The 144,179-nt window shown below is 45.9% G+C and overlaps 4 protein-coding genes and 1 long non-coding RNA gene across 10 annotated transcripts; 3 read left to right on the plus strand and 2 right to left on the minus strand.

Moving 5' to 3' along the window:
• The first annotated feature begins 23,899 nt into the window (after nt 1-23,899).
• On the plus strand, nt 23,900-36,016 carry LOC121592380 (tyrosine 3-monooxygenase). The gene is made up of 9 exons (XM_041913782.1): nt 23,900-24,446; nt 28,192-28,303; nt 28,543-28,593; nt 29,136-29,213; nt 29,384-29,449; nt 30,036-30,522; nt 30,613-30,945; nt 32,446-32,572; nt 33,283-36,016. Exons 1-9 carry the CDS (start codon nt 24,378-24,380, stop codon nt 33,682-33,684), a joined length of 1,725 nt encoding a protein of 574 aa, XP_041769716.1. The 5' UTR covers nt 23,900-24,377; the 3' UTR covers nt 33,685-36,016.
• A 2,604-nt stretch (nt 36,017-38,620) lies between these two features.
• On the plus strand, nt 38,621-96,250 carry LOC121594198. Of its 5 annotated transcripts, none has more exons than XM_041917246.1 (10): nt 38,621-40,182; nt 56,130-56,663; nt 84,389-84,555; nt 84,661-84,812; nt 89,746-90,017; nt 90,083-90,317; nt 91,995-92,226; nt 92,317-93,459; nt 93,527-93,669; nt 93,739-96,250. In XM_041917246.1, exons 2-10 carry the CDS (start codon nt 56,380-56,382, stop codon nt 94,090-94,092), a joined length of 2,982 nt encoding a protein of 993 aa, XP_041773180.1. In that variant the 5' UTR covers nt 38,621-40,182; nt 56,130-56,379; the 3' UTR covers nt 94,093-96,250. The 5 variants fall into 5 exon arrangements, with proteins under 5 accessions (XP_041773180.1, XP_041773177.1, XP_041773176.1 ...); XM_041917243.1 differs by lacking the exons at nt 38,621-40,182; nt 56,130-56,663 and adding exons at nt 61,737-62,329; nt 67,702-68,860; XM_041917242.1 differs by lacking the exons at nt 38,621-40,182; nt 56,130-56,663 and adding exons at nt 61,737-62,179; nt 67,702-68,860.
• On the minus strand, nt 45,385-47,600 carry LOC121594202. Its single transcript, XR_006004916.1, has 3 exons — nt 47,414-47,600; nt 46,766-46,973; nt 45,385-45,752 (listed from the first exon to the last, which is right to left on the minus strand). It is a non-coding gene; the product is annotated as an uncharacterized LOC121594202 (long non-coding RNA).
• Nucleotides 96,251-97,336: 1,086 nt separating the features above from the next.
• Nucleotides 97,337-106,034, minus strand: LOC121594200 (JNK-interacting protein 1). Of its 2 annotated transcripts, none has more exons than XM_041917250.1 (5): nt 105,399-106,034; nt 102,383-102,966; nt 101,569-102,311; nt 99,898-100,082; nt 97,337-98,873 (listed from the first exon to the last, which is right to left on the minus strand). In XM_041917250.1, exons 1-5 carry the CDS (start codon nt 105,479-105,481, stop codon nt 98,810-98,812), a joined length of 1,659 nt encoding a protein of 552 aa, XP_041773184.1. In that variant the 5' UTR covers nt 105,482-106,034; the 3' UTR covers nt 97,337-98,809. The 2 variants fall into 2 exon arrangements, with proteins under 2 accessions (XP_041773184.1, XP_041773183.1); XM_041917249.1 differs by having other exon boundaries at nt 97,337-99,816; nt 105,399-106,031.
• Nucleotides 106,035-110,747: 4,713 nt separating this feature from the next.
• Nucleotides 110,748-115,947, plus strand: LOC121594201 (tryptophan 5-hydroxylase 1). Its single transcript, XM_041917251.1, has 8 exons — nt 110,748-111,176; nt 113,441-113,765; nt 113,828-113,993; nt 114,109-114,159; nt 114,468-114,749; nt 114,822-115,181; nt 115,246-115,462; nt 115,528-115,947. The coding sequence occupies exons 1-8, from the start codon at nt 111,069-111,071 to the stop codon at nt 115,600-115,602; spliced, it is 1,584 nt and encodes a 527-aa protein (XP_041773185.1). The 5' UTR covers nt 110,748-111,068; the 3' UTR covers nt 115,603-115,947.
• Nucleotides 115,948-144,179: the final 28,232 nt, after the last annotated feature.

Raw genomic sequence — 144,179 nt, forward strand, 5'->3', positions numbered from 1 at the left:
GAGTCAGATGCTGCACCGCACCCTCAACAATCACTCAAGCAACTGTGCCGGCCGGCAAATGGCCGTGGCAAACCCGGCATGGGACCGAACTTGGCGCATGAACTTGGCCCCGGTCTCTCGCATGCCGTGCCCGGCTGTCAGTGTCATTATGTGCGTCTTATGCGCTTGGTGGGTGGAAAGGTTACCACCCGTGCCTCCCGCTCCGACCTTCAACCAACGCACACACGTTCCAATCGCACACATCTCGTGACACGGGAGATTAAATAGAGAACGGGAGGTTGAAATTAAAAAAAAAAAAACGCACCCCGAAACTAAACGTGGAAGTGGCCGTAACCTATGTGGGTTTACTTTTTTTTCCCTCACTTTTTGCTCGTTTACTTCAAATCTAGATAGCCCGCACTGTGCCAAAACATTCGCTCGCGCTCCCGAGGACATGGTCGTTTGTGCAAATTTCGTGCCCAGTTCATTGCCACCCGGAGGATTTAAAGCACGGCCAGTGAAACGAACCAAAAAAAAAAGCAACTAAATTCGCACAAATACAGTATGTGGCCAGATGAATGACACAGCAGGTTGAGGGGGTTTTTGTTTCGCTCGGTTCTATTCAATGATACGGCTGACAAAATCGATTCCTTGGCCGGGATTTTAAGCACCGCTCAAGCTCAGTTCGTGATTCGTTCCGGGGTGACAGGCGCAATATGGTGGGCCTGCTTTTTGAAGGAAAAAGCACACAAACTTTGCCCACTAAAGCCAATCTTGGTAGGGACTGGCGGCCGCCTAAAACTGCGGTGCAGCTAGTGAACTGGAGAGGAGAAACTACCGATTCGACGTTTTTTTCTACTTAGCAACTCAGCCAATTTGTTCTCCTGCATCGTGAGTGTCCTTAGCCAACACCACCACCACCAAACAGACACACACACACACCTCTGCAAATCGAATTAAATTAAGTTATTTGGTTTATGAACGGAGCAAGCGATCCAGCAGGCAATTATTTAATTTGTTTCACTTCGTGAGCTAGCGGTGGGGTGAGCAGCGAACTCATTTCCAGCACCGAATGCGCGTCTCGGTCAATCGGTACGGCGCGAAGGTTTGCGGGCTGCATTGCAAACGGAATCGGAACACACCGAGCCGTTCCGCGTCTCGTCACGCGATCGTCCTCGATCTTGAATCTTGAGCTCATTATTTGCCGCTACAGCACGAAAATGTAACCTGCTCTTTCACACACAAACCACAGGCATACTCAGACATTATTAGCATTATTAGGACGGGAGTGTTGGGGATGGAGCGGTTGTTGCGAGCAATATTGTTCCGCGATAACATAAGGGGAATTCCCTGTAATGCCTCATATCGATGGAACGGGCATGGAATCGATTGCTCGTGCCCGTCTGATCCTTGGACGTGATCGACACACTCGATCTCGTCGCTCTGTGCAGGGTCAGAGTTGTGCAAATCAAAATGGGGGGAAACAAAAAGCACGTAGACAACATTAGCATTAGGGCCAGACGGCCCGGGCACCGGCGCAGGAAGGTTTTCCGGGCTTCGGCGATCAACGGATGCTTCGAGACTGCCTGGTTGGGCCGCTAGACCTTTCCGCAGCATACCGAGAGCGGGTAGAATACACTTCCTAGCAAACGGTAGCATGCGATCGGATTCCATTTTTGCCGTGAGCTTGCAACAAGCTTGCAACAGCTTTTGGATGTTGCTTGCCAGCACGCGAAACACCACTTCCGCACGCGAAGGTGTTAAAGGTTCGAACTCGAACGAATCGGATGCATTGTTCAGTGTGAGATCGAGACTAGTAAGCATCTCCCTTCCAGAGCACATCAGTGCCTGAGAAGCTCTCAACAAAATGCGACGACCTTGTGCGACACAATTTACACCGTTGTCTGATTATTTTGCAGTCAAAGTCTTCTGGGCTTTACGGGTTTTTTGCCCTTTACAACCTTCGGACGGATGTCTATGGCTGGCACGATCTGAAGTCTAGCAATTTTGGCACCACCAATGACAGCTAATAACGGCTAAAAGCTTCATTACTGTCTTGCAGCTCGTCCAACGATTAGGATCTACAAATCAAATCCCCCAAAGCTGCCGATGGCCTTCCGTAAGGGCTTTTACTGTTTTGTCTTATTCCCGCTCGGCTCTTTGTATCACTCGTTTCGCACTCGGCACGATAATTACCGCCAAGCACTGCTCGCTCAACCTCGCGGACCAAGGGATAAGGCGTTGCATAATTCAGAACGCTGGCCGGAGAATCGGAGATTTATGAATTTATGAGCGCGGAGATTAATGACGGCCGCTGCGGCAGCCCTTCAAATTCAAAAGCCGGAAGTACGGTTTGCTTATGTCACCGCGCGAGAGCCGCCGTATCAGGTTCGCTCAATCTGGCGAGCGAGCGTACCGCAAACGGGCGATCGTTGCCGACCGATCACTGCCCATTCTAATCGGCCACAAGCACGCTCCTTCGCTGCGACTGATTACGAGCGCAGCGGGGAGACATGGCATTCATTTGATCACCATCAGCGCGTAATAAGAAAATGGGTGAATCGTTACCAGCGACACATTATCGAGTCACCGAGCGAGGTGTGATTGTCTGGCTTGGGCGCTGCAGTGGGTTTTGCGGCAGTTGTAGTGCATGCAATTACGCTTAATGCTTTTTGATTGTGGAAATAGAGTTTAAGTGTGGCTGTGGAGAGGGCGATTGGCGCGCTAATTAATCACACACACACACACACACTGAGCACAGTACTTGCAATAAACAATCGCACTCCATTATGGCATTGATGGAGTGCTAGAACATTGCAGGCACGATCGAACTCCCCTCGTTAACTCGAGATCGAATCACGTTACATAATCGTTTACGAGCTAGCCGGTGAAAGCTACCACCCCGCAGCCCGTCTCTTTCCTATTTCATCCCCCTTGTGTCTGAAAGCGCCCAAACTTCCGAGTGAATCCATTTCCTGCCCGTAACCTTGCCGATGACTTGCCGTGCGGGGACGGGAAACAGTCTCAGGCAAACAGGTGCTCACCCCGTTCTGCTGCTCTGTGCTGTGTGCAGTACTGCAGCCCAGACCAGGAAACGCAGCGGTTCGTCTTGTCGGTGCTGGTTAGCCATAGGATTTTGGTAGTAGGACACAGTCCGATAACCTTAGAACGAACTCTAGTCGAAAGCCCTTCGCGGGAGCTTTTTCTGTTTTGTTTTGCGGGGCCGAAATGTGGTTGCTCCTGCGGTCACGTAGACCGGCAATAAATTGGTTTGCTTATTTGATGATTGATCTACCGTCCTCTCTACCGTCCCACTCCCGTTTCGGCTGTAGAGCGAGCCAATGTAAAACAATGGAATTAATAATAAGCCCGCAAACTTGACCGAACTCGGAGCCGTTCCGATTTCGGTGCCATAAGCCGCAGTGCCCAACGCAGCAGCGGCGATCTACGCATCACTGAGCATTATGGCATTGGCTGGCGGTGATTGAGTTCAAGAAACCGCGCTCGATTGATTCGCTACAGTGGCAGCATCACCTCTAGGCGCAGCTACATTTGTGAGCAAGCTTTGGTATCGAATTCAATGGAATTTGAAACATTTTCAATGTCAACTAAACAGATGTTTTATTCTAATTTATATATTATATTCTTATAATCGATATCATAACGACAGTAATAGGACACTATTCATCAGCTTTGCGATGTGATGTATAACATAGATAGTAAAAAGATGCAGAAGAAACAAATTTTATGCTATAACTGTTTAAAAAGTACATACAGAGTATTATTTCCTACTAAAAACAGCAATGTTCATCATAGAAAACAAACAAATAGAAACTGACGACACTGACTTGACAGCTCATTACTATTTTCAAAGAGGCTTTGAGCCTATTGATCTCATTTGCCTATTCTTTCGAGCATTCTTCGTTTGAAGAATCTCCTCACCAAAGGAACACCAAACTGAGAACAAAATTAAAATATTTCAGCTAACCGACATTTCATTTTACTCTCATGAATGCGAGTGCGCTTATAGGAATTGCTATCACTGTTTCCAATTTGTGGCGTCACTTTGCACCTTGAAAACATACTGCCGAAGTTGAAAACTTCCTGACTCACCGGTCCAGGGATATCCCGGGGGTGGGTACATCGGTGCTCTAGAAAATTCCTGCAAAGATTCTGATATACTATGAACTACACGCTTCAATCACGGTAGAGTGCGATCATCTTACGATCAACGCCTGTCAACGGGATGATCACGATACCACCGCTGGAGGTGTGTCATAATGCTTCGATTTGCATTCCTCACGGCTATGACGCAAATCGAACCCACCTGAAACTCACTGCAATGCTCCCAGCGTGATATGTTTCGATCGATCAATGGCGATCGATTTGATTTGGTATGTGGTATCCTTTGCGCCTGGCCATGATGCCGACTGTCAGTTTCCCGGAGTACCTGTACTGTTCGTTAAATTTAATGACAATGAGAAATTTCACGTCCTTCACCATATTGCTGCCTACCCGTATTGCCAAAACTTCTTCACTTATTAGCACGAGACCATCAATTTCGACGAGCGTGACGTCAGAATCGAATTCCCCAAGGTTCTGAGCGACATCTTCCGTCCAGAACCTTTAGCTTTGCCCTTTAAGAAAAACGCTCGAGAAGCTTCTAATTTGGACTGTAAAATGTATCCTCTCTCCGCTCGCCAGCTAAGGGGACGCTCTCCAGCCAACCACAGCGAGCGGGTAGATGAAGCGACCTTTGAACACGCACACGCCTCCAGACGCACGGCACCATCGGGCACAACACAAATTCGGTTGTCATAGGCCAAGTACGGAGCCAAGCGTACGGAGCCGACCGGGAGATACACGGTGGAGCACGCGAATAAAAGTTGTCCCCTAAGTCGCGTCTACGCAAAATGTGTCTCCAACCCGCTCGGCCGGTTTTTTTGCTCGGGCCGTCTTTACGCCGACTGTTGGTCGTCAAGCGACTCGAAGACGCAGACCCAGAGGAGATGATGAGGAGTGGCCGGGTAAAGGAGGTTTTATGACTGAGAACAACAGATTCCTGCGCACGATACGTGCCCCACGGGGGAGAGTTGGCCCCGGGTTTGAACGCGTATTGCCAAAATATTTACACTAATCCACGACACGCGGACTACATTGGGAGCGTTACTTGTCGTCTCCCTCTTGTTGGGTCGTTTATCTCCTTCTGCTCTGTTGGACCATCCATCCTGTCCTTGCTGTCAAAAAGCATCTCGAACGATCGGTGATGGAATTTTCGTCTCGCGCGATCGTTTCCGTCCCGTCCCCCCCAAAAGGCGCTTTTCCTCCGGTTCGTGTGAGACAGTTCCTGTTTCCTAACCCGGTTCTGTATCCGAAAATACCAACAACAAAAAAAGAACACGGCTTGATGGATTGTCGATCATTTAAAGTTCAGCATCGATAATTAGCATAATCCCAGCCAAAACGGCAGGGAGCGATGGTGATTGTGTGGACTTTGGCTTCGGTCGTATTATCTGTACAGCCCGCACGACAGTTCGATCGATGTTTGAAGATTTGTGAAGGCAATACAAAGGAATTACGGCTGACCCTGCCAAACGTGATGTGTCCATGTGGGGTTTGGAAGATATAGCAACCTCTAGACATTGCTGGAAGCTGATTAATGAGCTCGGCGTTCTAGCGGCGAAGAACTTTTCGGGCGCAAACGAAAGCATAGCACGAAAATAAAATAATAAAACCAGCCCGCTACACTAATCCTTGCATCTGATTTGCCCTGAACCTCAAGATCATCCACCTGCTGCGCTCCCCTCCAAGAACATCATGTAACTTGCGGTAGTTGCGCTGCTCAAACAGGAGCCGCTGGAGGTGGTCGGTAGAACGCAGACGCTGGCTAGACGCTACATCGATTAGGTGTGCGATTAGGTTACAACACTGTTACAACGAGATTTATGGTTGTTTTGATTGCTTCCGTTAGATGTTGAAGGTTTATTTACATTTTGCGTGCGTTTTTTTGTTGTTGTTGCTTCTCTTGTTGGTGTTGTTGTTGCTCTACGGAACCGAACGAACGATCCCACGATTCAATGATCAGCAACATGATGATCAGACTAATTGAATGTATGCTCGGAAAACCGGCGACCCATATATTCGGCTACCACTTCCCCACTTCGATCCTCTTCTTCGTTGATTTTCGATGATTTTGCAAAGCATCGAAAAAAAATAATAAACCACCATCGACCAACCAGGATGTGATCACAGCGGCACGTCACGACCGCCGAGCCTAACCTGGTGAAAAATGGTTTTAATTTTTCGCAAAATTAAACACCAAAACATCGCACCCGTCGTCACGCTTCATTTCGGTTGGCTTGGCGTGTATGTGTGTTTGTGCTTGTGGTTTCCAAAAAAAATCTTAAATTATGTCGAGTTCATTGCGGTTCAAAATGAACCACCGAAAACCGGAACATCTTACGATATTGACAAACGGCACCGATAAATGACCTCGCGGAATACAAACAAAAACTAACCCTTCCTCGGAGCCTTGACTTCATTGCTGCACGATCCTCTCCCGCGACGAAGGCACTTTATTGCAGCCTTTCCACCCTAGCCAGCCAGTTTCCTCTTCCTCTTGAGCGGCTTCCAATGGAAAATCGCGGCTATAAAGCCGTGTTTATGGCTGCTCGAATTCGTACCAGCAGGTCTGCTCTGCGGCACGTAGGCAATGATCGCCCGGCGATGAAAAGTGAATCGGCGCAGAAAGCCACCGGCAACCGTTCGCTGCCAGTCCAGCACCCTCTAATGGTCCAACCCGGGCGTGATCCCGTGACTAACCCGTGTCCAAAACAAGCTCCCGACGAGCCCAACCTAAGCCAAATCCGATTCGCGGCACAAAAATCCGGTTTAACCCGGGGTAGGCCACGGAACGATCCCGAAGACGCACCTTTGGAACGTTCTGGACGTTTGGAAAAAGCTTTTTACTTGTTTATTTGCTTGCCTTATCCCGCTCGTTCGTCTTCGGCAGCAGCCCTACCTCAGTTCATTAGTCCGAGGGGGGAGAAGGGGCTTTTTTGTTTTACTCTTGCGCGCTGGCAAATCCTTCCCTTCCACCTTCCTTCGGTCATTGAAGGTGGCATTACGCGATCGGGCGCAACATGAAATACGTTTAACGCTTTATTACTTGTGTTCGCTTTTTTCTTTGCACACACACACACATTCCCTTCCCTTCCCTACCCGACCCATCCCCGTCAAGCAAGCGGACCCGTTGTGCAGCTTCAACTGTCACCGGAGCAGCGTGGCAAGGGGACGGGGTGAGGCTAAGTGGTGTTCGTCACCGAAGGCGTATAGAGAGTACGGTCCGTTCCGAAACCCAGCCCTAGGACAACTGTGTTTGTGTTGATGCGAACATAAATCATTAGAAGATAATATCTTTGTGTTATTTTCCAAAAAAAAAACGCAAGGCAAGAAGCTAATAAAACCGGACCTGTCGAACGATTGTGGCTTTTGGCTTGGCGGGTGGCCTTTACCGGGTGATGGTGATTGTTGGTGAAGGAGTTGAAAAGCGAGGAAGAGTTGTGGGTTGTGGGTGAAATTTTGTGTTTATTTATTGTTCCAGCCGCTTCGCCGCTTCCTGCGATTGATCTTGACTGATTTGCTTACCAGAGCAGCTGATGGTGAGGTCGTTTCGCGGGCTTACCTTTGCTTCTTTTGCAAGCCTTTTGTGTACGAGAACAGTTACCAAGGATAAAAATGACAAATTTTGGGCTCAAAACCATACATTGTCGGGATACGCCTTCACCGACGGTGGGAAGGAAGAAGGAACTGTCTGAGATCATAAATAAGGCTACCGCCCATTAGCATGACATCCCAGCAAGTTAGTTCGCTAGGGGAATAAAATGTAAGCAATACAATGTAGCTGGTAAATAAAAAATGAATTATAGTATTCATTGATTTTTATCTTAAAACTTTTGGCATATTGTAGTACTTCCGAAATCAAATATACATGTCAGTTTAAGATGCAGGAAGATCCTTGGATTTAAAAATGCGAAAGAAAACATTAGTTCTTTAATTTTTAATTTGCCTCAGACATTATAAACATATCGCTACTTTTGTTGTGTTGTGTATTGTAGTGCTCTCAACCGTCTTTTACAAATCTTTTACCGAAAAAAGCCATAACAAAGCTTGAACCATGATAATCAAGTTGAACCATGATAACACATCGGTTCTGAATGCTTGTAAGGAGAACTTCTCTGTGTAGACATCATTCAAACATCATTTGAAATGTTACTAGGAGCGTGCATATTTCCTTGTCAGCTCCTTCTCTTCTCCAAAGTAACTCTTTGACTCTTTGTGGATGTCTCTTAAACGATGACACATGTATTTCTCCGACATAAAAGGTAATTTACAGTAATTTTGCAAACCAGTAGCTTGAAGAAAAATGTTTAAGAATGTTCACATGATACATAATAATACTACATAATAATACTTTAAATAAACTTACTCATGCGAATTGACTTGCAAAGGAAATGATGAAGTCTTCAGTAGCGTCCACATCCTGCCAAACAAACATTACAATGTACCGAAACCCTCAGTCTAGAGAAAAGTCCTCTAAAACAGCTTCAAATACAATTCCAAAAGCGTTCTAGGAGCTATTTTCTTGAAGTATTGATATCCCTGTTGAAAAGAATCTAAATAACCTCTTTTACATACATAATATTGAATCTGTAATCAACGGAAACATTCATGATGATTTAATGTTTTATTTTATGTTTTAAATTGGCGCAACAAAACCGTGTCAATGACATTTACACAAATAATGTCAGAACCACAACCTTGCTGCCCGACATTCACAAAATTTACATACATTTACGTTAATCGTCAAATCCTTCGCTTGGTACCAATCCACTATTAGTTTGCTTATTCCAATATTCAAAAGGGTCTGACTGCCATCTATCTGTAGCTGAAAGTACCGCCTCAATCCATCTACCAGCTCATCCAACTACACCCGAGGTACTCACGGGTAATTTATGTGCCTCTGAGTGGCGTAAACGAACCGGAATTTACTAGTCCACCCTTCGGCTTGGCATCCCTCATCGCCCGCCAAACAAGCCCATTACCCGACCGGAGGAAGTCCACCGAACCGTGCCTAATACATCGGAACCAACGGCGCCCCAATGTTTATGATCCAACACACCTCCTCACACCACCTCTTCACCTAGTACAGGTGAATGGCAAATCGAAACACCCTTTTGGCGAGCATCGAACGCCCTGACATGACACCGATACACCATCCCCAGCTGGAGTGGAGGACGGCTTAGAATCAAGAACGCCCGCAATGCCAAATGTGTTTCGATGTGTACGATTATCTATTAAAGCCACCACCCGTCAAAACCCGATCAATCAGCGCTGGACCGGACCGAATGGAACCTTCATGAACGACCGAAAAGATGTCAGCGGAAGCAACCATCAGCCATGCACCAGTTGTTGGTCGAAGAACGGAGTCTTTCGGCTAAGTACAGCCGTGTACAACTGTGAGCAAGGTTCCCAACAAAAACAATCATCCTTTTCCTTCTTTATCTCTTCCTCGTCGGAAGTGTGTGTGTGCATGCTTGAGAGTGTTTTTGTTTCCCCCGGCCGTCCATCCGCGATCATCGATCACTTGTGCGACCTACGAAAAAAGGGTACGAATTTCACAACATTGCCTATGCGCACGCTTTCGAAAGCAAACCCGCGCGGTGACCACCTTCACAGCCTCGACCCGTGACGACCCGGGACGACCTGAATGTGTCACCGTGTGGTAGTAGCTTTTTTTGTTGCTGTTGCTCCCCTGCTTCGATCAGCAAATCCGCTAGCTTCTAGAAAAGCAAGCACACATTCCAGCAAGGAAAGAAGGTTAAGCGAGTGACAAATGAAGCGAAAAAAAAAATAGATCATCTATGTTTCAAGGACAAGAGAGCCTTTTGCGGCCAGCTTATAATTCCACCCAGAAAAAAAAGGGAAGGGGGAGTGTGAGTGAGGTTGTTGGGCGAAGCAACAAAGCGTCAAACGCGTGACAACTCGGCCGGGCGGGAAGGGAATCGTCGCTATAATAATTTAGCAAAAACACGTTCCGTTGTGCGGGGTAGAGTGAACGAAAGGGGGGGGGGGGGGGGGGGGGGGCAAAGTCTTGCGGGGCTAGCGTTTACTACCGGCATACACTAACCGGTCAAAGTGGTTAACTGCGTGTGCTTGCCCGTTAATCGGGTACCGGTGTCCGATAGAAGGTGTACGGACGCGAAACCTCCACACACATGACCAAAGGGTGGCGGACGGTGCGCACGCATACAACGAAACAGTGCGAATAAGGGGAACTGGCCGAAGGCCTGCATAGGGCCGCTGCGCCACCTGCTTTGGCGTTGTCGCAGAGTTGTCAACGGATTAAGCCGTGCTGACAGACTCTATCTCGCGGTGGAGGCTTTATCTTTGCCTGTGCTGAGCAACTCGATGTGTGCATGTGGGTTTTAAATGCTTCAGAAGAATGATGCTATTGGACAAATTAATTTCATTCCTTTATTAATCAGATTATGATTGAAAAGGTATCAAAATTAAATGCCACTGATCCTTTCGCTAATTTATCTTGTACCAACGATGTTACTGGTGAGCCATGTAACGCTCCAAAAATGAATATATGTTTAAAGGAATTTGATTGAAAACCCCATTTTACAATAAATAAATAGAAGTGTCTTGTAAATCCTACTTCTACCTGAGGCTCAAACAATAATCGCCTAACTAAGCCCTATTTTTAAGACAAATCGAATTGTTTCCCTTCTTCTTCTATTTGGCGTAACACGTCCTACGCGAACATGCCGGCCTATACAGGCTTTGGAGACTTAATTCTTTACCACGCAGCCGGATAGCCAATCCTTGCTACGGGGGTACAGTCCATTCTGGGCTTGAACCCATGACGGGTATGTTATTGAGTCGTTCGAGTTGACGACTGTACCACGGGACCGCCGCGCATTGTTTCCCTTAGAAAATCTGTATTATGCTGGTTTCATTGCATTCAAAATTATAAATTAGATGAGATATGTTGATAAGAAATTATAAATTATTGAATGTAAAAGCTTTTACTTGATATATCACATGATAAACAAATAAATAAATAAATAAATAAATAAATAAAAGCAAATGTCTTCTCGAAATTTATTGAATTCGTCCCACAATTCATTGATCGTTTCCCACATATTTTAAAGTCATTTCAAGGAATAATTGACATTGGTTCAGTATTATTGCAAGAAATTATCCAAGAAATGTTTAGGGAACCTTCAATAAATAATTGAAAGATAAATCCAAAAAATATTCGAAAGTATCTAAAATGTTGCAAAGTAAGGAGAAAATCACGAGAAACCCTGTATTCAAATTAAACCCACGATCATTACTACATTGACAAAGCCTCATTAATTTATCTAATGCTTCTCTCTTCATCTACTAAAATATACAAATCAACAAGCAACTGCTCATCAAAATATATTTATTACAAAAATCTACCCAGCGCGATCAAACGCGATCAAACGATCTTCGAAAATCCAACCGCTCGAAACCACTGCTCGAAATGATCTAGAGCAGCGCTGCGATCTAGAGCACCTGGGTAGCTTCCTGTTCCTGTGTACGGCACGTGTGCACCACTCGTGCAAGAAAAAGAGCTCTAGCATCCCGCAGGATCTTCATTCGTTCTGCTATCGCCAGTGATAACGTTTCGTTTCGATCTCCCGGTGAGCTGTGCTTTCCCTGCGAGTGTGTGTGTGTGTGTGCGTGTTTGTGCGTGAGTGTAGTGCGAGTGCGCAAGTGTTAAATTAGTACGTACGCGTGTGTAGATCCCAATAGCCTGGTGCTATTCCATCGCCGCGTTCGTGTTGAAACAAGAGCGAAAAAAAGGCAATCCACTCGCTAACCCTTAACTGCCACACGCGCCACTACTCAAACCCGACGTGCGATAGTTTTATAGCCGCGATTTTTTTGCGAGTTTTATATATCGTACGTTTCTGTAATTTTTGTAAAAGCAAAACCAAACCGCCGCTCAACATGCACACCTCGGCAGCTCCCGTCATGTCTATTCAGATCTTCCAGATCTTCCTGGAGGAGTGCGACGAGGTAAGTGTGAAGAAAACATGTATTTTATATTTTGCGTACGAACTTATTAAGGGTTAGGAAGCAATGCTGGAATTATATTTCTTTGGCAAATTTACACCCAATTAGTGCGCTTCTTGTCTGCTCCATTCCACGTGCCGTGTTCGATCGTGCTGCTGCTAATTGCATCACGTTAGATTCGCTAATTATTTCTTGCGCATTGGAGTCATACTTGAACGCTACTGAGTTCGATTCGCCCCGAAAACGAACCTTAGTTGCACAGCTATTTGCATTTGCATGAGCGCTTTTTCTTCTCATTCCTAACCTCAACGTACCGGGGAAAAAGCCCGTCCGACCGAAACGGAACGGAACGGAGCGGAAACGTATCGATATTCGTCCAACCACCCAAAACCCTGACCCCGAGGGCCCGCGGGCCCGGCGTTTGTGTGGAGCTGTGGGGAAGCAATAGAGAGATAGAGAGATTACAATCTCCATTTGCACAAATGTACCTTTTCGCGCACCCTCACCGCCACCAGCACTTTTGTCGCGCCCTTCGAAACAACGATCGCGGCCGCCTGCCACAATGGCGCTCAATGGCGCACACGCGCTCTCGTGTTGTGCTAAATGCGCTTAATATCTGCATCGGATTTAGGAACCCTTAGTGGAGGGCTATTTCTCTTCTAATTGTTGGTAGCTGGAAACTGGAAGGACAAAACACACACATATGTTAACTAATTGCAGCGTGCTAATCAGCAGCGTGGAGGGCGTTACGACAAGCCGCTCGGGACGGCGTACAAAATGGCGTAGCTTCCGCGGCCATTCTGTCCCTACATTCAATGGCAACCCGCAATGGCTTCCCCGCTGGCGGCAATGCCGGACGATAACGATGTCGTCGATGCCTTTGCGGCACTTCGAAACGCCCCAAGATCATGTAATACGGTCGTAGAAAGTGAACGATTTATTACTTCAATCGCTAACAAGTGCTGCTATGACATCTCCTTTTTTCTTCTCTTCGGATGAGTTTGATCCATGTGCCCAAAAGTGCAGCGCGTCCCATCGGTAACGGACTGCACCCCGGAAACGGTCACACTGATCGACGTTGGCCGTTGACAGCGAAAGCCACATCGGCTCGCTTACGCTTGCAGTCAAAAACGTCACCACCAGACTCGGGTCAACTCTCAGCTAAAAGGACTCGATGGGGTGTTATCTCACCCCACTCCCTCTCTCTCTCTCTCTCTCTCTCTCTCGATCTGAAGAGGCGCACACGAAAATCGATGACGCCTCAATGACGTACTTGACCGATATCACCAGCACACCAGCACACATGACACAACGATTGTTCCACCGATTCATGCACGGGAAGGGAAGTGGACTGGGGATGTTTAATAATTTGACCGAAACCCCCTCCGGGTGTGGTACCGGTGTGTGTGTGTGTTCCGTGTCTGCTGGACATGCTGAACAAGACACTCCAGGATAAACGGGGCCCGCCGGGTCAACTTTCGACCAATTACTCCAATCGGTCCGGTCCATTGTCGGGCGTTTGGGGCTGTACTTTCGAGCTCATCATCATCGCCTTTAAAGCTCATCATCATAATAATTGACTACCGATTCTGGTGCTGCGTACGTGTGTGGTTGTAAACGGTTTAAAACAACTCCCAATAACCTCCACCCTCGTCGGTTGTCAGTTGTCATCTTCATCGTGAAATTTCGTGATTCCTTACATAATTTGGGCCGAACGCCGCTTAGCACACACACACACACGTGGGGCGTGCGTGATGGAGCGTTGGTTTTAGCACTTAAAGCGATCGATGTAAAACAAGACAGGCAACACCTGAGCCTTAGTTCCGACAAGCGGGCAGTGGACGACGTGCATTGCGGTGCACAATTTTGTCTCTGCAAAACGCATTTACAACGCCGAACGGCCGTCAGCTCGGTCATGTTCGGAAACGACTGCCCGCTTGCGGGAGTGTGTTGATGGGCCAGTGTGTAGAGCACAAAATGCTACAGGGAAGGAAGGGGAGAGAGGTGTGTGTGGAGGTCGGCATACATTTTCCGCACATATGCGCACACATGTGTTGCACGCGGCGGCGGTTGCGGTTTGAAGGTTTTGATGCTACCTGCACCGCTGGTATATCTCGACTGCTCGACCGAGCTCCCCATGATGTACCTGGGCCACGGTTATTGAGGTTAAGTTCAATGCTGAACAATCCACCTCTGGGGGGGGGAGGGGGGAGGGGGGAGGTTTTTGTTCCGCCAAACGCCACCATTTTTCGGTATCTAATAGAAGAAGGTATCGCCTTACGATTGCTGTAACGATCCGGCATCATTACATCCGTTTCGTGGCAATTTACATACAGCCGCAACGCGGTTTTAATTGGACGATTACAAACGATGGCAGGGGCTGCTGCTGATGTAGTACAGCACAACACGGCTAATAAACACCCGGCCCAGCCCGGCATATTGCCCCGAAGGCTGCTCCGACGCTCGAGATGTCATGTCATCGCGATAATTCGCTCGCACACTCGATCGTTAAGCGCTCCCGTTTAGCGTTTTCCGCTGATTGGATCGCAGGAAAGTGTGTGGCACCTTTCATTACCACCCAAAACCCCAAAAGTAGCGTGCGCTTTTGCCTCACAATGACACAATGCGGACACAAAAGATGCAATAATTTAATGTTCTTTTCTTTTGCTTTTTTTGCACCCTTTCTTTCACTGCGCTGTTGATTGCTTTTGTGCGGTAATAGTGTTTGCTTCGCTAGCTCTCCGACTTCTGTTCGCATTACGGTGACGATTTTCGATCGCTAATTTTCGGATCTGTTTTCTGTTCTGTTTTGCTCGTTCGTTTGCTTCACTTCCTTCCTTCGTCTCGTTAAGTGATGTTGTGTACTCCACTTTTTGCTTGATCTTTTTTGTTCACTATTCAAGCAGATCATGTTTCAACTTCAAGTAGTTGGTGTGTGTGTGCGTGTTTTTGTTTATTTTTCTTCTGTTTGCTCCATCTACTACCTCCCCCCCCCCCCTCTCTTTACACGTTTCTCTCTACCGCTTCCAATTCCGATACGTCTTGCTTTCGGTTTCGGTTTCGTTTTCATGTTTATTATGTCGACCTTCAGCTGGATCATGGCTCTCGCGGCAAATGCGGAAAGGCTCTCGCAACTGTCCGTGTGTGTGTGTGTGTGCGGTAAATGGGAAGTATACGGCGGTACGTTTTTTTTTTTTTTTTTTTTGGTGGCCAGCATACCTCTTCACTCACGCACTGTAAGCAAACGTCTTCGACAAATCGTCTTGATTCCGATTTGCGTGCTATTCGGTACACGCGGTACAGTGAAGCCTGCCATCCAAATTGCTCGTCTCTATTCGCCCGCGTTCGAAATAGAAGCTCGGAAGTACGGCTTAGCTTTGGAAAGGCTATTTTTAGGACGCAGCCAAGAGGCCCCAAAGGCTGAGGCTCCAGCAAATGAGGTGACTTGGTAGTTTGTTGTCGGCGCTGGCGAACGCACGTCGGACACGGATCACCGCGATCCGCTGGCAGGTCCACCCGATCACCAGCAAGTTCAATGTCAGTGCCAGTGTTTGCGGCAAAAGAGTGTTCCGTCCATCAGTGCGGACCACCAATCGACACTGACGGCAATGCGACAGCACGGCGATGATGATGGCGATGATGATGGCGATAATGATGGCGAATGGCAACGGCTGCCTGCTGCCCGGTGGATCGAGTCACGTTTGCACGATCGGTCGGCTGCGATCTCCAATCTCGCGCTCGCCGGTCCGCTCCAAGTGCCAGTGCCAGACCATCTAGCCACGGCCTCGTGGCCTTACGCGAGCCGGCAGCGGCGCTGCGCGGCCAGCGAAAAACCGTCACCGGGCTGCCGGGTTAACGTACGGAGCAAAGGCGAATGTTTGTGTGGGGCCGTTTGTTTTTTTGCATTTTTTTTTTTCGAAATGACAGGTACCGACGACAAGGCGAAGTAATACTGGGCGCGAAGGAACAATGCAAAACTATGATTTTGGAGAGCGTAATGTTGCTTGTCTGAAGGGTATAATGTGTGTGTGTGTGTTTCGGAAACAAGTTTTTTTTTATTTTGCTGAGGGTTTTGAAACGGAACAGGCTACACGAAACCCTGCAGATTGCGATGGCGATGGCGGCCCATAAGGGAAGGGACCTTGGCGGGTGTACCCGGGCTGCTGCTCCACAGATATGAGTACGAGATCCGTGTGTGTGTGTGTGTGTGTGTGTGTTCTTAAGCGTCACGCTTACCCAGAATGCTCGTGCACGGCGAATAAGAATAAATTAATTAGCCTGCCCAACACTCCCCACTGCTTGCAGGACCGCACCGGGGACCCCCTTAAAGCGCGCATTTGCACTGGTTTCCTACCGTCCAAAGGGGCCAACAAACTGACGCCGCGTTCTAAACTGCACCTTGCCGTTCGCGCACACACTACCGGCAAGCGCGCGCGTCCTTGCGCGTGTGCCTTCCGCCAGCCAAGCGTCAACCTCGGCAAGAACTTTCCGCCACAAACACACACACACACAGACAGACAGTGGCGGGAAAGGGAAAGGATACTTGGCGAGACAATGGCATTGCCTTCGAAAGGGGCGGGTGGTTCTGAAGCGCGCGTGTTCACTGCCGAGTTGACACACACCGATTGGGAGGGCAATCCTTGGACCGGCCGCGAACCTTGAAAGGAGCTGCATTTTCTTGCACTCTGTCCATGTGCGTGTGTGTGTGTGTTCTTCTCTACCTTGCTTGGGATTCGAAGGGTGTAATTTATTTTGCCATTCGATTGCGAAGCGATCCAATGACAAAGCGAAATATCGGAAACAAACGCCTTTGCTGGCTGATAAGGGTGAACGGTGCCTTAGAACCCAGCCGCAAAGCTGCTTTCCCGACTACGGGACGCTGCTTCGCCCGGCTGCGCTGCAATTAAATGCACTTGCGCATTGTTTTCGATCGATCATCGCTTTGTTTACCACTCGGCTGCCGCATATTATCCTTGTCTGTTCTTCTGTTCGTCTGATGCTAAGCGCTCGGCGCAGGAAAGCTGACCTCCAAGCGGAGATAAAGATCGCGCAGCCCGCACGCACAGCTGATGATTGCAGGCGTTGCACAACAAGACCTCCTGTTTCTCTTGGAATAGAATCTCAGCTCATACAAGTATAATACTTGTTCGCACTCTGACGACTTATTTCACCCTCACCCGACCCCCTGCCGTCCCGGGGCACATTAGCATATCTTCCATTAGATTAGTGTAACGCTCTTTTTTGCGGAACCACCTGTTACTAAGAAGCACTATACTTGGGGACAGTCTTGCCAACCTGGGGAAGGCAAACACTTCACACCTTGCACACCCACACCGCCGGTAGAAGCCGGTACGGTGTGTACAAACAGACAAAAAAAAAACCACCACCACGGTAGGAAATTCCGACGACCGCTAGTAGGTTAATTTGCTCCATTCCATTCCGAGCGCGGACAGCAGGCTAATATGTAATCAACGTCAGTCAGGCGGCGGAGAATGATAAGGTGAATCGATTCGCAACGAACGCAATGCGGTACACCTTGGGAAGGGTACACGCTGCCGAAGGCGGGGTAGAATTTATTGTACGAGCATCTTAACACAGAATGAGGGCGACTTCCAAGAGTAGCAGCAGCAGCAAAAAAAAAAAAACAAAAGGTTTCACATGATGTCCACTACTATCCTTAGCTTGGTTGGTGTCAATGTTGGTGAGTCAACATTGCTGGAACGAAGTAATGTCACGGGGTGGTCTGCCCGCTCCGTGTTAGGAGCAGGAGGATCACATGTTCCCATACCCAAACAATGCTTGTCTCCATTCCTTCTGTCGAGAACATACTGGACTGATCATCTCTGGTGCACGGCCATTGAATACTCAGCAGTTTTGCCCTACTGGAGCATTCTATTCAACCCTGCAAACACAGCACGCTGCGCCACCCCGAAACAGCCCCGACAGGTGTGCAGGTGCTAACTCCTGCCACTGGTTAATTGAAACCGTTTTACTATACAGTTTAGCGTACATGTTGAATATGCAATGTGGTTTGCACGCCCGGTTTGTAGTGCGTCAGGTCAGAAAACCTGCTAGCACAATCCCACGCCAACGCGGTAGGAAAGCGAACGGAAGGCATGAGCAAAACCGGTCGTAGTTGTGATAATTATAAGGATTTACCCTTAAAGAGCATCCTTGCATCGGATCGGACGAGCGAATTTGTTGGAGCTGGTGAGCGTTGGAGTGACGAGATCTGCCTGGGATTTTCCTGGTGTACGGATCAGAAGCGATCAGTCTACACGAGCTCTGTGGAAGATCTCCATAATAAAAAGCATTCCAATTTGATATCTTTAAAAGCTCTTTCTTTCGTAGGGTAGAATCTTACAAGTACGATTGTGCGCGATCGTTGCATGAGTTCAAATTTCGCAATTCTTTTGAAGCTTCTGGACAAGCGAAGAGATGATCCTAGGATGTTCCTGCTCGTAAAGCCCCGGAGAGAAAAACCGAATCAAGAAGATGTGAAATACGATCGAAAGAGCCCACCCTACACGTAATCTGGTAGATCCAACCCATAAAAAGAAGGGTTCGTCACTGTGATGTCCTCCCAAGCTCTCGCTTTCTTCTGACGGGATATTCCCTATCCAGTCGTACCCATTCGTCGTCTAATTTCGTAACGTTCACCCGAGTTTATGACGCCCTTCCTACTTCCTGTTAACGAATGTGGTGAAAATCCTGGGCAGGGGAAATTTTGGAACCCGCAACCTCGCCCTCTTATGTGCACACCTCACGCGCGCGTGTACTTGCCCACCATTCGCAGCACGGTAAACGCACCGGTCCGATGCGTTTGGAATTACCCGGAACCGGTTCTTCACCTGTGTCGGGGCCCCCAGCAAAACCAGCTAACGGGGGTTGGGCAGATGCAGTGGCAGGGGACGAAGACGACACGAACCGCATCACGTACGGGGTCCGCAACGGCAAAAAAGGCCCGTCCGCTCAGGCACAGTAGAACACGCGCGCCCCCGCCCGCCTGTGTTGCCTGTTTGGGTGGTGGTCACCGAATCGGGGAATCTCCGCGAAGACGCTCTCGCTTTGCTCGCTACGGGGCTGGTGCGATTTTGCAATGACGTACCGGACCAACCAACCGGCCGACCGGCTCTCCGGCCGTGCCAATATAGTCACGCAAGCGAAGGGGATTCCAGCAGCGGTCGGCGAGCTTTGCCAACCATTCTCGTCTCGATCGCGTGGTCAACGATCTGGTCTAATGTCATGATTCCGCATCGCATCTGTCAACATCGGTCGTCGGTCATCAGCCATCCCCACCACCACCACCACCACCACTACCGACCGGCTCCATTAAGGCTAATATTCTCGAACAACACAAAACCTTCCACAGGAAAGCTGCCAGCGCAAAAACAAACGACGACAAAAAATTGGCACTCGGTGCCTTCAGTTTTGATGAGTTTTTGTCTGGCGCGCGCGCACTAGAAAACGGTGGCGAAACACTCATTCGTACCCACAAACGAACCCTCGCTATGCAGAGGGAGGTAGAGAGAGAGAGAGAGAGAGAGAGAGAGAGAGAGAGAGAGAGAGAGAAACAGAGGTAAAACCCACATCCCCATTTGCAAGGTTATATTGTTATATTACGTCTAATTACGATTATAATTGCATAGCATTTCGGCAACAAGCGGTAACTTGAAGCGTTTCCTCAAAATTAAAGCACAACACACAAAGTATGAGCTAGCAGCAGCAGAAGAAGACGAAGAAGAGGAGGAGGAAAAAATCAACAACAACAGACATACAGGATGATGCAAACTTTCGCTTCTGAGCGTCATCCTTATTGGTAGCTCATCATCCTGCCCCGCAGGGCGCCACTCCAACTTCTTCCCGGGTGATGGACGCTTTTGATGGGGGAACGTTCCAACGGGTCCGGGATATCTCTAGGTCTGCGCGAATCTTCGAGAGCCCACGGACGACCGAACACTCTTAACTAGCCCATTAGCAGGGGTGCCTCGGTGCCGCCTGCCGATATTCCCTGAAGATGCCGGCGTCCCTAAAGCGAAGACGACGACGTGATCATTTTCACGCGCCATCACCACCGAGGCGCTGCGTTCGCGTGTCTCGCGGGCTCCTCCGTAAACGCACTTTTAAATCAATTAACTCGGACCGCTTTTACTCCATGCAGACGCTTGGTGTTTGGCACATTAGCGCAAGTGGTCGCAAGTGGCAACGACGCACCGTTGTCAATCAAGCCAGTTTGTTGGGATCCTCTTGAGTCAGGGCGCACGGCGCGATCACCGTGCCCTGCCCGGACCGTCCGTTTGTGGTGCCGCAATTTTCGGGGTGTAGCGATGCTGTCGCTGGCCATTGTAATCTTCACACCGATGCGCCATAATTATGCAGAATTTAATGCTTCATGCTCGCACTCTCGCTTTCTCTCTCTCTCTCTCTCTCTCTCTCTCTCTCTCTCTCTCTCTCTCTTGCGTCTGTGTCCTTTTGGGGTTATTTTTAGGCCTCGCACCAATTGTGATGGACGGAGTTACATGCAAACAAGGAGGGTAGAAGGGGACGGATTTACACAACAAAAACCATCGCAAGTTTTGCGTATGCGTTGACGCGCCCCAAAACAACAACACTTGAACGATGGCTGCATGTTTTTTTTGTTATGCTTGCAGGCCCAAAACAACTCTGTTGCTCTGTTGCATATGATCTTTTCGATATGTTATGGATCGTTTGTTTTTTGTTCCTCTGCGATCGAAGGAGATGTAAAAAAAAATAAGGTACACGATGTGTTTGCTGTATTACAAGTGTTCCTTCTTCCCCGAATGACTTCCCCTGAACCCGTTGCCCAGCACCTGGAAGGGTGATTGTGAGATGGTAAACACAAACCCCAATCAATGGAAAATAACGCAAAACAATGATGGTTCACTGTGTTTTTTAGCACCGGCATTAGAAAGCAGCGTGCGTACGTGACCGTACGCCCGAAGGTCATTTGGCTAAGCATCTGCCCCCCCCCCCCTCTCGCCCGAGAACACACACACACACGCTTCTAGACTGTTCCGAGTAGCTTCCTGCACCACCTGGTGGGCTGCGTTTTCATGAATGAAAGTGAAGCGAACAATGGCGAAACAGTTTGAATGGAAGTGGGCGACCGATGGGAAAAGCGTGCACCGCTGCGCCCCGATTAGCTGATCCCGCGATAGTGATCACGAAACACACAAATGAATGAGGAAAATCGCTTCGCCTTCATTCATCGATTCCGGTCCTGATGGGCGTTATCTAATACAGCGGCCCAGCTGCCAACGCTGCCCTTATCTTATCCGCTTGTATTGTTCTAGGACGCGCACGCAATCTGCCCCGATCGGTACCAGTCGGTGCTACGCATTAAATTGCCGGCAATAATTAATTGTAACCGAACGCTTCAATCGTTCGAGCTAGCGAGACTCATCTATCGCTGCAGGCGTATCACGGTAACACGGTAACCAGCAAATTCCAGCACAACCAGCGCCTAATGTTAGCAACGACGCGAGAAAATCACACTTTTTTTTTTTGAGGGAACAAAATATTCCACCCTTGCGGAACGTTTTCTTCCATTACGCGGTGTTTAATGGGTAATCCACCCATGCGTGTTGGTGTCGCTGTGCGGCTGGAGTCAGTCACCACCACCACTCGCGATCGAGATGATTCACGCACAGCGAGAGCTCTGTCTCTGGCTGTCGCTAGCGCCCAAGCCCACCGTGCAAGTGCGCGGTGACGCTGTGTCGTTGGGAGATTCCGAACGAAAGATCGCCGTCCGGGGGCTTCCCCGTGGGCTTCCGAAAGAATGAATGCTTCCGCCCATCGCCCCAAGTCATCGGCGCGTCGTGCGAAGACGCCGTTAAACCTGATCTTGTTTGTTTATATCTTCCATTTCCATGTCGCTGTGGATAAGGGTGGCTTTCAGCAGGGCACCGTTGTCACCAATTGATTATAGTTGGAAACAATTTGCATCCCAGCATCTATTGATATTATTTTGTCAAAATTACAAAAACGCTCAATAATGTATTGAGCTTTACATACTTTTATCATACAGAATTGAACAAAAAAAAATCAACATCAACGCGATGTTTTCTACAAAAAACTGTAAGCTAACTTAGAAGACTTCAGTGGAGCATTCAAGATAATGAAACACAAAAATTTGACGTTTTCAATTATTTAATTGTCTTTTTGATGTTCTTGAATGCTCCAATGTAGTCTTCTAAGTTAGCTTACAATTTTCGGTATAAAACATTGCAACAAATTATTAATTTCAAATACTGCTGCATTCTTAAAAATGAACTTTGAAGCACCGTTAAATGTATGAAGTAAAGCAATTTAGGCAAAAAAAAGCGTGCCTGGGAGACAACATTTCACTCACAACGGTCGATTAAGATACATGTTAGACAAACATTACAGCGACTTTGATACAAAAACTGGGTCCTTAGAGACAAAAAGTTGGTGAGTTGGAGGCGAATGTTATCGCCACCGACTGGACCGGACACTGGTAACCCTTGCATGGCCGTCAAGAGGCAATGATCACGCTTCTATTGTCTGCCAGGTTACCGCACAACCCAGCGATACCTGACGCAACTACTCGAGCCACTCCAGGGGGTCTTGAGGTTTGGGAGCTACTTCAGAAAAATGGGCCCATCCAGGGTTGATGAAATTATTCCGAAATATTGCACAGGTAGCAGTGGCCGGTGACATTTGCCGGCCAGCGAGGGTAGCAGGGCGTCGAGACGCTTACACCATTTATTGGCCATCCGGGGTGCGTGAGCATAATAAACAGCAGTAAAAGAAAGGGTCACCGTGCTTGGTTGGTAACAAATGCCTGTTGCTATTTTCTTTAACGAAACAACTCTTAAAAACGGTACCTAGCTTCCTGCAAAAACTCAAAATCTGCGCTGTAAAAACAAGAGACACAAAATCTCGCCACTACAGCCAGCCTGGCTAATGGTTAGCTAGCAGCCAGAACCGGGGAACCAGAACCTGTTTAGCTTGGTTGTCCTTCTTCCTCCACTGGCAGGGCAACAAGGCGTCTCGATGCGCGGGGCGTTCGATTTTTGTGTGCCGTGTGCCGAAAAATCCCAAAACCGGAGCCGGCCTCCGGTTCTTCCGCATCCAAATTCCCGGCCAGACCGGTCTCCCTGTTCTGGGAGCACGGGTCATTTCCGCAAACCCCGGCAATCTGTCTCGTCTGCGTGTCACCCTGCCCGCCTGCCCGATTGCTACCTGTTGCCGTTGGCTACCCAGAGCCACCTTTCTGGGCGGACAATCGGACCGCGGTTGGGTGAGCGGGTACAGCACAACAAGGAACAACAACAACCCTTCGTAACACTGAAGTTGTCCTGTCTCGGATTGTGCGTCGGTCGTGTCGTGCTATTGTTGTGTCGTACGAAGCGAACGGTCCAATGTTGCACGGTGGCCGTGTGCTAATGCGCACGCGCCCCTTCTCGCTCGCACACCCGCACAGGTGTGTGTGTAGCATAAACACACGAACCTGCAGGGTGAGGGGGAGGGGGGGGGGATGGTTAGGGGGTTGCTTTGGCCCGCTTCGGCACACACAGAGACGGGCCAAGTCGCGTCGGTGCTTTGTTGCATTCGTGTGTAGCGGATTCGTCGTGCCCTCTCGGGTGTGCGTGTGTACCTGGCGGTGGGGGAATGCTGAGCCATGCTACGTCGCGCGAACGATGTTCGTGTGTGTGTGTGTGTGCGGCTACCCACCCCTACAGGCGAGCGCAAAAAAAAAACCGGACCCGGAGATCGAACTGGCCCCACGCGCTGGCCTGGCGGGTATTTAAACTGATGCAAACCAAAAGTGGCATGCATTCATTGGTTTGCTTGCGTTTTGCAAAGTGCCGAAGTTTCGGAGACAGCGAAAGCCCGTAACACAGCTCGAGTGGAAGGTCCTTGCCTTAGCAGCGTCGCCGTAGTAATTTAATACAGTACCGCTTGTTCGTGCGTGTGTGCAGTGGAGTTTTTTTGTTTGAAGAGTTTCGAAAAGAAGCCAGATCCCTGAATCCCCTCGGTAACAGTCACGACCGTGTGTGTGTCCAGCGATCTCTAATCCCAGCTATAGCGAAATCCTACCGCCAGGAGTCGCTATTTGGAACATCCCCACAAAACACCGCGAAAAGCGCTAAGCATTAATTAGACGGCACGAACTGCCCGCTCGAAGTCGCTCCGAAACAGGAAGTAGCAGTTTCTACACGCCAAAAAGGCTACTACAGCAGTCAGTTGCAAAATTTTACAAACGTTCTTAACACCAACCTTACAAAGCACCAAATATAATGATGGCCGTCGCTGCTGCCCAGAAGAACCGTGAAATGTTCGCGATCAAGAAATCATACAGCATTGAGGTAAGCTATTTGCGGAGGAAAGAGTTGTCTGAGAGTCCTGAGAGGGATAAAGGGAGGAAGTTCAAGTTGATCAGTGCAAGATTTGGAGGAACTCTTGAGAAAAAAAAAACTGGAAAACAAACTACCACAACCTGAGTGACTAAGTGTGCAAGTGCATTGATACTGTCCTATGTGTGTCTGTGTCTGTGTGTATGTGTGTCTTTGTGTGTGTGTGTGTGTGTCCAGTGTTGCTCGAAACAGCTCCAGTAGGTCCAGGAATTGCTAGAATTAGTACACTCCTTAGGAACAATCGATTCCAACAGTTTCGTTGGGAAATTTGAATTCTCCTAGAATAGTGCCCCTTTCCAGAAAGTCCCTACATTGTTGCTACCACTAACCTAGTGTGTACAATGTGTGTGTTTGTGTGTGTGTGTATACAGTGTGTGTTCTATTCAGTTTTTTTAATTGAAAAGCACTTATCGTGTGCTTCGTTCTAAACCCCACTCCAGAGAGCTCCCTTCTCTGTGTGCAGGCTTTTCAAGATGGCAACGCCACTTAGCTGGCAATGATTGATTGCCTGGGAATGGATGGATTGGAGCAAGCGTGAGTCAAGCCCGTGGTGAGCTGTGAGCTACCACGAGAAACGAGAGAGCATACTAAAATTCAAGCCTTAGAACAAGCTGCTAATGTGCGATCGCGTTTGATTGCTTGAAGTTATCCTTGGATAATCGGAGAAGCGTTTCGTTCTCTCTAAGCAAATATCAAACAGCAAGCAATGTGTGTGTGGTTTTTGTTGTGCGTTTTTGCTATGGCATTTCGGGTTGATGCGTGCAATAAAACTAGCTCCAAGCAGGTGGCCCAAAGGTGGTTCTAGAAGCTTTGATAGATGGTTTACGATTGTCTCGTAAAATGTGATATGTTGTCCCGCTACGATAGCGATGTTCTTTCTTTACCGATGGTCCGTTCCTTCTAGAATATCTTTTTCTCTACGAAAACCTTAGTGAGGCACAACATCAAGAAGAAATCAGTTTTAGCGAACGCTTTTCCAAATCGTTCGCATCAATCATTCGCTTTAAAATCCTTCACGTCCCAGAAAGCAACCGGGGAGGGGAAAAAACGCTTCTAGAAGTAGATTTTCCTATCCCCCGGAGTGAAATCGCACAACACATAAAAGTTTCACCTGGCCTGGTCAGGCCTCGCCGACGTGCGGGGCACTTGCAAACCACCACAAACAGTGCAGGAAAAAGGAAACGATCGGCGACGGCGGTGATCGGTCGGTCGCCGAAATCGATTCATCATCCTCGATCGGTCACCGTGGAATGGAACCGAAACCTAATTACGGCCAATTTCCTTCCCGCCCCCTCCCATACGGCCCCTGATGTTGAGGTTAAGGCCGTCGGTTCGGAAACGGAAGGAAATCACACAATGCATCGCTCGCGAGCGCACACATACGAAGCGCAGAAGGTCACCGACCACTTTTGCTCGCACGGCGGCGACGACGACGATCGGTGATCGCAAAACTGCCAAAGGGGTCTGGCCAAGAAAATGGCCAAGCTAATTTGCGTTACAAAGTTTTTCCTCTTGCTTGCTGTGCCGGGCGACGGTTTGTTGTCTTTCCGTGCTGCGGTTCCACGGTTTTTGCTGGCACTGGCCCGTATCCTGCCGTATCTTAAGAACGGTTTCCTCGCCAATGTTGACTTGTGGCGTGGCTCCGTTAGATCAATACAGCGCAACAGGCCCAACCGTCATGCCAATTTTCCCGCGCCGAGTGGCGCTCTCTGCAGCAAAGCCTCGCGCCCACTTGACATCAAAGAGTGTCGTGCGATCCTAGCCAAAGCTAGCCGTGGCTTTGTTGCTAACGGACACTCCTGCTTTGCTTTATGCTGTTCTGTACAGCCCAGAACGGTGGTCGGAGCAAACAAAACAAAAAACAAAAACGAGTTGTGCGAGGCTTGCGGAAGTGATTGCCACGCGCGCGCGCGCAGTCCGTTGTCCTGCGGTCTCCGTGGCCAGGTGCCTTTCACCGGCCGAACCGAAAAGCCCGCGTGAGACGGGGGGATTGTTGGCTATCTCAAGGTCAGCTGGAGCGGAAAGCGGGCAAATCGGGACCACCGTCGTCCCCTTCGCGTGCGCACACCCCTCCCCCGGAGAAGTTTTGGGGTGTCTTGTTAAAGCAAAGTACAAACAAGATCACGTTCACTCCCAGCAGCACAGAGAGACAGAGGACAGGCTCTACAGGCAGGGCATATTATAATCTACTTATTGACATTGAATTTGGCAGCAAATAGGCAGTAAAGCCCGAGAGTGAGTGTCATTAAACCGGTCCTCATTACCGACCAGCCCGCAGCACACACACACACACACACACACAAGACCTTCCGGAGCGGGAATCCTTCGCCAAGATCGCGCTCAAGGAACTCCACTCCAACTGGTTGGCTCTGAGTGATGTGCGAAGATGCAAACGATGTTTTTTTTCTGTGCGAGAAGTGTTGGAATGCATCATTCATGTACAGCTCGTGCATGCACCTGTCACGCCAGGTTGATGGATCTGCTGGAGGTGTTGTGGAGTGCGTGCCACACTAACAGCTAAACACCAAACCGGGTGCACCTTAGCAACACCTGCCCAAGCAACACGCAGCCCACGCGCAGGGCCACCCTCCAAGCGCTTTTTACGCCCGTTACCAATGTCAATGGCGAACGGGGCGATCGAAGGTCCCGCAAAGCGGGCGCTAACACGTGCTCCGGTCGCTGGCGGGGAAGGCGGGGATTGCTCTTGAAAGGTCTGATCTTCCACTAGTCCTCAACCAAAAAAAAAAAAAAAAAACACGGAAATGGAACCAATTTTTCGGCGGTCCGGCAGTCAACTGTGTTCGATGAACTGTGCATTCTGACACGCACTTGTGGTTAGTTGCGGTGTGTGTTGGAGGAATGGGAGGTAGAGGGTGGTATTAAGGGGAGGCACACACACACACACACGTCCACACACCAGCACACTAATCAGGTCAATTCGCGTTCGTTTCGTTGCGCACCGGTAGATCGCGATCATGTCAAGGTTTCGGCCGTAAAACCGATTCCGAACACTTTACAACATAGCGGCTAGGGGGGGGAGCTAGATGTATGTCTTGGGTGAGCACACATACACACACACACACACACACACACGCATATAGATGTGTGGTTCCGGTGGCATGGGAAAAATATGGTCAGCCAGCGGGGCAGCACACAGGCCCGCGAGCGCATTTTGCATCGCGCCGATTGCGTCATCGCGCTGGCCGCAGTGGCTGTTTGGGAGGAAAAAGGGTGCACCATCCCCCCCCCCCCCCGTGTGCGCTTGTTGCATCAGAAGCACGCGCACGCGCGCGTGTGTGTGTGTTGACATGTTGGCGTACAAACACACACGGTGGCCACACGGTGAACATTTCAATCACGGTCCAGGCCGGTGGCTTAGCCATGCGCACGGCCCACCGATGGTCATTAGGCGCATAAAAAAAAAGCACTGACACCCATGCATACGATACGGCCGAGGGTGCTGCAAAACGGCACCCGCTTGGTGGCTTTGACCATTTTTAGCGGTCACATCATATGCCACCGTGTTATGGTCTGCGTGTTGGTTGGAATCGGGCTCTTCGCCTCTTGCAATTAAAACATCTTAATGTACGAGCAGCAAAAAAAAAAGCTTCAACGGAGCTTTACATCGATTAACTAGCGATTAATTCTCATTTTCCCTTTGTCTTTCTCTCTCTCTCTCTCTCGCTCTCCTCTTTAGAACGGATACCCATCCCGGCGCCGTTCTCTGGTCGACGATGCCCGCTTTGAGACGATTGTGGTCAAGCAAACCAAACAAACCGTTCTGGACGAGGCCCGCGCAAAGGCCAACGGTAAGTAGTAGCTGTTAAGTGGTAATGTCTTCCGGGCATGCTGAGGGCACACTTCCCTGTCGCCTGGGATCGAAAGACCCGCACACACACACACCCAACTAAGTGGTAATTCCTGTTTGTACTTATGAGTTTTGCTTTTTGTGTTCTTTTTGTTTTTTTCGTTTGCTGTTTTATGTTGTTGCTGTCATTTGTCGAATTTGGCTGTGTTGAAAATCAAAACCGACGTCCAACTACCGCAGACTCTAGCTTGGAGTGTACCATTCTGCAGGCCCAAGAACAGCATCAACAAGGTAAGGGCCGTTCACTCCGCCGACCGAAAGCACGCGAAGCACACGAAGCACACAAGAACGAGGCCAGCGCAGGTTTCAGCTTTTCCGCATAGGAACTGCTGATGGCTATCGCCTCCCCCCCCCCCCCCCCCACCCCCTAGAACGATTCTGAAAGGGGAGGGAAAGGGTTCTTTGTAGCCCAGCAAGGAGTTGGTGGACCGCTTTTTGTCACAAAGCCCACGAGTAGCAGTGAATTTTGAACCAAACCAACCGAAGGTCACACTCCGATCTCCGTTCACTTTCCAGTGGATTGTTTTAAGTTTTATCTTGTCTTGTTTTTTTTCTTTTTGCTACAATTTTTGTTCCCCTCCATTACCTCTCCACACCTGCCGAGGGGTAGTTTTCAGTCTCCCTTCGGTTTTAGTTCTTTGTGCTTTTGTGTTTCGTCTTTCACGGTTTTTTTGCATTTAATTTCCGTTTTTTTTTTCTTTGGTTTCCTAATTTTGTTTCCTTCCTTTTTGTGTTTCTGCTTTTCCGTTCGACTATCATTTCCGATCACGCAGAAGACAAAATTCCACAAGAGGTTCAACAGACAGTCGAGGATCAGAACGATGACGAAGAGGAAATTCGAATGGTCGCAGGTAAGGCACCGGAAATGGCTCCAGTTTTTTGTTTGGAGTTTCTGTTCCACGTTTTTCATTCTGCATGATGCATTATTGAGGTACTTATGAGTTTTTTCCCCTCTTTATTTTCACTCCAATGCCCCTGCTTTTTGCATGTGTGTGTGTGCGCCTGATTGTTGTATACTTAGTTGATGAGCTACCCCAGAAGCCGCAGGAACACGTTCCAAGTGCCGACGATGAGGACAAGGAAACAGGTACGTGTTTGCTACTGCCAAGCATCTTCAGAAATGGAGCAAAGAACAACACCCCCTCTCCCAAGAACCAAGCTCCCAGGAACTATTCGGCAAACGAAAGTAATCCTTTCCCCCGCTAGAAAGCTTTTCCACGTCACCATAATTCATGCTTTACGTCAGCAGCGCATTGTCGGCTGCGAGGCAAAAGGTCACACAATAAGCTCCTCGCTTTTCCTTGCTTTCTTTTTTGCGATTCGAAAATTGCTCCCCATTAACGGCAGCTAGAAGTTCGCTCGGTCCGTTCCTTTTGGCGCATTTGGCGTAATCGTGTGCCTTCCCATTTCTAACTCTCATAATCGCCCGCTCCTCGAAATCCCACGCGTCCGGTAAAGCAATAATCTTTCCCCAAAGTGAGTGAAGCTCACCTTTTAAAAAAGGGAAAAATAAAACGGGGGAAATAAAAAGGATTTACTTGTACGATTAGTGGCTGGACACGGTCCGATGGAGAGCTACGCTTGGAGCGGACCGCTTGGAGGAAAACTGACAAAGACCGTTATTAATCGGCGCGTTCTTTCCCCCCCCCCTTTTTCCCCTTTCCCGCCACTAGACGCTGGGCTAACGGAGGAGGAGGTTGTGCTGCAGAATGCCGCCTCGGAGTCGCCCGAAGCCGAGAAGGAGGTGGTCCGTGCCGCCGTGGTCGTACGGCTGCGCGACGGCATGGGATCGCTCGGACGCATCCTCAAGGCGGTGGAGGCGTACCACGGCACCGTGGTACACCTGGAGTCGCGCCAGTCCCGCAGCGAGGGCGTCCAGTTCGACGTCCTGGTGAAGGTCGACATGGCCCGCGCCAACCTGCTGCAGCTGATCCGCTCCCTGCGCCAGACGCAGTCCTTCGGCAGCGTTAGCCTGCTGTCGGAGAACAACGTCAACGTGAAGGCGCCCTGGTTCCCGAAGCACGCCTCGGAGCTGGACAACTGCAACCATCTGATGACCAAGTACGAGCCGGACCTTGACATGAACCATCCCGGTTTCGCAGACCAGGTGTACCGCGCTCGTCGCAAGGAGATTGCCGAGATTGCATTCGCCTACCGATAGTAAGTACCCGAAAGGGAGTTTCCCAAAAAAGTTTTGTGGTGATGAGCGTGATCTAACAACCTTTGTTTCGTTCCCCTCCATTTCAACAGTGGAGATCCGATCCCGCACATTGACTACACCGAGACGGAAAACAAGACCTGGGCGGCCGTGTTCGGGCGCGTGAAGGAGCTGATGGTGCAGCACGCCTGCTCGGAGTACATTGCCGTGTTCCGGAAGCTTGAGGACGAGAAGATCTTCGTGAAGGAGCGCCTGCCCCAGCTGCAGGAAATGAGCGACTTCCTGCGCAAGAACACCGGATTCACGCTCCGGCCGGCCGCCGGTCTGCTGACCGCTCGCGACTTCCTTGCCTCGCTGGCGTTCCGCATCTTCCAGAGCACGCAGTACGTGCGGCACATCAACTCGCCCTACCACACGCCGGAACCGTAAGTTGACAGCCCATTTTTTTCTCACTCCCCCTTTCTGTTTCTGAATGTCGATGCGACGATGCTTTTGCACAATCCGGAAGCTGCCAAGCTCCCCTTTTAGCTTTTCCATTACGGTGGCTGCTGCTGCGGCAGCAGAAGTTCCTCGTCTACGTCGTTGCTTTTGATGAGTGGCTGCCTCCCTCCTCACACTCTAGCACTTGGGTAGAACAATTTATGGCACCATTGTGTGCGTGTGCAAGGACATGTGAAAGGAGATGTGTGAGCAGCCAAATGGGCCATTTGCCTGATGCTTTTTAATGCTCTCTCGCTTCGCGCGGACGACATCCAGTAGCTGGAACTGAAAGTTCACACTAGAATGATGCATTCAGGGGTTTTTGAGGAAAAAGAATGAAGCTTTAGACTCAGCTTTGCAACATTGTTGCTGGCATAAAGTGCTTCTTTAGACGTCTTTTTCTGTGTGAGCGCTCTCTCTCTCTCAAAAGTAAAGTTTTATTTAAAGGAAAAAAGAGATTTTTCGTTTTGCCTATTTCAGGCTTGATTTCAACCTTTACCCTTGCGCTCTCAGGCACAAGGTACCGCTCAATACACTTTGGCCCTTTCCCACATTTGTTCCAGTCGTTTGAGCACTCCAACAACCCAGCCAGTGGCAAAAGTGGCGTAAGATGTTCATAATAGAATAAAATGATTTTAACGGTCGCACCCGTCGTACGCTTGGTGTGCCGCCCGTTTCCGGCGCCCGAGTGGTGCTACGGCCAGACTTCCTACGAATCTTCGCTTCCACTCCCTCTCCTTTCGCACCCGCCAAAATGGGTCATTTCCGCCGGGAGTTCTGTGCCACATTGCCACGTGCCATTTGAAGCTAAGCTTTTGATGTATTTTCCCTTTTGGCTCCCCGGCTCGTTGCTCGTTGTCACCTTTTAACAGTCGGAACTTGCGCTTATGCCCTTACGCTCTGTGCATGTCGGGGTCGACGCAACAAGTCATCATCCTTGTCCGTTCTGCGGAACCGACTGGGGAACTATACTTGCGCATCAGCAACCCCTGGAAAGGAAACTCAATTAAAATGTCGCTCGAAAGCATTCCACCCGGGACCCGAGCGATAGGTCGGTTATTGTAATTGATTTTTCCGATACTTTCACATCGGATCGATGACGTCGTCAATGATGATGCTGATAGGGAGTCATCGAATAAATTCCTTTTTAGTCTGTCTCCAGTGTTGCTAAACGATTGGGAGCTAAAATGGGAAAAGTTGCCATGGTTGGAAAGCTCTTCAAAAATTCGCCTTCATCCTTCAAGCCAAATCCACCGTCCCTCTGGGGCCGCAGTAGAGCCACCGTAAAGATAGCGCTGGAAAAATAGAATTATTACAAAAAATGCAAAGCAAAAAAAACGCTACATTCCAGTCGACATGTATTGCCTTGTTGTCTTTGCACAATTTCACAATTTCACTCATTCTTACGTGCGTGTGCGCATCTCTCTGCTCTCTGCCATTCCCAGCGATTGCATCCACGAGCTGCTCGGTCACATGCCGCTGCTCGCCGACCCGAGCTTCGCCCAGTTCTCGCAAGAAATCGGATTAGCCTCGCTCGGTGCCTCGGATGAGGAAATTGAAAAGCTCTCGACGGTAAGTAAAGGCGCAATAGATGCCACGACCATCACCACCAGCAGCAAGTGCTTTAGCACTCCCCCCTCCCAAAAAAAAAGAAAAAGAAGAAAAAACCGTTCCACGGACACCCACCACCCCGCCAAGTAGCAAACGGTAATTGCGCCTCGGGTCGAACCCCCGACAAAAAGCGCGATCGCAATTCTCGCTAGGTCATCACCACATGACCAAACCAATTTCGAGCAGTTTTCGAGCAGCTAGTTTCGATGGAACCCACCACTCTAACACGCTTGCCATTGGCATTAACGCACACATACACACACGGAGAGTACAGAGCGTGCGTGCAAAAAACCGGAAAGGAGGCCACGAAGGACACGGACAGGCTGTTTTGCGGTCACTTTGCCCGCTCGCGCTGGACTTTCGCAGTTTAGAAGATGATGATGGTGTGTGTACTTGTGTGGGGTGGTAGGTTGCGTGCCGCGCTTAGAACGGTTTTCTGTTTTTTTTTTCTTCTTCTTCTGCTTCTTCTACCTCAAACTCACCTAGAACCAACTGGATCGCAAGCACAGTTTAGCAAGTGGCGTTGATTTATTCCGATCCAGTTACGCTGAGCGCTGTTAATCGCTCCTATTGGCGTGTAAATTGGCGTGAGCCGTTGGTTCTGGTGCTGGAACAGGTTCTGTTTGCCGGGCAAGGGTGCTCACACGCTTCCCTTTCTCCTTCGTTTCTAGGTATACTGGTTCACGGTTGAGTTTGGGCTGTGCAAGGAAAAGGACGAGGTGAAGGCGTACGGTGCCGGGCTGCTGTCCGCCTACGGCGAGCTGCTGCACGCCATCAGCGACAAGCCGGAGCACCGGCCGTTCGAGCCTGCCTCGACCGCCGTGCAGCCGTACCAGGACCAGGAGTACCAGCCGATCTACTACGTCGCGGAGAGCTTCGAGGACGCGAAGGAGAAGTTCCGCCGCTGGGTCTCGACCATGTCCCGGCCGTTCGAGGTGCGCTTCAACCCGCACACCGAGCGGGTGGAGGTGCTCGACTCGGTCGACAAGCTGGAGACGCTCGTGTCGCAGCTCAACACGGAGGTGCTGCACCTGACCAACGCCATCGCCAAGCTGAAGCAACCGTTCTGCTAAGGTTGCCTACGCCTTGCTGTCTACGCGCACCAACACCCTTCCGTCTCACTCCCAAAAAAACCTTAAGCAGCAGCAGCATGTGATCTGATGCGTGTGCGAACGTATGAGTGTGTATGTGTGTGTGAGAGCGAGAGAGAGCGAACGAGCGAGCGAGTCGGAGCGAGTGAGAGAGAGAAGCGAGACACTTTTAAAAAGCAAAGCACAAACGGGAAGAAAATATGTCTTGATCGACAAAAGGACAAAAGGCGTATGCCTCCTCTTACAACGATGTCCTGGTCCCAAACCCCTGGTGACGCGTCCTGGATGACGCCCAGCAAGCGAGGAAAGGATAAACATAGAGAGGGGGGCACGTTAGCTCTCGCCATCCTGCGGACTACGCTGAAAACACGATGTATACTATATCCGCTACTACCCAACAACAACTACATCACTACTACTATTACTACTACTACTACTACTACGGAGCAGTATTCTACAAGCAAATCGCAACCCCCACTCGCAAAAAGGGACGGTCGCTCGATTCCCTGGGTGTGTGTGTGTGAGAGAGTTTTATTTTACTACGTTTACTACCACCCCAAGCACACTAGCACCTCCTTTTTAAACGTATGATCATCATACGATCGAACCGAACCGACCCACAACGATCATCCTTGGTACCGGAGGAACATTGTACAAAAACGCTGAGCGATGTGACGATGCGGCGCTTCGTATTGTCCGGAAAATATGGACCACCCCATCGCCACTAGGGTCGAGAGCGCACCCGCAGGAGTATCCAACTCCAACGAACAAAAAAAGAAACGAAAACCAACAACACCGCCACAGCTGTACAGCTTCGGTATTCGAAGCTTGCGTGTAGCCCTCGCAAACGAAGTGAACGAAGGAAAAGGAACAATCCCTTTTTGGGAGGACCGAACGGCAGAAGTAAACGGCAAATTTCATCGCAATAACATCGCCACACCCTCCCCCGAAAACACCAACAGAGAAGAAAAGATTCCTCAGACCGACGACTCGATTCGGTAGTGTCGAGTGGTGTGCAGCTCGAGTTCGCTCGTGTTCGTGTACTGAGCGTTTCCTCGTTCCCGTCGGCTTCCTCGACGAACAAACATAGCAAACCGGACACCGTAACGCAGAAGCGTTACGGGGGTGGTTCGCGTAGCGTAACGTTTTCAGTATTGTTGCTAAAACAAAAACAAACGGCACGGACGACACAAAAAAACATACTGGATGGCTGCCAGCCTGAACTTCTAGTAAGGATGAGCAGGAGACACAACAACAAACACCTACCCTTGTCCCCACCCATCCAATAACTGTCCGTTTCCTTGCGCCCGTTCCTTCCCTACCAATAATCCGTTCCCTTTTTTTTTTTTTCGTTATTGCGAGCCGATGTGCAATTTCCCCCGTGAAGATCGTGTGTGAGGGAGAGAGAGTATGATCTCTTTACCAGTTCCTTTCCCACATTCCCACAACCCATACCCCCATTCCCTAGCTCCCCAATCCAACCAAGTTATGTGTACGTCCTGTCAAAAACGTAAGCGTAGAAAGAGTATTGTTTTTTGAAGAGAGCATATTTTTTTTTTATTTAAAAGTATTCTTAGTATTGTATACTATTTAAAGTTTAGTGTATAACGGTTAAATTATTCACTTGACTTGATGCGGAGAGATACTTTGTTTTTCGTTACAATGCAGAATAGCAAAGATATGGCAGTAGCAAGGGTCAGGAGGGGCGGGTCAGGATCGCGACGATGGCTTGAATAGTTCCTTTCCTGGCTGTTCTCCCGCGCTCTCCCTTCTCTATCCCGCATGTCCCTGCGAATGGGACACCTTCCACCCGTGGCCATCGATAATCGTAAAGGAAGTGACTGTCCGATACGATGCAACATACCAACACAAGGCCACGATGGCCATTGGGTGGAAGCGTGGCGGGATAGAGTTTGGCAACACGGAAGACCAAAACACAGTTGAACCATTCCATCCCTCCTTCCGATCCTGGTCGGTGCCAGTAAGTGCCGGAAAGTCCCGCTTCTTGAGTGAATGTGGGCGAAACCGGGCCGGGTGCCGATCCACCCTCTTTCCCCCTTGGTACATACCTGCGGTATGGCAACATTCTCGGCAGCAAGTTTTTTTTTTTTCGAGAGAGAGAGAGAGAGAGCGAGAGAGTATTCAAGTATCCTAAAAAAAGACAACACACTGCAACGAAAAAATTCACCCTCGACTGTCTGTAATCTCATGTTTGTTTTTTTTTTATTAATATATAAATATGTATTTTTTATAACTGTGTATAAAGCAAGCAGAATATGAGCATGGGCGGAAAATTTCTATTTATATTTATATATACACAAAACCCAACTGGACAATTTGACAATCTTAGCACGTGCACGTATAAGAAAGTGAAATCAAAAACTTACAACAAACAAACAAAAAAACAGAGTAAAGTGAAAGTAATGTGGATACAGGTAAAAATTTTCCGTCTTCATGAGATCATCTTATATGTAAAAGCTATCCAGCACAAAAGTAGCGATGCAAAATAAAAGAAACTAAAAAAAACAAAAACAACAAGCAAAACAAACTTTTCTTTCGTTCTTGTGGTGTTTGGTACTTGATTTGAGAGACGTTGAGATAATTTTTTCTGGTTGAAAACTTCACCTTGACATTAATTGCCTTGAATTGCAATGCGAGGAAGCAATTAAACGAGCTAACCGATTTAAATTAGCACTAAAATCAAAAATTTTAATTATTTCAACAGTTTGTTTTACGATCAATTCATTTAATTAGTATTACTTTCCTTGTTTTAGTTTAGTAGCTTAGATTTTCCTGTACTTCATTTTACTATTAGTTTTTCTATATTTGTTTTTTATTCCACTTCTACATTGTCATGAGTATCGTTAATCTCATTTCATATTTATTGCTTTTGTTCATCGTACCTTCAAACAAAATTTACTTACTCGTTGTAAGATTTGGCAAAGTTCTACAAATTGTTAACCATTTTCTTATTTGCCAATATATTTTTTTATTAGGTCCTATTTCTTTTATCATTTGTTTTGTGTTAATCAAATTATTTGGACAGAAAATAAAAGAACAAAATAATTGATGAATGTAACAAATGCTGCTACTCATTCAAAAAATTCTAACTATTTTTACATTCATCGAATGTCCCAGAATTTCAATATTTAAAAACATACATTATTATGCAGCTGAAATTATTAATTAATATATTGTTCGTCTTATTTGCCACAACAATCACAGTCGGTCTGGGGAGCCTGTGACTGAGCTGATCTGTGACTTGAGTGGTTTAGCGATAGCTGTTAAGTCAATCTTATATCAAAAGGGCGTTGAGTGTTGATATGAGGCTTAAATGTATGACGGGCAAGTTGTTAAGTCGTGTGAGTTAATCACTTAATTACAGTTGTACCTTCGAATTATATCAGTTTTACTGAAACTTATCTTTATTCATCTTCACCTTAGTAATACAAATGTAAATGTACCGAACAAGAATCATAAACCAACTCTGGTAAAGTGCCATGCCTCTGATCTGTCGAATCAAATCATTGTGTCTCAGCCTATTCGTTCCAGCGTATCTGTTCCAGCATCATTTCCGCTTTGGAGTATTCGTTCTGGAATGATCGCCAGAAACACTGTAAAGGGTAGGTGCTAGAGGAGTTTAAATAAGCGCTAAATCCTATTAAGCTGTTCATTCTTGCGTTAACATCAGCATTCGAGCCGCTTATTGTGTGGATAGTCTTTCTAAGATGACAGTACTTTGTCCTCCGTATTGGATTCATCGCATGCTGCATGATGTTTGAACCTCATAGAACGACCGGTGACCTTGACTGTGCAAGGACACTTAAAACCAGAATGTTATTGAACTGTTGTCGTTTCTCTGGCTTAGTGGAAACGCGTTGAATTGTTTGACAACTGGGATTAGTTGTTGAAAGAAATGAACATTTTGGTGTCATGTTAAAAGCATAATACAAAAAGAGTTTGTTTACACATCTTAAAATTCTATGAAAGAAAAAATACAAAAAAATTAATACAATGGTTTAAAAAGAACATAGTCGTATTATAGACAAGCGATTGTTTCGGTTGCAAAAAACAAAAAAACAAAATACCATTAAAATCAACTCCGTTTCCCTTCAACCGACATCGTTGAAATGTTTCACGCGAAATATTTCCATTCAAACCGTTCCAGTGCAGCGTTTCAACCGTTTCACGCAACGAACGAAAGCGAACATTCCTACCCCCCTGACGTTACTTTGACGCAGCAGTGTCGGCAGAGTCACCAGAAATACCGATTTATCTGTATTCCTACCGATTTTTTATATGGCTACTAATTCACAGATGACCAATCTGAAACTACCGATTTTTCATTTATCCTATCGAAAATCACACATTTTTTTACGATACTGACTGAAAAGGCATAAAACCATTGCCCACATCATTTCATGTATGTAACTCCATATGGAAATCACTAGGCTAACTAGCTAATACTAGTTTTCAGCAGTGTACCTTCCCAAATAGCCGAATTTGCTTAAGCAGCTAATTTTGGTATGCTAACTAACTCTCCAAATAGGTGCGATTTTCCTTCGCTGGCGACGTCGTTTTTAAGTATTTGTGACGGTTTCTATTTGACGTTACGAGCGAGGATTTTTGAAGGGTGGCTGCCAGAAAGCTCGCCTTGCCCTGTGGGTAGAGTGACCAGAAATACCGATATACATATCTAGAGTATGAAGGAATTTTTTTTTTTTTAAATCATTAAACTATAAAACTCAGCCAAATAATCAAATCAATGCTAATAATCCAGCGAAAATCAAATGACAGCACGTACGATAAAATCGTATCCGAGTGAGCACTTTCGAGTTTTAACCTACCGAAAACTACCGATAAAAAGTTTGCTACCGAAATCTGCCAAAATAATCTGGCCACACTGAGTGTCAGGCAACACGGCTGTCAGTCTAAAAGATGCACAAAATTCCGAAGTTGTTGCGAAGATAAATAAAAATACGCACACACACAATGGGCGAAAGGGCGAGCGGTACCGAGCAGTGCGTTTAATTTGCCCTTAACCACCCACCGATGTTCGCCAAAACGATCCTCCGGGTGAGGTAGTGCGGGGTGACATAGTGATAACAGTGCGTGTGTGTGTATGCTACCGTAGGAAAAACGGAAGGACGAGCTGCACGAGAAGAAGCAACAACAACAAATGGTACGATTACGATAGGAAAAGAAGGGAGTGCGGGTGCAGCGGACAGGGTCCGAAGATATATTCTCCGTGCGTGTGTGGGTATGTCTGTGTGTGTGGGGCGAAACAAAGAAACGATCACCCACCGTCATCGTCATCATCGTCCCAACAACACGGTGTTGTGCAAGTTGTGTTGTGGTGTTTTTTTTTCCAACCTTGTGTCCGTTTGTTTGTTCTCTCTTCCTTCTATTGTCGTTCGCGGAAGCATAGTAGGCAGTGGAAAAGGGTGAAGACAGAGGAAGCGTGTGTGTGTATCAAAAAGGAACACAATCGTAGAAACTACGAGATAGAGCGCCTCCCTTGTTGCTAATGGTAGCCCTGCCTGCCGTTCAAGCTGCCGTAACCAGTTGTAACGCTACGTAGGTACTACGGGACCCCCAATCTACTCGCAACCGTGTGCGTGCCCGTGTGTGTGTGTGTGTGTGTGTGTGTGTGTGTGTGTGTGTGTGTGCGCGCGTGCGGGAAGGGGTCGTGTTTTCGTTATGCCAATCGGCACAGAAATGGCACAGCTGGCACGGTACGTGGGTCACTGTGGCGGTGCCACTAGTCATCGTCCGGAATCGGCACAAAACGCCGGGAATGTCAGCAGCAGCAGCAGCAGCAGGGAAGTGTGAGCGTCCGAACCAGTGAACGTAGTGTATGTGTGTTTGTGGTGCGTTGTGAATTGTTACGTGTTGTATACAGTGTGTTATTGAAATAAGCATTTAAAGTAGAAGAAATCACTGTTCACGGGAGCTGCTTCGGCAACGAAAGAGGGCCACCGTGTTTCGCTATCTTAAATGTGTGTGTGTGCCCATCAAAGCAAACACAGTTTGCCACGAAACGCGCGCGTCACGGTGATTAGAATGTGTTTGGTGTGCACTGCCTCCCCCACCCCGGTTCGACAACGACGAAGAAAAACCGGAAATTCCGCTAATCCTTGACTGCGAAAGCGCATCGCAAAAAAAAGGATCGCACGATTCTCCCACACGGGTGTGACAGAGTGTTACAGTAGTGGAGGTAGAAAATAGAAGCCCCCCCCCCCCACCCCGCAACACGCCGTCCATCAAAAGGGGAGGAGGAGGAGGAGGAGGGAGAAGGTTGTTCCATTATCAACACAACCGCCGTGTGTGTGTGTGATTGTTGTTTCCCGCTGTGCACACCAATCCACACGCACACAGATCCGCACCCCGAACGCGCGTCCATCAAATTCAGGAGGAGGTGGAGGAGAAGGAGGGACAGACACTCGAGACCCTCGGAACACACGAAACCACGGAAAGAAGGTCAGTTATATGTTTCGATGGGCGATTGGTGGCGCGTCTTCGCCACCACCATCATCATCAGCACCAGCACCATCATCAACATCAACAACATCAACCCATCTCGCCGGCTGTGTGTGTGCGTGCGTGGGCTATGTGCGCACTGTCCAAACCGGCCAAACCAATACCGAAATTGTTCCAACCTATCTCAACATTTTTCGGCGGCACACATTTCGGCCGCCTGGGCCCGCTTATCGATGGCGCTCCGCATGTTTTTCTCCGACGCCGTGTCGTGTATCTCCGCTTCAAACGCCCAACATACCGTTTGTATGTGTGTGCGTCTGTGTGTGTGTGTGTGTCTCGAGGGAGCGCACGGACGCAAATAGCGCACACAGCGGCACCGAGACACTAGGCTAGATTCAAATTGTTTGTTTGTTTATTTTTAGTTAAAAGTTCGTGATCGACACAGATTAGCGGCAATGGCCTGTGGGCCTCAAACACATACCAACGCAAGGCAAGATGATCGCAGTGTGTGGAGGAATATCGAGTGCCGGGAAGCAGGGAACGGGGTCGGACAGTGCGAGACAATATGGCGAAAATGTCGCAGCAGACGCTTTGGGCCTGGGAGCTGCGTGTTGGATGGGGGGAGGGGAATAATTTAAATGTTACCATCTCCATCCCCCGCCCCGAGAGCGACCAGGCTGCGGAGAAGAAACTTGAATCGCATGGGACGGTACGGGAGTAGCTTGAGCAACAACGGTACGACCGGGCAGGGGGGAATTGCATAATGGATCGTGTAGAGAATGGAAGCTTCCGCTGGCGGCATTTGGAGATGTGGTAGCACACACCCCCCCCGGCGGACGACGATCGATTGCAAATGCAAATTATCCCGGACGCAAGGCGACCGGACCAGTTGGCTGCTCTTGTAGGCCTATTGCTAGAGGGAGACGTGTGTTTTTCTGTGTTGTGTGAGTGTTGTGTATTGCACTGCAGGAGTCATAGGGCGCGCGCCCTGTCTGACACCTGTCCGTCGATGTGCATCGGTGGGTCAGCAGCACCTACAGAGCAGCATGGTTTCCAAACGACCAAAATTGACCTCCTCTCTATCGCATTGTGTTGTCTAGCGGAGGGTGCACAATCAAAACAGACGATTCGGTGCGCCACCAGAAACGATCCCCCTCACCCACCAAAAAAAAAAACAGAGATAGTGGTGGGATGTTTTAGGAGAGGGTGGAGGATTTTATCAATGCATTGGACAGTGGGTCAATCGGGGGCTTTTTGACGGATCAATCTGGGATCTGCGTTTTGAGGCACTGAAGAGAAGGAGAGGGCGGCCCCGGGATCGGTGTGATAAAACAGAGAGCATTTTAATCAGCCTGTCATGCCGAACGCAGCCTTTTAGCTGACTCATTCCTGTAGATAATTAAATTCTTATAAGCGTGTTAATTTGGTAGGAAATATCCAATCGCTTTGGTTTTGTTTTGAATAATATATATGTATTAGGCGCTCAATTTGATTAGCGATTGATTAGAAACATGATATGCTAGAATGTTTCAGCAAAAAAAAAAAAAAAAAAACACACACACACACACCATACAAAATAAGATGAAAAGGAGATATTTATGCTGATATTGGAATTAAATGATATCAGATAGAGCAAAGGCTGCTATCTCATCCTTTTAACAGATGCATGAGCAAAAGCTTAACATCCCTCTACACGATGTTGTGTCTGTGTATAAACATGCCGATTTTTTAATAGCTCTAACGAGGTACAAATCTCATACAGAGTTTTCGGAGCTCATTTCGAATGCCAATATTATTTTTCATAGCTTGAGAGGTGTTTTTTCAAAACAGCTGTCAAATGTTGTATTTCCATCACAATAATGTTTCAGTTCTTCCACATGATTTTCTTCTTCTTCTTCTTTTTATTCCTCGGCGAATGAGGATGTTTTCTCCTACATTTGGCATTTCAAATGCAATCGGAGTTTAAACCGTTCTTTGTTTTTACCTGAGAGTTATCAATTGGTATTCTTTGGTTATTTTTGTTTTTGTTCATTTTTTTAAATTGTTGTCTTTCTATGCTAATTGGTTTATATTTCTATTTGATTTTCCTTAATACGTTTGGTTTTTTTTATTCCTCTTCGTGATTTTTCTTTCCATCTTTGCTTTAGTCTGTCGAATGCTAAGTCTCTCCTAGTTGTTTCATACTTTTTGCAATTAAAAACTATTTGTCCCCCTGTGTGTCCCCCTGACAGTACTTTGTGATGTGTTGACAGCTGTTGAAAAACATCTAGATGATTTGCACACATGAAAGTGACTTGGAAAACCCTGTATTGATTAGTCTATTTCGTCTACCACTTAATAACTTAAGCAAAATTATATAGAATGTTGGTATGATATGTTCATATCATCATCACCTAATATGATCCACCTAATATGATATGTTATGAGACTGAGAAGAAGGCTAAAACTTGTAAAAAATCAGAGCTGTAATTGGACCCAGTGCAAATTAAAAGCCGAATTTATAGGGTTTTTATCCTAAATATTCAATGTTTGTGTAGTTTTCTGGGTTTTTTAAGCCAATGATCTCTAATCTGTTGTCGATGGAGTCAACAGAAATGGTTCGCGAAGAAATTGATTTCAACAGGCATGTCTGGAATAAGATTAAAATATATTTTTTCATCAAAAAGGTTTAACAAACGTCTACAAAATATATGTCCTAACTGAAATTTTCTTATGAAGCAAATACTCAATTTGACAGCTGTTGAAAAACATCTTGAAGGCGGTGAATAATTATGTGAATTGATCATGTGACACGATTGAGATTGAAGATTATAGATATTGTCGTTTCTGAAATGTTGAAAACTAACTAAATCAAATTTTATTTTACATTTAACAAATGTTGAGTATGTGAAGTGTGTAAGCATACCTCGAGAACAATCTGCATTTCACTCTGTATATAGAATATTTATTGTACGGAAAAAAATGCTCAAAAATATTGCTTTGTTTGGGAAAGTTTAAATTTTAAACAAGAAATTAAGCGTTATGCTAACAGAAACAAATTTGGTTTCAAAATTAAAGAAACTAGTACACAATTTTGTGCGCTGCAATAAGTTTTGGCCAGCTGTGGCCCGCCGCCACTATCACTGTGCCACACACCTCGCCAATTGTCTAACGCGCCATCAGCCAACAGCCGAACGACGGAAAAAACGGAACTGTATATTTGCACAGGCTGATCAGCTAGAGAGGGGAACCAGGGCGGGGGAAATGGTGTATGTCTATCGTGGGCACACTCACACACCACTGCGCAACGTTGCATCAGCAGACTGCAAATGCAACTGCAATCCCGCAACAACAGCAGTGGTGCTGCGCCGGCCGGCGTAATATAAATATAGTCACGAACGGCTCTCCGTCCGACCCGGCCCAGCCATCGTGGCACAAACGTCCCGGCACAAATACCAATTAAAGCCAGCCCCAATATCACTGTCAAGGGCTTTCAGTATGCAATGGCGTTTGGGGTGGGGTGGGTGGTTGCAGTGCAGTTGTTGTTGTTGTTGTTTTTTGTTCGACTCCCATCGCTCAGGGAACGGATGGAGGAGCTGGTGAGTGGGTGGTGGTAGATTTCAAGGTCTTCTCAGTCGCCTCAGACCGGCAGGGCGTGAAGGGGGCGGAAAAGGACCGAGGCAAAAGGTGGCTAGACGCTGGATTGATGCAATATCGCCCGTTCGAAAAGGGGTGGGGGCGGGGTGTGCATTGGGTGCAAGAATCCTCTTTTGATTTGGCATCCGTTTTTTTTGCCTGGCGGAGGAGGAGGCATCGCCAATGTGCCCCCGCACGAAAACGAAATGAAATTATTTTTGGCCGCGTTGCAATTAAATGCAGCTCCCGTAGGGGCGGCGGTGCATTCTACGACAAAAGAAAAGTCAAACGAATGAACGGGAGTCATATGCTGGCCTGCCTTGTTTCGTCGTTGGTGTAAGGTAACGAATGAAACTCATAATTGCATGGTGGCCACCGGGTTTGCTGCTTTGCCCGAAACAATAACCTTTTTAACCTGATGTTTTAATCTTTAATGAAATGTGTGTGTGTGTGAGTGTGTGAGTGTGCGATTGGTATAAACTTAATTATTCCCGGGCGCACTGGAAAGTCATGGCCATTTGCCTATGCCCGGTCTGTGTATGTGTGTTGCGGTAGGCAGAACCGTGTCCAGTCGCACGGTAAATTGCGCTACGGCATTACAGGGTTTTCCAAGGGTCACTTTCAAATGTAAATATTGTTTTTCACCCCGTGCAAGATCTTATTCCACATCGCGTTGATACTTCATGAAGATCATGATTATTTTTACTTTCTTCAGCATGTTTTTCAACAATTTGAAGTCGTACAAGATTTGTGAAAAAAATCAAAATTATTACATTCCTTTTGATGCATTTTTATTACAATAGCGTACCAATATGAAAAGGATGAAGATATACCAATTTGGTTTTCAAAGCCACTTTGTAATGTGTACAGATTTAAAGGTGTTTTCAAGTCTCTTCCGATTGTGCAAATTATTATTCATTGCCTCCAAGATATTTTTAACGGCTGTCAAATGTTGTATTTGCATCACAATAAAATTTAAATTCTTCCACATGATTTTCAACAAATCACAAAACACTGCCACACTCACGTCAGCCTGTGATGTGTTGAAAATCATGCGAAGGAACTGGAAAAGGTTTGTGATGCACATATATACCATTTGACAGCTGTTAAAAATATGTTGCAAGCAATAAAAAATGTTGTTGACACTGGATATTTACTCAGACAACTCTGTGTTCACCGCCCGCTAGATATTCTTCAACAGATATCACATATTGTAAGGACATCCCAACAATTCGATCTTTATACATGATTTTCAACACATTACAAAGGTTTGAAGGTAAAAGGTAATCCTGCTTGAGACGTGTTGAAAATCAAGTGGATGAACTGAAATATAATTGTGATGCAAATACAACAATTGACAGCTGTTGGAAAACATCTCGCAGGAAATGATTTTTTTTTCGAGAAAAACGTTTACAGGTTTTTCCAAGTCACTTTCGAATGTGCACATCATCATTCACTACCTTCAAGATGTTTTTCATCAGCTGTCAAATGGTGTATTTGCTTCAAAATGAAATTTCAGTTTCAACACATGATTTTCAACACATAACAAAGAACTGTCAAGCTCAATCCAGCTTGAGACGTGTTGAAAATCATGCTGAAGAAATTGAAAATTATTGTGATAGAAATGAAATGTCAGATTGCTGTGGATTTACATGCTGAACGCGGTGAATAACAACGTTTACGTTCGAAACTGACTTGAAAAACCCTGTAAATGAAAAAATACTATTGACATTAGAAATTGACTCGAAAAACCTTGTATGATGATGGAAATGAAACATCGTAGTGATGGGGATTGGCATCTTGCACGCGGTGAAACACAATGTTTACATTCGAACGTGACTTGGAAAACCCTGCATTATTCTTTGCCCTCGCCCTTCGACCTCGCCTTCCTTCCCGTAAACGTTGTTGTTGTTGCAATGCATTGGTGAGGGTGTTGGGCGAAATGCGTCTCGTCACTATCAGAAAGGGGAAGGAAGAGAAGAAGAGAGAGATAGAGAGAAAAATTAGATTACTTCTACTGGATCCATAGGTCAGTTAATGGTGCGCGCGCACTGATACAGAGAGGACTGGGCATTGGGATAGCGTTTGGGTTCGAATTGGCAACAGGAGCAATTATTGTGATTAAGTGATCATTTTCGTCTGGTTTTTTTTTTGTGTTGCGATGGCGTGTCATGGAGCATTTCCTATTTCCGAGCAGTTTTTAAAATTGCTATTCAAGGCTATTTTTCGCTTATCACAATCTCTTGCTGGTAATGCTGTTGATTAGGTGGTGCGTTTTTGGTGATGATGGTTGTTATGTCTTTTTTTAGTGTTCTCGCCGAAACGAAACCACTTCTCGCCGGGCGGAAACATCGTGTGCAAAGGTGATAAATTCGGTTTAGATAATGCTTATCAAAATGTCTCCTGGGCGGGGTGGGGCCTATCTTTTCACCCCCGTTTGTGGCGGAATCCATCTATGCGGATTGCGTCACATGTGTCTAGATTGTACTGGTTCGAATCATTTTTTGGGCGCGCTTGATGCTTGAAGCACTTCACGCTTCATCACGATGACGGTTCGCTTTTTTTCTTGTGAGATGTGTAGAAGAGAGTTAGGGAAATAGCCACAAAATGGAGACCGATTGTTTGTACCTTGCAGTAGAATGTCATGTGTGTAAAACGGCACATAATGTTTGCAATAAAAAAATGGACAATATTTCATGGGCTTAATCCGCACTAACGAAACGTTGATTGCACTTTCAATAATAGTACCCCATGAGACAGTAGTCAAAATTTGACACCACTATCAGTCAAACTTAAATCGTATAAGCTTTTTATCGGTCTCTACAAAATCTTGGCACTATTAAATACAACAATCAGAGCATCGAAAGAAGGCCGAGTTCCTAGTGGCCGACGACGCTGAGCGACTTGAGGTCCCAAATGATGCTGAAATTGAAGACGGTCGACGGTCGGGAAACATGAATAAACATACCAGGAAGCAGAAATAGCGTCCACTGGTTTCGCAGAGGCAAGCAATGACGCCAAAGCTCAATTCGAACATCTCAGGAGAATTTCGGCGTATTTTCGATATGACACCATGGTCTGCGAAGCGGTCCAACATCCTCCAGAATCATCCTATCAAAATGTTCTTATCCAACCTGTGGCAAAAGCTCCACTCCAACAATTTTGTCGCGAAGAATCTGAGGATTTTAAAGCGATTAAATTATATAAAAGAATTTGATCTTGGGGATATTTTCACTAGCCCGAGTTGCAGGAAGGAACAATGTTGTCTATTTGGCACCATTAGTAAGAACATTTACACTCTTGGAACACATCTATAATTGCACAAAAAATAGTCCAATTTGTAAAGATAAATGCCCTCGATGGATGTTGTAACCATTTCGAATGACATCAACTTTTACATCTCACTTACAATAAATATTAACAGCGCTTAGAGTCGAAAATGAAATGCTCAAGCTTGAAAACTACCTTGACTTGAAAACTTGAGCAAACATTGCTTCAAATGTTAACTGATTTTTGGAAGAAATATCAAAACATCAAAGTTCTTATAAGAAATGCGAATAATATTTGAAGCTCCTTTTCTATGAATATGAAATGAAAATGAACTCAAATGCCTTACTTCGGTTTCAAAAGTGCTTCTACAGTTGTTCACTACACAAGTTTTAAATCCCTTTCGTGTGTTATTTTTCAACAGCAAATCTCGCCCACTGTTCCGACGACTGCTGCACGGTTGTTTGTTTTCCATTTGACACGTCCCTGCGTACGGGGTGTTGGCGTCTATCGAGCGTTCTTGTACGGCTATCAATGGTGGTAGGAAACCCACACACAGACAGGGGGCTCTAACGGCAAACGCGGGCTATTCTCGACCACACTCAACACAACTACATCCTTTTGCGACGTTGATACTACCACAAAACAAAACGCCATTCCGACGACCACATTTGCTCACACGATTTATTACAGTGGAGAGAGAGAGAGCGAAAAAAAAAACACAAAAAGACCACTGAATCAACCCCGTTGGGTGTATTTGTCCCGGGGGAGGGGGGGGGGGGATGGTTTGCTACAGTTGCGCTCCATACATGTACATTTACTTCCTCTGGTGTGGCCCTGTGCCCGTACCACTTCAGCTTCCCTCAGGATGACTGGCCGACTGGGCGCGCGAAATCTGCATTAGGTGTATTGGTGTTTGCGCTTGATTGACACTGGTGGGGTATTTGAATAAATTTCGCGATAGTGTTTTTATTTTTTCAAATGCACATTTACGCCCCTCCCCACCGTGCACTGTATTACGCCACCGTTAGTTGCATTGCAATTGAAAAAAAAAAATACTTAACTGCGCGCCACTTCCAGCCCGTCAGCAAGCGTCCTCTGTCGGGAACAGGACTGGGCAGCGCCATCTGGCAGCACGTTCCATCGGGATTGCAGCATATTTCGAGCAGTGGTTTGTGCGCGCCCCGTGCTCATGCGGAAATGGCAGCATCGAGCAGTCGTCGGTTGTGGAATAAATCAATAATTCAAAAAATGCGGCAACCATGTGGCGTAGTTTTTATGCTCTCGCACGCGAGCGCCACATTTTCCATTCCGCGCTACAAATGTCGGTATTAATTTTCGTAATTAACAGGATGAATAGCGCACACAGCCGCACACGTAGCTACAACTCTTCCTAGGATTTTGTTTTTATGTTTGCGCGTTGTTTGCTGCATGCGGCCTAATTCGTACTAAATGGTAGGCTTGATTGATTATGAAGCGACAGCACAACGGGCTGCAAACCTGAACCTTGTGTGTGCTTTTGACCTCTCGCCAGTAGTACTACGTGGAAGGTAAAGGTGAAGCACTTTGGCAAATTTGCTTTCATTTGTGAGATAATAATGCGGCGCAACACATATTTCCCGGGATTGGTGGGTGGTAGTTTGTTTAATTGCAATCAACGTTCGGATTGAAAAGTTTCGTTTTTTTGTTGTTGTTACGCTCGCTCTTTTTCCTGGTTCCCCTGGAGCACAACGACATCTCCGATGTACCCGTGCGGCGCTAATTAATGTTATGCTTGCCTTTTATCGGTCAAAGGAATAGTGTTCGTTTTTTGTTTTGGTTTGGTGTGATAAAACAAATAGGATTAGTACGCTTTTAATGATAAGTATCACTCGAATAAGTGATACGTAATTTAGTTCAAGTTCTTGTAGATCAAAAGTTCCACGTATGTGTTAAGTTCATTTTCCGCTGTATCTTACTTTCGCCTTACGGAGGCTTACTAGACTTGTTGCCCCTGAGTGATAGATCAGGGGTCGGTGAGGTCCGGGTCTTCGGGAACTCTTCATTGATACAACTGTACAATATCAGAACAAAAAATGATGCTTTTGGACTTTACTTAGGGAACATAAAATTAGAACATGATATGTAATGAACGGGAGAAACACACCTGGCTTACATTATGGCTTTTAGACAGTTGTGAATCTTATAAACTAGAGCATTGTCTAGATACCGTGACTAGTACATTGTGCGTTATTGTTTTTAAATTAGGAATGTGAAATTGAATCAATTTTTTGATTGAAAGAAAACAACAGTGAGTAATACTATGAAAAAAGTTTACGATATTCTTTATTGTTTTCTGTTACTAGCACATGTTCTCCTGTACCATCTTTAGTTTTTGTTAGTTTGGGATATTATTACAATTTTAAAGCAAGGAATATTAAATGAAACGGACGGCTAGGTACTTACACTGGCGTTAAATAAAGGAACATCTTCGCTAACTTATGTTTTGAGCAATTTTAGTTTTGTTCTAAGTAGTCCAGTACTAAGTGCAAACCTGCATAGCCAATAAACATTTTCGAGCTCGAAAATCGGGCTTTCGAGCTGTTTCCCTCAAAGTGGAATCTTAAACTTTACTTAAACTGCACCTGTTTAAGGGAGTCCTAAAACAGACCATTTAACTATGCTGTGGCTTTTCCGTTGCTCTCTTCTTTGTTCTATGGGAAATAATGTAATGTAAAAAAAAACACAGAATTTTGCTAAAATAATACCGCAGGAAAAGCGTCTTCTTTTTTCACCAAATACCTAAGCAAATGCATGTAAAACGAATTGGACGCCATGTTCATCCGGTGGAAGAAGATCCTGCATACGCACACACGAAATATTTGCGCTTTCAACACGGTTTATCACGCAAAAATCTAAAAATTTTGGTATTTCGAGCAGCATTCGAGCAGATCACGGTTAACAATTTAGAACAAATGGCACTTGGTCATGCAACATCTCTAGAATCTTGTTGTAGAAAGCCATAAGCAGTACCTGTTCCGGATATGGTACAGCAATCATTCTCCTTCCGTAGTTCGTGCAGGAATAGCGACGTCGTCCTACCATCATCCAGTTTCGGGAACTTCAAGTTTCGCCATTTTTGTTTGTCTTTTTGTTTTGACAGCACAACATTATACGTGGAAACTGTGCAATTAATTTCCACACTCACAGGAGTAAATTACAATTTCCCACCGACTGTGCGTGTGTTCCGTAAAAAAAACAGCCATTCGGCTTCTAGGGATTGGACGGTTTGCGCATTCCATTGATTACATTGGATGTGTTCTGCTTGTGTGTTACATTGTCAGGCTCAGTTCCCAGAGGCTACGGAATCATTGATCGGGCTGATTACAATTTACAGCCTGCATTCAGGTAAATTATTTGCTTTTTTCACTCTGACTTTTTTTTATTGTGAATTCGAAAGCAACAATGTAGGTACTCTGTACGGTGTAAACACCAATTACATTATGTAAATGCACACCGCATGTGTGTCGGAAACTGCAAGCAAATACCAGTACTACAAATACTGCTACTAGAGCTAGTAACTGCAAATGACGACTTTTCTTCCCTCCGGTCAAGTTACTCCTTTGTTTCGGGAAGTTCATTTTCGGGTGACGTCTTTTAAAATGGTAAGGTGGATTTGCTTGTGGAAGGTGTAAAAACCATTCTGCTGCCCTTGCTGTCAACCAGCGAGTGAGAGGTAGAGAGGGGGAGGAGGTGGATAAAGCAAAAGGCTTGTCCCCAGTGACGGGGACAAACTGCGTCCGTTACCAAACAAAACGTGCATCGCTGGCAAAACTGAAACCAAAGCAATTGGAGCCCTTTGCCAGCCAGCCAGCGACCGCGTCAACCGTCAGCGGGTCAGGCAGGCCCGTTAAGTATGCTGGTGCGTTCGTGTGTGCGCGACCAGACGGGGATATGATGAAGTTTGTGGAAGGAGAGCAGGGCAGGGGCGGTAAGCCTTCCAAGTCCCAAGCGACACACACACGCTGTGGGGAAGGCCAGTGGAAGGCAGTACCGAACGACACGGGGCGTAATTTGGGTGGAAACTGTTTCGTGTGCTGGAACGTACGTAAGGAAAATGTGGACAAAAAAGCGAATCGAAAAGTTAAGAGATCCTGTGTATGTGTGTGTAACAATTGCAATCCCGCCGGCACCGAGGATGTATTGATTCCGATCGGTTGGCGGAGGAGGAAATGATTTACTTAATTGAAAAGTTCCGCTTAGCCACCGCGTAATACGTGCACCTGGGGGCGGTAAACTTTGGAGTAATTGATCGGTCTCTAAAGGGCGTGCTAAAAGTGTGTGTTGGTGTGTGATTAAAAGCCCACAACAGGGTGGCAAATGGTAGGCAACGGACACATAGCACCCATGGCAACGTACAGGAGGCATGGAAGTTGTGTAGAATTAGGTTGGGCAGAAATACGAGCAGAAACCTTCGTGCGAACTGCGTGGAAAACTTCGCAAAGGGTTGAGGGGTGTGGAAAAGGAAGAAGAAGGAAAAAAAGGGAACTAGAAGTACCTTAACCTGTTGGCAGTGAAGTGAACTTAACCCTCTTCTCTGCGATCAACGCTGGGGCAGTGAGGTGGCGTGTGCCTGCATGTGCGTAATTCGAATCGGTCGATGATTGACGAAAATGAAATCGAAGAAAACGTCAGTTGGTTGACGCTGAAGGATGTATGGTTTCTGCAGCATTTGCAAATATGGTTTTAAAGTGAAAACTCCAGCAAACTTGTTGGGGAAGGTGAGAAGTTGCTGTGTGCGTGTGATTGCGGCGCACATTGCATGCCGAGTGCAGCAAAAGTTCTGTTGGCAAATCGTTGGCCTCAATATGCACCGGTTTGACCAGCGAAGCTATTGTCTGGCTAGTTTGTTCTTAAAAAACATTAAAAAAGATTATGACCATTAAGTAGAGAGGTTAATCAAGTCTGAATTTTTCGAGCGGGCACTAGAGATGGGGCGAGTCAGTTCGCCAAGAACTGATCAGTTCGTTCTTTTCGCTAAATGAACGAAATAGATTCACTTTGCTTTTAGTACAGTTTAAGCATTTGTTTAAAACTAGTTTGAATTAAATCCAATGGATACCCGAACAAGTGAACGAACGATCGAACGAATGAACATATTACGCATGGACGATGTGCTAAACTGAACGATGAACTGTAACGAAGCATGTACTGAACTGAACTAAACAATCAACTGAACAAAACAAATCAATGAATTTAACTGAATAATGAACTGATTTAAACGATACACGTATTGTACGATCAACTTAACGTAACTGAACGATGAACTAAAATGAATGATGAACTCAACGAAACAGTGAACTGAACAGTGAATTGAATTAAACGAAGAACTGGACTATGAAATGAACAGAATTGATCGAAAAACTGAACTGATCGATGAACTATATTGAATTATGAACTGTACTGATCAATGAACTGAATTGAATGACCAACGAACTGAACTGAACTATGAACTATACTGATCAATGAACTAAATTGAATTGAACAATGAACTGAATGAAATTGAACAATGAACTGCACTGAGCATTGAACTGAACTTAACGGTGAACTGAAAAGTGGACTGAATTTAATGATGAACTGAACTAAACGATTATCTGAACTGAACGAAGAAAGATATGAAGGTTGAACTGCTTTGGCAGGGTTTGCAATGAACTTAGTTGGTTTATTGAAAGAAAGTGTTGCTGAGCTGTTTTTCTCGTTCAGTTCTTTTAAAAAGAGCGAACTGAATCGTGGAAGTCGTTAAAAAAAAACTCTATTTTATCCAAGCCATATTGGGCATGATGGAACCGGAAAGAGTACCTCGGAATGATGATTCAACTTCCCTTCTGAATATTATTCTCACTAGCCAGCGTGACTTTGCAACTGTCAAGGGCAAAAGTAGCGTCTGACAGCTGACCGTCAATGTTCGTGTGGCTCACTGCGATCCACTGAGAGTTTCATTGCCACCATAAAGCACCTTCCCGTATGTGTCCCTTATTTTTTTTACTATAGCCATTATCTTACGACTCACAAGTCGTACGTGATTTTTGGCTCAACCGACATTGGGACAGTTTGGTAATGGGGTCGAGGGAGAGCAAAAAAAGAACGACATGTGTTTGATGGATATTGAGTCAGCCAAATCCTGAAGGTTCCCGTTTGCTCCCATTGATTTGGTTTGTTGGTGTTGCTTCTTACAGCTGTGAAAAACAGCGCTACTAATACTACTACTGGCACTACTACTACTATTACTACTGCTCTGCTAACACTGAAAGGTTCTATGACGCCACAAATGTGAGCTTTCAATCATCATTCGTTTGCGTGAGTTAATGCCGTTTTGCGACCGTGCACTTATCTGTCGATGGCTGTTTAAAGGCGCTTTTTGGATGCCGCTGTGGCTGTCTGTGGTTAGACAGAGAGAGAGAAAGAGACAGTACTGGTGGGATGACTTTGGCGGGATGTGGTGGATAATCAGTTGAACTATTAAGTATTTTTAACTATTTTTAAACCCACGACACTCTGACGAATACGACCGTAGTGGGGGTTTTATTGCAAATAGGCAGTCGTCGTCCCACTCTCACCACAGTCTCCCGCAACCCAGCAGCGTCTTTTATTGTAACACAATTTGCAGCGGAAAATGGGTTTCCTTTAAATTAGAAACGACTAATAAACATATTACCTCAGCGGGAGAGTCAAATTCACGTCGCTCTAGTTCGCATCATCATACACCTACCGCCGAGCCTTTCTTCTGACTCTTATTTATGATTTTTCTTGTTTTTTTGCTCGAGACTGTGTGTGTGTGTGTGGGGTGGTATGTTCCCATTAATTTGATTCTTCTCCGATGTCCTGCTGCCTAATGTCGGTCACTCTCGCGTTGTCTGTCGGGTGGTAGTAAACAACGGCGGCCGGCCGGCCGGGTCACGCTTCGTTCAACGTGCGCAAGCAACACACCACCAACACATATGGGGCGCTGGCCAGTTTCTGACCGTTTCCGCCATATCGGTCATATTCCAACCTGTTGGTGGTCGGCCCCGTTCGCTCCCGTAGGTCTAGGGAGGGTGTTTCCTGTTGCCGGTTTTGCTGTGGGTTTGTCTGCGCTTATGCATTATGCCGTGACATACTTGTTGGTCGGCCAAATCCAACCGCTGCATATGTTGGGAAACGGGCAATGTTGGATGATGATTAGATTCTCGTTGGTTCAATGTTGGCTTTAGTACTTGATTATTTTATCGTTATCGAGCGTTAGTTAAATTTCATTCGAAATGATGTATATGTCCGCATTCTTTTTAAAAAATGTATTAGAAATTGAAATCACGCAGAATTTTCAAAATTCTGAGAAAACGTACGAATCTCTCGTCAGATAGAGTGCGTCTTGAGGCCACTTACCACCCTGTACACGGGGACGGGTCAGTCACATGGCAGCATGTTGGAGTCACTGCCTTTCCCCTCTGCTACTGTGTGCAGGAAGCATCAACCTGACGGGTATCACAGGTAGGAGGTTGTACGCCCTCAAGGGATGTCCCATAGCAAGCAAGCAAGCAGGGCTCTGTTTATCTTACCATTATGGTTCGGTTTTGTCCTCCGCTGACCTTACCCGGGAAACAACAATAACGAGTACGCGTGTGAAGTTGTTGACCTACGGTAAAATGCTGCCGCTTTGTCCTCGGGGAAGTGCACCTTCGGGGAAGTGAAAATCAAATCATCGTTTCGGTAAATCAAGTCTCCTTCACATTGTTTTCATGATGAAGATAAGATGAAGATTTTTTATATCATAATCAACATAAATTTCAGTAGGCTATGAATTATTCTTCAGGTAATTCGCGCTTATACTCCATTCCTTGCCATAACTAATGAATAAAAATCATAATTTTTATTTGCCAGGATGTTTGTTTTAGTGTATGATTCGAGCGAAGAAATAATTACTTTCCTGTTAAAGCCTTCCTCAAAACTGTCAAAAAGTGTTGGCTTATATCAAGACGGAAATTTTGAATTAAAGAACAGTTTCAGTTGTGTGGAAATCATCCATCCATTCCCAGCCTCGTGTCGTCCTCGCATGACCGATGGACAGTTGTGGATTGCCCCTACAGCATGTTGTACATCTTTGTTTGAAACCGTGAGCCCACACTGCGTCGCAGCAGCACTCTCAGCTGCAATCGCATACACACAATGTAAAGCCTATCGGCAAGCCAGCAAGTGTACGTGACTGGAGTGGCGCAAAACAACTGGTCGCCAAATATCGCAGGAAGAGACAAGAATTCCTGTACAACCACAATCATCCGCCGCTGAACGAGTGCCCCAGTCCAGTGGGGGCATGCACGGGGAAAGACTTGTAAACTTCAATTCGCTGTAAGTGTGGGAAGTTCCGAGGTAAACTTCCCGAAAAATCCCACCAACCGACGACGTAACATGACGAGTGGTTTCTAAGATATCAAGCGACGATTAGCTTTCTATATCGGGCACAATGCGTACTGGAAACTGTTTTTCTCGTGTACGTGCGTGTATGGGTGTAAATAGATGGTCCTTGAGCGGTGTGGTATGCTGATTTCAGGAGCTTGTTTGAGGCCAGGGGTAGTGCGCTGAGATCTCCTGGACCCCGGTTGTCAGGCACTTTGCGCGGTTGGCTTTAGATTATATACGTACGGCACAGTATGGTACGGCATGTGCCTCTGATTGCCGCCGACGTCCAATTGCTGCCGCTCGCTGTGTCCTCATTTAGACTGTGCTTGATATTAGCGACTCACCATACATCCTCCTCCCTCTGCCACCAAGTCCCCCGGTACGGTAGCTTAACGATCTTAACTCCGGGCGGATGAATGGAAAACTGAAAAGACGCCAGAGCGCCCAGTTGGTGTTCTAATCATACCGTTCGGGTTGGTTCGGTTTGCTCGGAAGTCCTAGGATATGGGGTTGGTCCACATCTTGTGCTTGTTCTTTGGTTGTTTGCTTACCCCTACCCATCACCTTCAATTATATGATTTTCTTTTTTTGGAGCAAACCATATCGGAGACACTAATCATTTTATCTTCCCTCTTTTTGTTCCCCCGTTGCAGTGTAACCCAAATGCCAATCAACTGCATGTAAGGAGTCGCAGCGCTGCTTCGCATGTCGCAGGACTTGCTCGGTGTGTGTTTGTGTGAGTTGCGGTAAGGATATTCGAGTCGTTGTGCAAGATATCGAAGTGTAGAGACACCGGGGGAGAAATAGAAAGAAAAAGAAAAGGAACGACGACAAACGCCGGTAGAAGGACAGTAAAACCATAGCCGGCCGAGACGAGTGGCCGGGCTGAGACAGTGTGTCGGAATGAACGAGTCTCGCCGCAGTCTCGTTCCTCCTGCTGTAGTAGGTGTCGAAGCTGCACGTGGGGCACACCCGGCCGGTGCAACGGTTGCGTCAACTGTTGCGGGCAATCAGAATGGCGCACCGGTGCAGGCGCATGCAATGCTGATCCCGGGTGACAACAGCAGGCAGCATCCGGCCGCCGCCGGCTACGATACGGACGGCGAGGAAGACCCACCGGTGACCGGTAGCAACACGACGGATGGTACGACGCATTCGAAAGACCTGACCGACACCAGCTCCTCCAGGTGAGTTTTGCAATCGGTTGATGTGCCTCTTTTCCTGCTATAATGTAATAGCTTTCTTCGGGGCGTATTTGTTGTGTATATGTGGGGTTTTGTTAGCCATAGCGGCCTGGGGCCGAGTGGTTCGCTATTTTGCAACAGCAGCGCACTACTTTCCTGTGGCTTCCGAGCGGAATGAGATTCGCTTCCCGGAAGGTTTTGGGATCAATGTCACAATGTAATCAAATCTTATTTTTTGCGCAACCGAAGGGAGGCGCAGAAGTATGTCAATTGGTTCGGACTACTCTTCCTGGAAGTCAATTCCTGCCGGACAGTTTCCGTTAGCACGTTGGTCATCCTTTGGCAGGCCTTTTAGTGCTCGTAAACTGTGTGTGCGTATGGTGATTTGGAAATTTGGTCTTCGCACGAAAGCAATTACAGCAAATAATGTAATGCAAATATTCATATCATCGGTTAGCAGCTAGTTTAGTCTGCGTCGCACACTAAGCTTTCTATAGCGTCTTGTGTGATCTTTTGGAAGCTTTGGCGATAATGAATCGATTCTGCAGAAACGGGCACTTTTGGACGGCTGTTTTAAGCACACCTGCGCCCCATATGTTACCAATCTTGAAGTTGAAATTTATCTCGATGTTGGTTACTACTTTTAATTGTTGAACTGGTTTTTTTATTCAATGTCGGAAGGATGTTATGAATCTTGGATTGGACTAGCCTAACTGTCAAACTCTAAGCGACTCATGACGATTCATTTAGAGTTTGAACGTTCGTTAATTGCCTTTCGATTGAATTTTAATGAGGATTGATCGTATTTTGTCCCTCTCTGTCTCTCTCTCGTTGAGTTGATCACACGTCGTCGTGATATGGACCGGTCAACCAGGATGCTCCTCCCATCCACGGAGACACCCGATCGCGCGATAGGTCTTGGTGGGGCATTAGTGGGGCATCAGTCCGGCATCCTCATAACATGCCCCAACCATCGTACCCTGCCAACATTCGCCACCGTGTGGCGCCAAGCTCGAACACACCGGTTAAAGATGGTCCGGAGGATGTGTCGCTCAAACACGCGTTTGCATCCTCCGCTTGAATGGTCCAAGACTAGTGTCCGCAGAGGACTACCGGGCGAATCAATGTGCGATGTATCTTACATTTCGTGCGGTCTCGAAGTCTTCTGGATCTCTCAGAGAGGGTATACCCGATTCCCCTGTACCATGCGTCTCTGGATTTCAATGCTGATGTCGCTATCCCAAGTAACGACTGTCCCGAGATAGTCCTTTACCACTTCGAGATTGTCGCCGTCAACTATTGGACCGCTTCCCAGATGGTCTGAGTCTCCGGCAAGTAGGTATTAGGTCTTCGTCGCATTGATTTTCAATCATATTCTTGCTGATTCACGTTAGAGTCTCACGCCTCACACACCTTTGCTGTTGTCCTGCCGATGATGTCGATGTCATTTGCAAAACCAAGAAATTGGAGAGGCCGGTAGAGGATCGTGCCACAGATGTCGTTGTGCTCTAGCCCCGCGGTTCGAATAACTCTTTGCAGGGCAGTGTTGAAGAGCAGACAGAAGAGTCAGTATTTTGTCTACTAACTGTATTAATCTACAAACATTGATCTAGATATGATCTTGTTTGTTATTATATTTCTTTTATTTCTTTTATTATTATTATTATTATTATTATTATTATTATTATTATTAATTTTTCTATTTATTCTTATTAATCGGCAATTTTAGAAGTCGATCACATAATTGCTTAGGTGCAATCCCCTAAGCACCGATCATCTGTTTAGATATCTAATGCTGTGATAGTCAGACTTTGCATTTTGTTTTTATTGTTTCGAAACAAAACCGGCATGTGGCCGGTTTACTTTACTAAAAAAAAAATAAAGTAACAACATACGTAGGCTAGACTGTGTGTCTGTCTGTCACAATGGGTCAAATAACAAGTGACATGTGTGTTGTAAGCAAGTCGATTCGCAACAGAAAAAGAAAGACTACACCAATCCATTCATCATTTGACGTCAGTGCGCCGGGTTAAGGATCAATCTTTCGCCCGTGAAAGATGTAACAAATGCTTGATGGCATGTGTCAAACCCACGTGAGGAAGAGGCTCCATTCACGCCGGCACGGGCCATTCATGGAATGGTTTTTAGTGAATGACCATCCGCCTCCATTGATGGCTCAGTCGTACCTACCCAAATGTATCCACTTACTGAGGATACTAAAAAGTATCACATTTTAACGGTGTAACTCCTACAGAGGTAACTAATTGTATGATGTTTATTGCTTAAAAAATAAAACGCGAAATTAAATGTTTAAAAGACGTCGGAGATTTAAACGAAAAGCGTTGCGCCGTTGCGAAAGTTTGCATTTAAATAAGTGATTGCACAGCCATTGCGATCATTTAACGGAAACATTGTTTAATATACTGCAGCAAGAAGAAACCGGACCAAGCAACAGATGTCACTGAAGGAATTGATTTGTTTCTTCACCACCGGAATGCATTCTTCTATTTACCCAAGCAGCACTCTCCGCGCAGCGATCCAAGCGCCGTGTACAAACAGCGTGCTCTAGCGATACAACAATAACAATCGACAAAAAAGGCAAACAAACGACAGCCACTTACTAAATGGATCAAATGCGATTTATGTTTTTAAATAACTCTACTCGGCAACTCTGCCCCAACGCAAACGACACGATCCGCAAAGGCCGACCGAACCGGCGGAGACACAGAAAATAGCCCAAACAATCGACAAAACACCACACCACCGTCTCGTACGTCATCAAAACAAACAGCATCACCAGAGAGCGCAACATCATCAGCACTTTTGATACCGATCGGAAGGGGGTCGGATGGGAGGAGGGAACTCATCTTTCTGCATCATCACCACCGCATTTCCATTGTCGTCGCCAGTGCAGGAAGCGATGAGTTAGAGCTCGCGCGCGCGCACATTTTGATCGCTTATACGGAGGAGGTCAAATTGCCGGCCAAAGGCCCGCTAAACGGCCTCCTCTTGCTTGCACTTACCTTCCTCAAACCATCTGGGAGTGGTGTGGGTTGGGGAGGTCGAGTGGGGTCAGTAAGTAAAGGAAATGAAAATTGGTACGCCAGTACGAACGTTTCCAACGCTCAAAAAAGCTTTTCCAGCAGCAAAGTTTTCACCAATTCTTTTGTGGAGCTGGGTGGGAGGGTTTGGGGGGATAATTTATTGATAAGAGGAGATTGATGTACAGAGGAAGAGAAAGAGACAGAAGGCCAGAGAAAGAGAGTTAAATGAAGATAACATAGCACACGAACGGTTGGGGAGGCAAACATTAACGCGCGCTTTGGCCGTCTTTTGCGCCAAGGGGAAGAAAGAGGAAGAGGCTATGTATGGTTGTTGTTTTTTTTTGGCTATGTGAAGCTGCCATTGAATCAAAGACATTCGTGTAGGTCGTTGGAATTGTTTATGTGTGTGTGTGTGTGTCTATTTTTTGTTATGCTTTTTGTTATGAACCAAGAGCGAGAGACGAACAAATAAAATAAAATGACGATAAGGCACGATGAGCGAGAAGCGACTCGAGAAAGCGAGACGGATCAACCTGTTTAGTGGCCAATAATCAGCAATCGCAAACCTGCCGAACAGACTGAAGAACTCGCTCGCTCATCTGTTTTACGTTTGTGTGTGGCTGTGTGTGTGTGTGCTGGTCGTGAAAACTGAGTGCTCCACCGGTGCTTTGCACGTCCAAAGCCAGCAGCATTCGAAAGAAATGGACCGCAACATCTTACGCGGCCCTAACTTACTCTTCCATCCCCCCCCCCCCATTGTATTTTCTAATCTATCACCAATGTGGACGTGTGTGAGTGTGGGTGCGCGCGGCTGGTCATGGTTGCCAAGTCAACAAGCATCGCCAAACGGTTTGATTGAAATCCGGCCGGTTGGGGAGTGGGGTGGGTTGCGAGCGGTGTTGGTGGGTGTTGTGAACAAAAGGAAGAAGCAGAAGGCATCCACTACAAAAGAGAGAGAGAGAGAGAGAGAGAGAGAGAAAAAAAGCGAGAGAGAGAGAGAGAGAGAGCAACTGTATTTGCGGTCGTCAACAAATAGTTACATTGTAAGGGCAAGTTATGAATTTATTACGCGATCCGATGGCGCACACACCACAAAGCCCAACCCACCCAACCACCCCTCGCGCACGGTGCCAATAGATCGCACACTAACGCTACCTTCCCAAAAGGGGACGGGGGGGGGGGGGGGGGCGGTTGTGTGTGTGTGTGTGTAAGTGTTAGGGGTGTCATTCCACAAACCGTTCTCTCCTCTGCTGAGTGTCGCGGGTTGAAATCGTGTTGAGTGTACGTTTGAGTGACCGAGTCAGTCTCTTTGGTGAGTGACTTGGGGGGATGGTCACTGATACGGTGATTATTGTTTTATTCATTTTGCTAAACAATATTAATAATTGTTATAATCGTACTAAAGCTCAAACTTTGTTGCAAGATTGTTGCACCATTTCAAAAACTGTAAGTTTAAGACCAATAATTTGACGGTGTGCTGTTAATATTGCAACCAAAACTTGTATCTTTTCGACACACATTGATTCTGTGACCATTAGAAAACAATCAATCGAGAGCGGGGGACATAGAATTGGCTCCCGAACTGCGCTGTCGGGAGCTATTTTCGGCGCTCTCAGCGAAGCTTTTCTGAGCAGCCATTGGGACGGCCGCCACCCTCCGCAACACTCTGGTTGGGCCACTCACACACATAGCGTGGCACGGCGAGGCTTCTCGAACACACACACGCACACACAAGGAGACCATTATCTGTCCAAGTTTGCCACTTGGTTCGCCGATAGATTTGCTCGCAATTCGCATTCGCTCTCCGTCTCTCTCGCTCTTCCGGCGTTATCACAAAACGGTTCGTGGCGAGTGAGCTACTTCCCGCCCCTCCTCCCCCTCCTCCCCCCCCCCCCAGGCCCATCAAATCCAAATCACACACCACCCCGTAAAACCCACCCCCCCCCCCGCGCACGGGCTGGTGGATGGTTGAGTTAGTGAGCGCCGCAACGCGCAATAGACAGGGAGTGAGCGTCGTGCTGTGTGTGCCATAGCCGAGAGCGCCACAACATAACAGCCCGGCCCATGGCCCGGCCAGGTCCGAGCGCGAACCGTTTTCAGTCGCCTGCCGCACGCGGTACTATCGGGAAGTAGTGTAGAGTGGCCTGCTGCTGTTGGCGAGCGAGCGAGCGCGCGCGTGTGCGTCTTTTGTGTGTGGAAAATCGCGTGCGTCCATCATTTGCAACCGCGCGCAATCGAAATTCCTTTGGCTACGCGTGAATTTGGTGTTTGTTTCTTCTTCTTCGCGTGCGTTTGTGAGTGTGCATTTTGTGTCCCTCACAACCTTGAACCGAACCCCACCTGTCCCCCCGTCCCCGTGGTTGGCTTCATCAAAGGCGCGTTCGCGTTGTGCGTCTTTCGATTCCCGCGCGTGTGTGTCTTATCGGAGTAGGGGAAATTTTGTAACGCGAATAAAGAGCAAACAGAAGTGTTACGGTGAGCCAAACGAGCGATTAATTTTCCCTGTTTGTGTGTGTGTGTGTGTCAAAAGAAAAGTGTGCTTTCCACCACACACCGTGCGTTAATGAAAAGCGAAAACAATTGTGACGGAGCAACCAGCAGCAGCCAGCAGCAGCAGCATCAGCAGTTTGTATCAAAGCGTGCCGAAGATACATTTCGATCGGTGCCCAGCATTGCCCTTTGCCCGGCTGTGGCCGTGTCGGCTGTGCCGAAAAATAACACTCATCCACCTGTTGCGTCAGGTTGGGGTGGTGTTCGGGTGTGTGCGTGCGTGCCCTGTATTTCGCTCCGGCCGAATATTCTGGAGAGGAGAATGTCCTTGTGCTTCTTCGGCCTCCTCCCCCGCAGTGTGACAAACTCTTCTGCCCGTGTGTCCGGGTCAGTGTCTCCGGACGTCCGATTCGTGTGTGTGTGTGTGCCTGTGACTGCCTGTAGGTAGGGTCAGGGAAACTGGGTGGAAAAACCTTGCCCAAACTGTGGTGTGCGTGTGTGTGCGTGCGTTTTTTGTTGGTTCCTTTTGAACAAACGAACAGAGAGAAGACGCACATTTGTCAGACGCAGCAATACATCTCGTCCCGATGCTGCTGCTTCCCGGGGCATTGTCGGCCATCCATCCAGCTCTTGCTTGGATTTGTGCGCGGCTCGATATATGTTGTGAGTCGTTCTGTGTGTGTGTGTGTGTGTGTGTGTGTGGTGTGTGTGTGTGTGTGGTGTGTGTGTGTGTGTGTGTGTGGTGTGTGTGTGTGTGTGTGTGTGTGTGTGTGTGTGTGTGTGTGTGTGTGGTGTGTGTGTGTGTGTGTGTGTGTGTGTGTGTGTGTGTGTGTGTGTGTGTGTGTGTGTGTGTGTGTGTGGTTGGGAGCAGCCTTGTACCGTGCCTCGACAGTGTCCTTTTGCTGCAAAGTTTTGGTGTTCGCTTTCTTTTGGGGTGTGGTATTGCTCGCATCCGCGCGCGGAAGCTAGAGCGTTGTTCGCCCACGGATTCTGATGCTGCTGCTGCTCGTTCGTGTTGACGGCATATTCCACAGGTTGCCATTGTAACGTGGGGTTGCGCAGACATTCTTCGCCAAAAAAGTGTGGGAATGAATTTGCAATTGTGTTGGTGTGTGTGTTTTTCTGTGATTTATTTCAAGAAAAAAAGGGCTGTAGCGTACAAAAACAAGACCAATTTCTTCTGCGGCATGATGCCCCCTTTGCAGTGGTAGGACTTCTCGACCATCTCACACAGGTTTTGCGAAGCTGGCCCCTGGCGGAGAATGCTTTCAAAAGCCGTCGTGACGCTTTTCCCACAGCAACGAGGCAACAAACGCGGCGGCGGCGAAGGACCACAGTTTCGGTTCAATAGGTGGCCGTGCATGGGGCGGTGGTTTTAGAGCCTTTTTGGGGTGGGGGTATTGGTTGTGTAAGTGTGATTGGCAAAGCGGTTTGTGACATCTTTGTCCGCCGCGTATGTGCTGTGCTGGTTTGTGAGAAAATCGTGAGGCCCCACTGGAATTGGGAGGAATGAAACATCAAACCTCTTCCCGCACACTTGCCCCAAATGCGTGCGTGCGTGTTTTAGTGACTGTGCTCGGGGGCTCCGGTTGGGTCCGTTTCCTTGTTTATTGCACACACTGGGGCGACACATACTGGCAGGTGCTGTAACAGCACCGGGCGAAGCATGACGAGTGCAGCAACCATTAACACGCGCTTTCGGTTCACTTTTGTTGTTGTTTTATTACTGCACACACACACACGAAAAAGAAAGAGGAAAAAATCAGTGTGTGATAGGGCATGAAATTGATAGCAGCCAGAAGAGCATAATCGTGCATAATTTGCGCGAAAAAAAGGAAAAGCAAAAAAAAAAAACAATCGGTTTTTGTAAGCTCGGCCGTCCCCGCTAGCCAGCGAAATGATTTGAATGAATCGAACATATTAGCGAAAGGCGGCTCGTGCAAAAATGATGTTGTCTCCTTTCCGCTCGGAGGAGGGTTTTTTTGCTTGGTTCGGCTAATAACGATTCTTCACCGTCTGGTCCGCCATCTGATGGACGGTGGCCCACTTGGTTGGCTTCACACAAATCCTTAATTCCTGTCGCGTGTAGCTTTCGCCAAAAAGAGCCACCTTTTTACACCCACCCAGCCACCCACCCACCGGAGAGGCAGGTAGTGGTGGGCCAAAAAAAAAAAGAGCAACAGCAACAGAAAAGTCAAAAGTTACACCAAACTAGCTTCTGTACGGTGTGTTAATCTCACATGTGTAACAGCGCTAAGGAATAAGGAAACAGCGGAAAAGGGCAATTAAGAAACACAAGAAAAAAGTGTTATAAATATATAAATAGAAAAGGGAATTAGGAAATGAAAAACAAAACGCGAAAAAATAGAAACAGCTTGGAAAATGAAAAAAAAAAAATCGTGAAACAAGGAAACACAAATTTAAATAAACAATGAAATGGAAAAAAACGTATAAAAATGAACTAGGGAATAGTAAAAATAAATAAACAAAGAGTAAGAGCGGAAAAGTGGATCAAGACAACCGAAAAAAAAGCAAACAAACACACACAAAATTAAAGCGGGAAAATTGACCAAAAAGGGAAAAGAGATAAGGAAGAAAGAAAAAACAAAAAAAAACAAAATAAAACTATTTCCCAAAGCGTAACATGGCTCAAAAGACGAAAAAAAAACTCTACTGGCGAAGGGCTTTGGCAAAGCAAACGTGTTAAAAACATATTGCTAGTGGATGGATGGTCCGGATTGCGAAATATTGCTCCCCGATGCGTGCGTGTGTGTATGTGCATTCGTATGTGACCGATAATGGATGCTGTCAGAAAACTGATGACGAATTTCCAACGCCCGGGTGCCGTAAAAGCGCTCGGAAAACTGCCGCCCAGAAAGCGGTGGTGTATGCGGCAGCGTCGTGTGCCGACCCCGTTTTGGACGGCGGTGGTGCGATGTGTGGGCATTTTTCCTTCCCCCATTCGTCACCGGACCAAAACCAAAACTCTCCTTTCCACAATCCCCCCCCCCATCCCCCTATGTGTGTGTGTGTGTGTGTGTGAAGCCTGCCAGCACCAGGCGAATGAATGTGTCCACCCGAAAAGTGAATGTCTTTGCTTGCTTCGTTTGGTTGGTTGCGGCGTTTGTTTTTGTTGAAGCTGGTTGGCCGTTTGCTTCCCCAAGTTCGATTTTTTTTAGGTGCTATAGTAAGTTCCTTTCCAGTTGGCAAAGTTGTTGTGGTAGGTGTGTGTGTGTGTGTGTTTATGAAAGTTGATTAGTGTGCAAAATGTAGGTAAATGCCAAACGTGGTATAATTAGTGTACCGTGCCGTGTGTGGTGTTGTACAGTTTCGGACGGTTGAGATAATGCCGTACGGTAGCGCAGGCCCAAAAGGATTTATTGTACTGGAGGGGGGTTAGAAATATCGACCATGAACACACCTCCGCCACCCCGGCCTGTCCCTTTAATGAGTAGATGGATTTAAATATCTAGAACTGCTTGCAGCTCGTCCTTTTTTTGTTTTCTTGTCCTTTTGACAGAAAAACGCTTTCTGTCCGCTTTGGAGCTTTCAACTCGTTTGTCGAATGCTGTTTCAGTCGCGGAACACTTCACAGAGCAATGCTCTCTTTCTCTCCTTCTCTCTCTGTCTCTCTCTTTCTCTCCTTCTATCTCTCCGTTTGGCTAGAATTTTACCAGTGGAAAACATGATTGACATTCACGGGTGAGTGAAAGTAATTGAACCCGTGTAAAAGGCGGCAGCAGCAGCAGCAGCATCATTTCCAGAAAGGCCCTGGCCAAGAAGTTTGCTTTCACGGAATCCGGCGCTTTAGCCGTTCAGTTTTGGAACATTTTCTAATTAATTTAATTGATCTTCGCCGAGTGCGCGCTCGCGCCTGAACCCTCCCTTCCAGCTCTTGGTCGCTCTGTCTCTCTCTCTCTCTTTGTGGCCCTCTTTAGGTCCTCCAGGTCGTCATTTTCATCACCGGATAAGGTTTCTTATCATGCAAAAATGGTTAGACGCTTTGCTTTATTTTTTTGTTTTTTGTTTTTTGTTTTATTTTTGGGCCGTGAAAAATGCCTTCAAACAGCGGTCGAGAGGTCCCTCGGAGAGGAAGGGTGGAAAATTTGATTGCAGCAGCTTTGCCACAGCCAACACGGCTGCTAACCGTGCGCAGAGGAAGGCTTTCGAACGTTTTCCCGTTTGCCGATAATATCTGGCACCTCTGGCCTTGCTTTTTTTTTTTTTTGCTAGAGTCGGTTTGTTCTCTTCAGCCGCTGGTGGAGCACACCACTTCAAAGCGCGATACAGCCTGAAAAGGATGCTTAAGATGATGGTAAACTGCTGCTTTTTGATACTTTCATAATCTCCATAGGAAAGTAACGAAAAAATGGTTTCAATCATCGCCAATCGAGACCGCGCACAAGGACATCGAGAAGAACACACTGTAACGCAGGGGAAGGGAAGTCGCACCAAATAGTCGGGAACAATCGGCAGCAGAGTGTTTTTGTTGGTCGTGTCTTTGGTTTGCTCTTGAGGCAACGGTCTGGGCAGCTCCTCCGTACTGCTTGCGATAGAAGCAGCGTGGCGTAGAGCCAATTGCACAACAACCAAAAAGAAAAACGCAACCAAACCGAAGCGCAACACGGCCCTGCGTGTCTCCCGCGTCCCCTGCAATCAAAATACCGCAACGCGCTTATCAAATCCTTCCACCGTTTTTTTTTTTTCAGAACGGACCGCGGACTTACCGTGTGTCCGTGGTGTTTCTTTCTTTTTCGGATTGGATTCAATTTCCGAGCCGAGACGGGAAGGAAGCGTCGTCTTATCGGTGGAAGGTTTGGGGAGTGGCCCGGCAGACGATGGGGAGTCAGCAGCAACTGTGCGCGCCTGTTGCAATGACCTATGTTCGTAAAAGGAAGGAAAACGAAAAAAAGCCATCCACAAGGGGCAGCAAGTGTATCAACAGCGAGTAGAATGCAAATTCCATTCAAATCCGGAATGATTTGCAAAATTGAACTCATAAAATTACTAAAAAACACACACACACACACACACACACACACACACGCACAGGGACATGTATAAATAATCACAATTAAAATGTCACATAATGAATGGGGGGAGGCTTGCGATAGCCTTGTGTCGATGATTATTAGAGCAACACAGGCAGTACGGCCGAGAATGTCAAGCAAAAACAAAGAAGTGTGTGAGAAGCTAAATCGATCTTGTTAGGAAGTGATGGGCTGCTGTTTTTTTTTGTTTTGGGCTAGAATTACATTTACAAACAAGCTGCATTCCCTGGTGGGCTGATAGTGAAGGGCACGGACACAGACGCACACACAAACACACAGAGACACGTCTGAGATCACGGCGGGCCTTTGGTCGCTGAACACTGTGCGGGATAATGATTTATTATGTTGCGAATGTCTTGCTAGGCGAAAAGTGGTGTAGTTTTTTTTTTCTAATTTCTATCAGAAACCCGTCGTCTACTACCTTCAATTGAAAGGTTTTTTTTCCTCTTCTACCAGTAACCAGAAAAGACTAGCTTTACGTGACGCACATTAGGTGAAAAGTGAGACAATTGCTGAATTGTGTTGGAGTGTGGTTTTGGTTGCAGTGCGTCAGTCGACCACGACACGTGCGCAGTTTGTGTGTACGCTTCGAGCTTATAAAAAAGCAAAGAACAGTGTTATAATAAGGCGCAGTAGTGTCTGTGTGAGTGTATACCACTACAACGTTGATCCGGAAGTGAAATTTAGTAATTGAGTAGTTCGGAAGATGCTTACCGGCGCCCGGCGGCTGGCGATTGCAGGTCTGCAGCGCAGCTGAGCAGCAATTCGTTGCTGTGACAGCGGCGGCCCCGTAAGAGCCGGCGTTTCTCAAGCTGGATCCGTCCGGCGGCAGTCCGCGTGCGGAACCGTCAACTTCGTCAACATGCGCTGCGACGGTGCGAGCTGCTAAGGAACGGCCAGTAGTGCGAGACGCATCCCATCGCTATCACGAACACAGCAGCTCCTACCCGGACGAGCTTACGATGAACATTTCTACCGAGTACGCACCGAGCGACGGGATGAGTCGCGCGTCCTACACGCGATCATCCTACCGATCGGCCTACTACGGTATGCCGCCGGAGATCGGTGGCAGTGGTGCAGGAGCTCTCGGCTCGCAGCAGCATCAGCCGCCGTACGGTGGTGGAGTCGAGACGATCGGCTTTGCCGACGGAGGGAGCCACTCGCGGCGGCACCACGATCGATCGGCCAGCATGGCGGTGGGTGGAAGTTTCGAGGGAGATTGTAATGAGAGACCATTCTACGCCCCATCGCCCCTGGGGTCCGATTCGTACGCTTCGGACGAAGGCAGACACTCGGGCGGATATCTGGCGAATCCTTACTACGGTGCGACGGCCGGTGGTGGTGGTGGTTACGGGCATCAGGGTAGTATGGTGCGGGCTATGCCACCGGAGCTGGGAATGTACGGTGGAGGATGCTACGGCAGTCCACCGGTACCGTGGTACCAGCTTCCGCAGCAGCAGCAGCAACCGTCTTCGTACCATCAGCAACAGCATCCGGGGCATTCTCAGCACCATCACCACCATCATCCTCACCACAGTCAGCAGCAGCATTCGGCATCGCCAAGATGCTACCCGATGCCACCGGAACATATGTACAATATGTTTAACTTTAACAGGTAAACTTCTTGGCGGTTGGTTATTTGTGACGGCTGGGAGGCTCAACAATCCAAGCAGGACGATTGTTTGAGCCTTCGATATGAGGCAGATTGTTTTCTTGGGGTTTTGTAGATTAGGTTTGTGATTATGAGATGGGATAATGTATGAAACCGTTAACTGAACAGTTGCTTGATATACAAAATTAACCTTAAACCTTCTCAAACATCAATTCATTCGAACTGCGTGCCGTTGCATCTCCAAGTTCCAAGAATATCCAAGGACATCAGATTTCAAATATTTTGTCTTCAGATCAGACCATCTAGATGTTGTTGTTTATTTATAATCATAGAACTTCTAAGCCCAATAGCAGACATTTCCTCTAAAGACACTTTTAAAAGGTTGTATCTTTAAAACAAATCAAACTGATCCGCCAGTCATCCATCCCACTGCTTGATGCATTGATGTTTGTCGTAAAACCCCGGAAAATACCAAATATCAAAATATTGAAATAATTACTCATCATTAGTTTGTTCCTGCAAAAATACTTCATTCCACTGCACGTGCACTAATCCATTCTTTGCTAGAATTCCATGTTCTAGGACTTCAGAACCGTATCTACTTACCATTCCTTTGCTTCCTGTTTTTATTTTTTATTTTTTAAGAACGCGTCAATCGTTTTCCTAGAATTGACAAAGTCTTTAAATGGCGAACCGGTGCTTGAATATCCCCGTGCTAAACGCTGAATTGGATAAAAACTGTGAACTTTTTCCTAATTCAATTACATCTGCTGTAATGCCGTGTGCCTCGTGCACGATACTTCAAAGATGGTTCAATTTGCTAATACCGAACTTTCCCGAGCCCCGGTGCCCCTCGCTTTAGCGGGAACTCGTCGGGGGTTGGATTTCAGCTTAGAATGCATAGAAGATAAGACCCATAAAAGCGTTTTTGAGTCGTCCTTTATTTTTTGTCATAACTCTGCCTACCAGGAATTATCCGGATGTGTATTGCTCTCCGCTTTTCAATGTCTAGACTCTGGACCCGTGGCAAAACGGGAGGCAAAACAAAAAATTAGCAACACACATTTCGTGGTAAGCCATTTCCGAGTGTGCTTTTTGCTTTCGTATCCTCGGTCCTCGTGAATCGCCCGATTCACCGACACAGCACCAACTCGAAGGTGTGTAATTTAAATGCTATACACCAAACTTTGTAGCTCACCACATTCTGGCGAAATGCTGGACGAAAGTCCACTTGATGAAGTCAGGCTAGCATTTTGTACCACTAACATCTCTATGGCTCGACTGTTGGCTTTCGTTCCGAGCACCAGCAGCAACAGCAGCGTTTGACGGGCAAAGTTTGGTAGCATCGGTGTTGTATCAAATAAACTTCCGACGCTTACGCACACGTTCCTCCAAGCCACCCTGCTCCCCAATGCAAATACCGTTTAGGGAATCAATTCTCGGAAGGTAGAAAATTTCGTCAAAATGTCAAAAAGTAAATCTCTTGGGATACGTAGGGCCCGCTTCCTGCCAATTTTTGGGTAGCTCGAGAGGGATAGGGATGTAGACAGAGAAGGAACGGTAGTTATTTCATTGCCTAGGACCGTTCGATCCTGGACCGGGTTTTCTTTGGACGCTTTTTTTTTTTTGGGCCCCTCGGTTAAGGATATTTAGCCATTTTGTACGCTGTCCCGGGTTTTGGCTTTAGATACTTTATCTTGCACAGTTTCTGACGTTTCCGTAGAATACAGAAGCTGCCGCAAACAGCAATGTATTGGCCCGAACCTCCAGGTTCACGGACAGCCTGCTGGAGCTGCTTTGATTCTCGCCATTAAGACCTTCGCGTCGTGTGTACATTGTTGCCAGGCGTACAATACACGACGTGTGGGGTGTGTTCTTTTTCCCGGAGTCGATGGTTGCTGCTGCTTCTAGGATCTTTCACAGTTTGAATTTTCTTAAGATGTTCCTCATCTATCAAAGTCGGGCATTCCAGTAACAGGGTGTAGTTAGAATCACGAACGAGCAAGGTGTGCTATTCGTTCGCCCGCGCACACCATTAGCAATGCATGCCTCACGGGCGCAGAATCAGGAGCTTGTGTGTGAACTCATCAAGTTGCACTGTAAATAATGGGAATCTAAAAACTACTCGCTTCCACTAAAACACCATCTTCCCGTCCTACCAATCAGCAACGGTTTTCATCACTTCACTTTATTGAGCACACAATTCCAACGCGTGTGTGTGTGTTACGCAAAAAAGGGCAAGCGAAAGGTGAATCGGTGCAGCGGGCTGAAGTTCAACAAGTACGAGAGAGGGGGCGGGGTGGGGTGGAAGAAGGGGGGGGGGGTGATGTAGGGAAAGGTCCCGATGGGGTGAGATTTGTATCGATTGCAAAATGATGATACGTTCCTCTTGAGCAAATTCGCTGCAACAATGTTGCAACAAGTGCATTCTCCACCTCCCTACCCAAGTCGCCATTACACTAACTACTAATACTACTACAGCCAAATTTTATTGCTTTTCCACTTGCACAACACTATATTGTGTATGTGTGTTTGCCGGTGTGAAGCTATGTGTGACGGTTGCGGTGAAAGGGTGTGGACCCACGATGCACCCTTGGTGGGCGGGCGATCGGTTTCTTTCGTTCTCTTTCTCTCTCTCTCTCTCTCTCTCTCTCTCTCTCTCACTCCCTCTCTTTCACTCCGTGACAGTAAAGAAGCAACGGATCACGTAGTGCAGCACCGGTATAAGTCAAGTGTTATTAGTGTGCATCAATGAGCTACCAGCACCTACCCAACCACGACCACTCGTTCAAACGTTCTCCGATGTGGCCGGTAAGTGTAGCTGGGATCGAGAAAAGTACGCCCAAAGCCCGTATGGCTTAATCGTTTCCCCCCCCATTTCTGTCCCTAGAGAGCTTGTGGGCGGTGGGTGACACAGGTTCTTCCGGTTGTCAGGTAGAAAGTCGGTTGGAATAAACTGGAGTTTTGTTTCTTTTCTAAATGAAGTCTTTAATCCAACTGATAAGGAATAAAGCGCGCTTTGCAGGAAGCGTGCACTCCCTGCTGTTTGGCCCGATCAGCGTCGTGCAGGGGATAAGAGGTCAGGGAATTATAAAAGCAGTAAACAATTGGATCAATTCATTTCCAGCCCTTGTCCGGTTTTTTTTTTTTGCTCTAGATGTGCTCTTTATTGGTGAGTTTTTGTTGGTGTGTTGTTGATGAGATTGAGTGCGCCGCCTCCTGACACACCGTAGGGTTCGGGATTTGTAGGTGCTGTGTGTTTAATAGAATTACAAACGGTTAATGTGCGTTTTCACACGTCCGATGACTGATGAATAAAATTGACCTGGTGTCAAAGTTAAACGGATTATGATGAGATTTGAATACACAACCTCCATTGTGTAAGGCTGCGAGCTTTGCACTACACCATGCGTCTGCTCTCCTTGTGATGTGTTAAAAGTTGATGTGATTCGGCAAGCTCATGACAGAAAAGCGTTCCATTATATGCATTTCATCCTCGAAAGGAACAAAATATGAGTCACACAAATAAACAACTTAAAATAAGCTGTTCATAATTTGATAAAAGTAGTAAGTAATTTGAAGTACAGTAGTTTCCACGTCCCGCAAATTGCTGGTGCATTCGTGTGTACTGAAATGGCCCCCAATCCATTTCCATTTCCATTTCGCTACATTGTAAGCTTGTTATGACCCTTCTGGCTTGCTCTACCTGTTCCACCTAGCAAACCCTTTGAAAATGAATTTTCCCATGAAATATCACACACTCGCACGATGCAACCTAGCCTCTCCACCCTGCCACCGATCGGCAGGGATGGTCAACTCTGGTTGGACGGTTCCTGCGTGGACATAAACTAAACGTTTCAGTATCCTGTCGCAGTCGCATTACCGAAGCGGGGCTCTGTTTACATCGTGGTTTTCTTCACCTTCGTCTACTCCATTTGTGGTTGACTCTCTCCCTTTCCCTCCCACTTCTCTCTACTTGCTTTTCCTCTGACCAGGGCAGATGTAATGCAACAGCCAGCCATATTCAATTGAATGGCCACACAAACATTCCCGTTTAAATGCACACTGTTGCAGCTATTTCCGTACCGCTTGTAAAAGGGATTCCAGGCTTATATATTGGTAAACACAAATGCACACACACACACACACACACACACACACACACACACACACACACACACACACACACACACACACACACACACACACACACACACACACACACACACACACACACACACACACACACACACACACACAGTAGTTTGGTGGAGGAGACTTGGCAATTTGCTGCTGCGTCTCTGTGTTGTAACTCTTGCTGTGCTGTTTGTCCAGTCATTATTTGCATATTTACAATGTTTCCTCCCGCGAGAGTAGGTGTAATTTACGGTGTGCGAAGAAACAACTGCAACAAGTGAACACACTCACACAGCTCACAGCGAGTGAGAGATGAAAAATGGCACGTAGCTGGAAGCAATGCAGTAAATTAAAGGATTGAAATAATTAACAGCAATCCACATTCTCCCATTTGGTACGGACGCGCGCCCGATCATCCGGAACAGGCAAACGCGCGTCATCGGGATCCTCTCGCGCCTGGGTGGCATTGGGTACGTGTTGGACACGCCATGCCAAAACACTCCTCCCTCCTCTTCCCGCCCCTACCACAACCACCCAGCTTGCCCCTGGTCAAACCCATTATCAGCTTTTCCCGCTAGCAAATGTAAATGTAATAAGCAGTAATTAGTGTTACCATTGTGTTTGGCGATTGGGCCACTTCACGGTTTCGGTGTGGAAAAACTGCGCAGTAGCAGCAAGGTGGTTGTGACGTGATGGGTGGGCGCGATTGTGCCCGGGGGTAGATTTGCTGACCCAAACGCCGTGCAAAACGATGACGGCGGTAGAAGCCGCGTTCCGTTGCGGGCCGTTTGTTTTTTGTTTCCCTACTTGTTCGCTTGTCCGTGACACGTGATCGGCACGGCTCCAAGCTGCACCAGGAACAAGTGACCGAGCAATCAGCTCCCGAGTCTGTGTGTGTTTTCCGGGAGGGGTTGATTCGAGTGCCAACAGCCTGCAAGGGAAAGTATATTTAGCGCTGTTAATCCAACGCTCTTAGCAGGAATAAAAGGAAACTAGTCCGCGCTCCCCCGAGCTGGAAAGTGCACTACAATCTTGCACTTGCACTTGAGAATATCAAACTGCAGCACTCTAGGTTGTGTTTTGTATGTTACACCACTTGTCTCTCATTCCGTCCCGGTGCTTTGTCCGCGAGTTCGCGTACTGAACTTGATCAGTGGCCACTCAATCATCCTCGAAGACGACCGGCCCTTATCTACACACCGTTGTTTCGTGCAACTTGCGGTTCAATTGCAATCAAAACGTTTTTTCTCTTTTTCCTGTTCTTCCCCCGGTCGTACACTAATTGCTCAAGCGCAGGGGATGCGAGCCGATAGAAAATGTTCCGTTGGTGTGGTGTAGTGTTCCAATTTCTTCCAAGGATTAAGGGGAGCGAACGATTGCTTTAAACTACTATTTACGCGGCGCTCCTGCTCGTCCAACAGGTAGCAAAGGTGGGGTGTAGTTGTGACGACAACTCGCTTGATCGTGTGATCGCTCTGTAATCGTTGCTGGAACCGGACGAGCTCCTGACACGTACCCGTCACACCCCTATTGTGCTACGGGACGGTGGGAGAAAATCGGATTCTCCCCCCCCCCCCTCCCCCAGTTCATGCGCACGTAAACCGGCAGCAGCGATTGGGTGGCAAGATTCCGCTGTTTATTATCGTTGATTAATTATCATCAACTCGGCGTCAACAAGCTGGATTGCGCGCCCCACCGTGCACGGTAGTTTGATACGCCGCGCGGGTTTAATGCAACATTGTTGCAACTAATATGCACAACTTCGCTGTGTGTGCAGCATGTGGTGTGTGGCGTGTTTGTTTGCTGAGATGGGCGTTCGGGGAGAATGGGAGGTGCATTAGCAGCTTTTGCTACGCTGTAAAGTGCATTCTGAAGGTTACCCGTTTCCTGACGCTGTCCTAGGTGCTGTTATGTAATTGTTAATTATATAAATGGGTTTATTTTCATTTTTTTTTGCAAAATTTCCTCAATTCTCAATTATTTGTGGTTTTGTTCCTGTATCGTGTAACATAAAATATAATTAAAATAGGGGTTTCCCTTTGAGCAGTGCATGCAGAAGTTGAATGAACGTATTAAGGGCTAGAATATGAAGCAAATATTGGATTTTTTTGTTTTTATTTCAAAAATAAACACGTATTGCCCATTATGATGTTTGTTGGGGCGGTTCCGTGGTACAGTCGTCAATTCGAACGACTCAATAACATCCCCGTCAAGCCTAGAATGGACCGTCCCCCCATAGCAAGCACTGACCTATATCCGGCTGCGTGGTAATAAATTAAGTCTCGAAACCCTGCTGCATAGGCCGGCATGTCCGCACAGGACGTTGTGCCAAATAGAAGAACAATAAGTTGATATAATCCAATCCAATATAGAATATTCCAACCAGCTGCTTTGCATGAATCACTTATACTTGAATAAAATATTGTGATATATCATTGACATGTGAAAGATCGATGATCGAAGTCGAATCGATCCTAAGATATTGCGCTAAAAATTTATACTTTTCTGTATGGTATCTTTCTATTCTTTTAATCTGGAAATATTTCAACCTGTTTGATATATGTTTAAAAAATACTGTCTGTATGTTTCCGTATTCTATTTGCTTTCGTGAGGCTTATGATTATTGGATTATTATTTGCATGGTCTTTGCAGTTTTATGTATAGAATTGCTGATTCTCTGTACAAAACTGATCTAGATTTATCATCTGACTAATCTAAATATCCTGTTAGTGCATCAAAAATTGTAAGACAGGAATAAAAAGTCCATTTTATTCATATATACAGACTGTACAGAGATTCTCATATAAGAGACGTCTGACGTTGCCATTGAATCGCGATACGCGAAAAAGAAAATCTCCAAAAAAAGTTCCCGAAAGCGTTGTCCTGATTCTCACGCGGTGGATAACCTTTTTATATGCCTCAATTAAAATGGTGATTCAAATAATTGGGTCTATCATTGAGTGATCATTGTGCGAATATCACGCCCGTTCCTCTGCTTGCTAATTAATGCATGATTCACTTAACTGATCTGATACCCGCACAACTTCCACATCTTTATTGTCCATCGGTGTACATAATTACCTAATCTTCCAAATGTTCGCATCCAAGATCCAAGATCCAAGATATTGAAAGGATTTCGCTGCCTCACAAAAAAACGGAGCTTAATATCCTTTTTTCTACAATAGCGTATCGCAAAAAGAATGGAGTAATCAATCCTTGCCAATATTCCCCTTCCAAAAAGAAGGAAACATCCCCGGTAAAGCTCTTTTGTGTAAACAGGAAGCTTGGGATTTCGTGCAGGCATTTCCCGAATTTATCCAAGCGCAAGCACTTTCCGTGTTCCATTATTCTTCCATTGCCCCACGCTGTCTGCCTTTTCCAGGAACTGTATTGCGATTTCGGCTTGCTTTACTTCCTCCTCTTCCGTCGCACCGTGCTCTGCTAGTAGTTGATGGAGGGGAGCATTATGAAATTAGACGAGAGTGTGCGCGCGCTCGCTTCCTCTCTCGATCCAGGAATTATGTTTAGCTGATCTTGTAACAATAACAATTCTTCCCGGCCTGCTCGTCGCTTCCTATGGAGGAAGAGTGCTCAAAGATTTCCACCACCGCATCATATTATCGCAGCGCACTCGTGTGTCGCCTGCATCAATAGAAGTGAAGGTACTCCAGATACCTAGATTGGCATCGGCATTTAGGGGCCCAATTGAAGGCGAGCTTTGTCGCGCGAACCTATCACAACCGTTTCATCGTTCAATCGCGTCCTTGCTCGATCGGCCGATTCTGCTTCTCTCGCATTCTTTGCTCTTGCCCAAAACATGCGCCCGGGATGATCCGGTTAGATAATGCCGCACAGCCACGCGCTCCTTTACCGGCATTCTGGTACAACGCCATCCCGGCGTACGTCTTGCTTCAGGAGCCTCAGAAGAAGAATAAAAAAAAACCCCTCTGAAATTAATAGTGAAGATAAACAGAGTTCGTTGCAGTTTGGATATCGATAGCAGTAAGGGCTGCTAACTGTTCGTCTACTGGCCGACTTCTGCTGCTGCTACTACAAGGCACAGCAGGGGCATGGACGCACGCTATCCCGGGAATACAGATCCTAGAAGCAACAGCAGCAAGCACACGCACGCACACACACGTGCCAGCCCAAACCAAAACGGTACGACCGAGGAGGGAGCTGCTCTCGAGCCCGCCCGAGGCTGCTGTTTCTATTTCTTCGCCTCGCTCGCTGGCTGCAGGGCAGCTCATTTTCCGAAAGCCCTCGTCGGTCCCGGGAATATCTTGATACAGGTTTTCGACCTTGTATTAGCGAATTCTTGGAATGCCATTCAAAATCGTGCACTTGAAACGGTAATATTGCGTAAAGCACAGGACCGCTCGGGGCCGGCGCTGATGGTGCGGTGGCTCTCTTGTGTTTGGGGTTTTTTTGATGGGGGAATGGGGGCTTACTACCTACCCAAGGTTCGGCACGACTCTCTTTTTGTGAAGCATGAAATTTTCCTCGCACTAAAGTGGAGCATGCTGGAAATAGAGAGAGAGAAAGAAAGTGAGCGGGAGAAAGGAACAACCACCGTATGCCCTTTTTGCTTCTTATTGTAAGACGACAGCGGCGACGGCGGCAGGATCGGAAAAGCTTTCCTTCCACAGGTTCTTTCGCCACTGCGAAGAGAAAGTGAAATCTAATCTTTCTCTTTCGCTTGGAGCTTGTTTTTTTGGTTTGGTTTGTTGTTGTTGAAGGGCTGCCACTTTTCCGTTGCGCCTACCGTGTAACCATCCATTTGCTTTTTTTTGGTCCGCCAAAACCCTAACCTAGGCCTTGCCTGGGACGCGATGCGGCCTGCCCCTCCTGTTAGGCATGGTATGGTGGTGGTGTGTTCGCATAAAGAGGCCGGAAAACACCGAGACCCGTCGTAGTAGCTCTTGACAGCTTTCGTTTGATTTTCTTGCTTATCTTTTTTTTGTTTCTTTCTTTCGTTTTTTTTTTGGCGAAGGGAAATTGTTCGGTTCTGACGCAAGACTTTGATGAGTTCTTGAGGCGAGGAGAAAATAGTCTAAATAATTCCGAATTCAAAGGAAATGCTAAAGGAAATGCTGTGGAGAGATGTGTGTGACGCATCAGCGGCGTATCGTTTTGGGTGGATTAAGGGGGCCAGCAGCTTGCAGCAGGAGTAAAAAGTGTTCGAGTGTATGTGTGGGTCCGTTTCGTTGTGTTCTAGAAGCAATTCGAATGTTACATTCGCATTCGCTGACTAATTTCGCTCACCTTGTGCAGCATGCTCCTCTTCTCTTTGGTTGGAGCCCCCGTGCGCTATGCGAATGTTCACGGTAAAGTGGACTTGTCATCTGAAGCTTCAAGATAAGCGTTTTTATTTTTATGTTGCTGCTGTATCACTTCTTCAACGGTGTGTGTGTGTGTGTGTGTGCGTCTCACTGCTTAAGGATGAATTAGCTGGAAAAATCTTGTCATCCTTTCGGAGCTAGAAACAGCTGGCGAAAGAACGAGAACGAGCAAAGCTGTGGGATGCTGGAAAACGACAGGGTGAGGTCAGGTTCGTCGCATATGGTGCTAAAAGGATTTTGGGAGGCACACACACATACACACACACACAGGGACAATGTCGATGACAAGAAGGATGCCGGTTTGAAGAGTCCGCTGTCGGCGTGTCCCTTTCTCGGGCAATGAAAGAGTTTCTTGGAAATGTTTCGGCGCTGCTTGCTGAACCCGGCAATGCCGGCACTGTGGGCTCTCGAGCGAGTGGTTGCGAAAGGAAGTGGTGGGGTTCGTAGGGGGATAAGATGCTCGCAACCAAGCCGGGCAAAAATGCTCACCCGAAAACCCTTCTCTGCCCTCTAAAGAGAGAAGATTGGGATAGAAGAAGAGTATTCATCTTCCGAGCTGGTTGCTGGAAAATATGGACCCTTTCCAAGGGGAACGACGAGGATCAAAACGCACCTTTTAGCGTATCAACCCACCACCGTTACACGGGATCGGGAGTGAAAAGCGATGGAGGCGGCGGCGACGACGACAACGACGGCTCTTGGCAAAAACGTGTGCGGTGTGGGAAGTTTTGAATGAGACATTTAATTAATCATCGAATTTATTCGCGCACACCAACAAGACGCGCCTCTCCCTTACAACCAGCAGAGCTGCTAATGATGTAAAAGAGAGCTCCGGATGAGGTGGTGGTGGTGGTGGCGGCAGCAGCGCTGGGCGAGCATTGAATTTTCACCGGTTACTGAAGCGTCCCAGTACCACAACTTTTCGGTTGCGATGCGTTGCCATAGGAACGCTAATTATAATGATAAATGTGCTGTTTTTATTAGGTTAAAAGAAGCAGTGTGGAGTGGGGAAAAGCTTAATCGTGTGTGTGAGGAGATGGTGGGACTGAGAGAAAAGGTGTGTATTGTTGGATACTTTGTATGAATCTTTGAATGGAATAAACTTAGTTTGTCTGTGGACGATATGTTGATATATAATTAATTATTGAAACAAGTTTTCTCTCGGTTTTTTCTTTCTCTTGTTTTTGAATGTATTTCCATAATATGAAAGTTTTATTGCAAATTTAAAGCGAAACACAGTTGTTATTCTTCAAATATGTAGTAAAAACACAAAATTCTGTATATGTCCACCCGCCGCCGCCAGATCTGGATTTGAACACCATCCTTTCATTTACAAGCCTTGAGCGCTAGACACGACACTATCAATCGTGGTTCAAAGTGCCAGCGTTATAACTTGGTTTGTATTTAACAGTTTAGTTTTCGCGAAATTCGTGGAAGTAAATAATGTTTACATGGTTCTACCGTCAATAAAGCTTTGTTGTTTATTTTAGAACTTTTATATAGCTTTAATACCACCCTTTCCTTCAACCCCGCTACATTGTAATACAATTCATTCGCCTTGAAAATCCATTCCTGGGTAAAATATTTCCATCCTCGCCGCATGGTGCCAGCATAAACACAGCGCCAGTACTGTTGCGTTTGGTTTCGGGAAAGTCGGACATTTCCGCAACCAAAGAAAAGCGTTCAAGCTCCCAAAACAGACCTTCCCTCGCAGCGTACCAGTAACAGTTGTTGCTTATTCTTCACCGTTCGGCACTGACCGCCTTTCGCGGATGTTTAGCGCTGTTAGTTCGTGATGAAATGCTTGTGTGTTGCGCGAGAATGGCGGGAGCAAAAAACACACACACCCACACCACCGTCAGCACAGCGTATAAATATAGCGTTCAAGATGCAGATGCAGATTTGGTTCTTATTTCAGGATCTCTGTTTTCCGTGCATCGTGGGGAAATGGGTGGCAAAAGGGAGAGGCTAAAAATAAGCGCATCGTATTCATCGAAGGACGCGCGGACGGGCTTTGTTTTTTTTTCCTTTTCTCACACTCATTACCTCTCCGTCTTTCCCCTAGCTGTCCATCAAGTAGCTTAAATGTGTGGTCTGCTCGAGAAGGGATTCTTGTTTCTTCGACCTAATTCTGGACCGAATGTGTCACACCGTCCAGACAGGGCCGCGGTGGGCGCTTGGCAAAAAGGGGTTGACCTTGTCCTCCTTTTTGCCATAGTTTTACGAACCAGATCACGCCGCGACGGCGGCCGGTGTCGAATGTTGGTGCTCCGATTGCATCCACCGCGTAACCGGACGCCGGCGGGTGTGTCCCGTGGCTCAGAATATGATTTCATTGGACATGACAAAATGAGGCGCTTAATGTGTGTGCCGCTGCATCCCCAAGAATAGTAATAGGGAAGAAGTAATGGCTGTGTCGGTTGTCCATACGTTGTCGTATTTCGCTCGTGCCGTGCCGCGTGCCACAATGACGGTAGGCCTCTACTCGGTCGTAATTGGCGGGACGAGATTCGAGAAGCGAGAGGACGGCAGGCGGGCTCAGAAACGTATAGGCCGTCGCCAGTGCAACAATGTTGCCGTCTATCCAAACAAAGATGGTTCCTCCGCGCATTACTGGCCGGCCATGCACCAATTGCACCCCCATCACTCGGTACCGGTGTGCATGCGCGGGGGGGAGGAAGTAATCGCAAACAAACACTCCACAAACCGCATCGTTCCGCCGTCGTTCCCATTTGCCCCCGTGTACTAGAGGAACTAGGGAATGAGTGCAATTCGCCGATAGTTTCGTTTTGTTTTGCACCGTGCTAGTAGGGTAACTCGTGAGAACTTGGGTAGTTTGGGGGAGATGGAAGATTTCTCCCTCTTCCACGAGTATTTTCAACGCCCGGTCGGTCTCATTTCATGCCATCCGCGCTGCTGCCGGAGTTAGCGGTATGGTTTGAAATTTCAAACTTCAGCAGATATTTACTCCGCTCCTTTGTGTCTAGACGAAACTCACGTGTTTTGGTGTTGTTTTGATTCTGCTTCTATACGATTTGATTCCATCCAATAGATGTCTGAGGAACTTCACAGTCACTCATCGGGAGGAAAAGGCTTTTAGCTGGATGGAGCATCAGCAATAGAGAGTTGTCTGAACATGATGATTATTTTGGTAGAAAAATAAAACCAATTAGTTGCATCATTATTATGGCACGCCATTTAAAGCAAGTGGAACCGTGGATTACCGATTCATCGAAACCAATTCGCCACGCATTAAAAATCCGCCGGTGAATTATAAGCTTTTGCTGCACAACGCATGATCTGTTAAGCCTTTTTCCTTCCCACATTTGTCAAACCGCGCACCTACACGGAGGATAATACCGTGAGCCCGGGTTGAGTTCATTAGTGCAGAATTAAAACGATTCCAAAGCGGTGGTGCTGTTGGTAGTGGGAGATGATTGGCAGGAAACCTTCTCATCATTTGATTAATCATTTCTCTATTTCTCTTGCGTAACTGCTTGTTTTGTGTTCACGTAGGAAGTGTGTGGGGTAGGTAAGCCGCCACTCAAGTAGGACGGCTCAGTATCAGAAATCAGTACTGAGAAATGAATTTGAGAGTGTTGTGGAAGTGATACGCATTTTTTGATGTGTGAAAATAACCATCAACGAGCTTTGTTTGAATGTCCTATTTGGCGCAACATTTGTATCAGTATTTTAAATTGGTTTTAAGTGTATGTGAGCAAATTAAATTATTTTAATTATTGCCCTTTACATAGGTGTATTTTATTTACTTCCATCTTTATTCCTCCAACTTCTTGCCGTATTGCCGACGGCCTCATTTGATATTTCGCGAAAGCAATTTCTCGATAGCAAGCACCAGACTTTTCGATAGAAATAAGATAATCAATAAAAATTAATTACTGCTTAATGATTCCGATGCTGGAATTTGGAACGTTTTTCTATGAAGTGAGTCAAAAATGTGCCACCGTGTAATGCTTCGCATTTGTAGCGGAAACCTAGCCGCAGCCCTACCAACTGGAAAAAGCGCCAAAACGTTGTTCGCAGCGGCTCCCTGCATTTCCCAAAAAAGGAACAACTCGCCGCACCCAACTGGAATGAGATGAAATTATCAGTAATTGATAGGAATTTCCAGCATTCTGAATTGCTGGAAAAATAGAACACACACACATACCTATTTTAAAGAAACACTCTACTAATACGTTCCGCTGAACTTACTTCGGTGGTCGCCTGTTGGTTGCGTTCTCTACACCGCTCCAAACGGTTGTAGCACGGCAGCAGGAGCGAACATAGAGGAGCAACTGTGGAGGTGGAATAGAATATTGATTTCTACTTTTCTACAACACTGGTATCGCAAACTAACTCGAAACACTGATGACATTGCGCAATTTCCAATGCAAGACTTCACATTCATACCAGCAGTGCCTACCGAGCGTGTCTGCTCGCATTCTCTCTTTCGCTCTCGCCCTCCTAAACTCTCGCTCGCTCTCTAATACTGTGCAGACCGTACAAGCACAAGCTGACGATTGTTCGTCAATAATTACCTCGTGCCTCCTCCAATGCCACCCACCAACCCACCAGGAGACACTTATGAAGAGACGGGGAAGATAGGAAGAGGAAAAGGGAGAGACCCTACACGGTTAGATTTCGGGACCCAATTTATCATCGGAAACAGAGTCGGCATAAGTATATTAATTTCGCATCGAGTATTAAAAGCACACGTAAAATGGATGTCTCTGCTGTGAGTGTATGAACGTGTGTGTGTGTGTGTGTGTGTGTGTGTGTGTGTGTGTGTGTGTGTGTGTGTGTGTGTGTGTGTGTGGGTGTGTGGGTGTGTGTGAACGTATGGTTGCGTAGAGCATCTCTCAGAAAGGTAAATAAATGCTCGGTAACAGAGATACGCAGCAGCAGCTGCCTATTTTGCCGCCGCCTATCAGTCCTTGAGCCGAAGATATTGAAGGTTCTTTTACTGCTTCCAATGCTGGATCGTTGGATTGGGCGATCTCTTCATCTCTTTCCATCAGCTCTTTGCACCTTACCGATTCAATCACAAGTGTACGAGCAGCAGCCCCCTCCCGAGAGGATGCCACACGCACCTAATTGAAAGAAACCTAAGGACTTTTGTGCGGAACTATGTAAATACAAATTAAAACGCGTTCTTGGCTCGGACGCTTCTCTTCCAATTGCTCATGCTGTTTACATTGCTGGAGAAGTAGCATTGCAGAAACAGCATATTGATTGCGCGACTAGGTTTTGATCGTGTTTTGCGCGTGTCTGCGTAAGCTTAAGTGCCAACCTTGTTGTATTTTGCTGCTCTTGCAGATAATCGAAACCCTGTTGCGTCTATTGAGACGTCTGCATTCTTCATCGGCAAAAGCCACGGATCCCACAGCCCCTAAAAACTGCCAAAATCCGTAAAGTCATTGCATGAATTGACAGTTTCTGCCCTTTTCCTAGTCGATCTCCACGGAACCACTCATTCCGTTTGCCTTTCCCAGCCTTTATTTTTAAATGTAAATCGATGGTCAGGCTTGTTAGCAACTTGTTAGCAAACGGTTTCTTCAGGCACCAATCGGCAACAGATTCATAGCCATAGTGCTGTGTTGAACCGTCAGCAAAATCGAAGTGGCGATCGTGTTTGCTGTACAAGTTCGGTGTGTGTGAGAACTAGCTAGTATTAACTACCACTACTGTTGCTCTCGTGAGTGCCTCTTTACTAAGCGTGAAGATTGGCTGGCTGGCAAGGCAGGCAGAACTTGGCGCGCTCCACCTGTCGATTTCCACGCGCTTGTGTCCGAAATCGACCCGCCATTAATCATACCGCCTATTTACTAGCCTAATGTCCTTCTAATGGGTCAGTTCTCTACTCCCTCTCCCCTTCCGACCACCCAACATCATCCGGTAGAAATAGCCGAAACAAGTTTTTCGTTGTTGACTGTGGTAGTTGTAAAATACAGAGAAACAACGTGTTACTGCAACGCTTACATATTAATATGCTATCACCTTCTAATTCTCGCTCACCCCCTCTCCCTCTCTCTTTCTCTCTTCTTTCCAGAAATGGGCGCGAGGCGCGAAACCGGGCGGAAAAGAACCGGCGAGACAAGCTTAACGGATCGATACAGGAACTTTCGGCGATGGTGCCGCACGTGGCCGAATCGCCCCGCCGGGTGGACAAAACTGCAGTGCTGCGCTTCTCGGCCCACGGGTTGCGGGTGGACTATGGTAAGCAGGGCAGGCAGGGCAGACAGGAAGTCTGCAGCAGTGTGTTTTAAGTGTTACAAGACATTCATTAACACACATTCTCTTCGCAACCAACTCCTTTTGCAGTGTTTGGCAAATCTAAACCGGAGGAAACGGTCAAACCGGAGGCACAGGACTCGCTGTTTCGCATGCTGAACGGATTTCTGCTCACGGTGACGTGCCGCGGCCAGATCGTGCTCGTGTCGCCGTCCGTGGAACAGTTTCTGGGCCACTGTCAGGTGAGTGAGAATGATTAGTGGAAGTCGTTTTTTATTTTTTGGGTGCCACACCGTTTTTTCACTCGTAACTTACACGAATTTGTGCGCTGTTTGAACAGATGGTAGCAACACACGATGATGGTATGCCGTAGCCGATTATTCCGTGCTAACACAACCATGTCGTCGGGTTCAGTTTATAGCGGCAATCTAACAAATTGAAACAAATTAGCTACTGACCTAATCATTTATACATTTTTTACGTCTGTGATATTTTCATAACGTTGCTGCTAACTTAATGTGGAATGATTGTCCACATTAAAGCACTAGATTTACAGGTTGATTTCATCAAAGCCGTATCTATGTCGAGATGGTTTCGTCGCTATCTAATCACTTTATCTAGCAGGGGTTTTCTCGCTTCCATCTTTGTCCAATCTTTCGGTTGTGTTGTATTGAATAGCATGCATGTCACGTTTAAATATATCCATTTATAATTGGATGCGTGATATATCTATGCAAGCTCCCGCTGACCACACTGTGTCCCTGCCCTTTGCGCATGTCCCTCCCGGGGGTGAAAGCCAACACAGCTTCGTTTAACTATCCATCTTTCTATGAAATAAACAAAAAAAGCTTCCAAAACAAACCACATAAAACAACCCCAAAAGCACAAACACCAGCTGGACACAACCTTGAGTTGCATCGGAAACGATCGGACGCGATCAAGAGAGAAAGAGAGAGAGAGAGAGAGAAAGAGAACAGTCCGTCCGCGCTCGCTTGATGAAACGCCACTTAAATTGCGTGACTAACATTGGTAGCTTGCAGCGAGATTTGGCAGGTTTCTTTCAACTCAAAAATACAACAAAACAACAACGCTTTAAACGCTTGTCGTAAAGTGAATAGACACACTAGGAGAAGCAACAACAAAAAAATGGCACAAAATGATAACTATCTCAGTGGTTTTGCAATACCGCTCTACTACCACCAATTTCCTTCGCGTGGCGTTTGGCGGTTTTGGCGTATCACCCTACACACATGCAGAGTGTGTGCCGATTATCGTGCCTCCTCCCCCCTTTCACGAGCGTCACCGAATTAAGGTGTTGGTAGCCCATGTGGCTGAGATTGCTCCGTGGGGAGCGAGCGGGTCTGTCCACTGCTCTGTCCACGTGTTTGGCGTAGTTTTTTCGCGCCCTCTCTCTCTCCCCGTCTCGTTTTTGTTTTTTGTGTTTTCTACGTCCGCCTCCGGTGCATCGAAACTACAAATGTTTACGACGGCCGGGGCTACCTTTCCCTTTTGCGGCGGAACACATCACGCTGATTGTGGAGCTTTGCAAGGCTGCACACAACACCACACTGCTGGCAGTTGCAAACTGTCAACTCTTGTGGCGTGTGAGATGGATTTTGGGGTGCTCTCCTCCAGCAAACAAAAAAAAAAAAAAAAAAACAAACTATAATTTAATGTGTTTTTGATTTTTCATATGTGTCGTTCGCTGTGGCGATGAGAATGCAAGAGAGGCGAAATGCAATCAAAATTAGTTTTAACGCAATGTCTTGCCCCAACACCGCGCGATAAGTCTGTGACAGCTTAATGTGGCTCCCAGGCAGCTGTGGGGGGTTCCCCTTTTTTGGGGAGCTTTTGATTGCATTGCGAGCGTTACTTGCGGCCGTTGGGGTAACATGCAATGATCCGCCGTTGGCTGGTGAGCAGTTGTGTGCATGGGGAAGGTAGGCAAAGACGGACATGTCAAGGGAAATGTTAAAAATCTAGGGATATATAACTACAGCGGGCCAAATCAAAATGGACACCCGTAGACAACGTTATAAATGGAATTGAGATTTGCAATATTTTACCATTGCATTCCTATGGCTTTCCCCGTGTTGGTGTGTGCATGAACCAATTCCTGGCCCATTGCAAGGACTGCTCATTCAGCCATGGATTCAGGAATTGTAAGTGCCACACCTCGTAGAATGCAGAATCTAAAGCATTATCGGTCACTAACAGCTGACACATTGCTTCAGCTTACAGAACAACAGTCAAAAACTTCCCTTTAGGAAATTATTCAAAATTCAACTTTTTGATATTTCCAACCCCAAAGAATCTGCTATCTATTCTTGAACGATGCCCTATCAATGTCTCTTCTTTTTGTTGATTAAAGTATTCCAAATCGTGTGCAAGACATTGGGTTTCGTGAGGTGCCTTATCAGGCCTTATTTTGTCTTGCTCAAGATATTTTGATGTCTTATTCAAGGTATTTAATGACATCTATTAATCACCAATTGTCATATAAAAATATGTTGAAATAAATTGAAACAAACAATTGAAATAAAATAAATCGCTAAATAAAAATAAAGGTTTAATCCATTAGAAATCAAGATTTTGTATTGCTTTCATTCTGGTTCTTTTTCCAGTTTTTTGCTTAATAATCACGACAACTCATTCATGTAATATAACTTCCTAAAATAGAAACAATACAAGTTGTAGAGCGAGAGATCCGCACTATTCAAATAAGACAAGGGACCGCACGATTGAATACTTGTTTTGTTGTTTTGTCGTTTTAATTTCCGTTTGGATGCTGCGTTGTTTAATTGTTAGATAATCACTTTTATCATGTATTAATGAGAAGTATCCATCTTACCCGCAGTGTCCGCCTTTACCTACCCTCCACTATACATGTATATTGTTCGGTCTGTGTAGCAGCCCCACAGACACAGTGGTTGTCAATATTGTACCACATTTGCTGTGCTAGCAACAGGTAAAAGGCCATTCAGGATCAATTTTGTTTACGACTCCGATGTTGTTAATCGGTCGAAAACAAATGAGACAAACAAGCGCGGCAAGCCACAGTCGAAATGTCTAGAAACAGATGTGTTTGCTTTCGGAATGCTTGATGCTGGTGGTGTTACACAAACTGGTAGCTACTATTAAGTGTAACACATAAAGGCGGCTACTTTTAAACCACTCTTCACTTGTCCCATGCTGGCGGTGGTGGCGGTGGCATTGCAAATGTCAAGGACTTAATACATAGAGCCGCGAACCAGCCGGCGCAAAAAAAAAAAAAAAAAAAAAAAAACAGCAAATCCAAACAACGTTCACAAACAGTGGGTCGATCGTGTGCACCAAACAGTAGTCGATCTGAAGAAGGAAGGCCTCCAGTGCACGCGCTTAAGGACGAAGGAACCGATGGTGCCCCTAATGGGGGGTTGAAAGGAATGACGGCGTGTGCTTGTGGCGGAATCATTTCCACCGCAGCAGACGCACATACTTCCACGCACAGACGCACACACACACACGCACAGTGGATGCACACGGACGATTGCATCTTTATCGGGAGACTGCTGCAACCAGCCGCCTCTCTATCAAGCGCCTCCCCAGGTGCCAGGGTGCTGTGGGGCAACGGATGGGGCAAACGTAAACATTCGTGACTACGTGCCTAACAGAAGGATGTCTTCGCTTGTTTGTTTACCGAGCTGGTGTGTGTGTGTTCACGTTTTCTCCGCCTGGTGTGTGCTACAGCCAGCTGACCACACCCGCCCAAGGTCACCGGGGGCGCATACAATTCGCGAACCGAAAGCGAAACAGCAGAGAAGGCAGCTTGCCGATTCCTTTCCTCCAACCTCTTGCGGACTTTTCAGCTTTGGCGGCCTGTAAAAAGATTGTTGTAAATTTCTCCTCATGTTTTCCCCAAAACTTTGGTGTGCGTTGTGATACCGGTTTTTGTTTGCAACCGAAACACCAAATAAAAATGAATTCAAACACGCCAAAAACGACGCTGCGCGAATAACGCAAGTGTGTTGTTGATTCGATTAGGGTGCACAACAAAAAAAAACAACAAGCAAAACTGGTCAAAACCTGAATTGTAACATGTTTGGAATGGAATTAAAGCTGTCCGTTACGGCGGGCTAGCGATGGGTGGGTTATGTTTTATGCGTTTTCTCAAAAACCAGCATTCCCAAACACATGCTGAAACGTTTGCATAATACGATGGTTAGCAGGAGAGATGCAATGATTTTATTTCCCATTTTCCGCTGCCCTGCATCGACCAGCGAAATGTCACACTCGGTGGCGAGACATTTGTGTGTTAAGAAATTGTGGCCGCTAATATGTAACTACACTTGCCCGGGGTTTGGGCCAATGGTCCCTTGCCAAACGGCGAGGGGCCGTGCAAGCTTTCGTAACCGGCTCGTACAAAGAAACCATGGCCGGAAACATCCCAGCTCATGTGGAACGGTGATTCAGTTCCATCTCGGTGGGTCGCGGTGGTACCACCAAAGCGCGCGGCCCGCAAACAACAACGCCGATTGCAAATACTTATCAGCCGGCGCAAGATGATGGATTAGTGGCAATCACGGCCCCTCGCTTCCCATCCCCAAAAGTGCAAGAGTCCAGGTCGGTTCGCTCGCCCGCTGCCCGCCTTATGGTTTGTCTTGTTTTTGATTAGATGCTCGGTGCGGTGCTCTCGGTACGGCATAACGATAAGCAAAAAGGAACAAAATAATAATGTCTTTTGCGAGCGATACGACCCGGGGGCGAACACACAAATACCCGAAAAAACCGAGCACCTTTCATGTTTCACTGTAAGTGTGCTCACAGCTCAAGAAGACGCTACAGCGCTCGATAATGAGTACCGTTTTTTATTCGATTTCGTTAATGAATTGGTCTCTATCTCTCTCTGTCTCGACTGTTTGGCAAAATTAGTCCTTCTGTTACAGCCACATTTTATTACAACATATTAAATTTCATTTTATTTTATGGTTTTATTAGGCACTTGGAAGCAATTTTGCCTCCAAACCAAAGGTTCTTTGGTGCGCTTGTCCCCGTTATCAGTGTCGCTAAATGATTGTACCGGAAACATGTACTGCCGCAAAGAACAGGAAGGCGAATAAAAATACCAAAACAAACCAATTAATCCCGTATGTTTTTTTTTTTTTGTTTTTGCTTCACTCTTCACCGATCTCGCAGACTGATCTTTACGGGCAAAATCTCTTCAACCTTACCCACCCGGACGATCATGCGCTGCTCAAGCAGCAGCTCATCCCGTCGAACCTGGTCAACATGTTCGACAGCGGCGGTCCGAGCACCGGCTGTGGTGCCCCACCGGCCCTGCTGGGCTCCGGGGAGGGTGGCCCGGGCCCGAACGGTACCGATGGGGGCGGCGAGTTCCAGCGATCGTGCGACGACGAGGAGGAAATCGACCGAAAGCTGCGGCAGGATCATCGGAGGTTTACCATCAGGTAAGAGATTTGTTTTTCATCTCAGCGCCAACAGTTGTTTCACCGGTTTCTGTTCGCTTGCGCAGGATGGCCCGGGCTGGACCGCGATCGGAAGCGACGACCTACGAGCTGGTCACGATCGATGGGTGCTTTCGGCGGGCGGATTCGGCACCGCGCGGCAGCAGCGGCAGCAGCAGCTCCTCCACCACCAAAGCGGGAGCTGCAGGGGCTGGCGGTACGGCCGGCAGTATGCAAATGATACGGCGGGTGCGGGGCCGCGACGACGCCATACCGCTGCACAGCATCAACGGGAACGATATCGTAAGTGTTTGACATTTCCCCATGCAAATGAGGTTCGCTGGGGGAAAAAAAAAGAACTGAATGAATGTTTTGTTTGTCCGGGTTTAAAAATAGATATTTATTTGTTTATTTTTGTGTGCGAGGGATGTCACTGTACATGCCTTTCTCGGTTTTGAACGGGGGTTAGTGCTTTGGAGGTGTTTATAGACGCTTAGAGCTGCATCGCCTGCTTAATAGACCACGCCCTGGCTGGTTAAAGCGCTAATAGGACTTAATCTTTGCGCATCATGGACGGTTGTATGATGAGACACGGAGACGATTGAATGATCGTAATAGATCTGTTTTTGTTGTTTTACTAGTCGATGTAAATCACCATTGGTTTATGACATTCGTTCTTCTACTATTTGGCGTAACGTCCTACGAAGACATCCAGGCCTATTTCGAGACTTATTAAGTAGCCAGACAGTCAGTCCTTGCCTCGGAGAGACGGTACATTCTGGGACCCATGGTTTTGTAGGAATGAAACCCATGTTTTTTGACATTTGGACAGGAAATGGCATGTCTTCTCTTCTAATACTTCAAATAACTGCAATCTTGAGTTATATACATTCGGGTCTTCTTCATGAATATTTTTTCGTGGATTTGTTGGTTTTCGGGACATCCGCAGTCATCAACCAATTCCAACTTGTTCCTATCGAGAAACGTTCCGTATAATGATGTGCTCTCTGAGATTCCCACGAGATTCCGATCGACTCCGTGTTCAATTCCAACTCTTGCAAAAGCAGAACCACTAGTTCCACCTAGAGCCGAAGTCGTCCGCAGTCGGAGGTGGTCCTAAGTAGGAATCATTTGGAATTGGAGTCATCCAGAGTTGGAGTGGTCCTAAGTAGGAGTCGTTTGGAGCCTAAATCGACCAGAGTAAGCCGGAAGCCGAATCATACTAGGATTGAAGTCACCCGGAGTTGCCTAGAGACGATCAGTGTTGGGCCGGCATTTCATTTTTTGGAGTTTGTTTTTTTCGTTTATTGCTTTGCCTGAGCGAAGAAGAGATGCTTTGCGCGTGTACTTCGTAAACAGGCCTTTGTAGCTTAGCGACGACAACAATGTTTTGCGACAGCACATTTGTCTGGGCCGTCTCTGGCCCCGACACTGACCGACTACGGCCAACTACTGCGATTCCGACCAACTCCGGATGACTCCGACTCCGGACGACTGCAACTTCGCATGACTGCAACTCTGGACCACTCCGACCCAGAACGAATCCGAATCCGTCTTCGGGAGATTCCAATTCCGGGTGACTCCAACTCCGTATGACTCCGACTCTGCATGCCTTCAATTCAGACTCCGGATGAATCCGACTCTGGATGACTTCGATTCCGACTCCGAGTGATTCCAACTCCGACTCCGGAAGATTCTTACCTTGACATTGGACGGTTCTGGACGGCTCCAGATAATGCTGGTTGGAACCTACTTTCGGTTCCGTCATTTTCAGAGTCTGATTGGAGTCGACTCGGGATTTTTGACAACTCTACTCATGTTTATGTTTATGTTTATGTTTAACTCATCACTTGTGCCGTAACTAATCCCCTATAAAATGACCAAAATTCAACATCAGGTCGTAGACATGTACACCTTGAATACTACTTCTTACTACTTCTACACCACTTCACTCTCCTTGTCTCTCCTCTTCGTTTGCAGGTTCTGATTGCTTTAGCGCGTGTGATGAAGGTGCCATCTATCTGTGATCGATTGATTGAGGCTTGCAAATATGAGTACAAAACACGTCACCTGATCGACGGCAGGATAGTGCAGTGCGATCAGCGCATCTCGATAGTGGCCGGCTACCTGACCGACGAAGTGTCCGGCCTGTCCCCGTTCACTTTTATGCATCGGGATGACGTCCGATGGGTGATAGTAGCGTTACGACAAAGTGAGTTGACTGGGTGTTGGATGTTTTTCTTCTCTGCTCTTTCCATAGTAAGTGTTTTTTTTTTTTTCATTCTTTTCCACCTCCCTCCAGTGTATGACTATAATCAAAACGGTGAATCCTGCTACCGGCTGATGTCGCGCACCGGGGACTTTATCTATCTGAAGACGCGCGGCTACCTGGAGGTGGATAGCGATACCAAAGTGGTGCAGTCGTTCGTCTGCATCAACACGCTCGTGTCGGAGGAGGAGGGCCAGCGGCTGGTGCGCGAGATGAAGCGCAAGTTCTCCGTGATCGTCGACAAGGTGGAGCTGCCGGACGAGAGCGGCGAGCCGGTGGTCGAGAACCCGAAGCAGATCGAGGAGGCGGTCATGAATCTGATCACCAACCTGCAGCCGGACAGCGAGGACAAGCTGCTCAACACGATGCCGGCCTCGCCGGCCAGCAGCATCAAGTCGGGGTACGGGGAGGGTGCCCCCCTCGCGATAGTGGCACCGGAGAAGAACTCGGTCAAGTCGGCGATCGTGAAAAGCATCAACGTGGTGTCGATTGCGGCGAAAACGATGCGCGAAGGCCGCTGCTCGTCCGTGTCGGGCGGCGACTGGTCACCGATGGGGGGCGATCAGCAGAACAGTAACGGGAGCAGCAGCACGGCTAGTAGTAGCGTCAGCACCGGCATGCCCAGTCCGTCCCGATCGGCGTTTGCCGATGGCATTGGTTCGCCACCACCGCCACCACCACCACCACAACCGTCGCTGTCACCGGGCGGCGTGCAAAGGCCCACCGTGCTGCAGAAGCTCGATCCGCAGCTGTCGGAGGAGGCGGCAGCGGCGGCGGTCGGTGCGAACGTGGAGCAGCGCGTGCCACCGCTGCCCAACTCGCAGCACTACTTCACGCAACCGTTCTCACCGTCGGGCGGTACGACGCCCGTGCCAGTATCGCTGCTCTCACCCGCCTCGTCCCACTACAGCCAGCGCAGTGCGCGAAGTCCGTACGGTTGTGGCAGTGGCATTGCTTCCCCTCCGGCCGCAATACACGGTGGTGGCGGTAGTCGAACAACGACCGTGCTGAAGCGAACGTACAGCAACAGCAGCATCAACAGCCTAAACTCGCTGGACAACTATGGCGATGGCGGTGAGGCTGGTACAGGGGACAGTGGCAAGCGGGCGAGAATGCACGCGCTGGGCAACAGCGATCTGGCCAACTGCTTTAGCGATCTTATCAACCCTGGCTCTGGTAAGTGGCGACAAATGAGCTCACATGCTCAGTAAGGATAATTTGAGCTTTCAACTTTCACTTGCAGATCTTACATCGCTGCTGCCGAACTCGTTCGAAGCGCTCGATCAGTCTTTGCTGACGATGGAAACGACAACGACTATCATACGGGACCGAGTGAGCAGCTACTCCAGCTTGCATGAGTCGCAAAATCGGCTGGATCGGATAGTGGTGCGTAACGAAGGGCGGAATGTAGAGGTAAACAGGCAACAATTAACTCTCTTTATCTCCATTTGTTAGGAAGAGCATCAGGAGCAGCGCGAAATGTTGCAGTCAATTCAGCAAGAGTACCAGCTGCAGCTGCAGTCCAACGGGACGGGGAGCGATGCAATAGAGGCGGGCAATGGTAGTGTAGAAGGTGGTGGTGGTGGTGGCGATGAACCGAACGGAATGCTGTGCAATTCCCTCAGCCGAAGGGTCAGTACGATCACCAGCACGATGGCGGCCGCCGTCCCACCAATAATGATGCCTTCCGTCATCACGTCGAGTGTTGGGCAACAGCAGCAACAGCAGCAGCAGCACCGGACAGCTGCAACGGGGAGCGCTGGACCGGTGGCTGGCACTGCACGATCGGAAAAGGATGCAGGGAGTTAATGTTCATCAATCCGAACGATCCACTTTCGCCGTTGGCACTGTAAATCTCATCACAGAACGTACTTTTCGTCCGATGATTGGACACCTTCTTTTGCTCCGGTGTTTATTTCCTCCCCTCTACCCCGACTACTTCCACTTCCTTCCGTCCGTGGAGTTAGTTTTTATTTTACCTTTCTATTACAACATTTCTTTTCGCTTGCAAACAACCACCGAGGTGCGAAGAGCGAACCCGTCAAGAGACCATTTTTACCATGGGAAAAAGGATTAGTTTGATGCATAAACGCAACAAACGTCGGATGTTAAAATTTCGAATAGAAGCGAATAGAAGAGAAGGAGAAAGTGCTAACGATAATGGTTTTTAGGAACGTGCAGTAATCGTGCAGAATGGTGGCAAACTATTCAATACAGGCTCAATGTTGGGTGATGAATCCTTCTCCTTTACCCCCTTCCCTGCTACTAAAAAGCAAAACATTTTAAGTCAACGAATTCAAACAGGTCAAACAAACAAACAACGGCACGGATGTGGATGAATGTTGTACATATTTATACACACCATGTATATTTACATGAGTTTTTTTTTTTTTTTTTTGGGAAGTGATGATATAAAGTATTCTCTTATGCGTTAGTGAGTGCGAGAAGCTTGGTTTTCTCGGTTAGGAGACACTGAATTCCCTTTATGTACCCCCTCGCACCATTTCGGACCAGCTCGGTGACGTGAATCCAAATTATTGTTGTGCTAGAGTTGGTAAACCTATTGGCGTGTCGTCGTCGTCGGGGGAGCGTTTTCTTTCCAAAAAGTGAAGTGGTCCAACATCCAACGACGACGCTTGAATACACACTGACACACACATACACACATATATAGGATTAGCAAACTGTTTCCGTTGTAGGCTAGGGTATAATTTGGAATAGGAAAAGCTCTACGAGGTGCGGATGTGTGTGTGTGGTTTGCGTAAGGAGAAGAGATTTCGTGTCTAGTTTTAATTCGTTCACCCAATGCGGACGAGTGATCGAGTGGTATGGTTTTGTTTTTGCTAGCGCGTAAAGATTTGTAAAATTCAACCCCCCCCTCTTCATCCCGGGAAGAGAAACGGGTATGCTGTGTGTAAAATACCGTGTACCATAAGTCCCATACGAATGTAATTTATCCAACGCACGGAAACCAGGTCTTCATCCGGGGCACAGCTTGTTATACAACTGCAAGAAAGCGATATATTTTTATTGTTTTCCTTTTTTTGTTTTGTTTTTTAAAAAAGAGAGAAAGAAACGAATGTGTATGTGTGTGTGTGTGTGTGGGAGAGATAGAGAGGGTAGTAAAACGTTTAATAAGAAGTTTATTAAGACGCTGTTAGGACGGGTGTTTAATAGTCGTTGGATAGGCGCGGGCGATCGCCGAATACACAAAGAAACAAGTTACTGATACTGATGCTAAGGTGTAATTAGTAGAATTGGAACAAAGTTACTTTTTATATGTAGGTGTGCGTGTGTGTGTGTGTGTGTATGAATGTGAATGTGTGTGAGTGTGTATTGAAGCTAAATAAGGGGCAAAAGGCTAATAGAGGCGAAACAAAATGGAAAAAAAGCCGTGGACGTCACAAAAATGTCCATCTTTTTTTAATGTTTCCGTTGTGTTTGTTGGTGTGTGTGTTTACGAACGAATGTATGCAGCGAAGAAAAAACCTGGTCAATTCCAGCAATTGTGTAGTAGGAGTTATAACAAATTAAAATAGAAAAAAAGGGAAAACAAAACCATACTGATGTAACGATTCTGTGCCTGCCTGCGAGAGCAGGTCGAACGGAAGAGAAAGGACAGCACAGGAAGCAACTCAATATGATTATGATATTTATTGTACCTTTTCTTGTTTGTTTGTTTGCGTATTTACCCTTTTTTCATTTCAAACTCATGCTCACACAACAATAGGGAAAGTTGGCAGTTTGAAATACAAATCAAGCTAGATGTAACCACTTTAATCCAGGAGCAGAAAAAGGGAACAGGAAGTATAGGCACAGGATTAGTTGTGAGCTATTTGTACACCGATTAATTAGCCTTATAAGATACAAACACACACACACACACACACACACACACACACACACACACACACACACACACACACACACACACACATCGATACATGATATTCTGAGGCAATATTAGTTAAAACAGCTCAGTTGTAGTGATTTTAGAGAAGGTTAGCAATTCACAAGGGCCAATTTATTGTCATTCAGAGTGGCAAACGGTAACACAAAAACACTCAGGAAGAGAGAGACACTCCAAGCAGGAAGGAATGTCCCTCCAACATTTGGCAGTGTCCTTCCTTTGGGTGGGATTGTGTGGCCATTTGTCGGCCTGCTGGCAGAACGAGTTTCTTTCTTCCTTATCTTAATCTATTCCACTTTCCGTTTTTCCACAATCCGGCCAAATCAGGTCAGCGGTTCCGTAGGTATGCAAGCAAACCAAAACAGCAAAATCAAAACAAGAAGAAGAAGAAAAAAAACAAACAATGTTTTTCAACAACAATAACACTCAAGAAAAGAATAATAAAAAGAAAAAAACACAATACCAATTGAACAAAAGCAGAGCAAAACACAATCATAAAATAGAGAAGATAACAACAGCAGCAGAAAAAAAAACAGTTCCGAAAACAGTGTCATCAGAATGTAACGAAATGGGGAAAGAAAGAAGTTAAGTATGTGTTTGACTTTTTCACAGTTATTTATTTGCTTGTACATGGTTGCACTAAACATTATAGGCTTGCTTCGCATCTTCTTCCTTTTATTCTTTTCTTCTTTCTTTTCTTCTTCTCCTTTTTCCTTTTCTTCTTCTCCTTCTTCTTTTTCTTCTTCTCCGTCTTCTTTTTCTTTTTCTTTTCTTTGCATTCGCGATCATCTCCCAGGCCCTTAGACAAAACATACATTGCACTTAAACGCTCATCCTTGCTTGGCGTTCGATCCATTCAAGGGGCAGCATCGCCACCTAAAGGATCAACACACACATACAATCGCAGCTAACGGATAGAAAGACACTTTTCCTCCATCGCCATTCCCACCTTCCCTGATATCTTTCCAGCAACTGACTCTCCTCTCTTTCTCTTTCACTCTCTCTCTCTCTCTCTCTCTCTCTCTCTCTCTCTCTCTCTCTCTCTCTCTCGCCACTTCACGCATATTTCCACTTCCTTTGGTTGTGCAATTAGAAAGTTCATTTGTTTCTTCTGTTTTGTGTTGTTCCTGTTGGTTACGTGCCTTTTCCTTTAGCTGCTGCTGGTATGCTTTGCACGAAAAAGACCGTATTATTCAACCACAGGCGCTTGCAAATTCAGGCTTACGTTGCTATATGTATGTATGTATGTATGTATATGTATAGATCCATTAATCAGTGTGTGCTTTGTTTCAAAGTGTTAGTTTTAGTAGCTGCTTCCCGTGCTTCCGTCGTTCTAATGTTATTGTTCCAGATTGTGTTTGCTAGGAGGAGAGTCACAAGATTAACAAGTTTTTATTGCATGTTTTTTTTCCCGGCGCTTCATCTTAAGCCGGCATGGCTTTAGCGTAATGAATGCGCCACCGTGTGTACTGTTTAAGTTGTGTAAATGCTTCGCAATTTATATACCTTTTGTGTGTGTTGTGTTTATGTTGTGTACAATGTTTATAAGTGTTCATTGTCGCTCCGGAAATGAGTACAGTAGAACGATAACGACACGTTATTCTTTTGTTATCGATTATAGTTTCTTATGTTTTTTGTTCCTTTGTTGTGTATTTTTTGTTTTGTTTTGTTCACTTTCTCTTTACCTCTTAATGTGTTACTACTTCTTAGTTCCTTTGTTTTGGTTTTTGTTTTTCATTATGTTTTCTTTTTGTTGTAGAGTATTGTTAGCTGTGATGCCTGTGAGAAGCGGATGTACGATTTAACTATAGTAAATGTTTTATTTTGCATGGTTCCTTCGTTCCCTGCGGCCCCAAAACGCGCGAATCACTGCTAAAGCTTTCCTGCGACTTTGCACAACTCTTGCCCTACTCTAGCTAGCTGCTTTGTTCGTTCGTTCTGTGTAAAGAGTGTAAAGTAAAGAGTTGGGAGAGAAAAAACTTTCAAAATCAAAACACACGCAACACCAGCCGACTGCCTAGAAAGGGGCGGCTTGTAACGTTTGCTTAGCGTATAGTTTGTGTGTGGGTTGGACTTTTGGAAGTTTAGTGTCACCGGGAGATCTTTAGAGTAGTTTTTCAGAAACAAAACATAGGGAAAGAGATTTCTTTGATTTGTTTTGAATTTTGCAAATATGCCTCTAAACGCTGCTCTAAAACGTGTTGTTACCCTGCGGCACTGCAAATAGGAGTTTGCGTTAGTTTTGTCTTGCATGGAAGAAAAGCGACTATATCTTACACGAAGCATTAGATTTTTCACGTTTCATATACTTTGTATTCTATCATTCCTAAGCCTTTTCAATTTTTTTTGTATTTATTATTTCATTTTCTTTTCATTTCTTAACTTTCTCTCTCTCTCTCTCTCTCTCTCTCTCTCTCTCTCTCTCTCTCTCTCTTTCTGTGCTATAAATATAGAGTTTGCTTTTTCCTTCTCTTAACAGCGTTCCATCCTTTTCTCGAGCGTGTATGTGAGTAGTAGTATTAGATCAGCATTGAATGAAGTATATTGTTACTAATATCGCTTGCATTAGTTTCAGGTTTTGTATGTTTGTTTTTTTTCGTCTTGCTTTTCGATTATCTATCTTTCGCGGTGACAAGTTTCTTCCATTTTAACTACCAGTATGTACAGAGAACTAAACATGCTGAAAGAGCAAAGAGCAGAAGAAGAAGATGATGATAAACTGTTGTGTGTGTTAGCTTTCAAAAACTCGAAACAGTATAGAGTTAAGGAAAAGTTGTAACCATCTTGCCCGCTCTACCAGGTTCAAGTACCTTGCCTGGGATTTATGTTCCTAATGCTGTGTTTTGATAGAAAGTTAACATGAGCTGCAGCTCCGCCAAAAACCGAAAGAGCCACCGTGTCCTACTCGTCCTCCGTCCGTTGTGCATTTACCTACATACGTCGTATAATTTGCCGTAGAAAAAGCGAAAAAGTCTGCTCAAACTATGCCTTTCCGAAAAAAAACTGTTACAAATCTGCTACAAAGCCACATATGAAGTATAGGGGAGTTATGGAAAGCGTGCGATTAAACGTCTACACTCTGGTCGACACTGCTTTTCGGTCACTAAAACAGCCAATTTGAAAGTAGCGCCATTGGAACGGCAAAAAAGCGCGATCGAAAAGCATGCCCACACTACAGACGCACTCCCAACACTACACACAGGGTAAAACATAAACAACATAATGCTAACTAACAAAGCACACCATCCCCACTGGCGGGAGGCAGGGATTGAGAGACTCTCGTCTCTCGGCTGCTTTCTAACATTGAGATACTTTTCTTTGGTTTGCATTGGTTTTCATTATTTCTTTCATAGCTAAACTGAAGGCCCCATATGAGCAATGTCGAAGGGCTGATGCTACTACTACTAAAACTGTACAAAAAAAAACTTGACGGGTTGTAATGGCATGTCTAACGGAAAGGAAACCCCTCGGGAGTGCAAGAGTGAAAGAAGGTTTGCTCCTTGGCTCCTTGGATGCAAGCCCAGTTCTAGTTGCAATCTCGCTGGCTCGCTTAGTCTATGTAGATGTCCTCTATCGGATATGCCGTCTCTATGAACTTCTGGTAGAATCTCTGAAAAGCTCGCCTGAGAAGATACGCGGGCGAATCATGGTGTTAGTAACAATCAATCGATCTTCCTTTGCCGTTCACAGATTGTCCCACTTACCCGACCGCCTCCGCAACCGGGCGGGTCGACTCGGTACCCTGGAACACGTGGCACGCGAACCGCTGCACCGTCGGATGCTTCGTGATGAAGCCGATGTAGCGATGATCCCTCGGGTGGAACGCACAGAACGAGACGTTCTTCAGCGAGTAGAAGTAGTCTATGCAAGGGCCTTTGGATTTTTTGTTCTGCAAAGGGAGGAGGAAAAACCATCATACCAATTAGCTTTAAAAAACGTAACAAAGTCTTGATTAGGTAAGTTTGTTTAATGTGTGCGAGAGTGACTAATCTTTTGATTGCTACTAATGTACACATTTTTATTGCAGGCCCGGCGATGTTTCTTAACGCTCGATGGGCAGCTTTTTCACGTGGAACTGATTTATCTCCTAATTGTATCGACACACATACTAATGTCTACTTTCTAATTCACACTAGTGGTGTGCTCTCTAGAGCGCACCGAAGACTGCAATCTGACTCCAGTTATCGTTATTCCGATTGCGACTTCCGGAAAACCAGAATCACTAGTTCCGCCCGGAGTCATCTGGAAACAACGGGAGTCGTCCGGAGTCATTCGGAGTCGTCCGGAGTTGGCCTAAGTCGGAGTATGAGATGAAATTCCTGACCTCAAAATATTGCACTGACCGTCTTCGGATGACTCCGGACGAGTCCAGTTGAGTCCAGATGATTCCGGCCGATACTGGATGACTCCAGATGACTCTAACTCCGGACAACTCCATATGACTCCGGACGGCACCCGATGACTCCAGAAGACTACGGACGATGACTCCGGATGACTCCAACTCCGGACAACTCCGGCCGCCTCTGGTCAACTCCGCACGACTTTGGATGACTCGGGACGTCTCCAGATGACTCCGGTCGACACCCGATGACCCCGGAAGACTCCAGACAATACTGGGTGACTTCGGATGACTCTAACTCCGGACAACTCTGGCCGACTCTGACCAACTCCGTACGACTTCGGATGACTCCGGACGACTCCATATGACTTCGGTCGACACCCGATGACTCCTGAAGACTCCAGACGATATTGGATGACACCGGATGACTATAACTCCGGACAACTCCAGCCAACTCTGGCCAACTCTGGCCAACTACGTACGACTTCGGATGTCTCCGGACGATTCCATACGACTCCGGACGACTCCATATGACTCCGGACGACAACCGATGACTCCGGAAGATTATGGACGATACTAGATGACTCCGGATGACTCTAACTCCGGACGACTCCATATTACTCCGGACGACACCCGATGACTCCTGAAGACTCCAGACGATACTGGATGACTCCGGATGATTCTAACTCCGGACAACTCTGGCCGACTCTGGCCAACTCCGAACGACTTCGGACGACTCGGGACGTCTCCAGATGACTCCGGACGACACCGGATGACTCCGGATGACTCAGGACAACTCTAGGTGGTTCCAAACAGCTCCGGATAATGCTGGGCGGAACTACCATCCGGATTTGGTTTCAAAATTTTCGGAGTCGGATCGAAGCCGACTCTGGAATTTTGCCAACTTTGCCCATCACTAATTAACATGCATAATACGGCGGCCTGTTGTGTTATAATACCTCAAAATGACACAAATTGCATGCCTCGTGCATGCGATTTTGAAAGACACAAACACACACTCTTACAACATACTCACCCGCGATCGGTCCACCATCCTCAGGCCCTGGTCTGAGATCTCCAGTATGCACGGCTGCGCCTTGGGCGACTCCGTCCCATTGCCGACAATTTTCCGCACCGCCTGGCAGACGACGCCCGTACCCTTGTGGGCCATCGTTTCGACCGAGCCCAGGTACCCGAGCAGGTACCGTTCGCGCTTCATCTCGACCGAGGTCGGATCGAAATCGTTGTAATCCAGATCGACGGCGTACGCCGAAGGAAATATACCCTGCCGCCCGGTGCGCAGATTGACGCCCTCGCACCACAGATCTTCCGCCTCCTTCTGCACGTAGATCGGGTCGCCGATCTCGATCTCGATCTCATCGTGGTGCCGCGGGATGAACTTGTGCAGGGCACGGTGCGTCGCCTCCAGCATCTCCAGCTGGCTGTACGGGACGCCACCGTACGGCGGGGGAAACGGGGACGTCACCGGCGACACCGGCTGCACTGGCGGTGGGGACATGCTCTTGTAGTCGTTCGGCGAGTGGGCCGTACTGTGCCCGCTGTCCACGTCGCCCAGGCTCTGCAACCGTTCCGAGTCCGGGCTGGAGTCCTCGTCCAGCAGGTAGCTGCATTTGAGCGCGAGCAGCGAGCTCTGCTTGAAGAAGGTCGTGCCGGGCTGGTGGTGATGCGATGCCGGGTAGTGGTGCGGTGCCCTTCGGCTGCTGGCACTCAGCTCGTCCGCCAGTGACGTTTGGCCCGCGAGCAGCTGAAGCACGGAAGCTGCAACATTTTGCAAAAGTGTAAGTTTAACGAATTGAGTTTACAACTGGATAAGTGGCACTGGGACTTACATTTACGATTTTTCGGAATCTCCGGCAGCTTGCGCCTTCGCCGCTCGACCTGTCCCGGGATCCAGGGCAGCGAGCTGGTCCTTGCTAGCTGGGAACTGCTGCTGTTCGTCGTGGTGGTTGCATCACTCGTCACGGAAGCACCGCCGGCCCCAACCTGTCCCAAGTTCACCGCCGAAGAATGCTGCTGGGAATGCGCGTCTACGTCGGCCGTACCTTTCCCGTCGACCGTGTGTGGCGTAAGATGCAGCTGCAGCAAGCTTTCCGGCCCAGAACCAGGCGCCGCCGTCGCCGTCACCACCAGCAGCTCATCGTCACCATCGGATCCGTCCGAAGGCTTCCGGTGCGTCGTTACCACCGTCCGCAACCCATCGCCAAGCTCGTCGTCCTCGCCGGTGCTGCTGCTGCCACTGCTGATCGTGCTAATCGTCTGGATGAGCTGCTGCGTCTTGCTTGGCGTTCCCTTCAGCACTGAGTCGACCGTCGTGCCGGTGTCGCTCGCCGACAGTGGCCCATCCTCTTCGTGGTCCGACGAGGCGTCGCTCTTGGAGGAGGGCGTATCGTCCAGATCTAAATCTGCCACCAAGCTGCAAACGAGAAGCAAGGTGTAATTAGTTTAGCGCGAAAGAGATCTGCTGCTCCAGTCGGCTGCAATCGAGGTGGAAAATTTGTTTGCTAAATCGCATTAAAACTGTCCTCCTCAAGAGCCAATCCAATGGGAAGATGTCCAGTTGACCCCATTTAGAGGATGCTTTTGGGTCGATTTTAATTGTCTGGCTGCTGCCAACGACACGAACCTGGGGGGCGTCGTTTTTAACAGACTCCATCCCTGTCCAACATGTACGAACCTGACTTTCGAGAGTCGAGTGGAGCGTGAAAAATGGAGACCCGAAAGGAGCAACAACAAAAAAGAAGCCGAATGGTACCGTTTTGGGTAGGATATCTCATCCCATTAAGACCTCCGCCCCCTGGGGTAAGAGTATTGATCGGATTTTATCTTCCGCTTGTGACATCACTGTGGGTAAGTGTGTGTTTTTCTTTTCATTTTTTTCCATTCTATCTCACATCCATGTCCATCCATCTTGCAGGCAACCGTGTCCGTTCTTTATTCAACGCAATTATTTCGACGCCGGCATCGTAAAGCCATCGTGCGATGATCTTCATCCAAGGGAGGAAAGACCTCTCCGGCCATTGCACAACCCGCTTGCTAATGAAGTTTTATTGGAAGAAGACACACCATCCGGAGACGAAATTCGATTAACTTTAGCACCCCTAGCAGCGTTACGCGTAAAAATAATGCCCCTCCAAGGACGCGAGCCCAGTGGAGCCCAAGAATGATGGTTCCGGGGGAAGGTTCTACTCTTCTGTGTCACTCGCATGTGTGTGATTGACGACAATTGACAGAAAACAGTTGCTTATGTTGCCAAGAAAAAAGCATAAAAGAGCTCTAATTGATTGTTGTTGCTTTCGGTTCGGAGTGAAACGAATGCAACATTACACTGAAGCGGGATGACTTACAATGTTGTGCAGAAACCGCTTTCCCTGCCTGCACAACCTATGACCTTCCACCGTAGCCGGCTGTCCACTTCGACTCTATTTGTTGATTAAAAAACCCCTGAGCACTAGTCGGCGAGTGTCAAACGTGACTCATTAGCCGACACAGGGAAAGCAAGCTGCAAGTGCACGTGCACGTCCTCCGCTTTCTCACTCATTAACCTTCCCGTGTGCCATTTACATACAGAAGCGAGTGAGTGGAGGAAGTAAGCAGCATGAAGTAGCAAAAAGTAAGCAAGGAAAGTGCAGTTTGTGTGTTTGACAAGGCCTTTCTCTTCGCTTGCGAAGGTGCGTGTGGCGATGGTGACACGCTGCTGGAAGGAGCGCTCCTTCTATTTGTATGCCCATTTGCAAGGGGCCTCATCGTCAGGCAAGTCATCTCTTACTTATGCCTCATCATAAAGAGTGCGCCGTTGTATTATTCTCTCAGCGGGTCTAGTTGCTGTTTTTTTTTTACAACTGTCGGAAGCATCCTGTCTAAATAAAGCAAGGCGGATGTCACACAGAACGGTACCCGGAAGGCCAACGCTGAAGGCAATATTGAAGATATCCTTTTCATCCCAACACGGGTCTTTCTTTTCTCTTTTTTTTGAAGTACAGAAAAAAAAGGATAAAAGAGAGAAATGTAAATAGTTTGCGTCATGCAGAGGATGTAGCAGGATGGGAAATAGGAAAGAGTGAGACTATTTTTAGTAAACTTCGTTCACAAATCACAACGGATCGTGTCCACGAATAAGAGTAGGCCTTGGACTAACGCGGCGCTTGCCCATCCGTTGCCAATATGAGATGCGAACAACATGACAACATGACACGAGCGGACGGCCTTCTGCACGTCAAGTGTCGATATCTTCCACGCTCAATAAAAGGCAAAAACTTCCTCAAGGAAATTAACGCACACGCACGGACACACGGACACACACGGACGCGAATACACCTGTGGTGAAGAAGAGTAGGCGACGACACGTACACAAAGCGGGCAGATGTTATTGCATCCATCAGCGCTCGGCCCAGGCAACTGATACGCAAAACTTCAAGCCCAAAGAGGGGATTTTTCCGCATCCGTCACACGGTTTCTTTATGCATCATCATGTCGCCCCGTCGTACACCTTGGCCCCCATACGCTCCTTTTGCCGGACCGTGTGTCAAGGATGGGGCGAATGGCGTGCCGCTGGGTAGCCTTTTCTTGTTCCAGGCAATGGACTGATTTGAAGCACACAATCACACACACACAAACACACAAGGACGGAGGAAACCAACAGGGTGAGGAGAAATAAGGCCACAGCTCCGCCGTCACCTTCAACCGTTGAGTGGAGGTTTAACAAGGTGCAAGGAAATTATAGGCTCTGGGTAATTCGGTTTATTTTCCTTCGTTGCTTCACACCGCACCACTTCCTGTCTAATCGCTCCCGTGTAACATGTAACACACACACACACACACACACACACACACACAGACTTTACTTACGAGTAGAACGGTGCGGGAGCCTTTCGGAACGTTGGCAACGCGTCCAGATTTTGACGGAGCTCCTCAAACTCCGTGTCGGCCATGGTGGAAGGTGGGTAGTGTGTAGGGTAAATTATACCAAGCTGGACACACTGTCGAACACGGGCACACACGAACTCTGGTCGTTGGGTAATATTTTACTACACACACACAATCACACACACACTTCAGGAGTGAAAAACGATAAAGCCTGGCACACTAGATCGAGCCATCGGAGCGCAAGCGATTTGCAAGTGATTTTCACCAAACACCAACACCCTGTTTCTGCTTCTTGGCAGCAGCACCACAATAGGAAAACCACGGAGGGGGACTCCTCCAACCAAACAAAAAAAAATCCCCCACTGGCCGAGTTCCTGCTGTTGCTCCCCCTCCCACTTGCTGCGGGGAGTCTGGCCGCAGCAAACCAAACCACTGGACACAATTTCTGGCACAATTAATCGGGGCAAACTTCAGCAAAGAGTGCTACTAGTGCGCGAGGCTGTACATCTTCGACGTGTGATGGCCGCACTATCTGCTCTCTGCAGGACGAGCAAGCCCTCACGCAATAATAGGCTCTCGCTCTTTTGCGTGTGTACCTGCGCGCTCTCTCTCTCTTTCTTTCTCATCCTCTCCCAAACTAGAACCGTTTGACGTTTTCCAAACGCACCATCATTTTCCACAGTTCCCCCGTTCGTAGTAGAAGAAGCCCCGCGAGTGGTAACAGTCCACACAACTCAAGCAATAGAAAAACAGAGCAAAAGAAAGAAAGAGAGAGAGAGCAAGTGGTCTAGAAAGCGAGAGAGATTATCCTGCTGGTGGTGACGTTTTTTCCACACCTTGTAGGAAAAGGAGCGAAAGGGAGCGAAGCGTTTTTTGCAAGGATTTTTCCCGTGCGCCGCTGAAGTTGAGAGTGAGAGTGTTTTGGTGCTGCCCTCGGGTAAACCACCATGTGCCAGGCGCACCGTTTGCGTATCGATTATGGCATCGCGGCAAAGGGGAACGGTGCGCACATGCGCACCCGCCGGTTTGAGCGTTTCTAATCCTTCGCCCAGGGCAGGAATGGTGTGCAAGGGATTTGTTTTTGAGAGACCTGGACGACTGTCAGGTGATGGGACTGGTTTTATGGGACGTTTGCTTGTTTTGAATGGGGTAGCGATGGTGAAGTTTGGCACGGAAGATGACGTAAATTGGATTTGAATTTGGGCGCAGAAAGTCGTTGCTATAAATTTGGTATTTATGATACTCAGTTAAGCTACTAATAGCATTCGGTTTTTTTTATTTATCAAATATCAAGCGAAGGAAATGGAGACTGACGATTTGAACTCCTGGAACCTCCATTCAGAAAAAAACAGTTCCGCATGGTCTTAGTCTATTGGTATCTTGTACAATAATAAACATCGCAATTTGTAAAGGTAATGTACGATTAACAAGATACTTGATGTTATAATAGTTACTCTCTATTCGTTAGAAGCATTACAAGTGTGAGCAAAGAATTTCTTTTAAAAGACTCTAAAATTCTGATCCCATAGAGGTACTAGACCTGATCCTGAATCCATACTAGCTCTGGTGCTGATCTTGCATCCATATTGGTCCATACCATTATAATCGGATTCTGAGTCTATATCATTCTAGGAACCGGTACCCAAGCCATATAGACTTATCCTCTGGACCCTATTTCCGAACTATTTCTGAGCGCATATCTGTTCTTTGACTGATACTGATCGCTGCTGACTGTGAAACAGATCTTGAACCTATGCAGTTCTTGATGCAAATTTCATACGGCTCCAGGAACTTATCTCAAACACAAACCGGGCCTGGAACTGATATTGAACTCATATTGGCTCTTTTACGATATAGATTCTAGAAGCTCTAGAGTAGATGATAGAAACCGATCTAGATGCTGATTCTAATCATCTACTACTCCTAAAACCTACCACCAGTCCTATAACCCACAACCAGTCGTAGATGCCTAATCCATACCTTTTCTTGATCTCGAACCAATATCTACTCTGTAACTGATACACTTTGCAATTCTATTCTACTGATCCTAAGTCCATAGATGTCGTGGAATTGATTCTAAACCCAAAACCGTTCCTGGAAATATTCCAGGAACTGACCGCAAAGCCAGATTAATCCTCTTAGTATTCTCTTGATAAATCCATTATAAAACCATTACTTGAAAAGGCCTCAGTCATAGGATGAAACGTGTACTAGTCCTGTTTCAGGAACTGATATATTTATAAAAATGAACTCCAAAGTGAACACACTAAAACATCATCAATTAATTGTACAAATATCTCGTTAACAAGACGTCAATCCTCGAGTTTGAAATGATTCTGATGATCAACATTCATCTTTACAAATTCCATTATTCACAAGCGTTTATAACAGTTCACATAGTGCCAATAGTGCAATAGAGCTGATAAAGTCCTTCTAGCAATATTGAAGTGGAAATTTAGACAATTATTGCAGATCTTTCTTGATCCTCCTGCAGCATTTAACCATACACTCCTACTCTACGATGATTTAAATTGCTGCTGTTAAACTCTAGTGGTTTAGAATGATTTGCAAAGTTTTACATAAAATCCTGAAACGTCATGCATGGAGCGAAACGATCGTGTCTCATTTACTCGATATGTGACAGTCATCTGTGCATGACGTGGCAGCTAGCGCGTGTTGAATAGTCATTGAACCGAACATTGGAGGTCTCGTAACTGTAATTAATTTGTGCGTTTTTGGGGACAAATCCTCTCACCAGTCTTGTTGGAAATAGGCTTCAAATCCTGTAGAGCAAATCAGTTGGTTTGTTTCATTTATAGCATTATGCCAACCAAGGGTTTTGATAAAAGATTTACAGCTCTAAGCCCCTTGTAATGTTTCTTAGTAAAAGAATTTGAAAATGCTTTCCAACAAAGCGTAAAAGAGGTCCGTTTTTTTTTAAAAGAACGCCTTTCAGTTTACATATCCAGCTTGGTAGCATTCAAGGATCATCAATCAATGCGAGGTTCGTTAAGAAACCTTTCCTTCCTCACTGGAACGGACAAGACGCAACGGCAACGGCTCGCCAACCAGTTGATTTCGTACGGAATAGTGAACCACATCTACACAACCCCCAGCTTGATGAATATATTCATGAATTAGCGTTTATCGCACGTCCTACACGTTCCTCGCCACTATCGCGCCACGATCCACCAAGAAGTCGTTACATTAAGTGCATCCACTGGATACTGGACAGGGTGAACGGGCGGTGGGAAAGGGAAAGGAGTTTATCTCCTGCTCCTGCCAAATCAAAGTCGTCAATCGATCTCACTCCCTAAAGCCAACCGGGCGCTGACGCTGCGCAGAAAAGAAATCAGTAAAATCAACTCTCTGTGCGCTTTTCCTTTCCAAAGATACCGTCCTTGGACGGTCTTTCCAATCGTCAGTCTCGAATTGCTTCCCTCTATTCAAACACCCGTACGCAAGCACCCGAAGCAGGAAGCAGAAATCAAACCGATCTGGGGATGGGCAAAGAACAAAACCCACCGACCCAAACACCGCTCTGACTGACGGACGGGCCTTGTGCCACAGGGTTTACGGTTTTATTTTCCCAACACGCTTCTCCACTTTTCCACCTTCCGTGCACTGTGTGTCCACAAACAAACCCCACACACCAACCAGAAGATTCAGTCAGCAACAAGTGGAAATGTGTGACTAGGCAGCAGTCGCAGTAGCAGCATTGTAACATAGTTTTCCCTTATCATCACTATCATTATCCACTGCCCGGGCTCCACACATGCTCTCAACTCTCTTCCCTGTGGTTTCTTTCACTTTGCAAAGGGAAGCGATTGAAGCGTGTCTTGTGTTTGTCTGCCTTTTCCTTTGGCGAAGTGCACGCTTGTGGTCGTTTAAGTGCGCTTCAGGGTTCCGTTCTTCAAAGCGGCCGCTTCTGCAGAGTGTCTTCCCTTTGCACGGCACGGAAGCACGGAACGAGTGCTGCGAAATTAACCAAAAAACCAAACGACCCTTACACCCATTCGGTTCGTTTGATTCTGGGGGACAAACAGTGGGAGAAAAGAAGCGAAAAGGGTCAGCAAAACGCTTCTTCAGTACAAGTTAAAAGTCACCGAAGAGCAGCACAATAGTGAGAAGAAATTAATTCTACACTACTCCGTTCGCGGTGACGCAGATGCTGCCGGGCCGAAACTCCTCGAGAACCTCGGGAGGACTGGACGAAAGGGAAGCAAGGTTCCTGTTCCCTTTTGACTATCCTGCTCCATTGCGTGTGTGTGTGTGTGTGTGTGTGTGTGTGAGTGTGAACGTACGAGTTCTAAGAATAAATGGCGCCAAGCAATGGGGAACAAATAGTGATTTTATACAGCATGGCTGACGGTAAGTACTCGAGCCGGTAGATAAACACTCGAGGGCTCGGCAGATGAGATTTCGGTTTCTTTTTTTATTCCTTGCCCGCTGGCTTTACTGTTGCGGGCTTGTTGCTGGGTGGATGATTTACAATGTTGGTGCCAGTTAGCCAACACCCAGGGAGGGAAGGAAGAAGGCCAGATCGTGTCTAGTAGCAAGCAAATGAAAGGTTGAAAGGGGTTTTAGTTAAAGAATTAGATACATTTTACCATTCAATGTCTGTGTTCTTTCTTTAGTTTGAGCCTCATAAACGCAACTTCCCTCAACAAATCGATCAATGTCTACACGGCACAATTAAACGTCTTGGAACGTTCGTTTTATTGTTTTCCGCCTTAATGGCAGCAATTTCAATACATCCTAACAGTTTCACTGTAAGTCGCTCAGCACTCACAAAACGTTCACACCAAGGAACGATTGATAAGTTTGTCCCAACAGTCGGTGAACGATTCCATCAGTCGTCATTATTTTGCCTTCGATGCCTCAATGCCCTCCATATCCTCGGCTCGTCATAATCAACCGCTCGAAGCTGCTCACCGCCCATCCATTGCCCGACTCATCCTTTTCAGCAACAAACACAAGAACGAAAACCAGCATAAAATCACCTCGACGATAAAGTTTAGATTATTCCTGACATTATCGTGATTCAGCCAATCGTGGTGGTGGTGGTACGCCGTTGGGAGTAGTGCAAAATTTTCTTAAGGACCATCCGATGGGAAAGAACATCGAACCGGAACCATCCATCGTGCACAGGATGAGGATGAGTAGCAAAAAAACACACATACACACACACACTGTAAACGGTTAGGATATCGCTTGGGAAGGGGCGGACGATTTTATGCTGGTTTCGTTCCGAACGTGCTCCAGTAGGAGGCAACAGGAAGGGTGTGCTGACTGAGAATGAATCGGTAAGCAAAGCTAGAATATATATATGTCTCTACACCGCATTCCGCATTCCCTCCTGACTTGTGTGCCTACAACCAGGCCGACCCCATGCTTTTCTGCGTAGGATGGGCGGCAGAATCCTACCACCGTTTGGGGCAGAAGGTATAAAAGCGCCACTGGTGATTGGAAAGCTCACCAGTTGATAGGAGTGCGTCGTGCGTGCTGTGTCGTCGTTATTCGTAGGGCACATTGGCCACTGTTTTCTGGGATTGCTACAGTGCAACATTTCTGTTTGTCAACGGGATTTGCAAAGTGCAATAAGTGTGTTTCGGTTGGACTTTTTATACCCTCCTCAGGTGTGCAAAAACGATGAGTGGTTCCGGCAAAGGATTATTGGGATTATGGCTGTACCATAGCGGCGATCAGGAGTGGGCCGTTAAGGAGGGCAGCCCGTTACATCGGCGGAAGGAATTTGCTGTAATTATCGCTTCCTCATATGTGTTGAATGTTGTAAAAATTGACCCACAAAAACAGAGACATTGGGTGCATTTTTTGAAGACTCTTGGCGAAGCTTTCTGAAGGATTAAGTGTGCTGGTGTGTGTTGGTGTGATCTGTGATACTCTGGAGAGGAGCAATATGATCATTACTTCTAGACTTTTTTGTGGCTTTTTATCTTTAGTGATGGTTTGTGTAATTAATGCTCCATAGTTTTCATTTTATAATCTATGTCGAAGAGAAATGTGAAGAAATGAAACAGTTAACTTCTTACGGCGTTTATGCGCAACAGGTGTTTGCTAGGAAGAGCGCTCTATCTACAAGAAAATAGTGATAAACGTTTACCTTTCCTCGTATTTACTTGCCTAGAAACTTAAAAATAAATTATTGAATGGACATATACAATTTTGCTATGATTAACAACCTTTCAATTAACAAACATGCTACACTTTCAACAGTGATTTAGAGAATAGTATAAGAATTGTCTGCACTCATCCTTTACTTTAGTGTCCTATTTGATGCTAATACTCGCGAACAGTTACGAGTATCCCGACGGTAGATTAAATCGGTGTTAGTTTGTTTGAAATGTGTTACAAAACAATTGCAAGTGAAACAAATACTACACAAACATTTTTGTTTGTTGTGTGCTGTCTAACATAATATTCAAAAAACCCGCGTTATATAGATCCTTCATTTAGCTTTTTTAGCATTTTTTTCCAGAATTTATAAATGGAAGTCAAAAATAATATTTACTGATAAGCACATGTTATGCTGAAAGCCAGTCAATAGAGGACTTGCAAGGAAAAGTTTTATATTTCTTTAGGATTGTCCCTGTTAGGCCTTACAATGTAACTAACATAACGCAATCCAAATTTAAATTAACTTAATTTAACTTTAACTTTGAATTAATGTAACTTAACTTAATTTAACTCTAATTAAATTAATAATTCAGTTAACGTTGATAATAATTCAGTTAACGTTAACGTTAATCAACAGTCGTTGCTGCGAAATTTTGGCCATAAGGCATAAATTGTTGACAGTACGCATAAATTTTTTACTCTAACGCATCTATTTTTGTGTGTAGATCAACATTTTTTTACTCTTGTAGGAATCATGGTAATTTTATAAAAAAAATTCAAAAAAATGAAAACTGGTGCGTTAAGGTCGTTTTAAACCTTGGGTGAAAGTGAACGTGAAATTTGAACGTTTTTTTGCTTTATTTCATTGAATATTTATCAGAATATGGCTTATCGTACATAAAAAGAAAGGATATTCAATTCCCCAACTATTTAGTCTGTAAAACACATTGAATTACTCAATTAAAAACATTTCCTTGTAATTCCCTGCTGAACATTATTTTTTCACCGTGAACAAAGCGGGGAATCTCGTGAAAATGCATTTAATTTATTAACTCAATGCTTTTTATAGTCTACATAGTTGGGAAATCGAATATCCTTTCTTTTGCTGAACAATAAGCAATATTCTGATTAAAAAAACTGAAATATAATAACAAAAACTCCTTTTTTTTGCATCCAATTTTATTTCAAATTCAACTTCACCTGGGCTCTAACGCGTGCTTTAGAGACAAAATATGTAAGTTAGAGTCAAAAAATGAGTAACAACGACCATATACCAATTTTTTATATCTATTTTAAACTCAAATGTTTAGCACTATTGTGCTTCCTGGTGGATCTGTGACATTCACATTATGCGTGTGCTTTAGAACATCAAAACAATCTAAGAAAATATCTTCAAACACGCTTAAGTTAACAAACTTTAATAAAAAAGCTTCGCATGAGCTAATGTTAACGATTGTTAAACGTTCTCTATTTGCATTAAATTGTTCAGTGATATGATAGGAACCGACTGTTCAAGAAAAAGTTCACCAATAAATGAATAACTTCCCATTCAAAAGCTGAGGTAAAAACAACCTCAACAGATACGAATCTAAACTCACCCAGAATGATTGAGAGAAATTTGCGTGAACTCCCATAAATATTTGCCGTGCTGTAGTCAATTTATAAATAATAAATAATAATACATTAATGCACAACAAAGCATCTTATCGAGGAAAAAACAAACAAAAATTATATGAATACTTCCCATTGCATACCTTCAGGCGCATTCAAATGCTGGCCAATTACCCTATGCATACTTACAACCAAATGTCCTCCAAGTTAGTTCCTACATGCAACGTGTTCAACCGAATGTAACGACCCTATCTGTATTACCCCCAACGATGCAGAAATCGGCCGACCACAGCAACGGCAACGAGCGCAACGGATCCGACCGGACGTCCATCATCTTCACGCTGAAGAACCAAATCGGTGGTCTGGCCAGTGCGCTGCGCGTGTTCCAGGAGCTCGGCATCAACGTGCTGCACGTGGAGCTGAACAAGAGCGGCGAAATGTGCGACAGTGCGGACGTCCTGGTCGACATCGAGTGTGATGCCAACCGGCTCGAGCAGGTGCTGCGACTGCTAAAGCGCGAAGTGCAGTCGGTTAACTACGCGGCCCAGATTAGCAGCGATGGACCGCCGCCAACGCCACTGTCCGCTTGTGGTAGTTTCGGTAAGTGGGCTGGACGTTTCTAGCATGCTCTAGCTTAACGGTGTACGCTACTTGGGCGACAGATTTCGGCGAGATGCATTGGTTCCCGCGGAAGATATCCGACCTGGACCGGGCGCAGAACGTGCTGATGTACGGCAGCGAGCTGGATGCGGACCATCCCGGGTTTAAGGATCCGGTGTACCGCATGCGCCGAGAGCAGTTTGCGGCCATTGCCAACTCCTACAAGCAGTAAGTGTGCCGTTCGGTTGGAGGTGAAGAACTTTTGCTACCAGACCGGACTTTTTCTAATCATAAAACTCTATGCTCTTGTTCCCATTGTTGCTTGTCCACGGACACCAAACAGTGGCAGTCCCATCCCGAGAGTTCAGTACACACCGGAGGAAATCAAAACCTGGTAAATTAGATTTACACTTTGCCAATGACTTTGCATATCACTCCCCTCTTGCTTAAGGCATCGATCGAGGCACCGAAAAGAACACGCCGGAAACTCAACTCAACATCCTGCCGGAAGGGACGTTAGCTCCAAACGGATGGGTGTAATCAATCCAGTGCTGCGTCTAACGAGTGTCCCATTCAAACGGGTTAATTAAGTTACGCCCAAGAACTCATCTTTCCTATTAAGACGCTCCTAGGATCCTTGTGGTTGTTTTTGGCACAGTGAGGTGCTAAACCTTTTTCCCTTCCCATTTCTTTCCGCTAAAGGGGTACGGTGTTCCGTGAGCTGCACAAGCTCTACATCAAGCACGCCGTGCCGGAGTATCTGGAGAACTGGCCCGAGCTGGTGAAGTACTGCGGCTACCGGGAGGACAATCTGCCCCAGCTGCAGGACATCAACGTGTTTCTGAAGCGCAAAACCGGCTTCCAGATCCGCCCCGTTGCCGGTTACCTCTCACCGCGCGACTTCCTGTCCGGGTTGGCGTTCCGGGTGTTCCACTGCACCCAGTACATCCGCCACTCGTCCGATCCGTTCTACACGCCCGAACCGTAAATTGAAATTTCGAATTATACAGTGTTTCTGACTGGGTGCGTGTGTAATTTGAAATTTTGTATTTCCAGCGACTGCTGCCACGAGCTGCTCGGGCATATGCCGCTCCTAGCCAACTCGAGCTTTGCGCAGTTCTCGCAGGAGATTGGGCTCGCGTCGCTCGGTGCGTCCGAGGAGGACATTAACAAGCTGGCGACGCTGTACTTCTTCACGGTCGAGTTTGGGCTGTGCCGCCAGCAGGATGGCAGCTTTAAGGTGTTTGGGGCCGGGTTGCTTTCGTCGGTGGCGGAGCTGCAGCACGCAATCACGACGACGGACAAGATCAAGCGGTTCGATCCGGAGGTGACGTGCCAGGAGGAGTGCATCATCACAGCGTACCAGAACGCGTACTACTACACGGACTCGTTCGAGGAGGCGAAGGAGAAGATGAGGTGATGCGAGAGGAGTTGTTGTATTTCTTCGCTTATTCAGAGCATTTCCCTTCGCTTTGTACAGGGCTTATGCGGACACCATTCAGCGCCCGTTCGGTGTGCGGTACAATCCGTACACGCAAACGGTGGAGGTGCTGAGCAATGCGAAGAAGATCACGGCCGTCGTGAGCGAGCTGCGCGGTGATCTGAGCATTGTTTCGTCCGCCCTGAAGAAGGTGTCCGCGATGGATGAAAACCTGGACGTGGAAAAGATCGAGAAGCTGCTGTCGAGCAGTTTGCATGTGAGTGTATAAAAAGCAGTACTGTAATGATTTATGGTTTTACTAAATGCTTGCTCTCCTTGAAGGTGTGCGATAAAACACTTAATCCGGAAGAATCCGACGGACCCGAGCAGACTTCAAGTACACCCAGTAAAGAGTAGATTCGCTCAAAGGGAACTGGAAAAGAAACGAAACAATAGTTCGTCCTGCATGCTGCAACACGTTTACACAAAATGTACAATAAAAGACAGTGGGAAACGGTGACAAGGAGGAGGTTGGTGGGCGAGAAGCTAGTCAGAGCGTTGCCGTAATTCGATTGCCGTCTCTTGCAAAATGACTCAAATTTCCTTAACTATACAATCAACGAATGGGCAGTGATTGTTTGTGCTGAATGTTGTGAAAGAAAAGATAATCTATATGTCATGATTAGGTGTGAACTGTAAAATAACTCTTACCCGTTTCTGTACAATGCAATGAATAAAATGCGTAAAGCAACAAGTTGAGAAAAAAAGGCAAAGTGGGGGTTTCGTTTCAATTGTTTGAACTCATTTTTAACATCCAGAGGAAAATGTCAAACGCATGTTGAAAATTAAGTTTCTCTGTATCAAGATTATGCTTATGATTATGATTTGCTTTGTAAGATTGATTCGATTACAAAATTTCTGAAATGTTTTTGTACAAATGATCTAACTGAAGGTGATAAATAGCTATAATAAATACTAGATTGAAAAATGTCTGTACTTGGCATTCCTAGTAAATTTCATACAAAAAATCAAAATAGAAAAAGTATAGGCTTAATGATTAGGCACCGTGGAATTGCGCAAACGATGATTGCATGAAACCTTCAATACATTATACTTTCACACGACCAGTTGGTTTAATGTCCATTTCCTGATCGATTTAAAAGTGAAGAAACTAAACTAAAGCATATTCCTTACCTCCAAATTCAACACTTTTCTGCAAAATTACACATATTTACATGGAGTTCCTCGCTCAGATTCAAATTTCATAGGGTGATCGCATCGTGATTGGGCTTCACAGCAGCTGATTCGGTAGATGTGACGGCTCCTACAAAGCAGAATAGCATCGATTCCCAACCGGGTCTGCGTTCACCTCAAGCATAAAATTGAGCATAATCAGTGTCCAAATGTCTTTAATTGTATTACAGGGTTTTCCAAGTCAGTTCCAAAGGTAAACATTGTTATCTGCCGCCTGCTTAATGATGTTCCACGTCGATCTAACATTTCATTTCCATGAAAATAATTTTTAATTTCTACAGCATGATTTTCAACACAACTCAAGCTGGATTGAGTTTAACAGTTCTTTGCTAAGTGTTGAAAATCATGTGTTGAAACTGAAATTTCATTTTGAAGCAAATGTACCATTTGACAGCTGTTGAAAAACATCTAGGATGCGGTGAATAACAATGTTTACTTTCGAAACTGACTTGGCAACCCCTGTATTGGCTGGCATCAAAGAGATCAGTTAAAATAGCAGTCAAAAAATAAAATCAATGAATAGTTCAACAGAAGCCACAAATAAATATTAAATAAATGTTGCATTTTATTTTTAATTTTAACAGTCATTTTCGTTAAATACAGGGTTTACCAGTCCAATAAACAACTGTCCACTTGTTTATAACAATAGTCGTTTTGAATAGAAACCGCTGTCTACCACTTGCTCACACGTCAGATGGTGTAAGCTACTCTGTCCAATTCAATAACACAATTTTCGCCTTCGATTGCACAACGGTCGGATTCGGCACGGTTTCTTGTGGTTGTTGTATAATTAACAAAATTAATGTTTTGATTTATTGAAATGTATGGTTTACACTGCATATTGCTTGAATAAAAGAAACGGGTTTGAAAATGGTTGGTTTTTGCAAAATTTGTCCCAACAAAACAAACTGTGCTGAATTTGACAATTGCTAATCGAAGGCAAAAATTGTGTTATTGAATTGGACAGAGTAGCTTACACCATCTGACGTGTGAGCAAGTGGCAGACAGCGGTGTCTATTCAAAACGACTATTGTTATAATCAAGTGGCCAGTTGGTTATTATGCTGGTAAACCCTGTAAATGTGTGTGTTCAAACCTTTTCAAACTGTTCTACCAACTGTTATACATGTCTTCACCTCGCGTCAGTAAGCTTTTTCGAACAGCAGAAACCTTTTCTAAAGAAAAGCATGCATCTGCTCGAATATTTGCTAAGCGCGGGGGGCGCTTTTGTGTGCAAAGCTTTTGTTTGTTGTTCATTTCAATTGCGTCATTCGAGCAGTTGTCGGTGGAGGTTGATTGAGGTTGTTGATGTCGGTGCAGTTTGAAGAACGGTAATCGATGGAAAATTTAATGCAGATACAGTATCAGTTGATGCTATTATTATACTAAAATCTTTTTTTTTAAGTATCACAATCAGCAATAATACTTCAGCGTTCATATACCAATTAAGAGGCATGAAATATATAGTAACTACAACATATTTCTTCAATAACTCTCAAGCTACGGTAAGGCTTAGGCTATTGAAGATTGATCTTAGGACAGTGAAGACTTGATGTGTCCTCGATCGGGCTCTATTTTATCTAGAACTGTAGTCACTTCCCAACCTATGGTCAGTAGGTCAAGCAAAGTATTCCATCCGACAAATCTTCCTGCCAGAGATCCTGATTCCTAACCACTTTTATCCGTCAATAAGGCAACAACATTACCCTCAACTCATTTCGTTCTTCTAAAAAGGGGTTTCACAAAAAAACATGAGGGACACAGAGCGTTTATCATCCCCACCCCACCTGGCCGAACTTGTACCGTGAGCTCTGCCACCCACCGAGTGGCCATTCGGCGCTTACCCGACCCTCCGATCAAACTCTGCCGGCGTACGGCGAACAGCAGACACTCCCTACCGTTTCTGCACTGCACTGACCAGATGGTACTGGCTGGCGCTGCTGACTCCTCTACCCCTGACAACGCGAAGAGGGTAACACGAGTTTCGCCTGCACCTTGTACACCCTTTTGGGGGGAAAAAAAAAACACGGCGAACGTTCGAGGACGTCGACGGTGATCTCAATTAGAAACTCATGAAAACAAAACAACAACAACAACAGCATCGAAAGAAAAAAAACACCCATGCACCACGCGGATGAACAGGGCGCGAAAAGGACAGGATGATGCAAGCAAAAAATTCGTAATAAAATAAATAAAGCGAAACAAAACAAAACCATCTCCGTCGCGTCGGGTTCACCCACCCGCGTCGTGCGGAACACAGGAACTTCCGGGGTTTGATTTTTTTTTTTTTGCTTTTTTGCATGCTGCAACTGGCTCGCGCGTAACCCTTTCCGGTTTTTGGCTCTGGACCGCACGGGGTGCAAGGGGCGTTATTACGTCGTTACCCTTAGAATGGAGCGAATTTTGCTTAGAATCAATATTACAAAACCTTCCCTTTCTCTTCGTTTCTTTTTTTTTTTTTTTTTTTTTTGCATCACACAGCATCAGCACTTTTTGGCTCGACCACGCGCGTGTGTGTGTGTCTGTGTTCATGTGGAATATGTACATATTTTATGTAATATCCGTTTTGTTCACCGCTTGATTTCGTTTAAAACTCCGCTTTCCGTAGGTGTGTGTGTGTGTGTGTGTGTGTGTGTGTGTGTGTGTGTGTGTGTGTGTGTGTGTGTGTGTGTGTGTGCGTTGGTTGTTTTGTCTTTTAGGTTGTTGTTTGTTTTATTTGTTTTGCATTTTATGTTTTGCATTTTTGTTCTCTGTTTCTAGCGTCGGTCGCTTGGTTTTGATTACGTTCCGTTCTGTGAATGTTCCAAACCCAAACGGTACTCCAAGGTGGTGTGTGACTCTCCCTCTGTGTGGCTTTCTACATTGTGCAAGGACAGCTTCGTTTATACATTTTTTTTTTTTGGTTGTCTCCACTGACGCTGACTTACAACACCACCCGAACACACACACATAGATGCGGGTGCCTTGTATTTTTGTAACTTTGCTTGGTTTAATTTTATTTTCATTATTTTTAAATTAATTTTGTTCCATAGCACACAAGCGGCAAACATAGAGGAGACTGGGCTTGGCTAGAAGAAGGTAGAGCCAAATACCAAACACAGGGCAGAAATGAACAAAGAATGAAATTCGTTTTGACTGTTTTTCGGTAGAAATGGTAAATGTATTGCTAATTTTAAATTCAACAAAGTTTCTGTTCATTTTGTATTTGATAAAAAAAGGAAAAGGCAATTAACGATGATTTACTCATGAGTGGTGAGCATATTCGATGAGTTACATTAGCTTAGAAGATAAGACTGTATGATAAACGCAATGGCGTAATATACAACCAAGGTTTGGAATTACTATGTACTCATTTTTTTGAGCTCTTATCATGTCATTTCTTTACTCATTTGAATTAGTTTAATTTTTTCCTTTCCTTTTTATATAATTTCATTTAACATTTTTCCTATTTTGGATATGTATCGTTATCCTTTTTCCTTTTCTAGGTTTATTTTACTTTCTTTTGTTCTATTTTTACTTCTTTTTTCGACTATCAGCATGTTCAGTTTATGTTAGAACTGTTATTCTTGTATTATTTTACAATTCTCGTCAGTTTTTGTCTACTATTCAATCTTTATTCTTCTTAGATTATGATCATCTAGTCATTTATACCATTTCTCACCATATTATTCTTTATACTCATATCATGTTTTTTTCCTTCATTTTTACACTTTTTGCTTCTAGCTGTGAATTGGGGATCCTTATTATCCCTCTTTTGTGCTTCTAATCCCTTGTTCTGTGTTTTCTTTCCTTTCTTCTACCACATTAGTCACTTAATGCTGGAACTTTTCTACTGCAGCTCTGGTTAATCTTTCTGTTTATGATTTAATTTGTGTTTAGGATGGTTGTAATCTCATCCAAACGTAATGAGCTATGATTTAATTTGTTTGATTTAATTTTTGAAAGATTCCTGTTTATACTCGACAAAGGTCTTCATTTTTTTTTGCTCCTGATGGTCTCGTTGGGCCTTTTTTAGTTTCTGATTATTTTCTATTCAAAGTATTCCATGGACAAAATGTCTAGTTAAACATTCATTATCTTTATTTTAAACTTAATTTAGTTTTTTTTTAGCAGCCTTATTCAAACACTACTGATGCGGGTTAATTTTCCCTCCCTAAACGTCCAAGATATTATTTTTATTACTTTGTTTTTAAATAATTATGTGCTAGTATTGTGGTCAGTTAACTCACTAAATTCAAAGATGTTGCTGGACATAGGGGGTCATCGGGACTTTGCTAGCATAAAAACACCGGTATTGTGTGGAGTTTTAAATGTGTTTCTACATCCGATTGTCCGTTCAGGTGCAAATAAAATTAACTTTTCTGACAACTAAGGAACGTCCATTTCGCTAGCTAGGAGTTAAACTGGTTGTCTCATTGGGGTTTTTTTTTTGTAGGCTCTGATATTTCTACTTCCTCTCTATTTTGGTACCTTATACAGCTCGTACAATTTTTCAATCAAAAGAAATCTATCTAAACAAGGTATCACCTCGCCGTAGATCGTACAAAATCAATTGTAGTGTCATTGTTTGGCGCAATATCGTAGTATTTTTTACTTGCTCTATCTCTCAATCGATGTGTTTCAAAGCATTGCACGACACTTCTGGTTGTGCCTCACTTTGATCCAGTGCACACAGGATAAGCAAGAGCGTCGGCAAAAGCTGTCAAAACACCTGCACAATAAGGCACACGCCGGTAGGAGGCAACCCATTAGGCGTCACTTTCCGCGACAAAGCGCGGCCGACCACGTCCTTAACACCGCGCGGAAGGATGCCTGCCCCCCCCCACACCAAGCGTTGGCAGGGCAACAGCAACAGCAAAGTGCACCCAGAAAAATCAAATCTCGCCCGCGCCTGTGTCAAAAACACGCGAGCAAGGTGTATGTGGCACTGGGGGTAACAACAGCAGCAACAACTAAAAACTCCCGAAATAGACGGTCACAATTTAGCTCGTTCCTGCTCCGGTTGCTCACAAAAGATGTACCGGGCAAAAAAAGGGGGGGGAGGGATGGTCCCCCTTCCTTCATCACTCTTGTCACCCTGCCGCAACGCACGCGTTGTGCGTTGTTGGCGCTGTTTCCCCGAAAAAGCTGTTCCCCTTTTTTAATAAATTTAGCGTCCACTAGGGCCGTCCGCGAGCCCGCACACACCTACACATACATTTCTTTCTAGGGATGGGTTTTAGGATGAGTGAAACTCTAATGACGGACTTCGATGCGTTGGCCCCGGTACGACGTTTTTGGTATCGTCGTCGTCGTCGTCGTCGTCGCGATTAGATTGATTCCGGTGCAGGGCCCATCTTTCGCTGTATTTTGTCTCTACTTATTCCTTTTGCTCCGATGCCACCCTATTGGGTGGGTGCGGGCAAGGGCGGCAAGACGCATTGCCGCGTCCACGTTGCGACTGATTCGCATCCGGTGAGCGATACGCAACCATGTGTGTGTGTGTTGGTAGAGATAGATGAACGCATTTTTTTGGAATCCTTTTTTAAATTTGGCACACGAAAACGCAAGGTGCCTTTTATTCAGGCGGGGGAAAAAAATCCCTCCCTCACACACGCACGAAGGTACAGGATAAATTCAAAAATAAATGAAGCAATAAGAACAACAGGGAGGGGTGGACAAAAAAATGCAATGCCAACGCCGCGCGGCCAACAACCAGCGCAGTGAGCGCGCGCGGGCATTTGGAGATGGTTTCGGGTTTCGCGATTTTCGGGTTCCCGCCACGTATATGACATCGATCGTCGGCCGGACACTCTCTGTGCGGGGGGGGGTTGGAATTGTCCGGGCCGTGCGGGATGCGCACGGGGTGGTGGCTGCCGAGATGATGCTGCCTAGGACTGGGGCCGTGCAATTTCCCTGCAGGCCATCGTTCAACGTATTCTTACAGTGATCGGTGATTGGGAATGAAGCGTTAGCGGATAGGGGTGTGTATATCCGTTTGAAAGGCAAGAGCGATGGGAGAAGGTGCCAGAGAAATGGAAGGGAAACAGCCACCCACTAGTTTTTGCTTACCATTTCACTAAAAATCCCGGTACTACGTAGGGTTACGTAGCGAAGGATTTCTTTTCGCATTTTTCCGCTCTCTCTCTCTCGCTCTCTCTCTCTCTCTCTCTCTCTCTCTCTCTCAATCTCTCTGTCTTTTTCCCTAGGTCGTGCGTCACATTCGAATATTCGAATTCTAAAATTCACCAACGCCATCTACGCACACACTACCCCACACTGGTGGCCCTCTCCCCCTGGTGGTGAAGCCGAGAACGAGGGTGAGGTTTAATTTTTCACTCTTTACTCGTGATGCAGCCGGTTGCTGCGTTTTTTTTTCATGTATGTGTATGTGAATCCTTAGTTTCATTTCAGTCATCAATTCTTGTTCCGCTTGGGTGTATAAAAAAATACAAAAAAAAAGAAAAACAAAAAAGATGGCGAAAAAAATGACAACGGAAAGGAAAACCCATTTCTCCGATGCTTCGATCATTTTGCGCATCCTTTTCCCCATGCCTTGACGTTGTCGTCGTCGCCGTCTGCCCTGGTCTGCCCTGTTCTCAATGGCATCGAAGTTACCTACGCGCGGGGACGGCCACGGCGGTGACTGCAGGCGGCACCAGGTGGGGAACCTTGGTGCTTTTCTTTTCCCTTTTTGTTTGTCCCGACTGCCCCGACTGCCCCGTTTGCCACGGGAGCTGGTGGCAGCGCATCATCAAAAGAGTCACAACTTTCGCTCGCAAGAGGCCTTACGACGTGTGGGATTCTTTCCTCTTTTTTTTTTGTTTTGGGTGCGTTGTTTTGTTTTTGCTACTCCTATGCTTGCTGGGATGAGTTTGGAAAAATAGCGAACGCAAACCCTTTTCGCACACGCATCGCAGAGTCCTGCCTATACATACAGTCAGTCCAAAAAGTATTCGTCTAGTTGAATATTTTGTTGAAAAAGGCGAATTATGGCTGCAATACGTATAGGGTGATAAAAGTAATGATGAGGTTTAATAAAGGGACCATCAGTACACATGTTTTGCCAAAACATAAGCATTTAAATAGTGCAATAGCACCCAAAATACATAAAAAAACTGAAAAAAGTCGTTTGATGGGCGCGCAAAAAGTATTCGTCCATCAGACTTTTGACGCAATATGCGTATAAAAACAAAGGTTATGGATTCAAAAAATGTCCTGATCTTGTTTCTTATTGCATTTATAACTATTGGTGACTACTTGCACAACGCAAGAACTCATTTGAACCTTTAAAAAGGTCTTTTTTTTTAGCCACTCATCCTACAAGACTTGTTCCAATTATTCTCTGGTTCTCTGGTTTCCAGACTACGTGGCCAAGTTCAATTGAAAAAATGGCAGCTGATATCATATTGAGAGTCTACTTAATCATTTTCATCAGTTTGGTTTCAGCTGGTTTGGCGTTCCGGACAAATGACAATGCTCTGTATGTTCTCCAGCTCGACTGTTCTTGAAACATGTAATACATTTGTAAGTAAAATTTTTCAGAACTGGGACTCAAAGTACTTAAAACCTGTATTAATATGTTTCCCCATCTCGTCTCCTATCATTTTGAATCATTTTTCTAGCTCACCTTTCCTCACGGAGTCCTAGTATCATGACACCATGGTGCTACCGTTACACGAGAGTTTGTTGCTGCATCTTAGTAGACTGTTTTCGCTATGGTACATGTCGGCCGTATGACCTTGGCGATTGAAACATGTTTTAATATGTTAGTAGAGCCTAATTTGGAATAAATTCCTGAATTATTTGATGCACCTCAACAGATTTGGCCACTTTATGTGTATGGTATTATTAAAAAAAAATATGTTTGTAATAACTCACTCGTTCAAGCTATTACTTGACCAGCTACGATGAAATGCAGCATAACCCATCAACCAAATGTGACCGATCTCTTTTCCTGATCTTATTGGCCATCACAAAATGCACTAATTCCTTGGTAAAATTTGATTTTTTGGACATTAAACCACTGCTTTCGTTAGATTTACCGTCAAGGATGGCTGCTTACATGGCAGTTTGTCACTCAATTAGTGTCAGAAAAATGGCCTAACTCTGAGCAAATGAAGGAACGAGGCCTCCCATACATTTTGTAACCTTCAAAAATGGGTAGGATAGGTTATGCATAAGTCAAAGATACGATTTTCGCCATCATGCTCCAATCATTTAACTCTCCCGCCTTTAGTGCCTCTCTGACCGCTTGAAGTGCAATTGAAACAACATAAATGCATTAATTTAGAAGGAAGTCATCAGTAGATTGATAATAATAAATTTAATTCACGTCTACGTAGTGTTTGTACAGCGTAAATAATTAAAAACTAGATGGACGAATACTTTTTGCGCGCCCCTTAAACGACTTTTTTCAGTTTTTTATGTATTTTGGATGCTATTGCACTATTTAAATGCTTATGTTTTAGCAAAACATGTGTACTGATGGTCCCTTTATCAAACCTCATCATTACTTTTATCGCCCCATACGTATTGCGGCCATAATTCGCCCTTTTCTGTAAAATATTCAGCTAGACGAATACTTTTTGGACTGACTGTACATAGAGATACAACCGCACAGAGATGAGAACCCCGAAAAGGGGGGGGGGGGGCGCTGGATGGTTAGGTGGCCGTGTGGTCAGCTTCGATGGGAAGGGAAAGAATGGATTCTGTGAGTATGCGTGTGTGTGTGTGTGCAAGGAACGGCGGATGGCGTCGATTCCCGAAACGAAACGAACAGTAAAAATGCACATTTTTCTCCACCAGCAGGTTTTTTGTTTTGTTTTACGCGCGCCCCACGCGTTGGCTTTGCAGGGTGGAGGGGGTTGATGGAGAGGGGCCTTTTGCTAACGAATCTTTAGAAGGAAAAATCCAACGCTGGTGTTGTATTTCAATGCGATCCAGTGCGGGAATTAAAATAGATGATGCAAACTGTTTTTTCTCTCTATTTTCAAAGGAGTTTTACACAATTTTCGTAAGCTTGTTTGGGTTTGTGGCAATGTTTTTTATCTTTTATGTGTTATTGATTGTTTTATAATATTTTCTTTATTTTATTTTAATTTTGGTAAGGATTTTAATGATTTTTAATAAATATTAAGTACTTACCTTTGTCTTCAATAGCTTTTTCAAACCCAATTTAAGATTTTTAAGCCAAAATTTCAACATTTCAGAAAAGACTCTTAGAACATGCCAAACTGACTTTGTTGCTTCCATTATATCCTTTTGTGAATAAGTTCATCTGCCTCCTGCCCCTTTCAATTCGATTGCTTTTTTAACCTTTAACCTGCAGCGCTTTTCCGCTGTCCTCATTCTGAAGCCTGACACGCCTCAATTTACCCGTACTGCTGCTGCTGCTGCTGCTGCTGCTGCTGCTGAGGAATGCTTGTTACTGCCCTTTAATTTGGGCAGCAAAAGAACTGGGAACAAAAAACGAACCCCAAAAACACCTTAGGATTTTCAGCTTCTCTTTTTGCTGCTGCTGCTGCTGCTGCTTGTGCTTTCTCTGGATCCGTCATCCATAAAAGCAGGCAAATTGTGCGTTTTTTTCCCTCGCTCTCTATGGAAATGCCTTTCCGTTACCATCCCGTGTGAAGGCATTTCGGTGTACCGCGCGGTGTACGCACCACCCCCAGCCATCCAAACGCCAGTTTTCCGATGGCTTATGCATATTATTGCTACGGAAGCTTGTTAGACGAGCAATGTGTATGGAACATGGAAAGAGCATGTGAAGTTTCAACAAAAAAAAAAAAGAACAGGCCAAGCGAAATTTACCGAACGAACACCTACCAAGGATGCACATCCACCATTTAGTAAACGGAAAGCACTTCGATCTTGGGCAGGGTCTTTTTCCCCGTGTTTGTTCTTTTCGGAGTATTCGTTGCTGGACGGCTTGTTTTTTTTTGTGCCCCTTACTCTCCCGTCCACTTCGGTTAGCTGAGAAAGGTACACTACCAAGCGGGTGGGTCAGCTGAGGCCTATTTTTTTTTGCGTGCGGTACGTTGGCTAAAGCCCTAAAGTGGACGGTGTGTGCCTTGTGCATGCGTTAGTGCCCGTAATGTAATTGATTTTGTACAATGTTCGCATACGCTTCGATGGAAGAAATCGTTTGTGGAGCGTCCGACGATCGCCAATGTGTTCGGGGCAGCTTTTACATGAATTGGCAGTCAGGTTGGATGTGTAGTACAAAAACTATCTTGAGATATTCTACCAGACATCCACGGGTTACGTGTCGTGGAACGTATAATTACAGTTCTAGTCGTTTCCTTACTTTAAAGCACCGTTATGAACCGCTTTGTTGGTTTAGAGTTAAAGACAATCCTGTTTTTGGGATGATTATTATAAGTTAAAAAGCGTCTTGTCGTTGGTATTACATCCTTGAACTTGTTAGCTGTAAGAACTTCAATAGCCTTTCGTAGTAAACCTCCGTTAGCAGTGTTCGTTTGATAAAAAGTCCTTTCGTTAAGATTTTAGACTGGAGATACGCGACCCGTATGACTTGTACTGTCATATCAAATATAAAATCCAAATAAAAAACTCGTTTCTCGACACGAGTTTTCAAACAAATCCATCAGAAAAAGTAAATATAACCGGTTCGCGCTACCGCGAGAATCTCAGAAATATTGAAGTCGGGTATCACTGTGAAACATCATTGGAGGCGCGATTGAAGGCGCGAAAGATTTGTCAAATCCCAACTGTTCTACAACTGAATTAAAGAAGACGCGGAACTGCAACGATCTCGGTTCGTGTATTTCCAGCCTTACATGGTTTAAATTGAAGATAGCCTTATTCCCAAATAAGTTCAGCAGAGTTTCTTTTCATTTTTTTCATTTGACTTTCTTCAAGATTATCATTGTTTTCCTATAATTTACACATTATCATAGTTGCTTCCATTTTACATCTTCAAAATCAATAGCAACACGTTTGATTAGTTGCACAAACAATATTCATATTTCTCTAAGTTGTTCATTCCTCGCTGTTTAATCTTAGAAAGTTTATCTTACCGTGTGTCGACATTAGTTCGAACTATTCTTTTTAAACCTTTAGAACCCTCCGTCAAGCTTATCGAATGTCAATTTCTTACACTTTTGACAGGAGTTAGGAATGGAATGAACTAACAGTTTGAATTCTCCTTAAATATCTAGACAGGGTTTTATAACTACTTCCCAAACCGTTGAGACTGCAAATCGTAATAATACAAGTTCAAACCGATTTAAATGTCTCGGGTCCTTCACAATCCTATTGTCAAATGGCTTTACAGGGTTTCCCACGATTTATTGGCCAGTTCCCATGATTTTTTGGTGCGCTCCCACAATTTTTTGACCGTATCCCATAGATTTTTGGTTCGTTCCCATAATTTATTGGTATTTTCCGATTGGATATCAATACATTTGAACCAAACAATTCTGGGAAACGCCTAAAAAATCGTAGGTACACATCAAACAAATATGGGATTCAACAAAACATTATGGGAACCAACCATTAAATCAAGGACAACCTTGTAAATACCTAAAACAACTAATACATTGCATAAACTGTTTTATTGAGCCTATTTTTTTAAGCCTGTGTCAGATAAATGCAGCTGTACTTTTGGAGCAGATTTCAGAACCAAAAGTAAAGTCAGGTTCGATGTAATGCGTCCAGATCTGATAATTTTGAAGTGCTTTAAGCATTTCGAATGTAGCTCACGATCCTTTTGACTGACTGTTTATTGCAACTAGTCGATGCTAACAACTTGGTGCTCCAGATGGCTTCAATCTACAACGCCCAATCAATGCAGGATCTTTTTCAGTCTTAAATTTTTTGGGAAATTGTTTGGCATTTGAAAATACTTTACAAACTTTAGTAAATGATTCTAATGTTGTAATGTAATTAAACGAACCTAAAAGCTCCATTTAACAACAACAAAACCAGTACACAATGGTCCAAAAATTCAGAATAAAAAACAAACACAAAATGTTTGTCTGCAAAACTCTACTCCCCATGCACCAGCTTGAGCCTATTGTTCCGCTCTCTGCACCGTCAAACTTGACCTCCCAAAACCAAAACCATCAAAAAATTCACCAAAAATTGCATCGCCCTGCAGATGATACGATGACGACGATGTGCATTGATAAGGTTCCGGACAACTGCGAACCGACCAATGTTTGTAGAACTTTTTCTCGCCAAAAAACACGTAAAAAAAGCCCCACAGAAGGAGAAACTTTCTGCAAAATCAACCACCGGCGACGCTGGTCGGGGGTTTTGCAAAAACATTTTTGAATGATCGTTTACTTCTAAAAAGTCTGTTTTTCTTCTCTTTTTTTTGCACTCTCCACCATCGAAAGCATTTATACCAGCAGTAGCAGTGCATCGTGAATGCATCTTTCCCGCGTAGGAAGCATCCGGCCCGCACAGGCTGGTGCAGTGCACAATATGCATTTCCTCAAGTGCAAAAACTCCTCGGTCCAAAACCGCAACCCAAGCAAATGCGCCAACGTTTTGTTCCGCTGTGCATATATATATATGTACATTCAATCCTCACTTTTCCCCCCGTCGAGAAGTGGGTCCTTGCGGTTGCTTACCGTTTGCCCGGCTTTAGTGTTTTGCCTTTTTTCCAGAACCGTCCAGACCTCCGCTGCACACGATTTGTAATTGAACATTTCGCTTGATTCACTTCAATCATATTCAACGCACAAAACGCACAGGAGCGCACCCCGGGAGGCTTGCATCTCCCGAATTTGTCCGAAAATGAAATTGAAATCCCACCACGAAAAACCACTCGTACCGTGTGTGTGTGTGTGTGCGCCGATCCTGCAGGACTATAGTTATGAGCGATTCAAGAAATTCCTGCACACGTCCCGGCCAGATGCCCGGTAATCTTTGTGCATTCGCTGGCCCGGTTCCTTCCAGCGCCGGAAGTACATGCAGCAAGCAAGCACGCACGCGGGTTCCAAGCGTACACGCTTCGTTGCGCCCGTTGCGCTGTCTTTGGCGCCGGTGCTTGGCCGCCCTGTTTGCTAAGGGTAGGACGGAGTGTACTTTTTCAATTGGCCCACCACCACCCCTGGCAGGCAAGTGTGGGCGTATAAGTTTCGTCTGGCTGGTGGTGATGGTGAGAGAACACATGAGCACGCATAAGACCGGGGTGGAATCGCGCTTTTGGTGGCACACACACCGTGCCATCCGGGCTAGCAAGCACTCTGCACTTGGCAGCCGGCTGAACATGGCAGAAAACGTGCGTATCTGTGTGTGTATGTACTGCAGATCCATCAAGGAACGGTTGGCACCGTGCACCGGAACACATCCGGAAACAAAAAATGCTTCCACGGGCCGCGAAACGGATCCTTCCCGGGCTGCCCCAGCATGAAGGATCTTGAGAACTGAGCGCGCTGACGTCCGTTTTTTGCTGAACCGGACTCTTTTGCAGGCTGGATTTCTATTGCCACTCTGGAGAAAAAGAAAAAAAGTGACTAACTCGCTTGTGGTGTGTGTGTGTGAGGAATTCGATCCACTGGTACGACCACTTCCTGTTTCAAGTTTCGCGGCACTGGCAAAATTAGCCCCCTCGGAATGGTTTCGGACAAGTAGCGAGATCATCAAACAAGCGCAATGCAATGCAATCGTAAGAATTGGCCGGGTTTGGACGTTTCGGACACCAAAAAAAGGGCCCCTTTCTCGCTTCTATTTACCGGACCAGAGCTGCAAGCCGGTGCTGCATCTATTCATGTGTGCAGCGACTGCAGGACAACGCACGACGACGACGACGACGATGTAGGTCCGTGTCCGTGAGCGCGTGGCTGTTGAACATTTTCCTTCACAAGCGCTTCACATTTTAGCTTCGCCCGGTGCTTCCAGTGGGGTCTGGGAGCCCGGCGATCGTTTGTCAAAACCATCGCAATCGAAATGCATCCGCGTACGGGGGGAACTAGTGCGAAAATCTTCACACACGCACATATATAAAGGGATGGCCACTTTTGGGCAGCGAAACGGGCGAAAGCCAGCACCAAGGGGGGTTGAAATTACACGGCATGGGACGGTTGGTGTGTGTGTGTGTTTCGGTTCAGCTCAGTGCAAAAATCTGCATACACGCCTTGTATGAAAACTCCTCCCATTTCCTTCGGCAAGGGCTTTCGGGAAGTTTGTAGATTTTTGCTGCAAAGAACCATGTCCCGGGCTGGCATGCGAGTGAGGTGAAATGTTTCGGGTTTAAAATAGTGAACCATTCTCATCAATTGATGCAGCTCGGTGCGCTTTCATCAAGAAATGTCATTTCGTTTGATGTCGGCCGTCTCTGCGCGGTTGGTGCGTGTGCGTATCTTCACATCGTCTGTACGTGAGAGATGCTTGTTTTTTGCATGCGTTTTTCGCTCTTCTTCTTCTTCTTCTTCATTGTCAACCACTTTTGATTGTCAGTTGCTGTACGCAATTTATCAAACCGAGGACCTAAACAAAAAAAAAAAAAGATATGCTCGAGTAGCCCCCGAAAATGGCAGCCATTTTCAATCAAAATCATTTGTTTGTTGTTTGGGGAGTCCTTTTGCATGTGGATGGTGTCCGGGGTTGATGATGAACAATTTTCGGGCCAGGTTTTTGTTAGCTCTGTGGCTAAGTGGCGTCTGCGTTTGGTCGGAAAGATTTGTTCATTTGGGCCGTCATTGTGCTAGTAGGATGGGAGCGGGTTTTAAGGTGATTTGTGTGTGAGTGTGTGTGTGTGTGTACAAGCTGGACTGTGACTGAAAGCTCTTGAAATGCCGTATCAAGAGAAAGATAAGTGACGTGCGTGTCACGCTGAACGTGTGAAATTCCCTCCTTCTTGGAAAGCTTAGACAAACCGCCTGGGGCCAATTGCTGTGCTTAATTGCATGTCTTTACCATTTGTAGAGGGACAATACGGAGTTTCAATTGAAAACAAGATTGGACGACATTATGTTGAGTATTGTGTGAATAAATAGTGATCATTTTCATGCATTGTTTTGAGTTAAGGAATGAAATTGGATAGTTTAGCGAGTGCCAAAGCATAGCAAATCATGAATTCAAATCTTGCTCTGGTCGTCGCACCGAAAACGAAGGCATTTTTTCAATTTTAAACAACCCAAAACCAGATTAATTGCGCCTCAATTTCGTTAGGCTTTACATTATCGAGTTCAAATTGATCAAAACTCCAAAATCATTTGAAATACACTCTTCTTGAACTGTGACAAATGAACAGCTATTGCATCAATAGGCTCTAAATAGCCACAAAAGACACATAAATGAGCTTTGTTTTAAAAATCGCTATTAACTTTTAGGACGTTCTCGATGTTTTTCTTTTCCTCAAGGACGCATCCAAGGTTTGGCTCCAAGCTTGTTTGGCAAAATTGTTCAGACGCTTAATAACTAAAGATTTATTATATCTCAGAATCGACAGAAAGGGGCATTAAATATATTTTTTAGCAGAATATTCAGTACTTCTTTCATTTGTATCTTTTCATTTGCAGTTACTGTACTGTAGAGACACACTTTTGTGAGATTCTCGGTATTTTGGCAATACCTTTTATGGAATATATCATATAAAATGTACACAATATATCTGTTATTACGTATATTTTTGTAAAGCTATCGCCTAACTTTTCCTCCTATCCTGCACACAATATTTACAAATAAAAAGTTCTTGCTCAGTGTAACTTGCATTTAGCATTAATTGTAAGTACAGTCTGTTCCCGAGCTACGCGGTTCGCGACTTACGCGGATTCTGAGATACGCAGTTTTCAAAATTTGACAGATCAAACGTCAAATTAATATAATTTGCTGCAAAAATTGCCAAACGCAGTATAAATTGAATTTTTGTTAAAAAATTAAATCCACTTAAAAGCGAAAAATATCAGAATGTTCGGCACAAATCGTATCAAATAAGTGATAAAGTGTATGAAAGAAGTCAATCAAATAAAAATTACTGAATTATCAATTGTATTTTGACCAAGACAGCGAAATTATTTACTGATGTATAAAGCGACTTACGCTGATATTTGAGTTACGCGGATTTCTCGGGAACGCACAAACTCGGGAACAGACTGTACCAGTAGATATCAAAATCATCCCAAAGAGTAATATAATTACAAATTAAGAGTATTTTTTCGTGATGTTTAATATCTTTTCACTAAAGTACTTCTAAGGTGTTATTCAGAACCACCATTGAAGCTATTGAGATCTTTGCTACATGGACAAGACGCTAGATGAGAATGGAGCCCACACATCCTTGTAGAAGCCGCCATATCCATCAACAAAGACATGGCCCGTTGTCAAAGTAAATGAAGCCTTAACTTAATTTACTTTAAACAATAACAAAACAATTTCAAATGAACTCACTTCAGGGTAAAATGTGCAATCTTCTGGTTTTAAAGATCCAACATTCTAGATCCGATGAATGTTGCTTGACCGAGAATATTACCTGAACCAGTTACTTGAAAACTGAAGAACTCTAAAATGAAAAAAAGTGCTCAAAACCCATTCCAAAAGCATGTAGAAGTGATTTAACAAACAACTAACACAGCCCAAAGAGGCGAATGAGCTAGACCTCAAAGTCTCTATAAAAATAAGTAAAAGTAAAAGTAAAGTAACACAGCCCAGCTGCAATACCATCTCCCTTGCAACACTGTGTAAGTGATGTTCCCGTAAGGAATCTTCTCCCACAACAAGCAAACGACCTTCCTCATGCAACCCATCCCTTTCCCCGCTATCATCCCACATCTCGCAAAAATGACAAAATGGTGCTAAACGACCAGAAAGTGTGTTTAAACTGTTGCCTTCTTGCATGCCCGGCACGACCCGACCCGAACCCGTCCCCAAAAACCCGTAACCGAACGCAACCCGAACCTTCCCAGCTCCGAACCGGGTAGAAAGGCTTTCGGGGCATAAACTTCTCCGCACGGGAAACGGGATGGTAAGGATGAATCGAAAACCACCACCTCAGACACTGTTGAACGTGTTTGCCCCGGTGTCTTGGGTTTGGCTCAATGTGTGTGGCAGTGTGTTTGCTTCTTGTCCTTTTTTTGCCGGCATCCTGTTGCTTCAGCACCGGGCGGTTGTACGGCGGATGTGTTTACCGAGCGAAAGATTCCTTCTCCGGAGCGGCTGATGGGGGGGTTGGGAAAATGTCTCACTGTGAGCCGCCTGCTCCCTAGCATGATGCTGCTGGAAGCAGGGCGAGACAGAGGAACAGAGGGGGTGCAATGGGTGAGGTTCGTCCTTGTGTGTGCCGAGCGCACGAACCAACCCCTGAGCTGTGTAAGGATGAGAGCAGTTGCACCGAAGGCAGCTTTCTTGCCACCGTACGATGGGATGGCAAGGTGGCTTCATTGAGTGAAAATTTACTTTCCCTTTCCGCAAAGGACTATTCGTGACTTGATAGCTACCATCTTGTTCGTCGTGTCGGTGTGTGTGATTGTGGAAATTACTCCGCTCGGTCGAGCATTTCGCCTGCTCGCTAGACGGCAGCAGAAGGAAGATTAAGATTCACTTCTCTCGAGGGCGTTCGGCAAGGTCGTTTCTTCTTGGCTGGACGGAGCGCAGCAGCCGAGCCCGTGATGAAGGGCAGCGTTGGCTGTTGATTCTGGTAATGATGATGTTACTCACCCCAAAGCATCCGGCATCCGTCGGCACGGGGGATTTGCCGGTGTGGCTTTTTTGGTTACGCTATCGGGGGTTTCGGTTTGACAAATCCGCAATTGAAACCACTCCCCTGCTTGATACGGACAATTTGTGCTGCTCCGTGTTGATCCCCGTCGGGGGCTGATGATTGGGGGCTAGTGATTGGAGCAGTAGCACCATCCTGTTGCTCAAGATGGCAGCAGTCTGTGGGAAGATAGCGGCTAGAGGTGGATTGAAATTTTGGTTAAAAGGTATCGCGAAAAAAGGCTGTCTAGGAATAAAATAATTCAAAATTCAATCGTTCGTTCCAGCCTCTTGATATGCGCCCCTTACCGAGGAGCCCCAGGCAAGCAACCGCATCTTTGCGGCACCATGTTTATTTTTTTGCGCAATAGAGCACCCCTATGTTTGCGCACAAATCATATTTAACGCACATTTTAAAAACTCCACCAGCTGATAAGGATTTTTTTTCCTTCCACTCACTTGAACACTCAACGCGCTATTTATCGGCAATGTGGCTGTGGAAAAGCCTCGAGGTTATTTTTAACAGCAACTTGAACCAACCCGTTGCTCTCTGTTGCGCTTGTTGGTGGGATCCTTTTTCTCTCTCTCTCGAATCACCCTCTCACCCCTTGCTATTTTAGTCGGAATAATTTCATTTCATCACTCACACATTTTTGCGCGGCACCGTTTTTTCCCCCATTTACGAGTGTAAATTAAATGTAAGTTTAATGATTCTGTACTGTACGGGCCTCATCGGTCGGTTGCCAATCGTCGGTGGGTGTTCGCTCGACGTGCGGCCCTCACCTGTGCTGGAGTGTGCTGGAGTGTTGTGATGTTTGCTATTACAATTTATGCATCTCTCTTTAACTTTCCTTGCTTCCTCTCACTCCATCGGCAACCATTTCTAAGCCAGAGTGCGTCTGTCTGTCTGTGTGTGAGCTGTTATATTTTTATAAATATATATTTTCCGCAACATTTTGTAGCAACACCACACTTCGACGGGCAAAGTGAAGTGGGCCGCCAGCACTTCGGTGTTTCGTTTGGCGGTTTGCACTTGGTTACGCTCAACTGGCCCGCGCACTTCTCCCGGCTGGGGTGCTTTGGGCGAGGCAAAATAAATGTTGAGCCAATGTTGTTTCGCCATGCGGTGTGGTGTGTGCTTTATGGAGGATAAAACCTGATGAGTATTGCGGCTACGCTGTACAACAGGATGAGTGGCTCACCCCGCTCTGTGTGAGCAAGGTTCGGTGAATGGAGGTTTCCTAGAGCCTCCGGGCGATGTTTCGCTTGTGCGTTTGTGTTTGGCCGGGGAGTGAAGCTGCAACTGTTTTAATTGATAAGAAGAAAAACGAGATTTCAAAACGTTAACTGCCGAAAAGCACGCCAATGATCGAACGGAATGTTGTGTGATTGCAAATGTTTAATGTGGTTTTATTGCCGGTTAGGTAGGAGAAGGGGTAGCGTAGCGCAAACCGAAATCGGTCCATAAAATCGGTTATTAAATTGGAATAGTAAAGCAGGGCGAGCATATTGAAACTCAATCAATGGTTAGCATTAGTTGTTATGTGTAAGTGGGTTCTAACTCTACAAATGTTCTCTTCATATTTCTCTAACTATAACGCTCATTTTTCTTATTAATTTATACATTCTATATTGAAGAAAATTATCTTACAGTCATTGTCGCAAAGTTTTGGTTCCAATTCTACACAATACAATACACGACGCGAGGTTTCCTCGGCTCCGGTTACCTCGTATAACAGTAGAACATTTCAGCTAATTCAGTCATTTCTGCCTCGCCTGCAATCTTGCTCGCAATTCCGCAGATATACCCACCACGAGTTTCCTCGGTAGCGACATCGAATGACGCTTCATTGCTATTCTGGATTGACAGCCGAGTTATACGAGTTTGATCGCGGTACCGAGGAAACTTCGCGTCGTGTATCTGCGGCCTTAGGCATCAATTTTTGAGCTGTAAGTCAATTGTGTTGTTTACAAAATCTAGCATCAGAAACTGTGTGCACAATTTTGAAACTATAATACAATTACAGTCTTGTATGTTTTAATTCAGTGAAAAAAGTTAAGAAATTGTTCAAAGTAAATGTAATTTATTTTTATTTTAAAAATTACATGGTTTTGTGCTGATTTTGTAATGTTTTCCAATTGTCTTAAAATTGTTGTAATCTTATCATAGTTCCTACAGAAGTAAAAAAAAAACTCTTTACTTAGAGACAAAAATAGATACGTTAGTGACAAAAATGGATGCCCTAAACCCTAAACTTGTCGGCAACGACTATATTGTCAACCACTGTTGCAAAAGACCAATTAATTTGGAGGAAATGATTAACAATTGTTTTGGGGAAATAATCATAAATTTAGTTTTGTTTTCTACAATATCTTATGAGACGGAGGCGTACAAAGAGATTGAAAGATCCTATTTCGGGCCTTTTTATACATTTTCTTACTCACCGTCATCCCAATAGGTATTACAAATGGAGGACATCGTACTCCTTCGTCGACTTTTGCCGTAGGACCATACTGAACATTCACACCTCATGTAATTCTAAACTATTAAAAAAGATGAAAAGTTTTGCTCTAAATTACATTCAATAAAGCTCAGTTGTTGCTAACTTGATGCATTAGGTTTAACTCAACCAAGTTCTATAATAAGCGCGTAATCACTTTAATAATTTCTCCTTTAAATTTGCTCTAAGAGCAGAAAGCATCTCTTACCATGTTTCGCGGTGTTATCCTTTCGTTAAACCAATCCTTACAACCAGTAATTGAGCATTAGATATAGTTAATAGTTTTCAATAGTGTTAGAAAATGTGTTTTTACTGTCAGACAACAACGTATTATTGCTATCGTTTTAGATTCTTTTAAATAAGATAAATATTCCGATAGATTCTCTTAAATGTACATAAATAACTGCCACTAATATCTAGCCAACACCACTCCAGTTATTTCAATTATGATATATTCTACAATTTAACCATTGAAGGAATACTCTTGTCACTCGACGTAACTGCCATGCAGCCAACTATCCAAGAGTATTAGCGTATTCTGCTCAGTGGCTTCATAACTCAGCCAGAGGGCTAAACGGTCGTGTACTGTTTAAAAGCATGTCTGGAAATTCAAATAAAACAAAACTTTCGAATCGGTTTTGCTACCTCCCCATACAACCCCGCTTGAAAACCGCTCCCCGTGCTCGTGACATAATGTGCAATTTAAAAAAGCATAATGCATCATAATAACAGCAAAGGAGCAAAAAAGCGAAAAAAAAAAACAAAACAACAAGAAACCAGACTCCCTCCCTTCCATCGACCGGACCGTTTCGATCGTGCTCAATTATTAGTATTGCCATTTTTGTCGTTTTTCTGCTGTTTTTTTTTTTTTTTGCTCCACAATCTCGAAGCGCATAAAGAGTTAAATGCACCGGTGCTGTTTTGCGTGACCACAAACGTCAGCGCCGGAGACTGACACTGTCGCATATAAAATAAAATGTCGAATTATGTCCATCACTTTGCATTAATAATCGCTGCTCCCCCCGTCACCCCGGATGCATACGCTGAGTGTCCATTTTAGTTTAATCGAACCGTGGTCGGGCGGTTGTGGTGGGGTAAGTTTGAAACAATCCCGATCCCGTCCATCATTATCATCTTTGCAGGGTTGCGAGGTGCTTGGCGTGGCGGTAGCGTGGCACACGGGGTCCCAAGTCGATCGATTGTCGATCATAGTTTGTGAGGGGCTTTTTCGTTAATAACGAATACAACTTCCAGCCATTCCCCAGTCGCTGGGCCAAATTATGCATCGTGGGCTGGAGGAAAATGGGGCTCAATTTCGGTGAAATTGGATTGGTTTTTAGGCGCTCTTGTGTTTTGTTCCATTTTGTGGTGGTTTTTCAAGGCGTTTTTTCATGGATTAAGGATCATTATTCTGTGGTTCATATCAGTAAAAACAAGTATTTAAAATATATGAAATTCAGTTTGCCTTTTAAAACCATTATAATATCTATACGGATATGAAAAAATAAACTGTCATTGATTCGCAACGAATGATAAATAATGATAACGTCCACAGCACAGCAAAAACGCACCATTTATTTCGTTTTTTTTTTTTCATACCTCCCCTTACCCGTTTTCTGCATTGTCGATGCGCTTTTCCTTTTCCCCCGGTGGACGTGAAAAGATTAAAAAAAAAAAACAAGAATTGAACTTCACACACGTTACGCAAACGCCTAGGCAGACGGTATACGCAGTGGCTGGGCCAAAAGAAACGCCCCAGGAATCGGGCCCCGTTCGGGCTATCGGGCTCCAGACACACACACGCACACACACATACACACACACACATGCTACAGGCCTGCCAATAATCGTTGACGAATGGGTTTCGTTCTCTTTCCTTCCCTGCGAAACCGCCGTAAATGGAGGCTCTATCTCTCTCTCTGTTTTCGCTAGCTCCCTTGACGGTGTGCTTTCTCTCTCTCTCTCTCTCTCTCTGGTGCTCTCTTTCGTTGCTTTACTCTCTTGTTCCCCCCCAAACTCCCTCTCATACATGGATGCATTCGGTCAAAGGAGGCTCCGATCTTGCAGGGGATCGATTTTTCGAGGAGCCGTTGCCTTTTTTTGCCACCTTTAGCGGCAGGCACGCAACGCAAAACCTTTTTTTTTGCTGTTTTGTTTTTGCGCACCCCTTCACACCAGGATGCCAGCGCTAACGGCAAGGTCCAGCCATTTGACTTACCACCCCGGGAAGTATTGTGGTGCGGCCAACGAAAGAGAGACAGAGAGAAAAGGGCTTCAGAAAAAGAAGGTATCTTGAAGCGTGTTCGTTTTTGCGCGAGTTTCGATTATTTACGAGGCAAAGGAATGGTACAAACCCCCCCCCCCCCCATCAGTGCCCATGCTCGCATGTATGTGAAACAGCGCTTTGTTGTGTGTATATAAAAATATAAAATAACTATTGTACGCCTTTTTTCCCCTCCCTGTTCCCTTTGCCAAAGGAGTCCCGCCAGGCGGCCATTGCCCCACGACCGACCGATCGGGACCGATCGAGGAAATGCAAATGCAAGATTGCATGCACTGCAGTCGTTATTTGGTTGGCAGCGAGTGTGTTTATGCTGATGTTGGTCTTTTCCCCCTTTTACCGCACCTCCCCGCACCCCAATGTGCTATCCCCACCAACCTCCTTTTTTATATTTTTTTAATACTTTCCCGGCTGCCGAATTACACACCACACACTCGGCCTGCTCGCGTTTTTCCTTTTCACCGACCTGACCACCATCATCATCATCATCGCCATCATTACGCATGAATCGTGCGAATTAATGAGCTCACATGAGTGGAGTTTTGTCGGGCGAAAAGGGCTACGAAAAGGATGATGGATGTAGTGCTGCGTCCTTGTGGTGTCTGTTCCTCCACCGGGCGATTTGCATACACTGTTTTCATTCCAATCGGCGGGCGAGAGAGCGAAAGGGGGAATTGTGTTTTTTTCTTTTAACATATTAAACACGCCCGACCGCAAGTGCATCTTCATTATCTTGCAACGCGAATGAAAAAAAAATGGAAATAAATAAATAAATTCACAACTCGGCCCGCTCGCACTTGATTGGGCGCTGACCATTTAAACTACTGCTTATAATAAGCGTTTTTTGTTGTTGTGAGATCAAGGTGCACTTGCACACAACCTCAACTGGAACATTATTATTATGTCCCATTCTGGGTTACGGCGAATGCACGCACGCACACGCAATGTTTCCAATGTTTCGCTCGGTGCAAGGATGAAGGAAGGCGGCCATTTGCCTTGCAGCGGTTTGCATTTGTTTTTGTGCAGCCGAAAATGGCCGTGGGCTGCCTTTTGCTGGAGATGGGAGATTTGGCAATTTCGAAGCTGCAGGACACTGTGCTGTGCCGTTTGTGTGGCTGTGTATTATTATTATACATTTTCGGGCATTCGGGATTGTTTATCGCTATAAGCGGTTTCGATTGAGACTGCATCAATCCATTTAGCGAACCGTTTTTCTTACATCGAAATCGAAGAAACATTATTACAGGCCCTGAGTCTGAATGGTCTATTTCTCAGGAAAAGGGATACATTTTGCAATCAGTTTCAGACCGTCTGTCTCACAGACGCAGAGGGCACTATATAAATTCAATGATAAAAAGCAAACCCATCAGCAAAAGCTTCTTGCACACAAAATTGATCAACGGCCGTTCCCACGGGGTGCCGGTGATTCGATTACGTTGTAACACGACGACCGCGTCTGAGTGCGGCTCAACACTCAACACTCCGACTTTGCTGTTGCTTTGCTTTGCACAACAAATGTGCATCAGAACGTGCATCGAATGCCCGATGCCCGTGCAGCATTACCGAGCAGCTCAATGCGGTCGTCTGTAGCCCTCGCCTCGGAAAAAAAGGATCCTAATCCTATCGCGAATTTCGGTGACGCTTCCCATCCACTAAACTGCGCTGCGAAGTGCGATCAACCCCTCGTCGGTGTCAAGGTGCATCGTTTAATTCACTTGTCACACTTGCCCGATTGCAACCAGTTGCATCGCACGGTACGGTTAGCAAGACCCAAACCCAGAGACACGGTCCGCGGCTTTGCTATAACAAATTTCCAAACTCCCCAATTCACATGAGCTAGAAGCGTGTAATTGTGTATGCTTTCCACCGCTTACAAATAGGCTGACTCCTATCAGGCGGCATCAATATTTCACCGATTGCATCACAACTCTTTATTTGTTCCCTTTGTTCCCGCTTCCCACAAACCCCCCATAAAAATCGGACGTTCTAGAGGCAGTTTCGGGAGGGGGATAAATATAAAAGTGCAACAGTAAACAAAACGATCGCTTCCCACTCTCCGCTGTACAGCAGCGTTGGATGCATCTCCCACAGGATGCACTTCACAGGACAAAACAAACATTGGCTTGCTCGTAAAAAAGTCACATGCACTTTTGGGGGCAAGAAACACGCTCGCCCTTCCCTTCCGAAATTGAGAATCGACCAAAAAAAAAAACGGCATCGACACTATCAGGACACTCTCGGGCACCGGAGTGGAATATGGGGATCGGGATGTGGGACAATGGTGCGTGGTGTGAATGGTGTAAAATTGTTATTCACTTACCTTTCCGGTCCTGGCTCTGTGGTTTGGGAATGCATACAAACAAAACAAACGATAAAAACACACACACACACACGATTGATAGGGGAATTCCATCACTGGCGTATTGGCAAAATAACACCTCTGCTGCACCCATTCGGGTGTGATCACTTTTCAATCCCTGCCCGGCGCTTGTGTGCGCTGCCGAAACGCACACTTTTGTGTGCACCGAACCGCGGAGGATGCACCGTGCCTAGCGAAGTGCATTCCTGGCGTGCCGTCCGTGGGGTTATCCTCACACGGTGGTTTTACATGCAATCAAACGCACCTCATCCCCATACACACACACACACATACAGTGGGAGTCAATTTGACTGCACTTTACCGGTTTGTGGCTGTTTCGTTTCGCAGACGGGGGTACTGGCACGCGCGTTCTGTGTGTGGCTGTGTGTGTGTTTTTTTTTGCTCCAAACAGTTCGGCGTGGTGCATTGTGCGGGAATTCTTTATTTTCTCTCGGCACGGTAAAACCAACCGCCAACGTACAGCGAAACGCCGGGGACACTTGTTTGTTGCCTTTTTGTGCGTATGTGCAATATACCGAAACCACTGCAACCTGCACTTCGCGCATGCAAATGCAAATGCATCGATGCAGTTGTTGGAGGGTGTCAAATTTTTTCACCTCTCTCTCTCCGCCCGGTGGCTTTCTGGTCGCGTGGCCGATGGCTTTTTCATTCCTTTGTGGAGTTTACGCTTTCCTGTCGTGCTTGTGGCAAACTGAAATCATGCCCCCTCGTGACATTGATGCTTCGGATGGATGGGACCATGAGGGGGGGGGGGGAGGGGTGTTAAATTCTCACAGCAAGGTGTTACCGATGCATTATGTTGGAGGGTTTGGTGCGGGATGGTAGAAAAAGCCAGCCAGCCAGCCTGGGGTTTTCCACCCATAATTGATGTGATGAGAAGATGGATTTTTATTTTCGTAACAGATTACTTGTCACAGATATTAATCCTGTCGGTGAGTAATTAAGATGAGGCTGATGCGGGGAGTGGTTGACGATACACGGGTTTAAAAATGTCAAATAATCTGACACCTGATTGTAGTGCCACGAATTGAGATTTTATCCAGATTTCATTTCATTTAGGTGATTCTTTTAAATTTTAGTTTGTTGATTTATGTTAACGTAGCTTTACAGTACTTTGACATCCTTTTCATGTATTCAATAACTTATGAAATTGAACGACATAGCTTAGCTTTGCGCACAAAATATGCTCCTGATTTGCTATGTGTGAGCTTAGGGGTTTCCTAATTGCTGTGTTTCTCTTTTCGGGTAGTTCCTTTTCCTTGGTAGTTTGGTAGAAGAGAATCTCGGATAAATACGTTCTAAGGTGCTGGCTAGTGATGTGCTTTCTGCAAATTGTAATATTTATGCCATTTCCAACGGTTTTGATTCAAAGGATTGTTGTTTCTTAAGAACAAATGACATGAAAACTAAATCCCAAAAACCAGCGAAAACGCAAATATCCGTGTAAGACGAATGTTAGCTATTTGATCCAAAATATCTCCAAATAGTGACTTTTGTTGACTATGTTTGGTAATTTTACATACAAAAAGAAATACAAAATAGGTTTATGGAGCAAAAGAACTCATTTGGCAATTTCGATAGCATTATAATGTTCAATTAAATTAAATTATTACCAAAAAAAAATTTATATCTATACAAATTTTCACTTTAAACTGGTAATTTAGTATAATCTCGTACCTCATAATCCGTTCTTAGCTTAATCCAAATGTTAGGAATTTTTGAATTAGAGCTCTTACCAAATAATCATCTTACCAAACCTGAAGAACACTTTAAAGACATCACAAATGCTGCCATTAAGTTCCAAAGATAACACATTTTAATGGTTCAGCTCACTAATTCCACCGTTAAAAGCTATATATATATATGCTCTTCTATAGATACCTCTCTCTCTCTGTCTTTTAATCTCTCATTCCTTCACACCATTTTTGGCACACACGTCCCACGGTCGATATTGATATGTGCCGGTCGATTAGCGTTGCTGCTTTATTTATCAACACGCACATTAATAACCTTCCACCGTGACATTTTTGACAAATCAAACAGTAATAAAACGTCACGTCGCGTGTAATGTGTGCCACTGTCACTTCACAAACACACAAACACTCAACTCTTTGCTCCTTTTTTCATGCGTCACTGGGTTTTCGCAAACCGGCAAACTGATACTCACCTCCACTATGCAATCCATTTCCTACACGGCCCATTATCACGCGGCACGTGATCGCGGAGAGCGCTGGATTGATGCGCTGGACGAGCGGCTGATCGATAGACGTACGCAGCGTTTTTGTGCTGGCTGCGAGTGTCACAGCTCGCCATTCGACAGTCGGTGGCGTACGCGATGCAGGCGCTAAACGACGTGACGGTTGTTTCGGTGCTTACTGCCAATAATGGCATTGTCGTAATTGCAGCGTCAAACGGGGGCAATGGTACGGTTCAACGGGAACCAACTGCGCCTGGGGAGGGAGTTTGATGATAATAGTACCGGAGAACGATTTTACAGGACGTCGATGGTGGTGTTTCGTTCAGGGGTTTGGATATTGATCCGTTATGGTTGCGGAAGGATACAGCCACAGTGACACAGCGAGCAGTGTGTTTAGCACGTGCTTCTGTGCATTAAAACCGGTGCGAAACCGATCAACCACGATTAGCGAGGGCATTATGTGGACGGTCGTTGAAGGCTATTGATGAATTTAAACACTTCTTTACAGCCTGCAATAATAAGTATGGAGAATTAAATCGAATAAATCCCTGCTCGAGCTTCCGAGCAATTGGCCCGAGGGCTTCCAAATTATAACCCATCGATACACCCCCATCGCTCGCCGCCTCCGTTGCACTATAATTTGATTATAATAAATTCAAATCCAAACGCAAATTTGCCCCATCTAAATCGGCTTCTGGTGGGGGGGTTTTTTAATGTTGCTTTGTCCGATTTT

This window comes from Anopheles merus, chromosome 2L (assembly GCF_017562075.2).
Source record: "Anopheles merus strain MAF chromosome 2L, AmerM5.1, whole genome shotgun sequence".
Classification (NCBI taxonomy): Eukaryota; Metazoa; Arthropoda; class Insecta; order Diptera; family Culicidae; genus Anopheles; species Anopheles merus.

Excerpts from the sequence above, each read along its gene's own strand:
- LOC121594198 (XM_041917243.1), top strand. The coding sequence starts at position 68,208 with ATGAACATTTCTACCGAGTACGCACCGAGCGACGGGATGAGTCGCGCG. Across the intron at positions 84,813-89,745 it reads AGTTTCTGGGCCACTGTCAG|ACTGATCTTTACGGGCAAAA; the intron begins GTGAGTGAGAAT and ends CCGATCTCGCAG. Across the intron at positions 93,670-93,738 it reads ATCGGCTGGATCGGATAGTG|GAAGAGCATCAGGAGCAGCG; the intron begins GTGCGTAACGAA and ends TCCATTTGTTAG.
- LOC121592380 (XM_041913782.1), top strand. The coding sequence starts at position 24,378 with ATGATGGCCGTCGCTGCTGCCCAGAAGAACCGTGAAATGTTCGCGATC. Across the intron at positions 28,594-29,135 it reads CCAAGAACAGCATCAACAAG|AAGACAAAATTCCACAAGAG; the intron begins GTAAGGGCCGTT and ends CCGATCACGCAG. Across the intron at positions 29,214-29,383 it reads GGAAATTCGAATGGTCGCAG|TTGATGAGCTACCCCAGAAG; the intron begins GTAAGGCACCGG and ends TTGTATACTTAG.
- LOC121594201 (XM_041917251.1), top strand. The coding sequence starts at position 111,069 with ATGAGTGGTTCCGGCAAAGGATTATTGGGATTATGGCTGTACCATAGC. Across the intron at positions 114,160-114,467 it reads CCGGAGGAAATCAAAACCTG|GGGTACGGTGTTCCGTGAGC; the intron begins GTAAATTAGATT and ends TTTCCGCTAAAG. Across the intron at positions 115,463-115,527 it reads TGCTGTCGAGCAGTTTGCAT|GTGTGCGATAAAACACTTAA; the intron begins GTGAGTGTATAA and ends CTCTCCTTGAAG.
- LOC121594200 (XM_041917249.1), bottom strand. The coding sequence starts at position 105,481 with ATGGCCGACACGGAGTTTGAGGAGCTCCGTCAAAATCTGGACGCGTTG. Across the intron at positions 102,312-102,382 it reads GATTCCGAAAAATCGTAAAT|CTTCCGTGCTTCAGCTGCTC; the intron begins GTAAGTCCCAGT and ends AAAATGTTGCAG. Across the intron at positions 99,817-99,897 it reads CCGGTTGCGGAGGCGGTCGG|GCGAGCTTTTCAGAGATTCT; the intron begins GTAAGTGGGACA and ends GTATCTTCTCAG.